The sequence below is a fragment of the Cryptomeria japonica genome, chromosome 4 (genome assembly GCF_030272615.1).
Source record: "Cryptomeria japonica chromosome 4, Sugi_1.0, whole genome shotgun sequence".
Lineage (NCBI taxonomy): Eukaryota > Viridiplantae > Streptophyta > Pinopsida > Cupressales > Cupressaceae > Cryptomeria > Cryptomeria japonica.
In genome coordinates this window covers 566,053,305-566,197,483 of record NC_081408.1, presented here as the reverse complement: position 1 = coordinate 566,197,483, position 144,179 = coordinate 566,053,305, and the positions used below count along the sequence as shown (strand labels likewise).

Genomic DNA, 144,179 nt, shown 5'->3' with positions numbered 1-144,179 from the left:
AACCTTGAATTTGTCCCAAAGTGAGTATATAAAGAAGGTGTTGAAAAGATTTAACATGCAGGATGCAAAAGCAATGAGTACACCTTTGGCTAGTCATTTCAAATTGACTAAGGAGATGTGCCCAAAGGCATAGGAAGAGGTAAATAAAATGTCTAACATCCCGTATTCATCAGTTGTTGGTAGTCTAATGTATGCAATGGTATGCATAAGCCAGATATTGCACATGCAGTGGGAGTTGTGAGCAGGTTTATGAGTAATCCTGGTATGGAACATTGGAATGCTGTGAAATGGATTCTTTGATATTTGAAAGGAACTACTACGAAGACATTATGTTTCAAAGGATCTAATGCTGCTCTGAATGGATTTTTTGACTTTGATCTGGTAGGTGATATTGATTCACAGAGGAGTACTACAGGGTATGTTTTTACTATAGGGGTAACTGCAGTCAGTTGGATTTCTAGGCTGCAAAAGGTTGTTGCACTTTCAACCACTGAAGCTGAGTATGTTGTTGCTATAGAAGCCAACAAGGAGATGATTTGGTTACAATGTTTTCTAGAGGAATTGGGTTAGACAGAGGAGGATCGTCCATTGTATACTGATAGCCAGAGTGCCATTCATCTTGCAAAGAACTCTACTTTTCATTCAAGGACAAAGCACAGTCAACTCAGGTACCACTTCATCTGGACTATTTTGGAGGAGGGTCAGTTACGACTTGAGAAGATTCACACAAGTGAGAATCCTGCCGATATGTTCACGAAGGCAGTTCCACAGGAGAAGCTAATTTCTTCATCAGTTTCTATTGGTCTTCTTGATTGATAATTGTGGAATTTATACCAGTCAATTTCAAGTGTTTTATCCAACGGATGCTGCAAGTACAATGGTGTCGTCTAGTATCAGTCTCCAAGTGGGAGATTGTTTGGTGTGGAGCCTGATCAGTCTCTAAGTGGGAGATTGTTGATATGTGGCAACTAATCAGCAAATTACTATACACTCAACATGTATCCTCGTTTTGGATGTTTTTGTTGAAGAAAACCGACATTGTAATAAAACCCTAAAAAGGCCAACTTTGTTTGGTGCCCTAAAACGCATGTTATAAGCGGCTGGGATGCTTAAGGCATTGTGATGTTGATGTAATATTTTTGCTGGATAATAAGAAAGATTGGACAACTGTGTATGGTGGACGTAACCCATTCTGGGTGAACCACGTTAAATCTCTATGTTATCTATGTCCTATTTTATTCCTTTATCTTTTGTATTTAAATCTGCATATAATTGTTAGTTCATATTTGCTTCGGATCTGCTTGAAACCCTAAAATTTTGTACATCAGTTGGAGGAGGTCTCTTTATATTTAGAGGAGACATGTGAGTCTTTGGATATTGTTCTACATTCATCTCCACTAGATCTTGGAGTACCTTTTTCAGTAGTGTGGAGCAATTTACCACCTTTGGAGGGGGTAACTTTCAACATCGACATGGGGACACTTGAGCAGTTTTCAGAGATTTCATTCATCATGAGTATTTTTCCTACATCTTCCCTTCATGATTGGAGAGATCCTATGGATACACCTTTGGTTTTGTTTCTTCCTAAGGGGGGAACATTGTTTGATGTTCATGGAGCAGTTTCTTCATTCATCTTCGAGCTTCTATCATTGGTGTAGATTCTACATTAAGGGGGGGCTACCTAGTCTCTCTTCTTCTTCTCTCATATGGGGGGGACTTTTTCCAAACATGGTGTTTTGTTCCTCACATGCTTCTATGAGAGTTCTTTGTATATGGTTTTCATCTGTCTTTTGGGGAAGGGTTTTTTCCCATTGGGTTTTTCTCTCTTTCCCCGCTTTATGAGAGATTTCATTGCATTGGTTTGCTTTGCATTTGCATTTGTACATGGGTACCTAACATGGCCTCGTAACTGGGACCCATCTTGCATTGCTTAGTTGCATTGTAGACTTAAGTGCATTCCCCTAAGTTGCACTTAAGGGGGGGTGTTGGTATAATTAATTATTCATGTTGGATATTATTACACCTTACTTGAGTTTATTTAGGTACATGCATATCATAGTAGTTTGGATATGAGACACTTGGGTGTTTGTGCCACATTGGGATAGCGTGTGTAGGAGAATTTCCACCTTTTGTGGTCTTATCTTGTTGTTACATTCCACCTTCGGTGGGTGATCCACCTCATGTGGAATATTATATTGTTTCTCCTACCTACCACACCTATTTCCTACCTACCCTTGTTTCTTATTGAGCCATATGTCATGTTTGTGTGCTCGCATATCCATATAGCCTTACCTATATAAGAAGGCTCATATTCATTGTATGTAATTGATTAACGCTTGATAATTCAGTTGATCAGTATTTTCATATTGATAGAATACCGTTTATTCCTATCATCTATTTTGTCCGTCTTGTACTTTTCATTGAGCTCTTGATTTTGGCAAAATCTCACACTAAGAACTCCTTTGACAATAGCTTGAGCTTACTAAGCTCATGTGTGGTTATCCTATAAGGTGTCCTCAATACAAGCTCAGATCCCTGTACTAGGTCAATGTGAAAGTCAACCTCTCAATGAGGTGGCATTCTAGGAAGATTTGGAGGAAATACATTTGAAAACTCCCTAATAACGGGATGATACTTTAATGATGTTTCCATCTCCTCCGTTCTATCATTTGTAGTGATGGAAAACAACTAAATATCCTTTGGCATGCAATGCTTCATTTGCATTTTGAATATCACATGAAGGGAAACATATCTCTATACTCTTATAGTATTTGATGATGTGTCATTATTGTGTTACACACTTAATTGTTAGGAAAATGGTGTCATAACCTTGTAATTACAAAATTTTATTGTTGATAAGTGAGCACAGGGGTTCGGGGACACTTCCCTCAAAAGCCACATTTTATGTATAATTTAGCATTGTAAATCTCAACCATTTATCATTAGGTCGCATATCAAATGGTGGATATTTTATGTGCCTCGATTGACCTAAGGTAACCTTGTTTTATGAAGGCATTATATTACAATTATGCATTGTGATGTATTTTGAGAGTCTGGTAGCTATTGATTTGCCTCTAGATCTATGTTGGTGATACTCCTGTGAGAATATTGCTCTGCAAGTATATTGTAATTTGTTGTTAATTTCTGAATAATTATTGGAGTGTGAGCTTTTCCACCCAAAAGGGTTTTCCCCACATAAATCACCGTGTTGTGCTATGCATGCTATTTATGTTTATTTTTGTTAATTTTTTGTAATTGTTGTAAAGATCTGAATTTTTTTACGTAACCCTCATCTCAAGGTTAGTGTAGGAAGTTGTTCCACTACCTTAACTTCCTTACAAGTGGTATAAAAGTCTAATAACCTTTGGTTTTATTTGTGGGTTGTTGGGTTTTTTGAACTAATCCATATTTGAGTGAAATCTCGTGTAAAAGATACTTGGTGATCTTGTTGCAAGAATTTTTAGAAAGGTAAATTCTTCATGGAGAATAAATGTGGATACTTTTATTGAAAATAATTTAGAGATGTGGGAGTTGAAGATATAATATCTCTTAATAGATTGAGATCTATAAGATGCTATTGATGAGAGTGTCTTCAAACTAATAGATCTTGATGCTCTGTGAAATGGGGCAAAGGTTAGACAAAAGCCTGTGGTCGTATAACACACAAAAAAATACAAGAAACCGTTAGTGTTAATCAACGAAAAACTAATCTAAGCAAACATATCAAAAGAGACACTAAAAACAAAGTAAAACATTTAACCATGAATATAAATGCAAGAAGACATCTCCAAATGCCTTCTACCATGCTCTTAGCTCCTTCTCCCTTGTTCCTCTCCTCTCCAAATTCCAAATTAGTATAGCTCTCAGCAGCTTTTTGCACTATGGATGCTTATGGAGGTTAAAGATTGTAGATGATTATAAAAAGTATGCAAATGCAAGCTTAATAACCAAATAAGGATGAGTTATCTAAATGCTATTTGTTAATTTTAACCAAAATAGTGAATGTGAGTAAGATATGCTAAATGCTCTCTAAAATTCTCTATAACTTAGATGCATACAAGTTTTCAGGATCTAGATTATGAAGAAATGGGCTCTATTTATAGGAAAAATGGAGCAATGGATGGTTGAGATTGAGTAATCTCAACAAGGGTCAAGATTGAATGATATCAAATCCATGTGAGGGCTTTCAACCCAATCCCAGGATGACAAGTGTCAATATGAGATAGGTTGAGAGGAGGGGGAATAAGCATTAAATGCTTGACATGACCTGAGAGTTAACTTGGGAGTTAAGGTCAACGTTGGGTTGAGTGAATAAATTCTTTATTCAAAGAATAAAGCTTTTAACAAATGGATAAACTCTTGTGTAAAGGTAAAAGGGATAACCCTGGTCAAAGAAATAAATGCTTGAGGAGACACATGAGTCACATGAGGGTTGAGTTAGGGGTTAACTATAAATGGTCATGTAAGAGCCATAAGTGGTTTGGAAGACTTTAGAGGTTAAATTGTTGAACACACCAAGCATTTAATGCTTTTCAAAGACTTTGAAGTATTTGAGAAGTGACTCCAAGTTGCTTAGGAATGTGACAATAATTAGGGGATGGATTAGGATAATTGATTAGTATTAGATAGGATCTAGAATAATTTAGGAAGGGCAAGTGGGAGATGTAGGAAAAATGCAAGTGGGGGGGAATAAATGATTGAAGTAAATGTTTTATTTAATTTATTTAAAAGAGGAAAGTGGATTAAATTGAATAAATAGAATTTATTCATTTAATTGACTGTGAATTTGGTTTAATGAATTAATTAAAATGAATTGAATAATTTATTTAATTAATAGGAGAATGTTTTGAAGATGAATTAATTAAATATTAATTTAATTAACTGTTGACTAGTGGATTTTTAATCAAATAAATATGAAATATTCATTTAATTAAAATGGACAGATTTATGTGACTACATTTGCCCCTCTTTGAGATGGTGTTGTTTATCACGTTGTTTCAAAGAAAGAAACATAGGTGTGAAGAAATATGCCCCATAAAATGTTAATTTAATGGGTGGTATGCCCCCTCGAGAGATGGGCTGAAATTTTTTGAAAAATTGGGCGATTTTTTGAAAAAGAATGAAAATTGGCAAGGTGGTAGAAGAGAAGAAGTTAGCAATACTGGTGAAAAATAGAAGAAAATCGAAGTTAGAATGGAGAAATGGGAAGAGTAGGAAGTTCACAGGGACCACGACAGTGAGTGGGGGAAAATTAGGGTTACGGCGAAGGGTTTATATGGGGAGGAAGGGGTGAAAACAAGCTCATTTGCAATCGCCTCCATAGTTAAATTTGAGCTTTGATAGTGATCTTTTGGAGGAGCAAGCAACAGTCAGGATGTTGGTTCCCATAACAAAGCACCGATTAGAGCTAGTCTGTTGATTCCAGCAACCAGACAACTATGGACCACCGATATGTGAATTTGAATTTTTGAATTTTATGCATTTTTTATATGTTTTTTGCTGGGTCCAAGTTGAGTCAACACAATAATGCTAAAACTGTGTTTTGGCGCTGTTGTTAACTTAATTAGCACTATTGCACCTCTATAACGCTATTGCGTAGTGGTTTTAGCGCTTTTGCCAAGGGTAGCGCTATTGCATAGTTGTTTTAGCGCTTTCGTTTGTTCAGCACTATTGGGTAGTTGATTGAGCGCTTTTGTTACGATATTAGCGCTGTTGTATAGTCAATATAGCGCTATTGTTGGTTTAGCGTTGTTGCCTAGTTGATTGAGCACTTTTGTAAGCATATTAGCGTTGTTTTGTGCAGGATAGCGCTTTTGTATAGGAAAATAGATGCCCCAGTTTGTTTGAACAAAAATCTCCTGATGCCAATGATGGATGGATGGAGAGATGAGGTGAGAGTTGTTTTGAACCATAGCAGCCCTGATGAGACTTAGATCATTAGGATAAATGTCTGTTGAAGTCTAGGTGTGCCATGATTGCTTACCTGTTGAGACTCGAAGATACTTGATCAAAGTATTTGTTGATAGTCTAGGTTTAAACTTAAGAAAGTTTGAAACAAAACAACTGATGATGATGGTTGATGCACTTGTGTAGGAGGATCTTCACGTCTTACAGTTGGGCAAGAGGCATCCCGCCACATAGGTGTTGCATGATCGATTGACAGAGGCCAAGGTGGATTGCATTGCAGCGATAGGCCTGTACGATGTGATGTATATGCCCGTGATTCGGATGAATCACGGTTTGATCACAGCATTGGCAAAGCGGTGGCATAGTGAGACATGTATGTTTCACTTAGCGTAGGGGGAGATGACAGTTACACTGGAGGATGTATGGTGCATCCTGCACATTCCCATTCGAGGAGAGCTGGTGTCATGTGACCGATCTTGGGGGATAGTAGCTATACAACATTATTTTGAGGAGGATGTGTATATTGATGATGGGTTGATTGCCTGGGAGGACATAGCAGCCTTGTATGAGCCATTACCAGCAGTGTTATCAGGGATTGTTGGGGGACTGTTGTGTCCAGATAGACGATCGTATGGACTTGTCATTGGTTGGGGGCAGGTGATTAAGCAGATGATGACAGAGGGGACTCGGTTTGCATGGGGGTCATGCGTGCTATCGCACTTATATCGGGAGCTACATGAGGTAGCATATCGAGGGATGGGCTCATTGGGAGTGGGTATCACGCTACTGCATATCTGGGCATGGGAGCATCTACCAGTTACCCGACCAGTCAGTTTGAGATTCCGAGCAGTGGATCAGCCCTATGTATACATGTATGGAGGGATGATGAGTCAACCCCACCTGAGGAAGTTAGAGTGGTGGCGGCGGGCACTGGATGACTTGGATACAGTGATCTGGAGGTCGTATATTGAGTGTGAGTTATGGGAGGATGATGTGGAGGCATTGCCATATGTGTTCATGACACGAAACCTCATTGGTAGGACAACCTACAATGTGGAGAGACAGTTGCCTGGCAGGGTGTTGAGATAGTTTAGGCGGAGGCAGGGATTGCCTTGTGGTTCGGGAGAGTATGCACGGGTGGTACGGGAGAGGTACCTATGGGGGCCAGTGCTACCATATGATCAGGCATTGGTAGAGTTTTGCATGTTACAGGCGAGACCATGACATATGAGGTCGGGGATGGTGGATGCTGGGGTGTTAGAGGAGTATACGCAGTATATTGCAGCACATCCGATTCCGTGGATATCAGATCCGATAGAGCCAATTCCAGATTTTGAGGAGGAGAGGGGACGAAGATGGAGGAGGAGAGGAGGTTGCAGAGTAGTAGGTGGATGAGGGAGAGGGGATGGTGGTGATGGAGATGGTGGTGGTGGGGATGGAGGAGGAGGAGGAGGGGGAGGTGGGTTTGGAGGAGGTGGCAGATTCAGAGGTGGAAGTGGGGGTGGTGGTCGATTACAGTGGAGAGGGAGAGGTGGGCAGCCATTGTGGCTATCTCAGGGACCTTTGATGTAGGGAGGCATGAGATTAGGTGGTAGGGATGAAGGTGAGGGACATGCACCTATGGATATAGAGGAGGGAGCCACTGGAGAGGGAGCCACTAGAGAGGTACCTATGGATATGGGGGAGGGAGCTACAGGTGGAGATCTGTGGGATCATATGATAGGATATTTGCAGACTCACGTAGAGGATTTGGAGGCAGAGGTAGCAGCTAGAGATGTTCAGTTGTTTGCCCGAGAGTCAGAGCTGACTGTGGTGCTGCGGGAGAGAGATGAGGCCTTGGAGAGATTTGCGGCGTTGCAGGAGAGAGTACGGGTGGGAGCAGGAGTAGGAGCACAGGGTCCTACTAGGGATGTGATGAGGGAGATGCAACGAGCACAAGAGGAGATAGATTATTGATGGGGGTTATATGAGCAGGCAGTGCCAGCTAGTCAACGAGTACTTAGCTATTCACATATGCGACGGGCGAGATCAGAGCAGTCTCAGAGGATGCAGAGCAGTGGTGGTGTGATGGGTCCTCCACGGAGAGATAGATCAGGTGGTGCAGGGGCTAGTGGGGGAGCAGGTGGTAATGGTGGTGCAACATCTAGTCAGAGTGGCATCTGAGAGAGCATTTTGTATGCATGTATTTTATCATTGTCATTTTGGACTGTGTCTTGGATGGCTCTTGGTAGCTGATATTTTGGACATCATTGTACTCCGATACATGTATATTTGTGGCGATATGATATATGAGGAGATCCCATTTTTTTGTGATGATATGCATTTTGATGATATGTATGGATGCTTATGCAGGATGATTTTATGATTTTATGCTCAGATGGATAGTTGTACTTGCTATATGTATGTGTTTATGAGATGATTCCTATATGCATGTCTTATGATGATCCATTTTTACATGATGTCGATATGCATATTTTATGATGTGATGCCAATCATGTGGATGTAGGTTGATATGCATGAATGATTTATGTATGTAAATGTGATGATGAGCATATGTGCATAATGCAATGATGATTTTGATGGTACTTTGGATTTTATGTTTTGATGGGATAACGAGATAATGATGTGTAATGATGTTTATGATATAATGTGCTAAAATGAATGATTTTATATATGTAAATGCATCTATATGTTTGTTAGATGAATGTAATATGGATAAATAAGTGTAAAATACAAATGTTTAAATGATGATTTCTAAATGAATGTATATGGATAATGTATGAACCAATGTGGAAACAAATGGTTTTTATTATGATTCTAAATGTCAGAAAATATGATGAAGTGAAATGATGATGCAACTCATGAATAACTGCACCTTAATGCAATTAAAAAGTAGAATGAATGCATGTTTGTAATGAATCCTCAATGAAATGAATTGAATGAGTATAAAAATATACTAAATGGATAAATGAATTCACTTAACTAATGGATAGATAAATAGATCTATGCAACGATAAATGATGATAAATGATAATAAATGATGATTGGTAACTGAATCTAAATGAATGCATAGTAATGGCTAATATAATCAAGGACAATTTATCATATGAATGAATCTAAATGTCATGATTTATGCAATGATGAAATGATATAATAAGACTAATGTCAATAAATGATAATGAACTATATGTAATTTTATGCAACTAAATGATATGAAATGCACTCGATGCAAATGCAATTAAATGTAATGATGATGATATGATCATGATAGATGAATGCAAGATTGTTTAGACTTTGCATGATGCACTGATGATGTATCAGAGTAATCTGTCACGATTGTATCCAAGACCAATTCAATTTTCACATAACTACTCACATTAACTTTGTTCACACTTGCATACAAAACCATGCATATGAATAATGAATGAGTAAATGGATGGGCGATATGCAACAGAATGTTATATAAACAGATGAGATGGAATGATGATCCATGGTGCTTTATTTTCATCATTGAGCTTTTAAAATGTTGTAAGAAAATACAAGCAGCTTGACATAATGATTCAAGATGACCTGAGTATTATTCCATGAATTTTGATATAGCAAGTTAATACAAGCAACTTGATATAATGGATCAAGTTGACCTGAGTATTGCTTTCAGAACAGACAAGGATTATCTCCTTTCATGCATGACTTGGAACGTCCTCCTTGATCTTTTGTCGATCATATCCCGAGACAAGTTCATACCATGATCAGAGATAAACCATTTTGGATGAGGTAGTAGGAACCAAGGATGGAGCATGGTACCTGCAAGCAAACAACATATATAAAGAATAAAGAATATGGACCCTAGATAATGGTTCATGCTCATATGGTCGAGGTATACACTGTAGTCAGCAAGTCGTAGTGATCTATGACTGTATTTCGCATAAGATCACGTAGCTTAGTGAACTTCCTACATAGACACGATTAGTACATGCCCCAGTACTTCATCGAAATAATTCGTAGAAGATACACAAACAATGTTGTATTCCTGAATGAATAACCTACAAATCAACCAAGTACTTGATAGCTTTAAACAAAATTTTCTTGTCAAAGAAAATGTCATTTTGTCTTTGTTTTGGTAAGGAAGGATGCATCCTTTTTTAAGACAGTGGGTGCGTTGATGTTGATTGTTTGGCTGATCGGATAAGTGGTCATCGTTTGGAGTATTTCACAATGTTTTGTTTGGTATCTGCTTTGAAAAACGTATGTACAATGTTGCCATTTTTTGTTTGTTTTGATGTTTTCTGATGTTTTTGGATTTTGTGAGATAGTTTTGAATGTTTTTGGATTTTGTGATACAATTTTCCAATGTTTTTGGTATTTGGAGAGACAGTTTTGAACGAAGAACCAATGAATCACAAGTAATGCAGAATCCACTTCCATCAAGTAGATTAAGGGCATTGCCCTCAGTTTAGATATGACTATGAAAAAGCAGGATGCAAGACGCATGAAGTACTATCCTTGATTGCAGATCAATAACAAGCCATGGTTTTGGACTTATGGATGAGTGAATGTAGTGAATGTGATTGCAACAAGTCTGAAAGACAATGGAGCCAAAGCCTTTACGAGTGGCACCTGTTTGCCAGGTTTTCACCATCGCACTTACCCAAGGTGCCACCAGAGTGGTTGTTCACCGTTTGGATGCATGATTTTTTCTTTACTATTTTGATGTTTTTGTATTTTCTTCAGGACATTTATCTGAATGTTTTTTAGTGTTTTTCCAGATATGTATGGGGGCCTAATGCTCTGTGCAGCTTATGTATAAATTTTTTTAAGGTGCATGTTGTTGATTGGATCTGTAGCGGTTCTCCTTCTGAAGTAGCCAACTGATATGCCCCAGACCCAAATACAACAGTAATAACATATGGACCCAGCCAATTTGATTCAAACTTTCCTCGATGTTCTCGGTTGGGTTGGTTATGAGGATTTTCTCGAAGAACAAGATCACCTACCTTGAATGTACAAGGTGTAACCCAATGATTATAGCTTATGCTCATACGCTGCTAATAGGCCTTGAGGTGATTATATGTAGCTTATTGTTTCTCATCAAGTAGCTCTAAATCTCAGAGACGGGATACTCTGTATGCTTCATCATCTATGAGATTGCGTAAGGAAACCCGTAGAGATGGTATCTCGACCTCAATAGGTAAGATAGCTTCTGCACCGTAGACCAGTGAGTAAAGTTGCACTTGTAGGGGTTTGTATGCTAGTTCGGTATGCCCATAGTGCTGGATTCAATTGAACATGCCAATCACGGTCGACATCATTGACTGTCTTCTTAAGGATTCTTAATATGTTCTTGTTTGATGCTTTAGCCTGACCATTACCTTGTGGGTAATAGGGAGTGGAAAAGTGGTGCTGGATGTGAAATTTCTCACAGAGCTCACGAACATCCTGATTTTTGAATAGAAGTCTGTTATCTGTGATGATGGACATGGGTACACCATATTGGGAGATGATGTAATTAAGGATAAATGAGGCGATTTGCTTGCCGGTGACTTGGGTGAGTGGAACAACTTCGATCCACTTTGTGAAGTATTCGGTGGCGGTAATAATGAATTTGTGGTCATTGGATGAAGGTGGATGGATTTTACCCACAAGGTCAAGGCCCCATTGACAAAAAGGCCATGGTGTTGTGATTGGTTGCAATTCTTGTGCTGGTGCATGTATCAGGTCTCCATGAACTTGGCATTTCTTGCACTTTCTTACAAAGTAGTAGGAGTCTTTTTCCATGGATGGCCAATAGTATCCAGTGCGCAGGAGTTTCTTGGCTAGTGACGGACTGCTTGCATGAGTTCCACAAATTCCTTCATGTACCTCTTCCAAGGCCTTTGTTATCTCATCCTATTCTAGACATCAAAGGAGAGTACCATCAAGGCTACGTCGGTATAGGGTTTCAGCGATAATGGTATATCGAGCAGTTTGGCGAATGAAGGTTTTATGTTGGTTATTTGATTGGTTAGGAGGAAGTGTGTGATCATGGAGGTAGGTGTAGAACTCACCGTACCATGGGGATTCGAGATCGATAAGATGACATATCATCTTAGATTCGGGGATATCATAAGCGGGGATCCAAAGCTGTTCGACCAAGAACTCATAGCGTGTTGAATTCTGTGGAAGATCTAAGAGAGATGTAATGGTAGCCATAACATCAACAACTCGATTATGATCTTCGGGTATCTTCTCAAAGGTGATAGTAGTGAATGATGTTTTTAATTTGTCCATCATTTGTTTGTACGACATGAGTTTGTCATCCTTGGTCTAATATTCATCTGTTGCTTGTCGAATGACCAGTTGGGAATCGCCATATACTTGAAGTTCTTGTAACTTCCATTGTATGGCTAGCTTGAATCCTGTGATCAAGGCCTCATATTCAGCTATGTTGTTGGTGCATGGAAATGTGAGCCTGTAAGACTTCGGGATGCTGTCACCTTGAGGTGTGATAAACAGAATGCCTGCCCCCGAGCCATGCCTAGTGTATGAACCATCAAAGTATAGTTTCCATGGTTGTGCTGATGTGATCATGAATATTTCTTCATCTAGAAAATTGGAAATGAGAGGATGATCACCTATGAGGGGAGCATCGACCAACTGATCTGCAATAACTTGACCCTTAATAGCCTTACAGTCCACATACTTGATGTCAAATTCACTTAGAACCATCACCCATTTGGCCAAGCGGTCTGTCAGTGCTTCTTTGCTGAGTAAGTATTTGAGTGGATCAATCTTTGCAATTAGTTGTACTTTATGTGTTAACAGATAGTGCCTCAGTTTAGTGGCTGCTGAGATTACTGCTAGGCAAGCTCGCTCAATAGGTGTGTAATTGAGTTCATAGCCAACCGATGTGCAAGAGATGTAGTAAACAACACACTCTTTCCCTTCTGCATTGTGTTGTGCCAATAGTACACCCAATGTTGTACCTGTTGCTGATATATAGAGTAATAAAGGCCTACTTGGATCTGGTGGAATCGACAATGGTGTATTCATGAGATAGTTTTTAAGCATCTGGAATGCTTGGTGGCATCTGGTATCCCATTGAAAGCAGATGTTCTTGTGTAACAAGTGTGTAAATGGGTGACACTTATCTGCCAATTGTGCAATGAATCTTCGAATGGATTGTAGCCACCCTTGTAGTGTCCTTAGCTGACTGATGTCCTTTGGAGGTGGCATGTCCATGATTGCTTTGACCTTTGTTGGGTCGACCTCAATGCCTTTGCTTGATACAATGTATCCTAGAAGCTTCCCTGAGGTTACTCCAAAGACACATTTCTTTTGGTTGAATCAAACATGATATTGTTCCAGTCTGTCAAAGATTTTCTCTAATATGTCTAGATGAATTTCTCTTGTTAGTGATTTTGCTAGTAAGTCATCAACACAATCTTCCATTATAGTATGCATCATGTCATGGAAGATGGTGGTCATTGCTCTTTGATAGGTTGCTCCTGCATTCTTTAGACCAAAAGGCATTACATTCCAGCAGTATGTTCCCCATGGACATGTGAAGACCATCTTATGTTGATCATCTAGTGCGATCTTTATCTGATTGTATCCTGAAAAGCCATCCATGAGTGAAAGCATGGCATGTCCTGCTGTTAGGTCTACTATTATGTCGATGTTTGGTAGGGGGAAGTCATCTTTAGGACATGCCTTGTTTAGATCTTTGAAGTCAGTACAGATACAGATGCCCCCATTTGGTTTGCCGACAGGCACAATATTGGATATCCAATCTACATAATCAATTGGTCTGATAAAACCATCATCTAGGAGTCTCTTAAGTTCTGCTTTGACTAGTACTGCAATTTGAGGATGCATCTTGCGAAGCTTCTGCTAGACAGGTTTGGCTCCTTCTACTACGGTGAGGTGATGCATGACTAAATCAAGATCAAGCCCAGGCATGTCTGCGTATGACCATGCGAAGTTGGTCTAACATTTTTGGAAGAACTCTACAAACTTAGGTTGTTCCTCTGGAGTTAAAAGAGATGCTAGATGTATGTGGTGAGGAAATTCAGGAGTCCCCACATTGTATTCTTCTGTCTCTTCAATGAGAATTGTTGACCGTTCTTGTTGTGTACTAGCAAGGAGAATGTCAAACCTTTCATCCTCCAGCACCTCAGAGAGGTTTTCACCATTGGATACGCTCTTTATTTTTGCTTTTGCGGGATCAAACAGTGCCACAGTGTGGTTTTCACTGGAAGATCCATGTTTTATTGTTATATTTTTGCAGCTGAAAGGTTTGGCATCTGGCCCAAAGTATGCTGCACTATTAAGTTCAACGGAAAATCCAGCTTTGTGATCCCCACTTGGTATGTTATCCCATAGTTCCAAAAAGTCAATGATCACCTCATCGTTTTGGAAGAGGTCAAGACATGGGGGATTAGGTTGGTTCCATTCGATGAGTTCAGGATAGATAATGGGCATTACCTCATCGATTAGGTTAAGTTCTTTAGATGTGTGAGTGAGGGTTAAGACATTGTGGTGAAGGTCGTTGATGTTACTCTCCCTGTCAGAATCAGGCATAGGATGTGACGTAGGGTCTGTGGAAGAAGTTTCTAGCTTAGGAACCCAAGAGGTCTTTATCTGTGCTTCTCCGTAAACAGGGATGTCTTTGCGAGGTGGAGGTGGTGATGTGTATTCCCCATCTGAAGTATTAAGCTATATGGAATCAAATTCCCACTCATGTGAGTTAGTTTCTGATCACTTTCCAGTAACCGGTTACTGTACCATACTGGGATATCCTTTGAGGTAAACACTACAGGTGTGATCGGATGATGTACCTTTCTAGATGAAATGATCGGTGCTGCAGGAAGGATTATGGGGATCAACGAATCTGATACGGGGAGTATCGGTAGTGTTGACTCTGCTGCTTCTGCTGGAATTGTTGGTGGTGTTGATACTATTTTGGGTGCTGATACAGTTTTTGCTACTAATGGTGCTATTGATGTTATTGTTGCTACTGACGGGGTTGCTGGTTTGATTGGTGGGATGATTGGTGTCGCAGATGGTTTTGCTGGGATTTTTAGCCTCAATGGGGCAGTTGCTATGGTGTTTGATGCTTCTTTTATAATCAAAGGTGACCTCTTTGTAATAGGCTGATATAGTGGTTTGTTGGGTTTCCCTTTGAATCTAAGCTTAGGAAGGATCTCCTTTTGAAAGCCTAGGCCAATGTTATCTTTGGGTTTTAATTCTGGCTGCAGTGGTTCATGTCGTCCTTGCTCGCAAGGTCCCAAAGCACTCTGACCATCATAACCCATTCTTTGCATAATGAGAAGGCCTTTGCCATACTGATATGTGGGAAGATTAGCTTGTGGGATTTATGTGGTGATAGGATCTTTATAGATCCATTCTGCTAAGTCTTCATCTCTGGTCTCTTCTTCTTGACTCTTTCCAAGGATGAACGGCATCAAAGTACACGTTGGCTTGATCAGTGGTTGTTGAAGTAACCGTTGAGGTTTACCATGAGTTCTAGGAGAAGTGGGCATTTGTCCAACACAAAAGAGTTGGCTAACATTGTATTCCCCAAGACCTTCCTCTGCTATTTTCATCTTGAGGTTCTCTTGCTTGGGTATAGTGGTTTTTGAACTGGAAAGAGAGGCTGGACTTACGTATAATGTGGATGAGATGGCTTCTCTATTGTTGGGAACGGTAATCTCTAGTTGATGACTGATATTATGACAATATGCAAAGGGGTTTGCATCGCCCAGGATTGTGATTTCTACACCATTATGCGAGAATTTGATACACTGATGGTAGGTGGATAGAACGGCTTGCATGGCATGTATCCAAGGTCTTCCTAACAATAAATTGTATGGAAGAGGAAGGTCCAAAACTTGACAGATGATGTGTTTCACCATAGGGCCCACTCGGATTGGTAGCACAATGACTCCATTGGATGAACACTCTGCATCATCATAGGCTTTGATTGTGATCTTCTTACGGAGATCCACTGATTCAATTGCATATCCCAAAGCTGTGACTAATTGCAGCGTACAGATATTCAGGCCTGCTCCATTATCGATCAAGACTCGCTTGATCCTATGTTGGTTGATAATCCCTTCAATGTGGAGTGAGGCGTTGTGAGGTTGTTGGAAGGATGAGTTGTCACTTTCAGAGAAAGTGAGACAAGGTGATGATCTTAGGTTTCCAACGATAGCTTGGAACTGATCTGTAATTAGGTTTGCAGGGACTGACGCCTCTTGGAGAGCTTGATCCAAGATTGTTTTATGGGATGGAGATAGACACAATAGCTCTAAGATAGATATCAGTGCGGGTGTTTTGTCTAACTGTTCCACAAGGTTATACTGCTTTGGGATAGATGGGGTGCCTTGTGGAGCTGCTTTTATGGTAATCTTGCCACGACGTGTAACAACATTGCAAGTGGAGCGGGGATTTTTTATGGTAATAGTTGCAATTTGTTCACTAGCATCATATAGGTGATTCACAGTGTAATTATATGCAGCTTGCATATAATTGGTGGTTGTAGTCACATAAATCTGTCCACTTAATTAAATGAATATTTAATATTTATTTGATTATTTAACCATCAATTAATAATTAATTAAATTAATATATTTAATTAATTCATCTTAACCCTCTTCTCCTATTAATTAAATAAATTATTCAATTTATTTGATTTAATTCACTTAACCAAATTCAGACCATTAATTAAATAAATAAATCATATTTATTTAATTAAATCTTCTCTCACATTTAAATAAATTAATATTTATTTAAAACCCCCAAAATCCCACCTCTCACATTTAAATAAATAAATCATTTATTTAAATCACCTTTATCCTCCACCCACTTGTATTTTCCTACAAAAGCAAGTTGCACAACTATTTTAAATAAATTATTTATTTAAAATCCTATTTATCCTCACCCACTTGAAACCTTTAATGGTTTCCCTTAAAGTAGTCAAACTTGATGGCTTTAAAGTCTTCAAACTTGATGGCTTCCTTCTATAATCTTCTTAAGACTTTAATGGTTTTCCTTAAAGTCTTCAAGCCTTTAATGGTTTCCCTCAAAGTCTTCAAGCATTTTTAATGCTTTATCTTCATTTTTCTCATTTAAATAAATTAATATTTATTTGAATATTTATCCAAATGAAAATTACACCATTTAATTGAAATAAATGATTTTATTTTAATTGAAAATACCAAAATTTCTCCCACTTGCATTTTCCTACAAAATCCACTTGTATGCCTAAACCCCTTCTAGATTCTTCTAAACCCTTCCTAATTAGCCTAATCCATCCCCTAAATATTGTCACATTCCTAAGCAAATTGGAGTCACTTCTCAAAGACTGCAAAGTCTTTGAAAAGCAATTAATGCTTTGTGTGTTCAACAAATTAACCCTCAAAGTCTTGGATAACCTTTGAAAGCTTCCAACCTTCAACCACTAAATGGCTCAAAGTCTTTGATAACCATTGAAGGCTTTCAACCTTCAACCACTTAATCCCCAAAGTCTCCAATAACCATTAATGGTTACCTCAAACCCTCCCACATGGTTAAAACATTTGTTTTGACTCAACCTCTACCCAACCCAAAGGTCTCATCAGGCCATTAATGCTTTGACCATGATTATCTCTTAAACATTTGCACAAAGGTTTATCCTTGGATTAACTCTTAATCCAATGGGTAATCTTAATTTAGACTTGACCCTTACCTTCTAGATAACCATGAGGTCTTCTCAGGCCTTTAATGCCTCCAACCTCTTCTCTCAACCCAATCCTATGTTGAAACTTGTCACCATTTTATTGGTGCCAATTGTGCACATGGATCCCCAACTTTCAATCCTAACCCTTGTTAAGATTGCTCAATCTTAACCCTTCATTTCCCTATTTCTTCTATAAATAGAACCCTTCTCCTCAAGCAAAAAAGAAGCATTTAGAGTATTGTTGTTATACTGGCATTAGCATAGAGCTTTCTCATAGCATCACTATCTACTCTTGCATAGTATTTGCTTATCATATTCAACCATCTTGAATCTCCATATGGCATCCATGGCTAGTGCTAAAAGCTGAGAGCTACACTCATTTGGGACTTGGAGAGGAGAGAAACAAGGGAGAAGCATCAAAAGGCATCATGGAAGCATCTTAGGGAGGCTCTTCTCCTTTCTTTTATTTTGTTAAACTTCTTTCATGCTTTTTGAAATCTCTCTTGATATGTTTGGAATGGTTTTTAGTTCTTTGTTTTGTTTTTATGGTTGAAACTAACTTATTAACATTGAACTTTGTTGTTGCCTTGTCCCCATTTCCATGACATCAGTGGTATTTGTGTTTCGCCCTGAAGTGGAAGGACCCCTTTGATCTTGTGATGGAAGTGGATTTTTAAACATGAGATGATCATTGTTTGTTGTCTTTGGGTCATGTCCTTCGATTTCAATTTCACCTCGGTCAATAAGGTCCTGAAGAAGATCTTTCAATCTGTGACAATTGCTTGTCTTATGTCCTTTCCCTTGATGGAAGTCGCAATGCTCAGTATCCCTCCACCATGAAGGTTTGACTTGAGGTTCATAATTTGATGTTTTGGGTAAGGTCACCAGATTTTGAGAAACGAACCGACATAACACTGTTTCGATGGGTTCCCCTAAGGGAGTGTATGTTTGTTTTGGTTTAAATTTTTGTTGACGTTGTCTGGGTTCCTCTTGAGATGTATTGCATCCTTGACTTGGAGGAGCAACTGTGTTACTCTTGGGTGGGGGGTTCTGTCCTGCAAATCGATCCACGGGTTGTGCACTTTTGATAGTTCTTGCATCCACAACCCTGTCGTTGATGATGTTTTTGTTTTTGTTCCAGAAGTTAGGTTTGTCACTATCGAAGCGCGGGTGAGGGCCATCCTTTGGTTCATTATATATTTTTATAAGCCCTTTTTTTATGAGAGCTCGCTCACATTTTAAACCTTTCGTGATCATGTCATTGAAAGAGTCTATGTCTTTTACATCTAGGTGAAATTCCATTTCGTCATTTAAGTTGGAAATAAATATTTCCACTAGTTCTTGTTCAAGTAACTGAAGAGAACGTCTGCTAGACATTCGACGCCATCATTGTAGAAAGACTAAAAATAGCTCACCCAGTTTTTGCTTAGTGTTACATAGATCAGCCATGGTGATATCATGTTCAATGTTGTGTGAGTAATGTGCCAGGAACTTCTGGACTAGTTCTTCGAAGGTCCTAATGCCACCTGGTAATCGGGAAAAGCATGATGTGGTTGTTCCTCCCAAGCTTTGGGGAAAAAGTCGCATTAGGTATGTGTCCTCGTATGCCACTACGAGGCAAGCTGAATGGAATTCTCTAACATGATCACGAGGATCTCCTTTTCCTTGGTACTTTTCGAACTTGGGTGTTTCAAACCCTCACGGAAAAGGTGGCATATGAAGATTCCTATCAAAGGGATAGGGACACATGTCATTGAGTGAAAATTGATTAATTTTGACACCACTATGAAGTTGTTGGGCGATATTTTTGACTTGTTTCCGCAACATGTCTATTTCATTTGGAGGAGGAGGTGGAGGATTACCTTGATGAAGGTTATATATGATGTGATCTCGACCTCTTTCATCCTCATTATGACTTTGGCGTTCTAATTCTTGTCTTAGTTGTGCAACGTCAAAGTAAGAGGGTAGTTTAGCCCCCTCTTGAGCAAGTCTTAAAAAGTGAGCATCAGCATTGCTCCTGACTATTTCATCAAAGAGTCTATTAAAGAGAGGGTTGTGTTGTGCCCTTTCTATTGCTGCAGGAGTAGGAGTACTTGGATTTTCATCATTTGCGTTTCCTCTAAGGGCTTCTTGGAATTCATTAAGATTTTCCTCCTCTTCCTCTTTAGTTTCTTGTTGTCTAGACCTGGATTTGGTATGAGCCATTTTGTTTACAAGTTTTTGTTTTTGTTTGATGAAAATGATGATGAGTTGGTGATGGAATGAAAGATTGATGTTTGGTGAAGTGTTTTGCATATGAATCCCTAGCACTAAAGGTAAATGTTACCAAAGTCCTTTCTTGAATTGCTTGTTGTGTTGGATTGACAAAGTTTGATGTGATAAGGTTTAGAGGAATTTGAGATGTATTACAGATGCAACTACCTAGTAATGAGAGGATGCACTCATAAACTAGTTTTAACCTGCACAGAAATGTCTCTTAGGATTAGTTTATCCTTGATGTAGAGACAGTCTAAAAAGTGATGTGTTTGCGTTTGATTCAAGCAATATTTTGAAATAGAACTTAGGAAAAAAAACCTTTTGATGTTTCGAGAGTTGGAATGGATTTTGATGAGATGTGAATGTGATAATGGATGAGATGTTTCAACTTCAATAGAAACTTTGTGTTACAAAAGGAACGAACTCTTCCTCTTCTCTTTCAGGGGTTGGTGGTTCTACCCTAGCTGAGTTATATGTGATACAAATATCTGGAAAGAAGGCAGGATTGATCTTTCCTCCCTTATTTTGATGATAACTCAAAGCTCTATATTGAGTAAAAGCTCTGCGGTTTAATGACTCTGGATCAAATTCGTTTGATTTCCATTGAAGGTAAAGACGCATGTGACATAAGAAGGTTCTATGAGAGACAAAGATTTGTCTATTAAGATAGAAGAATTTCCTCCTTTTGATAAGAGCCTTTGAGCTCAATGGTCTTTTCTTCAAGTTGATGTTTTGATGAAGATTCTTCTTTCTCAAGATGTGAAGAATGGTCATATAGTTTTGATACTTTTGTTGTTGCTCTTTGTTTTTGATCTTTTGTTTTTTTTGAAAATGTGTGTTTTGGATGAATACTTGTGTTGGATTTTGGATTCTTATGATGTTTCTTTGACAAGAAAACAAAGCAAGCACACAAACACAAGAATGTTGCCTCAAAAGGCACAAGTAAGTATGGGTCTAGATCAACCCAATTTTTTGAACTTTTAATGACCCTTTCCTTTAAATGTATTTTAGGTGTTTTTCCAAAGCTTGAAGTTGGCTCAATTTGCACTGGTCTTGACTAAAAAGTGAAAACACTTCAAACACTTTTTATCCCTAAGGTCAAATGGCCAGTTGCGATAACTTCAGCCCACATCTTGATATTTCTTCGACTTTGGTACTACATACCTTATGAATCCCGCCGTGGCAGGTGAGGATGTGATATACTAAGTCTTGCATGAGCATAACAAATAGATGATCCCTATGATGGGGGAATCACCACTTTCATTCAAGCCACAAGTGACTTTTCAAAAAGCTATGTTTCTACTCAAGGAAATATGTATGGTGAGTTTCTTGGGAGAAAAACCATCTATGCTCTTGCACTGAATTTATCACTAATATCCTCAATCAATAGAACGGGTGGGCTACTACTTAAAGGTGTTTAGTAATTTTTGATGTTTTTGGACATAAGTTCATTCTGCAGTGACTCACTTAAGAGCCTTGTAACTTGTGGTGGGGCCCATTTGTCCTTTCTGCAAGTTACACTGTAGGAACAACTATACCCAAGGCTACAGCTTTCGCTCTCACATGATTTCTATAGCGGCTCGAAGGATTTACCGCGCGAGGTTGTTCACTCTTGGAAGGCCTCTCTTAAAAAGATAAAACTTGAGTGTTACTAATACTTTTCTCTTGCACCTAAGACCACGAAAGCCAAGGGAGAGGATAGTGTGTGTTAGAAGTAGGACCACTCGACCAACTCTTTTGCACAAGTGTGCCAAACACAAAATACACTTTGTTCTTTTTAACTTGTCATTGCAATGATATTCTATCTAATTGGAGATGTTGCTCCAATCAACTATGATGTTCTTTTTAACTTCAAAGGCAAAATGTTTGAGTAACTAGGAATTAAAAATCCTGGTCAACTGAAATTGAAACACGTATGCATAAAGTAAATCGTTTTGAGAACAACTTTGACAAATTTGAGATTCTTTTTAACTTGCACAAAAATGAAGTGTTGGTTGTGAAATTTTAGTTTGATGCAAGAAATAAAATTTGTCTTGTCTTGTTTTAAGCACCAAAATAGAGTGTATCCCTAACTTGCAATGAAAGCAAATTTGTTTTGTGATTTTTAGAGCACCAAATGAAAATTTGAATCCTAACTTGCAAGTAAACAAAATTTGTGTTGTGATTTTTTTTAGAGCACCAAATGAAAGTTTTTGATTTTTGAATAACAAAACAGGGTTAGTTTTAAAACCTGCACATGAAGCGAAAGGTTAGTAAAATCCGACCATATGGTGGGCTTCCATAAGCCTAAGAAAATTTATTTTATCGGTTACATGGCCTTTTTTACAACGTTCTATTACAATAGCACTACTTTGTATGAAAACAGAAGCGCTACTTAACACAAACACGCCATAATAAAGACAAAAATGTCAATCTAAAAATTTTAAACAGTAAAACAAGTGCGCTACAATATGGACAAAAGCACTAGTTAAGGCTCAAAAGAGCTAATATACAGACAATAGCGCTAAATTTGAGACAATAGCGCTATTGTAAATACAATAGCGCTATTGTAAATACAATAGCGCTATTGTAAATACAATAGCGCTATTGTAAATACAATAGCGCTATTGTAAATACAATAGTGCTAAAATATCAAATTGCAATAGCACTAAAGCATGAGCAAAAGCGCCAAAGCGCGACCTGTGTGTCAATCTAAACAGTCAAAAAGTTAGTTTTGTAAACAAAAAATGTTGTTGCGTGTTCGATTCACGTCGGGTTCACCAAATGATGCTTTGCGAAATGGGGCAAAGGTTAGACAAAAGTCTGTGGTCGTATAACACACAAAAAAACACAAGAAACCATTAGTGTTAATCAACCAAACACTAATCTAAGCAGACATATCAAAAGAGACACTAAAAACAAAGTAAATCATGTAACCATGAATATAAATGCAAGAAGACATCTCCAAATGCATTCTATCATGCTCTTAGCTCCTTCTCCCTTGTTCCTTTCCTCTCCAAGTTCCAAATTAGTGTAGCTCTCAGTAGCTTTTTGCACTATGGATGCTTATGGAGGTTCAAGATTGTAGATGATTATAAAAAGTATGCAAATGCAAGCTTAATAACCAAATAAGGATGAGTTATCTAAATGCTATTTGTTAATTTTAACCAAAAGAGTGAATGTGAGTAAGATATGCTAAATGCTCTCTAAAATTCTCTATAACTTAGATGCATACAAGTTTTCAGGATCTGGATTATGAAGAAATGGGCTCTATTTATAGGAAAAATAGAGCAATGGATCGTTGAGATTGAGTAATCTCAACAAGGGCCAGGATTGAATGATATCAAATCCATGTGAGGGCTTTCAACCCAATCCCAAGATGACAAGTGTTAATACGAGATAGGTTGAGAGGAGGGGGAATAAGCATTAAATGCTTGGCATGACCTGAGAGTTAACTTGGGAGTTAAGGTCAAGGTTGGGTTGAGTGAATAAATTCTTTGTTCAAAGAATAAAGCTTTTATCCAATGGATAAACTTTTGTGCAAAGGTAAAAGGGATAACATTGGTCAAAGCAATAAATATTTGAGGAGACACATGAGTCACATGAGGGTTGAGTTAGGGGTTAACCATAAATGGTCATGTAAGAGCCATAAGTGGTTTGGAAGACTTTAGAGGTTAAATTGTTGAACACACCAAGCATTTAATGCTTTTCAAAGACTTTGAAGCCTTTGAGAAGTGACTCCAAGTTGCTTAGGAATGTGACAATAATTAGGGGATGGATTAGGCTAATTGATTAGTATTATATAGGTTCTAGAAGAATTTAGGAAGGGCAAGTGGGAGATGTAGGAAAAATGCCAAGTGGGGGGGAATAAATAATTTAAATAAATGTTTTATTTAATTTATTTAAAAGAGGAAAGAGGATTAAATTGAATAAATAGAATTTATTCATTTAATTGACTGTGAATTTGGTTTAATGAATTAATTAAAATAAATTGAATAATTTATTTAATTAATAGGAGAATGTTTTGAAGATGAATTAATCAAATATTAATTTAATTAATTGTTGCCTAGTGGATTTTTAATCAAATAAATATGAAATATTCATTTAATTAAAATGGACAGATCTATGTGACTACAAATCTTATTATGGTTACTATATGATGTTATGGACTGTAAAGCTAAGGGTCTAATTATATTATGTTTGACAAATTCTATTTTAATAAATATCCATGAAGAGTCCTCTAGAAATAAGCTATGGAAGAAACTTGGTGAGATGTATTAGGCCAAATATTTAATGAAAAAGATTCTTTTGAGGAAGAAATTGTATTCCTTGAGAATGGAAGAGGGTGGATGAATTACTGACCACTTGAAAGAATCTGATATGGTGGTGGCTCAATTGGAATATGTTGGTGTCAAGATGAATGAGAAAAATAATTAATGCTAGATCTTTCTTTATTCTTTGCATGATTTGTGAGATTCTGGTGCAGTCACCGGTTAGGAGGGATCTCAAAGAGATCAATTTGAACCGGTCGACAAGAGTAATTACAACAAAAACACAAGGATATGATGGGGGCAATGAAAAACATAATGTATTATATCATGAAAACTGATTACAATCAACTGGTAACAACCGCTGGCCTGCTAAAAGATGCTTAATTATAGAACAGGTCACAACCGAGACCTCAAATCTTCAAATCTATCTTCTATTTTCTATATCTTAACTTCTCCCATTCTAATTATACGATCCAAGAGGATCTGATCAGCCCAAAAAGGATCAAATTCCGATGAACAAGACCTAACGTGTAAAAACAACAAGGTCAACCTCCACCGAATAAATTCCTCCAAAAAATCCAAAGGATGAAGTGTAGATCAAAGAGAAGGTCAACCACACGCCAAGAAACATTGGAATCAATGCTCCAGGCTCCGTAAGCTACAAAAGGGATCTAGTAGATTCCATTAGATTACAAATGCAAATAGGTCTAGGCAACCGGTACCAGAAAACTGTCTTGAAAACCGGTAGCGATAACTTTCTGGAAAATGATCCAAATGCTTCGCGGTTTGGGAATAAGGTAGATGATCAAGTCCTCAAGCAAAAATCCAACTCCTTGAGATCCGGTGAGCCAATGCCAGAACATGTAGTATGAAATGTTTAAACTGCAAAACAAAAACGAAATATTTTTGGTTGATGCAAGATTGCCAAGAACCGGGGATTCTCCTGCATCAAACATTCGAGGTTGTTGAAAAAAAGCGAGTCTCTCACATTGCTGGGGTCAGAGGAAAACCAAGGCAGTCTACCTTTTCCTGAGAAATCCATGATGAATCTTCAACTGGTATGCCTTTCCACTTTACTAGATATTCCTTATACTAGCTGCTCTGGGTACTAAGCCCAATCCTATTGTCCAAAATGTCTTCAATTTGATCCGATTCCTTCTGGGGCAACTATTTCTCCAAGTCTGCAATACTGTCCTCACTGAATTCTAGTTCATGATACTGATGTAGGTTTGCAATGTTAAATACAGGTGAAATACTCGGACTATCCAATAACTCCACTTCATATGCATTTCCAGAACTAACCTTTCTCAAAATCTTGCAAGGTCCAGCCTTCCTCATCTGCAACTTGTTATAAGTTCCAACTGGGAATCTTTTTTTTCTCAGATACACCATCACTTCATCGCCAACTTCAAATTCCTCATGTCTCCTCTTCTCATCTACTTTCTCCTTATACTTCTTGTTCATGTCCTCCAAATGTTGCTTAACTTGAATATGTAATTCCTTTATGTGATCTGCAAATTCTTTTGCTTCTACACTTCTTCGGCCTTCACTGCTAATATCTCTTAATTATGATATACCTCTGGGGTGTGTTCTGGTACTCCTAATTACTGAATTATTGTAGGGGTGTGTTCTGATCCTTTCGGTACTCCTATTTACTGAATTATTGTAGGCAAACTCTTCTTGTGCAAGAATCAAATCCCAACTTCTGGTTTTGTCTCCAACTAAGCATATTAACAAATTTCCCAAGCTCCGGTTAACTACTTTTGTTTGTCCATCAGTTTGTGGGTGAAAAGTAGAACTGAACTTCAAATTTGTCTTCATCTTCTTCCAAAGCATTCTCCAAAAATAACCAACAAACTTAGTATCTCTATCTAAAACTATGCTCTTAGGTAATCCATGCAACCTCACCACTTGCTTGAAAAATAGGTCAACTATATGCACTGCATCTGATGTCTTCTTATAAGGTATGAAATGAGCCATCTTCAAAAATTTATCTGCTACAACAAATATAGAATCATCCCCTCTCTGTGTTTTAGGCAATCCAAGTATGAAATCCATGTTGATATCTTCCCAAGGTCTCTCCAATATTGTCAAAGGTTTATACAATCCCACATTCTGACTACTACACTTTGCTACTTGACAAACTCTACAACTTTGCACATATTTCCTAACATCCTTTTGAATCTGGGGTCAAAAGTAATGCTCACTCACCACTGCTACTGTTTTATCAACACCACAGTGTCCGGCTAATCCTCCACTATGTTTCTCCTTTATTAGATTCTCCTGCATAGAATTGTTAGGTGTGTACAATTGAAATCCTTTGAATAACATCCCATCTTGAATGAAGTAATCCAACCACTTGCTTCTATCTACCGTAACCAGTTCTCTACATGCTCTCCAAGGTTCTGCGAAATTCGGGTCATCATCATACAAGATCCTCAACTCCTCAAATCCTAATACTGTCACTCTCATCTTTGTCAGTAAATTCCTTCTTCTACTCAATGCATCAACAACTTTGTTAGATTTCCCACTTTTATGCTTCAACACAAAGGTGTAACTCTACAAAAATTCTACCCCCCTCATATGTCTCTGATTCAACTTACTCCAACTGTTCAAATACTACAAAGCTTGATGATCTGTATACAACACAAACTCCTTAGGAAACAGGTAATATCTCCAATTCTTCAAGGCTTGAACTGTCATAAAATTCTTGATCATGCACTGAGTATCTCCTCCGGGCATCATTTAATCTCTCATTGAAATAAGCTACTGCTCTCCCTTCCTGACTTGATACAACTCCAATTGCAGTTCCACTTGCATCACAATCCACTTGAAATACTTTGTTGAAATCTGGTAAAGCTAACACAGACTGCTCAGTTACTTTCTGCTTTAAAATTTCAAAACTTTTGTTTGCTCCGGTGGTCCACTTGAATTCCTTCCTATCTCCCCCTCATTGTCTTAGTCATAGGGTTACAAACTAAACTGAAATTTCTGATGAACTTCAGTAGAAACTAGCCAATCCATGAAATTAACTTACCTCTCCAATTATTTTTGGAGTAGGTGATTCAACAATTGCTTTTACTTTCTCAGGGTCCATCTTCAAACCATCCTCAGATAACACAAATCCCAAATAGACTAATTCTTCCTTCATGAAAGTACACTTCTTAAGATTTATTAGCAACTTTTCTTCTCTCAACCTCTGCAAAACTTATCTTAAATGCAACAAATTCTCCTCTTTTGTCCTACTAAAAATCAAAATGTCATCCAAATATACAATAACAAACTTACCGAATAATTTCTTCAATACCTCATTCATTAGCCTCATGAAAGTACTCGATGCATTAGTTAACCCAAAAGGCATCACCAACCACTCATACAGTCCTTCATTTGTCTTGAATGTTGTCTTCCACTCATCTCCTTCTCTGATCCTGATCTGATGATATCCACTCTTCAAGTCTATCTTTGTAAAGTATTTGGCTCCACTCAAACAATCCATTATGTCATCCATCCTAAGCAAAGAAAACCGGTATTTCACTGTGATCTTGTTTATTACTCTGGAATCGGTACACATCCTCTATTCTCCATTCTTCTTAGGTGCTAATACTATTGGTACTACACAAGGACTCAAACTTTCTTTGATCAAACCTTTCTTCAATAATTCCTGCACTTGTCTATTCAACTCTTCATTCTTTGTCGGTGTCATCCGGTGTGCAACTTTGTTAGGCAAACTAGCTCCGGGAATCAGGTCCATGCAATGACGGATACTTCTCACAGGTGGTAATCCATCAGGCACATTATCTAAAATGATGTCTTCATGCTCTGTCAACAACTCTTTTATCTCTTCCGATTGTTCTTCTTCATGCTTTGGATTCTCAATCTTCTTAGGAACTAAGGCAAACCACACATTCTCATGTCTCATTCCAAGAATTTTCTTCCTTCCACCAAACAGATTCTAGCATTCGTACAAAATTCACTCTTCAAAGGTTCCTCCAAGGGAAACAAGGTTTTCTTCATCCCATTGGCCCCAATAGTGTATGTATTCTTCTTCCCATCAAGTAATGCTTGTTTATCAAACTGCCAAGGTCTACCCAACAAAAGGTGACAAATATCCATAGGCATAATATCACACAAGAATTCATCACGATAATTCCTAATTTTCAATTTCACCAAACATTGCTCACTTACTAACAACTTATGATTATCATGAATCCATGTTATCTGATAAGGCTTGGGGTGTTTCAATCTTTCCAAATTCAACTTATTCAACATCTCTTCTAAAACAAGATTATCTGAACTACCACTATCAATAACAAATTTACAACACTTATCGGATGCCTTACATCCGGTCTTGAACAAATTCTTCCTCTGCAAGGGCTCTTCATCTCCTCCGGTATGACACAAAGATCTCCTCATCATCAATAGTTCTCCATCCTCGGGTTTATTGGCTAATCTGGTGGGGCTTTCTTCCACCACCGTTGTTCTTCCAATATTCATTGTCTTCTTAAATCTGAAAGAATGATGTCCTTCTCCTCCACACTTATAACAAGTTTCTCTAAACACTCTCTTGTCTTGTCTTCTATCATATTTTCCAAAATTCTCATTCCCGTAGCCATTCGGTTCTCTCCTCTGGTAGAAATTTCTATCATCTATCCAGTATAAATTACCTTCTTTGCTTACTTCCTTGTCCTTGTTATGATCCGTATAGGTTCCTCTACCTCTGGTATATCCTCTTCCTCCTTGAAATCTTCCTCTAGAAAACCTTCCACCTCTACCTCTCTGTCTTTGCTCATGTCTTTTGTTCAACTTCTCTTATGCTTTCAGGGCATACTGGTAAGCTTCTTCACCACTATGCAATTTGATCAAACTGAGTTAATCTTGTATAAACACCCGCAATGCATTCAAATATCTTGCAACTTGTTCAACTTCATCATCAATATGTTTGGATCTAATATTCAACTTGTAAAATGCTTCGGTGTACTCCTTCACACTAGATTCCTTCTGCCTCAAATTCTACAACTTCCAAACCAAATTCACTTGATAATCAGCTGGCATAAATTTTGATTTCAACTTACCTACCATTTGATCCCATGTCTTTATTTTCTCTTTATCTCTTCTCTGTCTATCAACTTGCAATTGCTCCCACCAAAGAGATGCATGACCTTTCAATCAGGTACATGCATATTTCACCTTTCTTTCTTATGCGGTGTTTTCAAAATCAAAATATTTCTCCATCTTCGAGATCTAATCCATCAATTCATTTGAATCCAACTTTCCATCATATTCTAGTGGGGTAAAATGAGGTTTAGTATTCGCCCTACTCAAAACCCTCAAAAACCTTTCTTCATTAGGATCAATCGCCGATGGGTTTACTTGTTTTGTTGGGGCTTCTTGTCCTTCATCTTCACTCACATCTTCAATATATAGGCCTCTTCTATGGGATGTCTTAACGACTTCCAACTGGGCTGCAATTCCTCACAATATTTCCATCACATCAGGGTTTGCATTCCCACGTGCTCCACCATTCCTATTTCCTCTTCGTGCCATCTTCATGCCAGTCCTTTGTAGTTGCAGGTCGGATCCACAGTCCGCCACCCTACAACAAAATTTAATAGGACAACGCAATCTTCGGAATGAAAGCTCGCTCTAATACCACTTGGTGCAATCATCAGTTAGGAGGGATCTCAAAGAGATCAATCTGGACTGATCAACAAGAGTAAACACAATGGAAACACAAGGATATGATGGAGGCAATGTAGAACATAATGTATTATATCATGAAAATTGATTCAATCAACCGGTAACAACCGGGTTATAGAAACTGACTCACTGGCCTATTAAAACATACTTAATTACATAACAGGTCACAACCGGGACCTCAAATATTCAGATCTATCTTCTATGTTCTATATCTTAACTTCTCGCCATTCTAATGCTCAATTACAATGATTTATATGATCCAAGGGGATCCGGTCAATCCAAAAAGGATCAAATGCCGAAGAACAAGACCTAACATGTAAAAACAACAAGGTTGGCCTCAGCCAAAGAAATTCCTCCAGAAAATCCAAATGATGAAGTGTAGATCAAAGAGAAGGTCGACCGCACGCCAAGGAACATCGGAATCAATGCTCAAGGCTCCACAAGCTACGAAAGGGATCCAGTAGATTACAAATACAAATAGGTCCAGGCAACCGGTACCATAAAACTATCTCGGAAACTAGTAGCGATAACTTGCCTGAAAATGATCCAAATGCTTCGTGGTTTGGGAATAAGGTAGATGATCAAGTCCTCAAGCAAAAAATACAACTCCTTGAGATCCAGTGAGCCAATGCTAGAACATGAAGAATGAAATGCTGAAACTGCAAAATAGAAAGCAAAACAAAAAGGAAATATTTTTGGTTGATGTAAGATTGCCAAGAACCGGGGATGCTCGTGCATCAGATTCTCTCATTATGGTTATTGGCAATAATTCTGTTATTTTGAAAAATGAAGATGTGGTGGGTTCTAATTTGCTTTCCGAAGAGATGAGGAGGAAGGTATCCATCAATGCTAAGGAGGTCCTAAATGTTCATAGAAGACCTAAGGAAAATACAAAAATAACGAGAGATGTGATAAATCCAAGTCCAAGATAAGATTGTAACGCCCCCGCCCGGGTGCCCAAAGAAATAGACAACTAATAACTTAATTTTATAGATAATAATTTATTTTTTAAATTAAATTTATAACAATGCATAAATATCTATTCTATGTTCATTTTAAAATACCAAAAGAAAGATTCCTATGATAAGCATATATCAATAGTAAGAAACACATAAACTCATAAACATACAAAACATCCATAGCTACACATAAATTTTTACAATCTTTTACTCTTGGAGTAATATCAACAACTCTTGATTACAAATACAAATATGCAAGTTACATGTCTCCTACATCATTCTGAAAGATACATTACAAATTACATCATAAAGGTAGATCATCTCATAACCGAGATATAAAGACACTGAAACATATTGAATAGGTCCACTTAGCTGCTCAAGTCCTCTGAAGTATTCCCAATGGGTGGAAAAAGCATCACCACCCAACCATGTGGAACCTGTAGGCCCACCCCCCCCCCCCCCCCCCCCCCCGTGCTAGGAGATAGATACAAGACCCTGAACACAAATTAATAGGCAAGAGAAAGATAAACATAACATGCACACATCTAAAAAATAGAAAATACAAAAACAGAAGACCATCAAAGACATCCAAATAAATTCCTAGAGGGTTTCACGTAAGACTGACATAATAGGCAACTAGGGCACACAAAGGGAAGAGTGTCATCACATAGCCTCGACATGGGTTACCCTGGTAGTCTCTCCATACCTTGGCCCCCATTTAACAACTCATGCAAAACCGTACATTCCTTTCATGAGGACAAGGCAATGCACGATCTTGCGAGCTCAACATCTCAATAGATGGACAAGCCTTCCCAATCTCACCCTCTGCCTATATGAGCACACAAGGCGTGAGTGGGGCACATAATTATCTTGTCAGTGTTTAACCCAACCCAAATTAATATTATCACTTATTACGAAGCTCACCTATGAGTTACCCTGGCAACCACTTTTGGGCTCCGACCCCCATAGTGAGCCACTCCCCCTATGTGAACCTAACCAACCTATCACCTAAGGTTTAGGCAAAAATTCAAACCACAAATAAAAGAACCAACACAAAATCAACATAGATTACAATGTCAAATTATAACTTCATGCAAACCCAAATGTTGTAGACAACAATTAAAACACAACCACATATGACAATTATATTTCAATCAAACCCCAATTCCCCCTAATAATCATTTAAAATTAAATTACATAAATCAGGAGTAAATGAATACCTACTTGAAAACCTTTGAAAGAATAAAGAGAGAGAAGAGAATGTTGATGACAAATTCTGAAAACACAAAATCTTCTGAAACCAACAACCAAGTCTTCAAAACAATCAAGCTGAAGAAATTCCAATCACGCTTCAAAGAAAATCTTTAAACTCCAAATTCTTGTCCTCAAATATTCTCCCAAAACTTTGAAAAGAAAAGAAAATAATAATCATCACCTCTCAATCCCTTCTAATAAATAAAACACAATTTCCTAAATAAAGCACACAAAGAAAAAGCAAAAACCCTAAACCTAAAAAATAAATAATAAATAATAAATAATCATTAAATAAAATTAAACAAATAATAGATAAATATTAAATAAAATTACATAGATTCTAAAATAATAATAATTCCCATAAAAATAATTAAATAGTATTAACAAATAATAAATCACCAATCACAAATCTTCTATAAAAAGTTAACTCCTCAAAAATTAAAAAAGAATAAATAAGTAAATAAACAATTAAAATATAATTATCCACAAAATAAGACAACTAGTTTCCCCCAAGATTAAACAAATAGTTCCACCTCAAAGCAAAATAAATAAATAATAAAATAACCACTTGCATAATAAACAATAAACAATAAACAATAAACAATAAACAATAAACAATAAACAATAAATAAAAAACTAAATAATAAATAATAAATCACAACAATAAATTAAACAACAATAAATAATAAATAATAAACAATAAATAGTAAATAATAAGGGGGGTTCACCCCGCAACGTGACGATAAAGTCACGAGCCTCAAGTTGAGGTGGTTACCGGTTCGATTCCTTGTAGGTCATGTGTTGTCCAGTTGCGACTGATCGCTCGTGGTTCTTCCGCCTGGCTTTGGTTGGTGTTCATACCTTCGCTGGTGGCGCTTGCTGCTGACTCTGTCTCGACGGTGGGCCCGATTCCTTGTGGTGCTGGACCGTTGATGGAGCTGCGTAGTGTGGACCAATTGGAGTAGCACGGAGATTGAATGGAGCGATAAGGAGTGGAGCGATAAGGTGAGGGAGATATAAGGGATTATGATGGAGTGATAAGCAGAGACGGTGGAGAGATAAGGAGAGGAGATTGGAGAGGTAAGGAAGTAATGGCTACTGATGTTAGAACTAATGCTTAGAGGTGTTAATACCTCAGACATGTAAAAACGGGGATGAGGCCCCTCGATTTGTGGCCTCACCTAGCGATTGGACCAGGCTAAAAATCCATGTCACCGATCAAAAAAAAAAATAGTAAATAATAATAAATAATAAATAATAAACAATAAACAATAAACAATAAATAATAATAAACAATAAATCATAAATTATAAACAATAAATAATAACAATACACCACAATAAGCAATAATGAATAATAAATAAATAATCAACAATAATTAAATAAATTAAAATTACATTTAAAGTCACAATAACCCTTAATTAATGAATAATTTAATTTATAACACAAGCATAAAATGCATCACACTCAAACAAGTTAACAAATTATAAAATAGTGCTAGCATCTAATCAAGACTCACTACTGTCAAAAGGGTAATCAAATATTGTCCACATGACAAATTTGACGGGATACATGAAAATTAGATAATTGTCCCTAAATTAGGAGAATGGCTAGGTTTAGGTATATTTTGGGCCTTGCATATCTCCTTTTACCACCATTGGGAATTATAAAGACACACATAGACCTGTGGTACCAGGTGGAGTCAATGTCTAGTACCTGTGGTACCAGGTGGAGTTGATGTCTAGTACCTGCAAACCTGCACCAAAACATGTTGTATACACACACACGCAAATATATATATATATATATATATATATATATATATATATATATATATATATATATATATATATATATATATATATATATATATATATATATATATATATATATATATATATATATATATAATCCCGAACCAGTGATATGAAATCGTGACATGGTAAGGATCTCACAAGTGAGTATTACGAAATCATTCCTATCACCCTAAACCCCAAGCAAACCATACATAGAATCACATATCAACAATAATCAAATGATATCATTAGAACATAGATTAACATCATATAATGCATCATAATAAATCATCAAAATAGAATCCATGTCATAAGTATCTCAATCTAACATCGATATCTAAATGAAATATAACAATAATCATGTTTTGAATAACATAGTCTAACATCAAGGAACATGTGAATGTAATCATTCACATAGATCAGTGAAATGAACCATACAAAATAAATCAAAGTAGCATATATTTGAAGCAAGGCATGGAGGGGCACTACAAAGATCCAAATCTCTTGAAAAGTCCAAAGTTATTTGCTAGAACTATGACAAATCTATTCACTTTTGTAAGGAGTGCAAAGAAGAAAAAAGAAGAAAAAGAAGAAATTAAATTATGATTTTGAATCCAGAAGATTGTGATGCATTCGTTACAACTTTGACCACTCATGTAGGTAATGGTGCATGCTTAATTGGCTCGGGTGCATATTTTCATATGAACTTTAATAGAGATTGGTTTTGTGAATATGAAGAATTTTATGGAGGTAAGGTGTACTTGGGTGATGATTAACATTTAGATACTGTTGGCCATGGTAAAGTTAAAATTAGGTTTCTTGATGTTAGAATAAAAAATATAACAGTGTGTTCCATATCCCTATACTAGCATGCAATTTATTATATGTGAGCAAACTAATGGATGTAGGTGTGTAAGTAGTCTTTGTTGATGCAAGATGCAAAATGGTGAGAGGTACTATGGTGTTTGCTCGAGGTGTTAAATTTGGCACATTAATAAACCTGGATGCATATATTGTTGAGTGTAACTACTTATATGAAAAGAAAATCTATGGTTACTTTGTTGGAAGATATGAGGGTTTCACTTTCAATAGATGGTCATGTATTTTAGGTACCTTAGGGTGCTCTTTCTATTGAATCAAAGCCACATGTAGAGAAGACTATGTTATGGTATCAAAGAATTGGCCACATTGGAGAAAGGGTCTAAGGAGGTCTTGACAAATAAAAACCCTATTAAAGTTTTGAATTATTGTAATCTTGATTTTGATTTCTATGAGCATTGCATTTATGGAAAATAAAATTGCATAAGTTTTATTCGAGTTCTCATAAATCTTCTGGTGTGTTCGATCTTATTCATTTTGATGTGCTAAATCATGTAGAAATTCCTTCCATTGAAAAATCCACATATTGAATGTTTCATCTATTGATGATTATAGTAGAAGGATATGGGTATGTTTTCTAAAGAGAATATGAAGTTTTTAGTTGATTTAAATAATTTAAACCAACGGTTGAGCTATAGACTAGGAAGAAAATAAAATGTTTGAGGACTAATAAAGGCAATGAATTTTGCTCTAATGATTTTTAATAGATTTTGTAAATATTGTGGCATCCATAGACAAAAGACAAGTCCATTTTCTCCACAACAAAATGGATCTGCAAAAAGAATGAATAGGACACTGATAGATAAGGCTAGGAGTATGTTGAGTGGTGTTGGTCTAGAAAAAAAGTTTTGGGTTAAAATTGTCGCCATTACTTGCTACTTGATTAATAGGTCTCCTACATCAACCCTTGTTGATGAAATGCTTGTGGAGGTATGGTTGGGTTATAAGCCTTCATCAAGACATCTTGGAGTTTTTGGTTGTGAGGCATATGCACGTGTGCCAAATGAGAAGTGAACAAAGTTGGAGAACAAGGCTGTGAAATCTATCTTCCTTGAGTATGGCTATGGTGTGAAAGGATATGAGCTTGGGATCCTATTGCACGCAAGGTAATATATAGTAGAAGTGTTATTTTTAAAGAAACTAAGTCTCCTTATATTATATTGCAACTAGAATAAATTAAATAGGAATATGTGATTCAATTTCCTTCTACACCTAAGAAAGTTGAATTGAGACACTTGATAGACAAGAAATTGAGGAGAGCCCATCTAGTTGTGACTATTTAGAAGGGGAGGAAGAACCTCCAACTCAACTTGTTCAAAGGTCTATGAGGCATATACAAACACTTGAAATGTATTCATCCGATGATTGGAGTTGTATTTTTGTGTTGAATACTAACATGGACGAACCTAGATATGTAGAAGAGGTATTAGGTATGAATAATGCAAAATCTTAGAAGATTTTTATGGATAAAGAAATGGAAGCTTTGAAAAAGAGTGATAGATGGGATCTTGTACCACTGTTTAAGGGATGAAAATCTATTGGTTGTAAATGGGTATTTAAGAAAAGATCGGTTTAGATGGAGGTATTAACGAGTATAAAGCGAGGTTGGTTGTGAAAGGCTACTCTCAGGTTAACGGTGTTGATTATGGGAGATATTTTCTCTTGTTACACAAATGACATCCATTAGATTTTTTGTTTCTATTATTGTTTCTTATGATTTAGAGGCTGACCAAATAGATGTGAAAATTGCTTCCCCTCATGATGATTTGGAGGAGGATATCTTTAAGACACGTCTAGAACACACTGTGGTAAAAGATAAAAGTAATTTGGTTTGTAAATTGAATAAATGTTTGTATGGCCTAAAATAGAGTCCTAGGATGTGGCACCAAAAATTCAACACATATGTGTTAAGTTTGGGATTCGAGCATTCTAAATCAAATTAGTGTATTTATTATACATCTAGTGGCGATCATTTCCTATACATCGCATTATATGTTGATGATATGTTATTCATCGGTAAAGGGAAAGGTATGATTGCATAACTAAAGTCGCACCTTGTTGCTAAATTTGAAATAAAAGATCTTGGTGCGAATAAACATATTTTTGGGATGAAAATTAGAAGAGATAGAGTAAATATAAAGCTATGGCTAGGCTATAATAAATATGTGAATTCAGATTTATAGAGGTTTAACATGCAAGATTGTAGACCATTAAGTCTTCCATTTATAGTTGGAATAGAATTCCCTATTTTAGATTGTCCTACATCGCTATCAAAGATGAAGACATGAGCAAAGTGCCTTAATAGGCTGCAACTGGAAGTTTGATGTATGTTATGGTCTACACTAGACTAGACATTAACTAAGCAGTTGGAGTTATTTCTAGATATATACATTCTAATCCTAGTAGAGTTCATTGAGATGCAATTTAAAGAGTATTTAGATATTTGAAGGATACCTTAGAGCATTATGTGTGTTATCATGGTAAATTAATAGGAGGTGATATTTCCCTCAATATACATGGTTATATGGATTCATACCGGGTAGGTGATGCTGATAGCAGAAGACCCACTAGTGCTTATGTGTTTACTTTATTTGGTGGTGCAATCAGTTAGATGAGTAAGCAATACGCTATGGTTGTTTTGTCCACTACTAAGGCTAAGTATATGATAGCCAAGCACGTCAATGTTAAATACGTATCATTTTGATAGAGATATGGTTGAGGATGGTACAATGAAGCTGGTCAAGGTAGAGACTTCATTATTTAACTAAGGTCGTGAGCACAAATAAGTTGAGATGGTATTTAAAGTTTGTGAGCCTCTCGACCCTTAACAACTAAAACATGGCGTTGGTACCCTTCCCATAACTCTTGTAAGGTGTTCGACAAGTGGGAGATTTGTTGGGAAAATGGTGTCTCAACCTTGCAATAATAAAAGGTTATTGTTGATAAATAAATATGGTGGGTTGCAAAGGGAGTATCCCCCTTGCAGAGTCTAAGGGGGATGATCAGTGGGCGTTTGGGGGTCATGCGCCTCAATGGGGGTTCAAGGTTAGTGCCCTTGAAAGATACATTTTATAAATAATTTAGCATTGAAAATATCGACCATTTATCATTAGTTCATAAATCTAATGGTTGATATTTTGTCTACCCCGCTTTGTTGAGAAGACAACCTTGTTTTATCAGGGCATTGTATTACGACCATGTATTGTGATGTAGTTTAAGAGTCTAATAGTTGTTGAGTTGCCTTTAGATCTATGTTGGCGATACTCATGTGAGAAGCTTTCTCAACAAGTATATTGTGATATGTTGTTGAATTTTGAATAATATATTTGGTGGCTTTTGGAGTGTGGGGTTTTTCTCTTGAAAGGGTTTTCCCCACATAAATCAGCATGTTGTGATTTGAATGCTATTTATGTTTATTTTTGTTAAGTTTATGTAATTGTTGTAAAAACAAAAAAAAATTAAGCATAACCCTCATCTCAAGCTTAGTGTAGGGAGTTGTTTTGCTACCTTAACTTCCTTACAATAATAACCTTTTGGTGGTGCTCCATCTTAGCTCAGCTCCATTGGAGCCTAGTGGAGTAACATAGAGATAAAATGAGGTGGTAAGGGCCCCAAGTCAGAGTTGATAACCCATAACGATTAAATATATGACCACTTTAGCCCTTGAGGCTATCTTAGCCTCTCACCTATCATCATACCTAGATGAAACTAGTTTGGTATGCTTCACTACTAATGGAGTAATGAAATAATCAAATAACCCAAAATAAAAAAATGAAACGTGAATATCTCTTATTATACATAGGGTCTTGATAATTGTGGATTGATGATTAGCTTGGCAATTTTTGATTGCTATAAATAATTTGAGGATGTTGATCACATCGAGAATCCTAAGCTTGTCATGCTCTAAAGGGACCATCTGACAAACCTTGTTGAGGCCTTCGTGTCTAGCTTTTTTGTTGTCGTTATTAGAGTGATCTAGGTGGTGCTATAGATGACCTAAATCATCTCTTTGAAGGAAGGGGTGCATGACAAAATACTCACACTTGTACAGTTTGATTGTAGTTCTAAAATTGCTCTCATTTATCATGAGATTTTCCCAAAATATTCTCAGCAATGAGGACCTTCTCCATAGCATTTCGAAGGTTCTTTGGTTCATCCATATGAATGGGTCTTATTATGCCTAAATTAAATCCCCTATTGAAATGATTGATGAGAAGCCTCTCATCCTGGAGATAGTTCACATACTAAAGTAACTCTAAAACACCTTGTTATATTAAGCTACAAATAACCCTCTTTGATGAAAGTCATGAAACTAATTGATCAACTTTGTTGAACATTCTTAAATAGGTAGAAAGCTTTGAAACACTCTAGAAATGTATCAGAAGTAAGAGTGTTGATGGTGAGGTGATTCTTATGTTCCTCCCAACATCACCCCTTTGAGGCTATCCTCTTAACAAATGTACCACAAAATGTCCTTTAGTTTTCTCGCACATATACATGCAACCTAAAGAAATTGTCAAGGCTCAAAAGCCAAGACTCCACCTCCACATTGTCTATGGATTTGGAAAAAGTAGGTGGCTGCAAACGTAGCAGCTCATAAATACGATCTCCCACATCTTGGGATGCTCTAATCAAATTTCTTGTCTCTAATTATGACACCTATGGTGATATGTCTAGATGAATTGGTCGTATTTCTCCCTCTCATCATGATGCTCTTTACAACTAGGAGGGGGACTCCTACTACACTCTTTATGCTCCTAATTGTGTGCCTCCAAAGAATGTTGAGACAGATCATACTGAGAACTCTCCTTCATTCTTGGTAATCTATGATGAATTAATCCAATCAAATCCCCAAACATGTGGATGATTTGAGGATTGAAGTTAGTAGAAAATCATGTTAGTATGCCTCAAAAATACGTTTATTTGGCAGTGGTTACTTGGATCACCCTCTCCCTCCACCTTAACTGTGACCACAACTACAACCTCTTCTCTTCCTAAGTGGTATCCTACATAAAAAAATATCACAAAAGAAATAAATTAACAAGTTTACTCATGTACCCAAAGTTCCTAGTGTTGGAGCCTAGGTTTTGATACAAAATGTCATGCCCACAATTTTATCCTAGGAAAAAAAACACAACTAATATTTTTTTTGAAAAATTATTATAACATCACAATGGAATAATTCTTTTGATGACATTGCCAATGCAAATTTCATCATCAATACCTTGCTTGAGGGTGAAACATGAGAAAAAGAAATTCAAACGAGTGTTCGTAGTTCATCATGCACACCCTAAATCATTTAATGTTGGCTCTAATAATTTAGGTTATATTGGGTCTATTCATTTACCAATCAAAATAATGGGTTAAAGAAGCATCATTTGACTACTCTCTTATTTTTTTTATTATCTTATAATTTTTTTGTGCGTGTTTTGTCTACAGAGTAATGGGAGAGGGTACTTTAAACTATGCGAGCCCTGTGAGAGGTATGCAAGTTTTATGGATCTCATCATGCGATCTTGAGATGAGGACATTAGAGAGAGGAATAGATGAAATGATGGTAGGGTCATGGGTGGTTGATTGACATAATGCTCTCACACTAGCTTCCCTTTGATTCTATATATTTTCCTTTCATGTTACATGTATGAGTCGAAATTAAATGAGCTAGAATATGTTACTTGTTGACTTGGAACACCCAAGTAATTACAACTATACCTCTTCCTTTTATTTTCATCCATGACAAATTACAGTCCAATTTTTGGTAAGACCAAAAGATGCAAATACATAGAGTCATCCTCAACTCATTTTATTACTACAAAATCAAGGTTAAGGGTTCTCTTTGCAGGCTTTGCCCTCGTGTGACTCTTCCCCTATTGTGGGTCCTTCTTCCTCCCCTGCTAGCCCTTGTGGCCACAAGTTGGATGAAGCTCCTCCTTCACACAGGACCTTGAATGCTCAATAGTTGCCATTGAAGAAAATCAGGGAGATCAATACTGTGAGAGAAAGGGTTGAAAATATGTTTTTTGATAATTCTTATGGTCCTCATAGTAAGTCCTAGAAGGACTCAGTTGTCAAGGATGTGAGGGGTGTCATGACCAGAGTGGCCCCTAACAAGGGTCGAACTAGGGCGCCATTGGAGAAGAAGGTGATGCCCGAAGGTCCAACCATCATGTCCTGTCTGGTTTTTACAATGTCGAGTAATTCAGAGGATGAGCAATTTTTTGATATTAAGAGAGCATATGATCCTAATGCTCCTCTTATTGACATTATTCTTAAGGATGAACCCTCGAGCACCCCCAGCTTCATCCCACCCTCTAGTCCTCCCCTTGGAATAGACAATTCCATTCTCAACACCTCCCCCACCCTTGGCAAGGAGCCCACCAGTGAGATGATGTCGGGTAAGAGAACTTTTGATTCTAGGTTTGAATCTGATTGGTCTATTGTTCCATACAAAGGTGTCCCTAATAAGGTGGATCTGGAGAATATTATGATCCAATATGGGGCTACTAAGGAGCATAACAAAAGGAAAATAACCCCAAAATCTAAAAAGAAGGCACATGCTCCTCCCCTAGGGGCAGATCAGATGGTTGATTTCAAAAAAGGGAGAGAAAGGCCCATTGGATCTACTAACAAGAAAACTGGCATAAAGAAGATCCCTAAGTGTTTTGATGCTTTTAGGGGCCCCATGGAGACCTCAATTTTAAATTTAGGCATGGAATTAAATTGTATTTCATGGAATATAAGGGGCTTGGAAGCCCCATAAAGGAAATATGTGGTTAAGAGATTCTTGAAAATGCACAAACATGTGGATGTCTTAATGCTGCAAGAAATTAAATCAGTCTAATTTACCCTGGACATAAACCTTAAATGCATATGGAGGGACTCCACACAGTTTGTTACCAATCATACTAAGGGTAAGGGAGGAGTTGCTATCTTGATCTCCAATAAGCCAAAAAATATGGTTCAAAGATGGGGATGCTCACCATGAAATAGAGTTGTTTGGATAGTCATGAACTTTCAAAGACAAGATTTTGGGATAGCCTCGGTGTATGCTCCTAATGATCATAGAGAAATAATTGAACTTTGGAAGTGGATGGCACAATTGGAAGACATACCTTGGATTATAGGAGGAGATAATAATATGATTGAACACCCTTATGATAAGAGAAGAGGGTTGACTTTTGAATGGAAACCCAATGAACAATTTTTTTGGTGCAGAATGATTAACAAATTAAGGCTTCTTGATCCTCTAGTTGGTAAAAGGGCATAACATGATGGCATTTGGTATACTTGACGTAACTTCCAAAGGGGTAGAAAGAGAATCTACAACAGATTAGATCGGTTCTACTATAATAAGGATTGGTTCTGCTATAAGGGAGAAGGTGGGGGATATTCTCTGAAGGTTATCCCTTACACTCTGTCTGACCATAACCCTATTTTTGTAACTTTTTCTCTATTATCTGCTCCTCCCCCAAATAGATCTTCATGCCCCTTTTTTGCTTTGAATACCATTTTGTTGGATGATGAAGATGTATGTGTTGCAACCCTCTTCATACAACAATTTAATTGCTGCAACAATACTTTGAACAATGAAATAGACAGATGGAACCAAAATGTACAAAGCTGGAAGGCATTATTCCAAATTGTGATTAAAAAGAAAGCCAAAGATTCCAGGAGAAGGGAATGTGAGTTGCATAATAAACTTATCAAGGCTGAAGCAACTATTTAATCAGAACCCTATAATGAGAGAGTTGTTGAAGTTGTGAGAGTAACCAAGGATGAGCTTGGATATTTGCAAGGGGTTAGGATTCAAGGGGCCAGGGTGAGATCCAAAATTAATTAGCTTGACCAAGGAGATAAGGGGTCAAATTTCTTTTTCCACTTACTCAAAATGAAACAAGCTAAGGTGAATATTGATAGCATATGTGATGAAAGGGTGGATATTTCTGACCAAGAAGGTATTTTACAAGCCTTCATGAATTATTATAGAAGTTTGTTCACAACTAAGGATGATGGAGGGAATAAGGAATTGACCAGACAACATATTAGAGGCATCATCCCAAGGAAGATTAGTAGTGAAGAGGCTTCTCAACTAGGTAGGGAAGTCTCCCTAGAGGAAATCCAAAAAGCTATTACTACTCTCAAGGATGACAAAGCTCCTGGCCCAAATGGGTTGCCTATTGAATTTTACAAGAAAAACAAAGTATGGATTAGTGAAGACCTTCTCTATCTTTATAGGGAGGCCTAAGAAAGAGGCTCCCTAGGTCGGGAGATTAATAGAGGAGTTATTAAGCTCATCCCAAAAGATGGTGACAAAACCTGTATCAAGAATTGGAGACCGATTACCCTACTCAATGTCTCCTACAAGATTCTCGCTAAAATCCTTGCCATTAGGCTGGAAGGCATCCTTCCCAACATTATAAGTAATACCCAGACATGGTTTTTCAAAGGAATATATATCTTAGAAAATCTTATTACCTGTTGGGAAGCAATGCACTGGGCCCAAGAATCTAGTCAAAATGCATCTATGCTTCTAATTGACTTTGAGAAGGCTTACGATGGAATTGAATGGAACTTCATTATCATGATGCTTAAAAGCTTTGGTTTCCCCCCTTTCTTCTGTAACGTGGTGGAAACCAAAAATTACTTTAGTGGTGAATATTCGCCAATGACGATTTTTTCACGTCGACGACCTGGGAAATGGCGAATATTTTGTACCGACTGGGGGTGGCCATGTTGCCAGAACATTATCAATTTTCATCAAATTCATGGTCCGATTGCCATATGTTTTATATAATTAAATGTTTCTATGCGAGGATTTCGCCAATACAATATATGGTGGACACACAGTAATTTTAATTTTTTCGCCTACACTCTCTGAGGTTGCCTTAATAGGCAATCATAATTCGCCTATAGGCATATGAAGATTTGTTGGCCAAGAGGACCCAATTCACCTAACATTTTGCCAACGCGTGTCTCCATTCACCCCAACTTTCACCAACTATATTGTATTTGTCAATTATTTGGACGACCCATAATCGCCTCAAAAATTACATAAGTCGTGTTATAGTTACGCGAGATTTGCCAAATATTTGTATACCATATAAAATTCATACAGAACTCACCATAGAAGGATTGGTATAAATATATTCAAAGATCAGATCTATCTCTACACAATCTGGTGAGTTCTAGGCTCTGAATTCATATCAATAGCGAAGTTTCAGACCAAGGAAAATCATTGTTGTTGACTGCATTGGCGATTGCTAGTGACCTAAAGGTGAGCGATCATATTTTTGAAGTGTTATAATATTATTATGAATTTATCTATATTTGTTTGCACTGTTGAGTTCATTCTTATTCAATGGGGACCCGTTAGTGCCAAGTGGTCACCTGGGAGATTCAAACCTCAGACATCTAGATTGTAGGTCGTAGGGCCAATGAAACATATATTATACTTTATAGTCTATTATTGCTTCTTCAACAAATTGATATTTTTTTGGCAACCTTTATTTCGTTGGAGATGTCGAACATGAAGAAGGGTAGGAAACCTGAATGTGGGGAAGGCCATGAGAGGCCAACAAAACACAAATTGTTGTCTTCGTACTTTGGCTTTGGAAAAGATTTTGGTGAAAATCAGGAAGGTACATCATCACAAGTACAAGTACAAAATTCACAACCTACACCGCATGTTGAAGATGGCAGTGAACCTGATATCTCAGATCAAGATTATCTAGTAGATGCCCAAGTTAGCCAGAATGATATAATCGACTTGGGTGATAATGCCATTGATGATAATGCATGGAAGGGGAAAAGAAAAGCCAGATCAAAAAAGGATCAACCATAATCAATAAAGGATCGAGAGTGGGATATGTTAGTGAGGAATTTTCAAATTAATTGGACATCAAAGTATCCATTCATTGAACAAGTGGAGAATCCAATTGAAGGCGAGCCTCCAATAGAATGTAGGTGTAAGATTTGTACTTGAAAACATAACAAGGAAATTAGGTTGCAGCTAAAATTTGACACCATAGAAAAGCATATGGATAAAGTTTATGAAAAACAAATGATAGACAGAGTTGAAAAATCAGTGATAAGATGGAAAACAAAGGAGAAATGTAAGCATGTGAGGAATACTGAAGAGTATTACTTTCATGAGAAAATACAGATGAAGCTTGTTGAAGTTAAAGGTTCCATTGAAGCTAGTTTTGGAAAAGCAATGCAAATAGAATAGCTGGGAAAAGCTATTCAGTTAAGCGTTGTTTTTTATATTTTGAGCATAGGGCGTGCTATGATAGATTTCCCATCAATTAGTGGTTTATTGCACTTTTGAAAGTTCCTAACTATCCTAATAGACATTGGTCAGTAAATAGTGGATAGGAATGGGCAAGTTGTCTTGCTGAGGTTGAAAAAGAAGATGTAAAGGAAAAAATAAGAGAGTCAAAATTTATTGCATTTTTTTAGACAAAGGTATGACAGTAGGCAATATTTCATGGGTATACATGCATGTTTATACTGTACAAAATCATGCCCGCCAACCTCGTCTACTATCTGTTGCTAAAATGAAGGAGAGTGCGACAACGAAAATTTTATTTCAACTAGTAAAGAGAAGTTTAATTGAATATGGAGGTATGGATGACATGACGGTTGCCAAAAAATTGGTGTGTGTTGGAGCAGATTGAGCTTCAGTAATGCAAGGTCACAGGAACGGTCTTTGTACAAATATGGAAACTTTATTTGCACCGTACATTACTGCAATTCACTGCATGGCTCACAGAATGAATCTAGCTTTTGGAATTGTGAGGAAGTATGCTTCGGTAAAAAAAAATGAAATTTTAATAGAGAGCTCTACTCACACTTCTGTCAAAGTCCCAAGTGATTTATGGAATTTCAACACTTTGCTGATGGAATAACTGATGGGAACAAGCTTCTCAAGGATAATGATACCAAATGGATCTCTTTGGATGGTCCAGTGCATCAAGTTTTTTCAGAATATCCATTCTTGATTGGACTATTTCACATAACTCGCGACGAATCAGAGCAACCAAAATTTCCTGACCTTCTTCGGAGGTTAAGTAATCAAGAGACACTCTTAACTTTAGCGTCTCTTCTACCCATGCTAGAGGAAATGAGGAATATTATGAAGGCTCCCCAAAAAAGAGCTTTGTATATTGTAGAATATGCTACGTTGTGTAAGATGACATGCATGACCCTAGACAATCTCTATCGAAATCAACCAACACTATCTGATGAAAAATTTGTTAAGTGGCGGACACTCACAGATTTGAACAATCCTGATAACTTTTTACAAATTGGTGCAAATAGGGAGGTATGTGCCAATGTACAGGGAGTTGAGATACCAATGCACTTCTATGCCACAGTCGACCCCGAGGAACTAGGAAAGCGCCTAGGAAGAAACTATCAAGAGTTACAAGGGAAGATTTCAACAAGATTGTTGAGTCTGTAACTACTATGAAGAAAATTGCCTATGATCTTTCCTCGCAAATTAGAAGCAGATCCCCTCCTGACAACCTACTCAAAGCCATGTCTATTGTGTTTCCTCAATATTGGAGCCTCAACAGTGCAACTGATTTTCGAAGTAAGCTACTGACTTTGATAAAATAATTTTGCATATCCAGAGAATTGAATGGAGTAACCATAAATGGAATATTAGATGAAACTCATCTCAGAGAGCAATCATCTCATTTTTCATACACTATGAGGGAACAATATGGCAAAATGGAGAACCCCACGAAGAGGGATCAGTAACAAGGCTTTGGAAGTATATAGTTGAGAACGCAGTGTTGCGTGATTCAATGCCAGAATATTTGAAGCTTGTTGATTTATGTCTTACCATGATATTGGGTTCGGTGGAAGATGAGAGAGTTTTTAGTGCTTTGGGGTTTCTAAAATCAAAGCTAAGAAACAAACTAGACAAAAAATTGGAAAATTGCTTGAGGCTCTATACATCTAGGTATGATGTCCATATTTTTCCTTACGATAGGGCATTGCAAATCTGGAGGTCCAAATTTGAAAGAAGAGGTTTGGGCAACACTTCAAACGAAAGTCCTAGTGGGACTATTGACTCATATACTGGACCTACTGGTAGCATTGAGATGCAGTTCAATGAAGGTATGCAGACTTAGAGTGAAGAAAACACAAACAAGAATCAAGAAAGCTCTAAATTTGACGAGGATGAGTGAAAATTGTAAGAGATTGGTATTTATTAATCTTATTACTATATCTCATCATTCATATTACAAAAGCATATTATTATGGTTGATAGCTTGATGATATTTTATGAGTCTGTCAATTTTTTGTAATTAGAATTTAATATTGATTTGTAATTGTATTTTTCAACTCTCTATTTCCAGATTTAAAATAGCATAATAAAAGACCATAATGTGTTTATTGATATAGAGATATTTATTTAGACATGTTGAGAACTTAGATTTTCATTAATTATTTCAAAATATATCCAAATGATACAATTCATTCAATACACCACTCTGTGTGATTCTCCATGCAAAAGTCAATACAAAGTTTCATAACCCTTTGCAAATGACCCTGAATTCCCTTTTATAGAAACAAGGGAGCAACAAAAGATTTAGGTTGATTTGCAACATGTGAAGACTCAACATCAAAATCAATTACTAAGGAACCAAACATTAAATATATTGTCCCGACTGCCATCAGTATCACAAACTCAACACAAATTTACATGGCCATCACAGACAGGATTAGCAATTTAACAACTGCTACATGTCTGATGTCTCTTGTTCAAAAAACAGAGTTCAAAATTAAATATTAAGCCGTGACAAACTAAATATAGAAAATATCAGTGCCCAAAACCTAGTAATCAGAAATAGAGAAATGTAGAAATGTTAAAACTTGGGAGAATTTGAGAATACAAATTTACAGGCTAAAGGTTTGCACTATGCATCATAGATTCATAGGCTAGATTAGCAATAGTGAGTGCTGGTTTTTTCTTGTTCATAAAACAAATTTATTTCAAGTGATGCCAAATTCCAAACAAAAAACCATAAAACCTTGAAATTAAGAGTAAAAGCAGAAAACTGTGCAATACATACTATGATTCTTGAGATTTATGTGCCAGTTTTTGTAGGGTGCTCCACTCTTCGTCTGATGGAAGGTTGTTATTCTTTAAACTATGGAAAGTCAAATTCAACTTCATCAACAATCCATATTTAGAAGAGTGACTTGACATCACTGTTTCACCCAATACCGAATTCAGAGTTGTAAATGGTTTGATGAATTCCAGAAAGCTTTGGGGAGTTGTGTTCTTAGGAAGCAAGTCTAAATCAGACTTCATTTTTATCTCCATGTTTTTTGTTGTAAGATTCTTTTCCAATGAATTTATTTGATGGGTCAACGGTCTTAGGCAAACCAAGTTTAATCAAAATAGTTGTCTTTTCTTGCAGCTTCAATATCTTTTTGCCACATTTATCAATAACTTCCGACGTTTCCCTTAGTTTCTGGCATTTTTGAAGGATAGATGATGTCTTAACTGTGGCATCAATGTGGCTGTTAATTCCCTTGGATGCCAAATAGTTGTCACTGGTACTGTAGACTACTTGCAAAATCTGTTTTGCCATATCCTCTTTTCAATAAACATGTATGCTCTTCTCAATGTGCCCTTTGATTTTCATATAAATTAATCTCAGACTTTCATTCAATTCAAACCATTCACACAACTTGTCACTCCTCTGCATTATTTGCCCCCAAATATTTTCTTATATATACTTCGTTGTATTTTTCATATTATCTTTCAATCTATCATCCGAAGTTTTAATTTTATCATTTGCATTGTGCAGGTCTTCTTTCATTTGTGCACATTTTTTTCTTTCTTCCTCTACTTCCTCTTCCAAATGTTTTGCGTTTTCCTTCTCATGATCCAATAGGTCCTGTATTTTTCTTATTTCGACAACAAAAGACTCATAACTTTTGTACAAGTTTTGAAAACTGGCTCTTTCATCATCAATTTTTTTACTGCTTTTAGCTAGTTTTTCACTCAGGTCCTTCAATTTTGCATCCATCTTTTCCTGCTCTGTAATTTCTACTGCAGAGCTCAAATTTTTTATCCTTTTCTGTAAATCATTGCACTTGTTATCTATTGCTTTCCTCTTTCATTTTTTGTTTGCCAGGTTTGCCTGTAACTTTTCTATTTGTTTCTCCAGTTTATTTTTTTCTCTCTCTACCTTTAGTAGTGAAGTGTAGACCACTTAGTTAGTCCCTTTTGACACACTAATTTTGTCCACATTTTGTACTTTGGAAAAATCCATTTGGAGGGTGCTAACTTGAAATTCATAGGGATCTATCTGACTGTGTGGTGGATTATTATCTTTATTTGGGGGCATAACAACCATGAACTCCATCATATCTTTGTGTGGGTCATATGTTGGAAATACCTTGTTCCTTGCAGGTTGTTCGTCTAAAACTTCAGTCAGGGCAACCCTATGCAATGCTCTTTTTTATTTTATTTGCATTTGTTGTGTGTTCAAAATTTTCATAGTAATCATGAAATTGAAAATCTGGGCTTGCTGAAGCAATTGAATGTTTGAAAGGTGAAATAGAAGAGGCTCCAATTCCACCTATGCCTGTGGTTTTAACTAATGAATTACGAGGAGTACCAACAACCATCCTGATCCTATCCCACTGTCACTTGCATGTGTAGTTTTTTAAGTCTTTTGAGGGGTCTTTTTTGAAGCTGCAAATGATAGATTTGTAGTGTTAGTGGCACTTGATTTAGGATTCTGAATAGTATGAGTATCTACCACTAGTGGCCTCTTGTGAGAGATATTTTGTTGTTGCACTTGTCCAACACCAAGACAACTAGTATCAGTAGTAGTACCCATGCCAACCCCACCAATCGCAGTGGCACTTGACTGAACATTAATAGGAATACTATCCCCAGATTCCCCACCAGTGGTAGTGGCACTTGATTCACCACCAATGAGAATACCATGATGTGGTGGTGGTTGTGGATTTGAACCTATAACAAATGCAGGTGGACCCTGAGGGTAATGAGTAGTACCTTTCCGTGATGAATTTGACAAATCAAGTCAAATGACTGGTTTAACAGGAGCTTTTGATTTTGAATCTGATGGAAGTTGTACCTCAAGTGGATACCAAATGCCTTCTCCTCTGGGACCTAGACCACCACCTTCAAAACCCATTTTTTCCATAATGTTTGCCCCTTTGCTATATTTTTCTTTTATGGACTCATTGACTCCACCTAATATTTTAGGGACTGTAGTAGTTGTTGGAGTGGGCTCAACCTCATACTCATTTTCATCTTCACTCCCGTCATATGTTGTTGTGGGATGCTCCATATTCCACAATTTCCTAAACTCTTCATCCTCGTCGATGGACTCAAATTCTGCACTGGTCTTTGGTTCACCGAGATTCTTCCTCATAGTCCAAAAATCATTTATTTTGGTTTGAGTCCAATAACTGTCTTTACATTCTTGCAGAATTGTTTTGGGAATAGATTTGTTAGATGGATTAGCAGATTCTTGGTAGAAATTGTAGGACATCCTATTTTGGATGCCCTCCTCCGTTGTCCTCTATGTGTGCAATGCCATAATTTGTGATGACAATTCTTTTGTTGAAATGTTATTGTCAGTGACAATTTTCTCCATCTCTTTTTTTACCTCATCTTAGGAGTCCATGTTTCTAAGATTTTCTAGCAATGGTTTACTTTCATGTTGACATAACGTTGAAGAGTTCCCATTTTCTTAAGCCTTGCTTGAACTACACCGATTGGATCATACTACCAGAGACCCTCATCACCAAAGCTAAAAACTGTCAAAAAATCATGTGCCACATTGAATGCTTTTCTCTCAAATGTGAACCCTCCACATGAGAAAGGCAAGGAAGGAAATATGCTCTTCTTTTGTTGACCATGGAAGTGCCTATCTATGCTCTCCAATTGTCGTACATATTCCAATGCAAATACCCTCTCTGTCACATGTATTGGAAGTCTGTAGGGTTTTACTATTGATTCGTAAAACCTTAACATAGTGTATTCTTCCATGAAGAACCAATCAGCCAATTGTATTTGAATTCCAAGTTGAATGCAATCTCTACAAGACACATGCAATCTAGGCATTGGAGTGCTTGTAATTTCATTATACATTGGTGCCAAAAAGAAGTCTACAAAATGGTTGTAGTTCTTTTTGTTATCATGCATCCTTATCTTTGGTGTCCATTCATATATTGGACACTCTGTTCTATTCCGAGTCTTCTCATCAATCTTATAGTTCACAATGTGAAGATTGTTGGTCTCGAATATTGCATGATACTTGGATAAAAGAAGATAGCACAATTAGGATGAGAACCTAAATGTCTTACAGGAACCTTTTTTGATCATTAGTAATTGTTTTTGCATGGATTCAACAACGTGCTCAACAAAATTATATCTTATTGGTTAACTTACACAATGGATACTAAAAATCATTTCAAGAAGGCTAGCACCCACTTCCCTATCATTTTCCAATCCCAGGCAAAATGTCAGCAAGGAAATAGTATCCCAAACCCATGGAACAAAAATGTTAGAATCATAAGGAGGCTCATGATTCCGATCCAATGGAGTACCACACATTATTAGAGCTATGATAAATGAATCTCTACGACTTTGATCAAGACTCTCATAATTCTCTGCCAGCTTTCCTAGGTCAATGTGAACGTTTGATTTTTGTGCTTCAAACCCTAGGTTCAACAAACGAGCAAATTCTCCCACGTTTATGGATAGAATTTCGTCTTTTGTATTTTTATTGACAATTGCTTTTTTATCTTCATCATAATTTTTGGCGCAGATCATGATAAATTCAGGGCAAGGGAATACTTCAGGTAACACCATGCTTCCCAATCCAACATCCCACGATGCGATTTTATTTGTTCTTTGTTTAAACATTGTGTTGAAAACAGTAAATTTTGCCCTGCTTAGATTTGCCGCCTTATCAGACAATGCATATCTAATATCTATGATACACTTTTCACCATGGATAGCAGGGTCATAAATATCATGGTATTCATCAGTGAAACCTGGTGTTTTAACCAATTCGGTTAGGTCTATTTTTTTCACGTGGCTTCATGTTGAACTACTGCTTCTTGGTTTCCCCATCACTGTTATTGTTAATAATTCAAAGTAATGCTAGATACAAGCTTGAAAATGCTAACCCTCAAATTGAACCACGAGATTAAAAAAAGTAAAAAACACGGGATGTAGGTGTTCTAGATTTTACCCGAAATTTCTATTTCACTAGATTGGCGCAGATAGTCTCTGTTGCAATTTGCATTCCTCAATCTAGTAGCCATTTCTGAATCTCCCTCGATTTACTGGTTTGTCCATGAAATGAAATACAATTATAATTTATGAGTCACTTATTTTAAAAACACTAAAAAGTACAAAAGTAATACCTAAAGGGCAAAATATCTAGAATCCTGTTGTATTTTATAAATTATTATTGATATCTATTCGTCGTCGAAGGACAAAACATTCATTACTTCAGTCTAAATTCTGAGGATAGTGGACACGTCACTAGACTCGAGTGATGAGTCACTTTTCCAGATTGTTTTTGAAGTCTTTTTAATCCTTTTCAACTTCTGCTTGAAATAGAGCTTAATTATAGATAATTAAATGTAAAATGTTCAATTCCGGGTCAAGTTATCAAAAATGTGTTTACTTCCCACATTTGGGCCGAAATCCACCCTAAGCCGTTGATTTGTGCTCATCCAACGGATGATGATATCTGTTGCTAGTTATCATGGGTCCCATGACTTTTGCCATTTTTCGGGCACGTCACCACACTCAAGTCGCTTTTCCAGACTGTTTTTTAAGTCTTTTTAATCCTTTTCAACTTCTGCCCGAAATAGAGCTTTATAGACTTAATTATAGTTAATTAAATGTAAAGTGTTCAATTCTGGGCAAAGTTCTCACAAATGTGTTTACTTCCCACATTCGGGCCGAAATCCACCCTAGGCCATTGATTTGTGCTCATCCAACAGATGATGGTATCTGTTGTCAGTTGTCGTGGGTCCCATGACTTTTGCCATTTTTCGGGCACGTCACCAGACTCAAGTCACTTTTCCAGACTATTTTGAAGTCTTTTTAATCTATTTCAACTTTCGCCCGAAATAGAGCTTTATAGATTTAATTATAGTTAATTAAATGTAAAACGTTCAATTCCAGGCGAAGTTCTCACAAATGTGTTTACTTCCCACATTTGGGCCGAAATCCATCCTAAGTTGTTGATCTGTGCTCATCCAATGGACGATGGTATTTGTTGTCAGTTGTCGTGGGTCCCATGACTTTTGCCATTTTTTCGGGCACGTCACCAGACTCTAGTCACTTTTTCAGACTGTTTTTGAAGACTTTTTAATCCATTTCAACTTCCCCTCGAAATAGAGCTTTATAGACTTAATTATAGTTAATTAAATGTAAAATTTTTAATTCTGAGCGAAGTTCTCATAAATGTGTTTACTCCCCACATTCGGGCCGAAATCCACCCTAAGTCGTTGATCTGTGCTCATCCAATGATCTCTAATTGAGTCTGAGAATCTTGAATTTTCTTCTAAGGACCTTGGCCTTGAGTCTAATAATGTGGTGAATCTTATTGATAAACCTGCACCTCCTAAGGACCTATGCATTACCTTTGATCCTAGTGAGACTATTGAAGCACCTGATGGCCCACTATATATCACTGCAAAGATCAAAGACATACTCTCACGAGGCGTTCTCATTGATCCAACATGTATGGTGAATGTAATACCTTAAGAATATATTTATACTTTACAATTGCATGAAGTAACATATGATAAATTTGATTTAGTTTATAAGATCTTTGATGGTTTCTCTTGTCCTACTATAGCTTCTACTACTCTTCCCATTAAGGTTGGTACTAAGTGCTTAGATGTCATTTTTGCTATCATTCCTACATCAAATCAATTTTGTGTGAAGTTGGGACATCCTTGGTTCTCTTCCATGAAAGTGATCCCATCTACCATTCATAAATGTCTCAAATTTCTTCACAATGACAAAATCGTAACTATAAATCATAGCATGTACCAACCCACGGTGAGGCATGGAGATGTTAATCTTGATTACTTTTAGCGTAAACAATTTGAACCTCTTAAGACTCGAAGTGATGCTATTTTTCAATCTTATAAAAAATGGAAGAATGATATAATCTTATCTTTGAGTAAGCCTAGAGATCCTAGACATATTCCTCCTCCTCATGTTGGACCCGGTCTCCTTCCTACACCTTATATTCAATATCGCCTCCTACATCTTACAAAGGAAAGTGTCCAACATCTCCTATTTTTTAGCCTAGTAGACCTTCTCCTATTCATCCTCATTTAAAAGAAGAGAAGAAGCCTATGCCTATTGATCCTAAACCTTCACAACCCTCAGCTAAAACTAAAAGAAACTGTTGTACAAGAGAACACCAATGGAGACATTGTGCTAAGGCTCGTGAACTTGCTTCTCAACCCATTTCCTCCCTGAAGACACCAAATGTTAATCAATGGTATTTGTTGTCAGTTGTCGTGGGTCCCAAGACTTTTGCCATTTTTTAGCCACGTCAACATGTTGGTGTTGGAAATAAGCCACACCCGGATCGACGATGGACTGGTCCAAGAGGGGCCAGTAGCTCAGTGGTAGAGAACTCCAGTAGCGTATGGAAGGTCCTAGGTTCGAGTCCTAGCTGGTCCATGTCTCAACATGGTATCAGAGCCAGGTCCAGGCTAGGAGCCCCAAGCACACAAGAGGTGTGGCTTAAGGGGGGGGGGTGTTGGTGTTGGAAATAAGCCACACCCGGACCGATGATGGACTGGTCCAAGAGGGGCTAGTAGCTTAGTGGTAGAGCACTCCAGCGACGTATGGAAGGTCCTAGGTTCGAGTCCTAGTTGGTCCATGTCTCAACACAACAGACACGAGTCACTTTTTGAGAATGATTTTGAAGACTTTTTAATCTTTTTCAACTTCTGCCGAAATAGAGCTCATTAAATTTAATTAAGTATACAATTGCAAATTTAGAATTTAACTATACTTAATTAAATGTTTATCGTTATGGAAGTCTTCCGTTAGAAGTTTGCAAAACATGTTTATCGTTCCTCTGCATGCACTAGTTCAAAACTTCAACAACAAGTAAGTTGGACTTTTAATTCACTTGTTTTTTGCGAGATAAACATTTTTTTTTTATATTTATAAAATTATAATCAATGATAATCAATGTAAGAATAATTAATGGAACGAACTGGATTTTTTTTATATATTAAATATAGAGGAAGAAACATTACATAAAAAAGATCACAATATTAAATTTATTTCCATTGTTTAACAAAATATTGAAATAACGTAGCTCATAGACAAAAAGAATTTGCAAAATTATCATTTATAAAATGAAATAGAAAGCATTTTTATATCCATAAGAGGCAAACTGAAACGAATTGGAATTTGCAAAATTATCATTAATATTTATGTTTCAGAAATTTACAATTTTTACATGTTTGAGTCCCTCAAAAACTTTAAAGCCAAAATGAGTGAGCCTATGAGGTTACAAGGACATAGCCAAAAAAATAAAACTACTAGGGGGTCGGGACTAGGGCCTAGGTAGTGGACACATTCATGGTTTACCCTAAGAATCTCGCCCTCCCTCCATGTAGAATTCTTTAGACATTATAAGTTGTGAGAATTATTCAAGGCAACTGTAGTTTGGAAAGTCGTCCAAGAGGAACCATTTCCAGAGAAAGTCTCTACCAATTCGCGCCCATTTCCTATGACGCATCAACTGCTCCGCATTCAGGTTCAAAAGAAATGGTTGCCTGGCCACTGGCACTGTTTGGTCAGGGAGGAGAAGCTTGGTTAATTCATTCGCCCAAGGGATCCCCACCCCTACTTCTGCAAAGATGACAATAGTAATGTCGTCTCCAAGGAAGTCTTCTTTAAACACCTTCCTTAACAACATCAACATATCCACCTTGTCTCCTCCAAGGTCCAGAAGAGACGCCAAGAATCAGGACGTAACGTTCGTGTTAACACGGTATCTATTTTCATTACGCAGAAAGTCTCTGCCCAGCACCATCCTCACAACCTCATTGGTGAACATACCAACCTACTTGCAGACTGATTGGAGGGTTGGGTCTCTAACGGAGCCCAAAAAGGCCCTCTGGTCCTTTGTAGAAATTCTTCTCAAGTGGATAGGAGTGTCTATCTTGAGAAATCAGATTACTAAATTAAACAACCTGAGCCTATAGACCTAAACCAGAGGTAGAATTTAAATACCGTGAGCTCCGACGATTTATCTACCAAAGGCTAGTTGAAGATGAAAGAAGCAAAGATCGTATATAAATAGCTAAAGCTCTTGATTGTAATAATTCCTTCTCTAACCGTATTAATTGCTTTAATTTTTTAAAAATATTTCGTATATCTTTGCAAATCTTTCCCATAAATGCACTAGTGTGCGAAATTGGAAACAACTATAAACCAGTACCAAGTACCACATTGGAAGTCATGGGGACAGAGTGGATTGCAGTTAATGGCTAGACATATATTAAATGACCAACATTATCGACCGTGACAATTGATACGTGTCTATTGAATCCAATTCCATTCCGGGCACTTTCTGCTGAACTACATTCTCTTCAGAAATTTTGGCCGAAATAATACTTCAACCATTGATCTATGATCATTGAATGATTTAAAATCATTCATGGATTTTAGGTACGTGTCACCCTTCACGTGTCAAAGAGGTCGTGCTTATCGATACGTCATGCAGAGTCTGGACACAATGTGATGTACTTATGTGATGTGATGTGCCTTGTCTATTAATGGCAATGAATTCATGAAATCACCAATAAATTTTTTTTTTTTTCATAAATAACAAAATATTAGCCAAACAAATTAAATAATTTTCAAGCGGTGGATAAAAATCACCAATACACTTAAATAATTTTTCCTTCGGACTAAAATTTTTCTCCCATACAATTATAGATTTGTTCCTTTAAACGAAAAATATTCGCCTCCTACAATATATATATTTCCCCACAGAACAAGGTATTATTCGCCAAAATTTTATGTAATTTTCGTACCCTAGGAAAAAATCGCCAATACAATTTTTATTTTTTTCCTATTTGATTTTTTTTTTCACCATCAATATGAAAATTTCCCCCCAAAAATAATGTCTGATTCGCTAGGATTTTACACTTTTGCTCGGGGGGTGGTTTCTTAAAGTTATCCCTAGTGGAAACCCTGTTGAGAGATGCAACTGCCTATGTGGAAGTAAATGGTTTTAGGTCCCAGGGCTTCTCCCTCTCAAGATCCATCAAACAAGGATGCTCTCTTGCGCCTGCCCTATTTGTCTTAGTAGTTGATGCTCTATTCTATCTTCTCAGAGATTCCTCACTCTCCCCTCTGGTGAAAGGGCTACAACTCCCCAATATTGATGAGATTTTGAACATTCAGTTCGCTGATGAGACAACCATCCTGCTGTGCTTGGATGAAGGCAACATTGAAGCACTCATGAATACTATGGATATATTTTGTTTGGTCTCGAGTAGCAAGATCTCTTTACCCAAATCCATTATGCTTGGTTGGAATCAACACCTACCTGATTGGTTTAACATATTTCCCTTGGTCTAGGGGGGGCCTTAGCATCAACTTCGTTACTTAGGGATTCCTTTTTCCCTCTCACCAAATCTCAAAGAAATGTGGGAGTGGGCTAGAGCCAAGATTGACAAGAAGTTGAATAATTGGAATAGACAGTACCTATCCCTGGCTTGTAGATTTCAGGTCTGTCAAAAAATCCTCTCCTCGTACATATTTATTCCTCAACTTGGCTTTACAATGTTCAACATTCTTCTTAGATTGAGAAAGTGATAAGGGATTTCTTGTGGTCTGATGGTAAAGGGGGACCCCAGAGACATGCTGTTAAATAGAAATTGTGTACTATGGTTAAAACTAAAGGAGGAATGGGACTGAAAGATTTGAGGAAGCAGGGGATTGCACTTTGAGCCAAATGGATTCTTAATGCCTTACAAGGGGACGATCCATGAAAAATTCTGATCAGGCACAATATTTCCCATTTTGTACCAAAAAAAATCATTCTTAGAAGGGTCTCCCTATATGGGATATACTCTATGATAAATTTGTGGTGTCGCCAGCAGGATATGTAGTATTTACATCTTTATGGAAATCTTGGGACAACATAAAACACCTCATTTGTATTAAAGAAAATAGGAATGACAATCATAGTATCTATGGGACCATGTCTATTTGGTGGAATCTGAAATACAAGGAAAAGTACTTTGCCCTACTACAAGGGTGCTCTGCTAAGTTGTGGGATGAGAAAGGTATTAGGACCTTTGATGACATTGTTGTAAACGGGAAGTTGCTTGAGTGGCAATGTGTGATGAACAAATTTAGAGTGCCTAGCACTCAATATAGAACACATTCTATGTTGAAATCTACATATGCCTCCCTCCCGTGCTCCTCTCTAGCTGTTGCCGCACCCCTTTGCTCCTCCTCCCTTGTCTAGATTGATTGTTCCCCCTTGCATGCTGTTAAAGCCAAATCCATTTATGCTGCCCTTGCTGATGACAATGACATTCTTGAGCCCTTTAACCAAATCTGGCTCCTTGACTTAAGCCAATCCAAATGGCAACGTACTCGTGATCTCCTTTGGCGCAGACCCAGTGAGCCCAAGGTTAAAATTTTCATATGGCGTCTCCTCCTTAACATGTTGCCCCTCAAAGTTCCCGAGGGGGATTATAACCTTTGCTCCTTCTGTAGACTCCCAAAGACTGCTAAACATCTGTTCTTTGAGTGCATTAGTGCGAAGGAAATCTGGTTACTCTTTGGTCTTGTCATTAATGGTAATGTGAATATCATGAATATTCTTTGTGGTCATATTCCTTTGTTTAGTAAAGATTCCAATATCTTCTGGTCTGTCTTTTCATCAATTATACTTTGGAATATATGGAAGCTTAGGAATGATAATGTTTTTAACAGTGAGAATAGGGCACTTACGGAGTCTCTGAGGAGATTCATGTTATATAATATTGCTATGCAAGTTACTCTTGTGCTTAGGATATCTAGAAGAAAGTTCGAGAATCTAATGAATGATGGGCAGATGAGAGTATTCTATTGGGAAGTCTCCCATGGCTTCTCCTGGGCCAGACAACAGGGCAACAAGAGTTTCTTTGAAGAAGCATTTCACAACTTCATGAGAGACCTCAATGCCACAAGGATCAATAACACCCAACAACAGGTCAACAATGTACCTGTATCGAAAACCTTTGCGCACCCTTACATGGAGCAGCTGATGGAAAACATAGAACTTGTCTGGCAGGAAGGAAAGCTAGGGTGGGTGGCTTGGAAAAACATCATTCCTAATAGCAGGGTTGATGGAGAGTCCTATCTCTTCTAGATCTGGGATGCTCTTGATATAGTATTCTACTTGTTGTTTATGTTGGGACTTGAGTCAGATGTATATTTTGTGTAATTAGTTAGTTCCTTGCTGTTTTGCAAACTGATGGTAAATATCTGATGACATAAATCTGATGTTAGAACTCTGATCCTTTTGAATGTATTTTGGCTACTTGATCTTTAATAGAAAAAAATATTCATTTAATTTCTCCCTATGTTCTAGACAATGCAACATATGTAATGAGCACTATGGGGTACATGAGATAAACATTATTTTTTCTTCTAGATGCTTATGGTAGGAAAATGACAAGATGGTTTTTTTTAACGTTTATATGGTGAAGGTTAATATGATAGTAGAGAATAATACACACATATGAATAACCAAGAGTCATTTTATTCCTAGAATATGTAAATCTCAAAAATTGTTGTAACAGGGAATACTGTTATAGCTTCTCTGCAACTTTCTTTGCTAAGGTGAACCTAAAAATATGATATTATCTTGGATAAGGGTTTGGATAAAGCTCTTAGAGAGGAAGGGAGTAAAAGATCACATAATTAGTTACTTAACACGTAATTAACTTTTATTCCTTTCTGAAGTGGATGAACATGGTATATGATTATATACAATGCAATTGCAAGTTTATTCTCATTTCTTAAATAGAGTCTAGGCTAACTTTGTTTTTTTATTACAACAACATCAAATGGAAATCCCCTTAACACTTATTTAGTTTCTACAACATAAATAAAGCACACAACCCTATTTCTTTTACAACAAAGTAATTATTTCACTATATTATTCTTAGCAAATAATAAACCAAGTCATATATCTTTATCATAATATGTAATAAATTTCTCTTCACATTTATTGTCTCTAGGACATCATGATTAATTATATTTATAAGATACTTCCACAAACATATTACACGGTTTCTAAACAGTGCGACAACATCCTAACATATTCATTACAATGAAGGATGTGGTTTTTCAAATTTACAAGCTTTTCTCAATCCCCTTCACCTACACAAGGACACAAACTTTTTTCCAAGGCCATGAAGCTCAATTTTTCATCTTAGGCTTGAAGCAAGTCACCCTCGAGTTATGAGTTATAAAAAAGAATCAAGTACACACAAGCATTTACTCTAAAACGTGAAAATAAATGAATCTTTACACACAAAAGAAAACACCCAACCTAAGGGTCGACACACTCAATTGAACCTTCACATGGTTCTTAAAGGAAGAGATGAGAGGACATCTCTAACAATGGGTAGCTAAAATATAGATAAAAATAACTTCTATAATCACATTTCTTCTTATCACAAGCATCTCTTTTACATCCATCCACCAAAATTTAAATACATATCGGCTACTTTTATTCATGGGTACTCACATCCAAATCACTCTCAAAGGAGTGAAGTAATCCCATGGAAAGTTTTCCCTCTCTCCATCCCACAGTAGGGTTGCTCTCACATAGTCGGAGACAACACCATCACATCCCAATCCACACAAAACACACGAAAAAAATATTGCACAATAAGTACACAAAAATATTTCAAATACAATACACAACAATTATCTAGTTTATTTTATAAAATCAATGAGTTTGAAACCTACCTTGTGAAATTAAACCAAGGAGAGTATTGTGGATGAGCTCCAAGCTTCTCCCACCAATTCCTATCTAATGTTCTCCTTTCAACTTTTCTTTCAAATTTCAAAAAAATAATACTAAGCGAAAAACCCTCACATCATCACTCTCTAAGACACATTATCCCATAAGTACTCATACATGTGTGGGACTTCAGGAGATGAGAATGTATTTGTACACTCAATCCACAAGTTATACAAATGTGTCTTGTGAGCTTCCTCAAGTTCATATGGGCTAGTGGGAATTAGATGTGATAAGTCTAGATCCCAATCAGCAAAACCTTAAATTTGTCCATATTCATTGAGACCTCATTAAAAGTATCATATCTTGGGATATGCTCAAGATTCTGGACTAAGAAAGTAGCTAACTCGTAGGTATCTGCTTCAAGACTCTGAAATCAATGAAAATGATTTAAAAATGACACTTTTCAACCCTCTAAAATATATACAAAAATTAAATCCGACTTTGACCAACTACACATTCACAATTACACATTATAAAATTTCTCATTATATTTACTAGACTATAGTTCGTCTAAGTGGACTATAATGTAGTTTAACATGGCTAAGCACATAAGGTTCTCTTGAATACCTTCAATTTCATTGGCCATGGAGGATTCAATCTGCACACTTAATCTACACATAGCCGAAGCAATTGTATTGAAACACACGCACAAAATTTTCATCATATAAATTTTGTGGCAATTTAAGTCAGATTATTTTCAATACCAATTATCTACTTCAACATCTATTTAACATATAAGTCAATTTATTTTGTAAACCTAGAACAATTCACGTAAACATCATATTTCATCAATTACCATTTAACTTCAAAATTTCATCAACTATTTAAAAATAAAATTTTATTCATCATTTAATCATAAAAAATATCTAAAGAATCATAACATAATAGTATCATCATATGACTGCATAATAAAAGCAAAAAAGAAGGTCTATTATAAGAGACGCGACTAAATTGGAGCTAAATTGGCTCCGAAACGACATTGTAAACTTCGTCTTATTGACTCTTTCAAAAAATCAACAATCTGTAATGCACTACTAACTTCGTCTTATCGTCTTATTGACTTCCCGTGGTACAACAATACAATTTTGAAGCCACTTTAGCCGCGGCCTATCATAAGGGTGGACCTCCTCACACATACTGAACATAGTATTGAACTTACAATCATACTCTGCCCACTCTCAATTTCACCTCAGAAGTAACCTCAGGTGCATTTTGGGCATTTGCTGTATCAGTCACTCTTCGGGTGTTGTAACTATGCACTCTATCCAAACCAGCTTTACTCGCCATGCCCACTTTAGCCCAAACATAATTGTTTATAACCGCTTTCACTTCAATACCAGCAACACTTTCAAACTCGCAGGTTCTGCTTTCCGCATTCCACGTTTGCGCGTTGCAGTTAAAAATAGGGAGGAAGCAGAATGGCAAACGTATGAGGCTCTACTTACATATTGTCAAACTACTTCTAACATTTTTTTTGAGTTCTATTTGATGGAAATTCAAATTCGCAGTCAGGAAGAAAAACAATTCGAGGATGAGGTGGACCCTGCTGATATTCTCTTGGGGGATTTTGACGATCCCGAAAAAATGCGGAAACATGTATTCTTTTGCTCTTTTAAAAACATTTTGTGTTTTTTTAACAAAATGCCTTTGGTTTTACGTTTGGTATTTTAAATTTGTTTCTGAAAAAACTAATTTTAGGCTGGCTTGGTACAACTGAGGGGTTTAGGGTCTCTTTATGACTTGCACCTCGTCTGTTGAGGCATATCCAGTTTCAACACTTATTATGTCTCTTGACGTTTGAACTGGTGGTTCTGTTATGAAAGTCTCCTTGTGTTTAGTTGTTTAACGTTGGAAACAAACTGGAGTTTAAACATTTTCAGACTGCAGAAGTGGCTTGCCTCCTAAGTCTGTCATTTATCCCTTTTATGTTTCTGGCTCTTGGAATTGAATTGATGACTTATAATATTCTTTTGGTCAGATTGGTCTGTCAGAGCAACCAATCATATTTACTGATTGAGAAGATTGTTTCTTTGGGTATCTAGAATGAATTCTCTAAGCTTTGTTTGCTTGAATTGATAAAAAATTTCATGCTATGAGTTCATATATCATTCTAGGTGCAGAAAGTACACATTCTTTATTCCCAAGGCATCTTATGATGTTAGTATTAATTATCTTATGTTGGTAAGAATGTTGCCTTGATTAGGGTTGATGATATTCTTAAACCAGTAGAGTTTTTTCTTCTTGTTAAGTAAAAATTTGTTGGAAGAATTTTCATTAACTTTAATCTGCACTCGGTAAGAATAGAAACCTGATGGGTTGTTTAAAGCCAAGCTAATTCAACGCTGGATCCGCAGCCACTTGACCTAACTTTCTCTTTTCCACTAACTTTGAGAATTTATGGACATGACCAGGTAGAGAACAGGATAAAAAAGAAGCAGAAAACTATTTTTCAGACGAACACTGGGTCAGCTGAGCCAATGAACGTTCTGTTCAATAAGTAAGTGAACTTCCTTGTTTACTGTATTTGAGCTTCTTGATTGTTCTTTAATGAGTTATTGTTTTGCTTGGTATTTCGACATCATGTTTGAATTACTATATCCTCTAACAGGATGGGACAAGACTATAAAAAATATTAATATCTTCAATTTTTTTTGTTTTCAGTTATAGTTAACTGAGTAAAGTTTATTTATATTTAAAATTTCTTGGAAAAATTCTCTACTGGCTATTCTTTGATTCTTTCTTTTAGAAAGCCATAAACATTTTCATTGTTATTTATTTCCTTAGAAAATACTCCAATGGCTCTTCTTTCTTGTAGAAAAACATACATATTTCCAGTATTATTGATTCTTTTTTTGTCACATGGTAGGCTAAACCTTATGTGTGCAGAACCTTGAAACTAATGAGAAAAGCACGTGTGGAATCTGTAAACTGGTATTGGATAAGTCTAATGAGCCGGAATGCCTAATGGTCAGCATAGACAGAAAGTACAACTGCGTTGATTTTATATTGAATGGAGTTCCAATATTTTAAAATGTTTGTGTGTAACTAACTGTAAGGCAACTACACGGTACATTGAACAGAAACACAAGGAAGCACATGTCCACACAAAAGACACAAAAAATTCACATAGAGAATCTTCTTCGAGTAAAAACTCCACGGAATGGAGTCACAAAGGTATCAGTTCAGTCTGGACCAATTGCGCCATGATACCTTCTCAACAGACAATGGTACCCTTGTGTTTGAAAACTATCCCTTTGTCTTCAGAAATTTTTTAGAGGATGATATGACTTCGATTATCCTGGCTCCTCAATAGAAGACAAGCACTCTCTGTTGATTACATAAAGTCCCATTCCTTTATCCCACCATGCACTTAGAGGGAACAGTAGAGGGGATATTGATTCCATGAGGGGAACAATCTGAAAAAAACATTTCTTATTTTGGGTTGGCATGTACTAAAAAGGTTTCTATGTTGAATTGTCGTGTAGATCAACTCTGCTCCCTCTCCTCAATAAACACATTTTGTTTCCCTTTTTTTCCCATGCTATCCATATACACCTAAGCAGCTGGTCCTTGTACAGCGACAGGTTGTGTCCATCTATTTTCTTCCGACGATGAAAACCCTTGGTGTGTAGGTGATTGGAGGATGAAAATTCTTTGGTTTCCAGGTGGGCAGAGTATGAAAATCCTCTTGTTTGTTTGTAGAGATGGTTCCACGTAAGGATAACTTTTTTGCTAAAAAAGTTTGTCAGAATTTCAAACTTAAGGATCACATAAGGATCTTTAGAACATGGGTGGTTAGTTAGTTGACTGTAATGGCATTAACCATTATGTGAGGTACTGCATGGGAAGTTTGACTAGCCATACAACTGTCTCCTACAGTTTCAAGGGACCATGCACTATGCAGTTGATATTGGGTTTAGTCATTGTACATTCCTAGTGTTTAATGGCTTTGCATTTGAGTTAGAACTTGAACTCTTTCTCCTTTGTGACCTGTTATTTCCAGTGTGGATGACAAGTTTGTAGTATATTTGCTGCCGTCTTCTTAGAATTATATCATTAAATTGTTTGCACTCATTGATCATTTATTAGTTCAAACACTTAGTGGTCAGAAGTTCCATTTTTTCCTAGCTCTTCTTTTCTTTGACGTCAATATCTTGAAACTTTTAGTGTTGTTCTACATTGACAGACATTTACTTCACCTAAATCACAACCACAAATAGTGTTTTTCTACATTGATAGACACTTACTGTTGTACACCTATATCACAACCACAAATAAAAGGATCCAACTTTGTGTTGTGAAAGAATTTGAGGATTATATGTGCTAATGAAGATGTTTCTCAATATTGTTCTTGATGTTTCACATATATAAGGCAAACTTGAAACAGCTATACCATGTTTTGCATATAATCACAATCTTGAATCCTTAGGGGTGGAAGTTAGTGGTTATAACATTTCAAGGCTTAAAATTTTTGAAGATTGAGTCCACCTCTTTCTTTTACAAGAAAGTAGAAAGTAAACTATTTCATGTGGTCTTATTAAATGGTTGCAGATTTGACTACTCTGACTCCTACATATGGTTTGAATTTGAACACGCTCCATCAGACAACGATTTAAGGATTATCAGCAGTGTAATCACATAGAAATTCCATTTACATTTGCATATTTAATCGTGGGAATCTTATACTTTTAACTTTTAAAGTTAGCATTGGAAGCATGACATTGTTTATGCTTGACTTTTGATATCAAATGCAGGCAATACGATCTTGGTTTGTGCTTGGCCATTTAGGAGGTTATAATTCGAGCAATATTCAGGTTTTTGCATTCAGTTCTTTACTTTATTTGGTTTGCTGTCTCTTGTTTTTGAATTTTTAGCTGCTTCAATACTTGATTGAAAGTGATTTTACAGCATTTTGATTCATTCTATCATGAAGTTTGACAAAAAATTATCGCACAATCACTCATTGTAAGGATTGACATATTTGTAAATCTGTTTCAATCATATTGGCATTCATTTAAATATGGTGAATGTGGAACAGGGATATTTGTTATAGCATTTTTTTCATAGCTCAGGATTATGTCTCGCAACAATTTCTTGATATCTCAGTAGGAATCTATGTAGAAGGTTTGCATCCTGTTGTTGATCATAACATTGAACGACTTTGGAAATATCATTGAAAATAAGTAGATCATATAAAGTTTGTGGTTGCACTCTTTGTTTTCCAACAATCCTCTATCATCAGTACTCCCTAATGTAGACATTTGCTTTAATGATATAATCAGATTCTGTATTGGCTCTAAGCTTTGTTTTAGAGTACCCTTGCTAATCCTGGTGGATTCTTCAAATATAATAATATTAATACTGCCAACCCCATTCTTATCATTTGTAGTACTTCTGAACACTCTCTAGAGGTTCTTTGTATCTCAAAGATCAATCCACTTTTCAGTGAGATGGTCTTCATAATCAGCCTAGCCTGGTCACGGTTCCAAACACCTACGGACCAAACCACCAAGGTCACTCACAAAACATGGCACCGCTGCATGCCTACAGTGTTGCAGCCCACATCCTCAAAAGGGTGGAGTCAAGTTTAGCAATTACATCTAAAATAAAATTCAGCTCTTTTGTCAAAAGATGAAGGGTTGAGTGGAAGATTAACTGTTTTCTTTCCATAAAAGTCCTTTGGCCTTTGTGGATTTGTAATATTACGTAAACATGGTCATAGTAAAGACATTGCTTGTAGAAAATAAACAACCATACATTTCTACTGTACACTCTTCTGTTTCAGTTTTAATATCTTTTCTATTCTTCTATAGACCACATTGAAATCATTACAGTCTAGAGTATTCTCCTCATGGATAAGTCACCGCATTCGCCGAACTTGATGTATCAAGTTCGAAATTTGGCGAGTTTCAATAAAATGTTAAAAATTCGTTCTAATTCGGCGGAAATTTGTACGGAACAAAACTAGGGCCATCAATAGTCAAATGTATGAGGGGGGCAGGCTTTATCCACAGACAATCTCGGGTCCTTCTCGCCACCTCCACTGTGGGCGGATGATTCTCCATCAGCTCGTGCAGACTGCAACAATTTTCTGAAGCCGTAAGCACTGAGCAATTAGACTCCCGCTTTTTGAATGCCTGCTTGCGAGAGAATGGGCGTCGTGAACAATGCCTGCGGGGTTTGACGAACGAAAAACGCCTTCCAATTTATTATTGATGAAGGAGAAATTAACCATAATACCACTTAATCATTTTTCGTATGAAATAGAAATTGACGAACGAAAAACTGCAAGCTTAAAATATATTTATTATTTAATGCATAATATTAACATATTTATTATTTATATATTAATAATTTAAAAAGTTAAAATTTTACATATATTTATATTATAATGTTTTTTTAAATTTATTATAATGTATTAAAAAATTCATAATATTGTTTTATTTGTTATACTTTTAATTTAATATATGAAAATAATTTATGTTAATTTTTAATTTAATATAATATTATTTTATTTGAATAAATAATAAATTTGATCATTTTATTTCAAATATATTTGAAATGTTAAATTATATTGACAATTTATTGAATTTATTATTTATATATTTAAAAAATTCAAATTTATCTAGGCGAATTTAATGTCGAATTTTTTTTCGAATTTTTTACCCTTGCTGAACTTCATCTGAATTTTATTGTTGGCGAATTCGAACTCGAACTCGAACGCGGTGACTTAGTACTCCTGGTATCCAAATCACCTCTCTAATCACATGGCAGTGAAAAATGTACAACTTAATAGTGTTATAATTGGAATTTTGGATGCCAACATAATGGTCACTAAAAACTAGTCTATTTAAAATTTAAATGGAAAGTATGTTAGTCTTAGATTTCAGTAGGGTGCATATGATTGCAACTTCAAGATGCCACATTCTGTCGTTTGCTGTGATTGCATATGTGGAATTAACTTAAAAACATAACAAGATAAGATTCTAATTTTATAGTCCACGATGGTGGACGGTGTGTATATGGGTCTACATATTGGCTTATAGCAATATGGGACTATCCAATACTCCTTGTGGGAGGCACCTAACTGTTCTACAAATGACACATATATACCTTTCCCCCTATGGGATTTGAACTTGTGACCTCTCTTTCAAGAGCACAAGTTCTCTACCACTAGGCCAACCCAGGCTGTATATCCAACTTAATAAGGAGAGGATTGGCAATGCAAGCAACATCTTTATAAATTCAATTTGAAAAGAGAATCTACCAATAAAAAAATCAGATGGGATGTGCTCAAACAATAAAAAAACAACTTATAAGTTACCAAAGAGGTAATTTGTGATGAAAACCAATAGAATCTGGTTGTACTATAGGGTGAATGTGTAGAGATGTGGAACAAGCTTAGGCATCTTGAATAAGCTCCAGTGGCAACAAATGAAAGCATGGTAAGCTTTTCCTGATTTTGAGAAACTGAATCAATTATGTGTTTTGCTTTGAAAATTTGAATGACACACCAAAGGGATGGTTTCAAGCCTTTGAAGAAGGTGGGCTTCAATGGCCTCTTGGTGGAAATGAGAACCAAGTATGCTGGTTTGAGATGCAAATGATGTGGAGAATATTCTTGCACAAGTGCAACCCATTCTGCAAGAGAATAACCTGCTCAAAATGAGTATGAGCAACCTGCCCAAATGCAGATTGGGTGTATGTTCCATTCCATCATATGTAGCTATCATAGAGATCATGGAGCTAGACAATGTTTGGATCTTTATCCTTGTTACAGAAAGTGCAATCACAAGCTCATTTGTTGGGATGACAGATTCAAACTAGTTTAAATTGTTATGAACAGAAGCAAATTATGGAAACGATATAGTGTAAGAGATTAATGAGTTAAACAGACAAGAAGGATAATATCAATAGATTGTATTATGCAAGAGTTCTTTATAGATTTGGAGGGTTTGAATGTGTTACAAGATGTCTATTTGCTACTATCTAGCTACCCCTTCTAAACATATAAAAGAGTAGTCACAATACATAATGTACAAGTATGGAAGATGAAGGGATGCTATACCAATTACAAGAAACACAACTGCTCATCTTTAGCAATTCAATTCCTTTATTTTGTTGTTTCCTAGAAATGTTGTAAAATAGTTTTATAGAACAAGGCTGGCATTCTTGAAGGTATGCAGCATGATTAGATAGGAGTTAGGGGTTTAGGTTATGTTGACGTGTTCTAGGAAAGGTCCATTAGATGAAGGTGATGACAACATTGTTAGGAAAGGTGTCTCAAGCTTGTTCCTATTATTAAGAATGCAAAAAATGCAATTTTTAGGTAATTGAACATAAAAACTCAATTTTTGGGCTAAGGAGGTGGTTTTAAGCTCCACAATCTAAAACAAAGGAGGCCCAATCAGCCTCTTGGATCAAAAGTTATGGCCTTCAGAAGTTACGCCCATGTCATTGGAAATGTAAAAACATCTAGGACACGAAGGAGTTGTTAGAGGAAGTTACACTTGTTGACCAACTTATGACTTGGTTTACGACATGTCATAAGCATCTTTGAATGAAGATGATGGAGCCCAAGTTGATGAGTGGATTGCAATGAACTTATGGTAGATTTAGGGAATATTTTATTGTAGGCCCATTGATTCATCTTGTGAATTGGGTGTAAATTTTGACTAAGGCTTTGGGTGTTTATTGCTATATCTAATAAATTAAATACATGAATTAATAATAAAGATGACAATGCATACCAAATACAGGAGTAAAATGTCTTTTTGCACATGAAATTATTACAAAGGAAGACCAGAGATGATCAGCTAAGGATTAGAGTTGATTCGACTGGATCATCCTACTTTCCTTGACGTTACACAATATATTAAAAGGACCCAATGGTTGCCAAGAGGAACATAAACGTCAACCAACTAATGCTTATAGCTACCCGATGCTTATAACTACCCAAAGTCAACAATTAATACATAGTTGTATAACCATTATTATTGAACATGACAATAGACATTGTACGTTGACTACATCACCCTTCCCTTCCCAAAAGAAAAAGTTGTCTTCCAGACAACTAGCAAACATCAAGTAACACAAGGGAAGATTGATAATGATAGTGTAGACAATGGCTTGCACTTTGCAAACTGAAAGTTGGATCGTGCTTGGAAAAACAAATGAATGCAATGGGGGTCTAGGGGTGATGCCCCCATCGAAGTCAAGGGGTAGTGCCCCTTTTGGGGATCTAGGGGTAGCACCCCCAACAGGGTTGAGGGGCAGTGCCCCTTGCTAGGGTCTAGGGGTAGCACCCCCAATAGGGTTGAGGGGTAGCACCCCTTGCGGTGTTTGGGGATACTGCCCTTGGTGTGCTTCCTGTCATGATATAGGGTTGGAGTTGAGGGGCGAGGTTGAGGGGTGGAGCTTTGTTGTCAAGCCCAAATTAAGACATTCAAAACCACACAAATCATCATGGCAACCATCATTTTTGTGATTTTTTAAGGGGCAAAAAGCAATGCTGACAAAGCCAGAAAGCAAAGTTTTTGGAGTGTTTAACCAATGCATGCAACATAGTAAATTTGATGTTTCCAAAAGAATTCATTTCATTGTATTATGAAGGAAATATGTCATTGAGTGGTCAGGGAATTTGTCTATTGCCAAATGATGGAATCAGTGCAGTGGGGAGTGGTATGCCAACTTACGGTGTTGAAGGCAACTTGCCGTACGGTGAAGTTCTAGTGATGGAGAGAATGGCTCGTCGTTCAAGGAGCGCAGGGAGCCATACGATGCAAAATGAAGATTGGCATATGCTAAAAAATGAATATTGCCATATGTCCACTTGTTGTATAGTGTGAAGTCATCCTCTTGTCTGTATGATAAAATGTAAAGTTGATTGAATGAGATGGTATGGGCACTGTACAATGTATTTCCCCTTGTTTTTGTGAACAATGTGCAATTTGTAGATTCGGATTCTAAAGCATCTGCATCTATTTTGCCCTCAAATAAATGTTTGCCAAGATTGACTTATGCCTTTATGATTTTTGGCCTCCATTTGTTGCCAAAGTTGATGGGTTTGAAAAAGTTTGAACTTAATGCAAAATTTGGGTGAAGTCATAAGTGATTCTCCACTCTCACTCATGCATATGTCGCTGTAAATTGTTTATATCTTGTGCAAAGAGTTTTTACCAATCTTCGAAACATTGATGAAGTCAATGTTTTTGGTCTCGATTTATCTACCATCTTCACAAATCGTGAGGGGGGATATGATGAATGATCATGAAATTCATGACTAGGATTTTGTACTTAGACCTCATGCAAGTGGGCATACGAACTGCAAAGTGTTAGGATTAAGGTGCATCTACCTTGTAAATCTTGTGACATGGTTCCAACATCCTTGGAAAGTTTCCTAAGGCACTTAAGATGTATTGGGAAAATAATTTGTAATACATTCATAAGGGGTGATGGGTTCCATTAGCAGCGGTAAAAGTGGATTGTGAACACAATTATTAATATTGTTTTTCCCACTTATGGACATCTAGAATAAGATAATTAATGACTTAGGAAGTGGACAAATGAGTGACCTTTGGGCTTCTCCTAGTGGGTGCTTGGAAGAGGCAACATTTGTCTCTTGGTATTCCATAATTTATTGCGTTTAATGTAATGTTTATCTTGTAAGATGGGCGCCCAAGTTGAATGTATTGGAGCCAAAACTGGTGTCTTTTTGAGTTCTATGGAGGCATTCCAAAGGTTGTGGTCGTGAGGAATGAAGAGGCTTCTTTGGACATTTTTATTGGTGGTTTTAGAGCTCTTACCATTCTATAAAACTCAGCCTTTTGGATGTAGAAATATGTGTATAACAATTGAATATAGAGTTCATTTGTAGGAACAAGAATAGGTGGGAGGCATAAGGAGGTTGTTCACATGTACATAGGTGCTGCTACATTGGAGGCAAAGAGGAGAATGGAAGTGATTGTATTGTAAGCAAATTTATTGTTGATAATGCATACTTGACCTCTCTTTTTGGTGGAGTTTTCTCCTGCAAGGGTTTCTCCATGTAAATCATGTGTTATGTGGTAATTATGTTGCTGATTTATGCTTTATTGTTGCTATCTTATGCTGTTCTTAATGATTATTTATTGCTGTTTTAAGTTCACATAAGATAGGTTTATTAAGCATGATATACAAATTGATTTTTGGCATCAATAAGAAGAAGGATCTAATCATGGTTTTCCATATTAAGGCAACTTAATTTTCAGATTTGCATATGAGTTTCAGATTTTCATGTTGTAGCTATTCAAGCCTTGTATCCCATCCTTTGATTAGTTTATTGGATAGAGATTGATCTTCATAATCTTTGCTATTGAACTTGCTTATTTCCCAACACAAGGAAGAGTTTAGATGATAATTCAATTCCACTAGAATGTAGAACAAATTGAATGCTTTAATACCACTGTTTAGGGGCCTAGGGGTGACCTGGGGGATGTGTTGACGTGTTTTTTATGCACTATCAAACACAGAATAAAATACCCAAGGGTACCTTATCCTCTCTTGAGTAAAGCCTCTGAATGCTGAAGATATCGTGAAAAGGATCAATCAGGGTGACTTCAAGGTTCTTTTTTGTAGGATCTCTACGTGTGGATAAGCTCTCTGTGGTATGATGTGATTTGCTGGAATCACAAGGGGACTTACACTTGATGACTGAACTTTTGATTTGCTTTGAATATTGCTCGAACACAGGATTTTACTGCCTTAGATTTGAAAAAAAGGAAAAAAAGATGAGGGTGAGGAAAGGATCTAATCCTAATACTAAGAATGTAGGAGCAATGAATGATTTTTGATGAAATTCTAACTAAGTCTTGTTTTGACATCACAGGAACATCTCCACAAGGTTAGTGCGATCTTTGAAGGAAAGCTTTATGATGTTCAAATCATCATTGCAGGCATAGACACCATCAGGTTGATGCATATCAATGAAGAAGCGACAATTGAAGTTAAGCTTAAGCTGAATGATTCCAGTTGACTACACAAGGCAAGTCTGCAATCAACAAACTGCTAGTAGTATGGATATACAAATTCCATCATCAATCAAGCACATTTCTTCCACTCATCTAATAACATGAAATCAAATATGAGAAGTATAGAGACCATGCAAATTGTTGAATCGACCCATAAATTTCACCATTTCTTCAATGAAGTTACAAGTCTCTTACAACAACATCTTGGCAACAATCTTTGCCTTCTCTCTCTACTCTACTCTAATTGCTATTCTAATCACCTGCTAATCACCTTCTAACTACTCTCTATTCACTAACTCTATTCTATTGCTTTCTATCTATTTTCTATATATCCTTTACAAATGAAATGCCAGGGCTTATATAGTGCCCTCAATACAATTCGATGGCTTAGATCAATTCGAGATCAATGGCCAAGATTTTACAATGAAAACCCTAATTAGGGTTTGTTACAACCATTACATAACATTTAATGCTTGACCAATGATAAAATTGTATTGCTTGGACACATGTCCTCTCTGGAAAAATCGACCAATGGATAGTCGGGGTAGGTACATTGAAGTTTGTGCCACCTTCCATGAGTTAGGTACATTGAATCTGGACATGCTGAGGTGGACCAATCCAATTGGAGAAGTGATGACTGGGATGCCAACTCATCTAACACCTGGTTGATACTCAATTTGGTAACATTGAGAAGTTAGCCTTAATTAATTCTTCTGGAACTATCTGCTTCTTCAACGAACCCTTTGCCCTGACTTCTTGTGTCTTTGATTTGCAGGATGATTGATATACCTCGCCTTGGAATGCTGGATTGGAAGAAGTCGCCCTTATCCTTGCTTGATCTTCTTGGAGGAGACCGTCCTTGATCTGGCTTGATTTTCCAACTCCGGGATCTCCATTTGATGCCTACACAAAATATTAAAGTTAGTCTTTTGAGCATCAAACCTTAAAGCATGAAATTTAAGACCTTTCAAAGGTAAAACTTAAGATATTAATTTGAAAAAAAGTCATGATAAATCAAGAAATACACATTTTCAAATTAATAATGAATGGAAATTGGATTTTCAAGACTTAGACTTTACAAAATTGCAATGGGATCACAATAAGTCTTGAATAAGAACTTCAAAAAAAGTAATTCTTCATACCTCCTCCTTTGAGTATTTAAGTACAAAACCTTGAAAAATGAAGGAAGAAGACCGGATTTTGCTGGGCAAGATTTATAGCCATCCCTTGGATGAAGTACGCCTCCTTTAGCCTTCAAAAAATCTGGAAATTATCCTCCAATCTAGCAAGAAATTCGCCTCTCCAATAGCCTTCAAGATGAATTTCGCCCTCCTTAGTCTCCACACTTAGTAGAAATTTGCTCCACTCCAGCTAGATTTCGCACCTTCAATTAGCTCTCCAAATTTGCACTTGAAGCAATGAGTGAATGATTTGGATAATGAAAAAACACACCTCCAATATATATAGAGCGCTCACCACCTTGTTCCCCCTAGGCCGACTTGTCAAGATAGGCCTAAAAAATAAATAAAATTACAAAAAGGAGAGGCCGACTTGATAAAATAATAAAAATAAGCCTTCAAGCGCTCCATTTTTAATTCTAATTTCACAAAAATTAATTTAAATGCCTTTATAATAAGAATTCGATTTTTTGAGGCTCAAAATTAATTTATTAAATGCCAATGTGTCTTCTATTAAATGCCAATTTAATTTAATTTTTTCAAATATTTCGAATTTAGCAATTTGTCATCTAATGCGATTTGGAGGATATTAACGCCCAAATATGGTAAAAAATAATGAATGCCACTAACTTCGCCCTGGTCCCTTGGAGAGGGACAGGAGCGAACTTTTAATTTAGGCCTTGCATTCCTTATTTTCCACGTTCAAAACTTCATCTAGGCTTTTAAAATGGCATTTTTAATTGGAGTCTCGAGTTTAATTCATTTGATCTCTAGGAGGAAAGAGCCTTTAGGACTTTTTCGCCCTGGACCCTTGGAGAGGGACAGGAGCGATTTTCCATTTTTGGTCTTAATCCTTCACCTTTATTTGTCAATTCTCGCTGTGGGGTAAGCAATGATCCCTTTCATTCATTTCATGCATGCCTAACTCGTTTTTGCAAGGCAAAATTGATTCTCCAAAGATTTTCGCCCTGGTCCCTTGGAGAGGGGCAGGAGCGACTTTTGCATTTTAGGCTAGGATTATCAAGTTTTGGAGGCAAATCCCTGTTCACCATGCTTTAGAAGACCTCTTTCATCCTTGCACAATCTTGCCTTAGCATAATCTTGGAGGGAAGTTGTTGATTTTGTAAAAAATCGCCCTGGTCCTTCAGTGAGGGACAGGAGGGCTTTTGAGTCCATTGCACAAATTCTTGATCACATCAATCTTCAAATTACCTTCCAGGCGTAGAATATCACACTTCACTACCTCTTGAGTCTTGGGAACAAAAATATCATCTTGAAATGTAAGGTAAATGGGCACATTTGGAAATTTCGCCTTGGACCCTTGGAGAGGGACAGGAGCGGCTTTTGTCATCTTGGTATATTTTCATGTTTGTGGACCACTCAAATTATATTCAACGCACAAATCATGTTTTCCTTGATCTCTTCAAATCATAAAATCATTTTGATCTTGCAAAAATAGTGCAAATTTGAAATTCAAGCTCTAGTCCTTCAGTGAGGGATAGGAGCGAATTTTGCCTTCTAGGCCAAAATGCTTCACCTTTCATCACGAAATGTCCTTGCTAGGGAAGATTTCACCTTGTTACACGCTACGAATATGAGTTCAAGTCCAAGAAAGGTCTAAAAATGTGGATATAAAGAACTTCGCCCTGGACCCTTGGAGAGGGACAGGAGCGAATTTACCCTTCTAGGTAAAACTCCACCATTTCATCGTCTTTAATCAAGTCTGGATGCCCTATCACATTCAATCATCTCTCCACCATGCCTTTGATGTTTCAATTTGACCAAACAAGGTCAGAAATGACTCCAATAGGTTTTTTCGCCCTGGACCCTTGGTGAGGGACAAGAGCGATTCGCCTTGGACCTCCTGAGAGGGGCAGGAGCGAAATTCGCTCTGGATCCTCAGTGAAGGACAAGAGCGAAATTTGACTTTTTGAACTCTCTATCAGGATAATTTTTATGGAATATAACATTTAAGTATAAGTTATACTTTAAGTTATATTCCATATATACTTTTAGGATGTTTGAGAGTGGTTTCAGACCTCCAGGAGTTATATTGCAAAATCTAGTTTTTGGAGGTTTTTCAGTTTCCAAACTTAGTCAAATTTCAGGATCAGGACATTCCAGACTTTCAGACTTAGCCAAAATTTCAGGATCAGGACTTTCAGACTTAGCCAAAATTTCAGGATCAGGACTTTACTCAAACCGGACTTGCTATCCATGTGATCCTCTTGGCGACACTCAAAACGCAAAGGCTAACAGACAAAACCCTAAAAGACCTAGAAAACTTACCCTACAAAGCAAAAGAGTAGGGGTCCCCATTTGCAATGGGGCGATGTGTGAAAACGTCACAACAGGATGACACACTCAAATTTGTTCAAATATGTAACAAGAAGTCAATCTGCCTCTAGTTGCCTCTTTTTTTCAAATTAATGAAAGAATAATTATAATCCATTACTATACAAGCATGGAAGAGGAGTAGATGTGTTGGTAGTTAGAAGGAGCACAACTGTTTTATGTTTTGTTGATTTAATTCTTTTGTTTTGTTGTTTCCTGGGAACAATGTAGAATAGAGCTAACACTGTTACAGTTGCATAACATGATTGGACCAGAATTAGGATGTCCATGTGGTCTAGGAGAGGGCATAATTGGAGAGGAGCTAGGATGTCCATGTGTTCTAGGAGAGGGCATAATTGGAGAGGAGTTAGGATTTCATGGTACGTCCATGTGTTCTAGAAGAGGAGTTAGAATGTCATCATATTTCTATGTGTTCTAGGAGAGGTGTGGAGACTTATGGTGAAGACATAAATTAGCTGTTGGTGTTGCTTGATTCCATCCAAGCCAATCCATAGAATTGATATTTTCATGAGTAGTTTATGTAGTAGTGGATGAATAGTTTTGCTACTAGATGATCTATGAGGAGATATGGACTTGTCCTCGTATGCTTCTCAGTACTTGGCTTGTCTTGGGGCCTCTATCTAGAATTGCTCCTATATGCTTCTCAATACTTGGCTTGTCTTGGGGCCTCTATCTAGAGTATCTATAATCATATAGTGTGAAGTGATGCTATTGCACTGCTAGTAGATCAAAGTCATAGATCCTATTGGATAGGAATTCCTTTTCACAAATCTTCTCACTTGTTACTAACCCCTACCCTCCTCTCAATACTTGGCTTGTCTTGGGACCCCTATCCAAACTATCTATAGTTATATGGTGTGAAGTAATACCTTTTCACTACGAGTAGATCAATGTCACATCTACTCTTGGATTGGTATTCCTTTTCGTAAATCTTCTCAATTATTACCAACCCTCTCTGCCCTCTCAATACTTGGCTTGTTTGTGGCTCCCTATCCAAATTGTCCATAGTCATATGGTGTGAATTAACCTCATTGCATTGTGTTAGATTTTGCGAGAAGCAAGAATCGAGCCAGGATCTGATGTTGGTTGTAGATGACATGCAACTCCACCCAACATATGATCGAAGATCAAAATAGTAGAATGAATAGAAATCTAAAACGAGAGAAAAATAGAGACAAAACAAGAGAAATTGCAAAATACTCTTAATACTTTCACTGAGCTATCAGTGAACTTGTGAAGATGAGAGGAGAGTGTTGTATATATAGCACAATAAGGGCATATACATCCAAGAGGTGCATTAACTCCTACTTTACATAAAGTGTGGGAGGTTTTACCTACTTGGTAAATGCCAAAATATGTGGCATAACCTTGTTAGATGAAGATAGAAAAGAAGTTATGATAGGTGGCACATAAAGCCAAAAGAGGAGGAGAAACCCAACTACCCTATACCTACTTAGGTAAGGACAAAATAATGGTTATGAGAGGTGGCATAACAACCAAAAGAGGGTGTGTAACTCAACTACCCATGTGTGGGAGAGAATGACACATGTAGTTGAAGTATTTCGCCACGTGTCCTAATTATTAATCACTCCTAATAACCTAAGCAAACTTAAATAATATGTGGTGGAAAAAAGAAATACCCCCTAACATAAAGAAAATAAAAAACCTACACTTGCACCCCCCCCTTAAGCATAACATCATTGGGTGAAAAGATGAGTCTCGACAAATGAAGCCATGTTAGCTACCCATGTACATAGAAATCCCCCCCATAAGAAGTCCCTCCATAAGAGGAATAGCCCCCCTAAATAGAGAGAGAAAATGAAGGACTAAGAATCCCCTCTTGAATTAGACCCCTGTTAGACCCCAAGCAAAGCTCAAAGATGAAGGAACTTGCTTTTTGTGAAGGGTTTGGTGAAGGTGTCCATAGTCTACTTTGATGTAGAACAATACTTAAGACCAAAGAAGCAAAAATCTGCAATTGATTGCGATTAATCGCTTGTTGTCTCAAATTTTCCCCTTGAATCGAGTAAAAAATCATTGACCATTAGTCAATGATTTTTCCCAAACAATCGTGATTAACCCTAAAAAAACGTTGTTTAAATCGCAAAATATTCACATAAATCGTGAAAAATGAGAGGCAAAAACCCTAGGAAAAACCGCAGAATAGGCATAAAATCCTACATTACTATATCAACGGATTTTTTGATGCATTTTTAAAAATTTGTGAATAGACAAAACCCTTGTTCATAAAATGAATCATTTCACATTTCATGCGCTGCAAGTAAAAGCTTTCTCGCGATTTGCTTGAGACGAAATTTAGGGCAAACACATTTATTTTATGTCGCTGAGGAAATTGTTGGCAGCATTACCATTGTTGATGGTGGTGTTGTGCTCAACATTCACAAAGCGCTCCTTTCCAAAAAATATTGTGCAATAGATGGACGATTAATTTTGTATTCCTAAAAAATATTTTATAATATATGTCTTGCAGATATATGGTTAACATTATATATTGTATAGTAATGCCAATTTATTTATATACCATGCTAAGCCATAAATTCTATTTTTAATATTCTAATTACATACCATTTTTAATATTTATATTTTGTTCTTTTAATTTTTAATATTTATATATTATTTCTAACATTTACATAATAGAAATAAAAATCTATTTACATAGAAATAATATCTGTAAATTTATAAATTCACACATTATATGTTATTAAAGTTTTATCATAAAAAATTCAAATCATGAATTTACGATTTTAAAATTAGATATTTTAAATTGTTTCAACTTTCCAAATATTGTTACACCTTTTGAACAATGTAAGCTATATTATAATTAGTAATATAATATAATGATCTAATATAATTGATTATTTAATATAATTATTAATTATTTTATATATATATAGGCCCGTTCATGGGCTTTTTGAGGCTAATCTTATGAAATGTCCCCCTTAGTTTTTTTCAAATTTTAAACATAATAATCTCACCCATTAGCATTAGTAAGATGAAATATTGAAAACAATACATATTGGCGGTTGGACCAACCACTTCCACTTTTTAGCAGGATAAAGAAATGCTGGAAATTAACAACTACTTGGCGGTATAACCAACCAATTACAAATCCAAGAAGACTGAAAATTAAACAAGACAATCACTCAACCACTTATTCAACGGGAGGACTGGAAATAACAAACCATCACTCAACCACTTTAACAGCGGGAGGACAAGAGTACAAAGTAGAATAGAGATACGCGGCAAGCCAGCCTCTTCCACTTGTGCAGTGGGCGATACAAGAAGTATAGTGCAAAAATAAAATGGACTGTTTCAGTACTATTGAATACAGCCTTACAATGGCAACTCTGCAAAATACTTGTTAGTACATCAAGCTCCAATCTCTAAGAGATATAAGAAGATGCTCCAAGAAGCTACAAACATGAATACTTGAAAATACAAGCCAAAAAGAACACTTTATCGAATCTGAAATAGCACACCAGCAACACCAAAAACCAGACCAACAGCACTGTGAAGTCTATATCTCCTTCAAGACATCTCCGAATAGCTCCAAATCAGTGGCAAACAAGAGCTAGGAAGGGGACACCCAAGTCTCAACCAGCAAACTAATCCGAACAACCTTCAAACTTTAATGCATGCATGCCAAGGTCACTTCCAGCATGGTACGACCTGCCTGGAGAGGGGCGATCTGGCTTAAAAATCCAGCTCTTCGCTATAATTCATGAGTCTTAACAAAAAGGGATGCCTAGCAAAGAAGAATCCAACGAGCCAATACCCAGAATGATCAGACAATCAGGCAGGGAGATATGATCGAATGACTGCTTCAGCCATGGACACACCAACAACATACAAAATCACACTAACACTTAGAAAACTGAAAATACAATAACAAAATCCATCTCAATGAAGCTCATTCTATTCCTCTGGATGAGAAATAGGCTCTCCAACAACTAGTTGCTATCTCTCAAGCATGAAATTGGCACAAAATAGGATGCTCTCTACTTTGAAGGACAAGTCTGACACAAATTCGGCAGCACTTCGTTACAAATATTCATGGATCCCAAAACAAGAGCCCAACACTCTTATTTATAACCTTAGTGTCTCCAAATTCAAATTCACAGTCCCTCCAAATGGACGCCAAACCCAAATGCACACTAATTTCACCTTAATTTGAAATTTGCATTTCATTTCCCCTCCTTTCCAAGTTGACGTTCACATAGAAGCAAATATACTTTATAAAAATGACAATAAAATAATAATGTGGCATCCAAGGTAGATAAGTGAAATATATTATAAAATTAACTTATTTCCCATAAGGTGTGTTGATGTGTTTTTTAGGTACATGCAAACACAGAATAGAATACCCAAAAGTATCTTATCCTCTCTTGAACAAAATCTCTCAAATGCTGAAGATTAGCTTAAGGATCACTTGAGAAGACTGCAAGGTTCATGAATGTAGGGTCACTACGTGTGGATAAACTCAGTTGGTTGATGTGATTATGCTGGAATCACAAGGGGACTTACATTTGAATGCCTGAATGCTTGATTTGTTGGAACTTAGGTCCTATCTACTCAGTTGAAAGATAAAATAAAAAAAGAGAGCAAGAGAAATGGGGTTTGAGAAGTCTACGCTACTCCTAAAGCCTAGAATGTAAGAAGATGAGTGAATGACTAGATGGAATCCTACTGGGCAAGGTCTCACCATCAACCTGAACAATTCGACACAAGCTCAGTGCAATCTTCTAAGGACATTTCAAAGATTTTGAAATCATTACCATCAAACATTGCTCACCATTCAAGTTAACGCATAAACAATGGACGCATAACAATTTGAAGTTAAACTCATATCATTCCAATTGACCACGCAAGGGACACTTACAATTAGTAAGGGGCTAGTGGTATGGATTAGGTGGATTCCACATGAATACATTCAACAAATTCCTCCATTCAATCTAATTTATTTATCATCTAACATGAAGATCCAACAAGAAACCATGCACATTGTAAAGAAACAACACACTTCACCATAACTTCAATGAAATGGAGTTCATTTACAACTTAGGCAACAATTTCTGCCTTCTCCTTCTCTACTCTAATTGCTATTCTATTCTTCGAAATTATCTACTCTTCTATTGCTATTAACTATTAGCTAACTATCATCCTTTACAAATGAAGAACCTGAGCTTTTTATGATGCTCTCAATACAATTCAATGGCTTAGATCAATTTGCGATCAATGGCCAAGATTTTACAATGAGAACCCTAATTAGGGTTTGTTATAACAAACTCAATTTGGCCAATGAAATAATTGCAACATTTTGACACGTCTTCTTTAGAACATTCGACCAATAGATGATAGGGGTAGGTGCCTCGAAGTTTGTGCCATTACTTGTGAGTCAGGTACATTGAATCAAGGCGTGCTGAGGTAGACCTTCTCTGATTGGTGAATGGTGACTGGGATGATGACTAGGGTTCCACCTTTATCTTGCACTTGTAGGCTTGATAGATCATCATGAAGGAATATTTCTTGATATTCAACATTATCCAGCTTCAGCGATGATGATGATGATGATCTTTTAACTTTGATTAACTCTTCTGAAACTATCCTCTCGAATGCCTTGATCATGGAAGTGCAAGGTATTGTTGTGACGTTTTCACACATCGCCCCATTGCAAATGGGTACCCCTGCTTTTTGCTTTTAGGGTTTGTTTTCTAGGTCTTTTAGGGTTTTGTCAGTTAGCCTTTGCATTTTGAGTGTCGCCAAGGGGATGACCTAGATAGCAGGTTTTGCTTGAGTTAGGTCAAGTTGATAAGTGATGAAGTCTGGAAAGTCCTGATCTTGAAATTTGGCTAAGTCTGAAAGTCCTGATCCTGAAATTTGGCTAAGTCTGGAAACTGAAAAACCTCAAAAAACTAGATTTTGCAATATAACTCCTAGAGGTCTGAAACCACTCTCAAACATCCTGAAAGTATATATGGAATATAACTTAAAGTATAAGAAATATACTTAAATGTTATATTCCATAAAATTATCCTGTCGGAGAGTTCAAAAAGTCAAATTTCGCTCCTAACCCTTGCTGAGGATCCAGAGCGAATTTCGCTCCTGACCCTCTCAGGAGGTCCAATGCGAATATCGCCCTTGACCCTTCCAGAGGGTCCAAGGCGAAAATCAACCTAGGACTCATTCCTGGCCTTATTTGACCAAATTTTGGTTTGCAAAGCATTTTGTTTGGACTTTGGAATTGATTGAACACCTTGAAGAAAATGATGAATTTTGGCTAAGATTGGGAATTTCGCTCCTGACCCTTGCTGAGGGTCCAAAGCGAAATTCATTGTAGACATCATATGCCAACTCGCTTGAATTTGAAACCTTGTTCCTGGCCTTGAAAATGATCTTACCTTGCCCTATGAAGTGGTTTGAAACTAAAAGATTAAGCAATTTAGCCTAGATTGTAAATTTCGCTCCTGTCCCTTGCTGAAGGTCCAGGGCGAAAATGTTGTTCAAGTTTATTTCTCGCTAATTTTGGCTAACTTGTTTTGTGCAGGGTTTCTCGGAGAGAAGATTGGACGTTACTGGATGCGTTTGAAAGTTTGAAAGTTTGAAAATTGTTGAAATTTGGGCAACAAAGATAATTTCGCCCCTGTCCCTCATTGAAGGTCCAGAGCGATTTTCTAAAAGTGCAATTTTCTTGCAAGGACAAAACAAGTTTTGTGATTGAAATGAATGGAAGAAGGTGTGTTTCACCCGTTGAAGATAATTTGGAGGGCTAGCAAAGGACGGATAAGCTTGAAATTACAAAATCGCTCTTGTCCCTCACTGAAGGACCAGGGCGAAAAACCTAATATCCAGCACTTCTCTCCAAGTTTGGACAAATCTAAGCCAAGGCGCAAGTTTGAAATGATGTTTGAAATGCCTTGAGGTGGAATTAAGATGCTATGATTACAAATTTTGATGACAATTTGCAAATTCGCTCCTGTCCCTCTCCAAGGGTCCAGAGCGAAATTTCCAAGTATGCCCATTTACCTTACATTTCGAGATGATATTTTTGTTTCCAAGATTCAAAAGGGAGTGGAGAATGATGTTCTACACCTTAGAGGTAATTTGAAGATTGAAGTGATCAAGAATTTGTACAAAGGACTCAAAAGCGCTCCTGTCCCTCTCCAAGGATCCAGGGCGATTTTTACAAAACCAATAACTTCCCTCCAAGATTACGTTAAGGCAAGGTTGTACAAGGGTGGAAAGGGTCTTCTAAAGCATGGTGAACAAAGATTTGACTTCAAAGTTTGATAATCCTAGGTTAAAATGCAAAAGTCGCCCCTGTCCCTCACTGGAGGACCAAGGCGAAAATCTTTAAAACACCTATTTTGCCTTGCAAAAAGCAAAGTAAACGTGTATGGAATGGATGAAAGAGATCATTACTTACCCCACAATGAGAGTTGGCGATTAAAAGGTGAAGGATTAAGACCAAAAGTGAAAAATCGCTCCTGTCCCTCTCCAAGGGTCCAGGGCGAAAAAGTCCTAAAGGCACTTTCCTCCTAGAGATCAAGTGAAATTAAATTCAAAGCTCCAATTAAAAAATGCCATTTTAAATGCCTAGATGAAGTTTTGAAAGTGAAAATGAGGAATGCAAGGCCAAAAGTGAAAGTTCGCTCCTGTCCCTCTCCAAGGGTCCAGGGCGAAGTTAGTGGCGTTCTTTATTCTTACCATATTTGAGCGTTGATATCATCCAAATTGCATTAGATGCCAAATTGCTAACTTCGAAATATTTGGAAAAATTAAATTAAAATTCGCATTAATTTAAAAACATTTTGCATTTAATAAATTAATTTTACGCCTTGAAATAATTAAAAAATCCACCTTGGAGGCACTAAAATTAATTTTTAAAATTAAAAATACAAAGTGAGCGCTCAAAGGCATTATTTTGCCTTTATAGGCAAGTCGGCCACCTTTTTAAAGAGTTTTTATTTATTTTTTATCCCTTTTGCCAAGTCGGCCTTGGAGGAAAGAAGGTGAGCGCTCTATATAATAGGGGGGCATTGTTTCAAGTTCAAATCATTCATTCATCCCTTCTAAAGTGCGAAATTGAGGAGCAATTTGATGAGCGAAATTCATCTTGAAGGCTATTGGAGAGGCGAATTTCTTGCTAGATTGGAGGATAATTTCCAGATTTTTTTTTGAAGGTATTTGAAGGCGAATTTCCAGATTTTGGAAAAGCTAGTGGAAGGTGAAGCTCTTTTGAAGGCTAAAGGAGGCGTACTTCATCCAAGGGATGGCTATAAATCTTGCCCAACAAAATCCGGTCTTCTTCCTTCATTTTTCAAGGTTTTGTACTTAAGTACTCAAGGGGAGGCATCAAATGGAGATCCCGGAGTTGGAAGATCAAGCAAGGATAAGGGCAACCTCCTCCAGTCAAGCCAGATCAAGGACGGTCTCCTCCAAGAAGATCAAGCAAGGATAAGGGCAACCTCCTCCAGTCAAGCCAGATCAAGGACGGTCTCCTCCAAGAAGATCAAGCAAGGACAAGGGCGACCTCATCCAGTCTAGCATCGACAAGGATGGCTTTCTTCGATCAAACATCAACAAGGGCGACCTCTTCCAATCCAACATTACAAGGCGAGGTACATCATCATCCTGCACATCAACAAGGGCGACCTCTTCCAATCCAGCATTACAAGGCGAGGTACATCATCATCCTGCACATCAGAGACAAAAGAAGTCAGAGCAAAGGGTTCGTTGAAGAAGCAGATAGTTCCAGATGAATTAATTAAAGCTAGCTTCTCAACAACATCAAATCAAATATCTACCAAGTTGCAAGTGTCAGACGAGGTGGCATCCTACTCATCACTTCTCCAGTCAGTGTGGTTCACCTCAGCATGTCCAGATTCAATGTACCTAACTCATGGAAGGTGGCACAAACTTCTATGTACCTACCCCAGCTATCTATTTGTCGATTTTTCTAGAGAAGACGTGTCCTAAAGATGCAATTTTATCATTGGTCAAGCATTAAATGTTATGTAATGGTTGTAACAAACCCTAATTAGGGTTTTCATTGTAAAATCTTGGCCATTGATCTCGAATTGATCTAAGCCATCGAATTGTATTGTGGGCACTATATAAGCCCCGACTCTTCATTTTGTAAAAGCAGTTAGAAGCAGTTAATAGAAGACAGATAGAGAGTAGTTAGAAGGTGATTAGCTAGTTTATACAATAGCAATTAGAGTAGAGTAGAGAGAGAAGGCAAAGATTGTTGCCAAGATGTTGTTGTAAGAGACTCGTAAAACTTCATTGAAGAAATGGTGAAATTATGGGTCGATTCGACAATTTGCATGGTCTCTATACTTCTCATATTTGATTTCATGTTATTAGATGAGTGGAAGAAATGTGCTTGATTGATGGTGAAATTCGTATATCCATACTACTAGCAGTTTGTTGATTGCAGACTTGCCTTGTGTAGTCAACTGGAATCATTCAGCTTAAGCTTAACTTCAATTGTCGCTTCTTCATTGATATGCATCAGCTTGATGGTGTCTATGCCTGTAGTGATGATTTGAACATCATACAGCTTTCCTTCGAAGATCGCACTAACCTTGTGGAGATGGTCCTGGGATGTCAAAACAAGACTTAGTTAGAATTTCATCAAAGCTCAATCATTGCTCCTACATTCCTTAGTATTAGGATTAGATTCTTTCCTCGCCCTCGTCTTTTTTCCTTTTTTTCAAATCTAAGGCAGTAAAATCCTGTGTTCCAGCAATATTCAAAGCAAATCAGAAGTTCAGTCATCAAGTGTAAGTCCCCTTGTGATTCCAGCAAATCATATCATACCACAGAGAGCTTATCCACACGTAGAGATCCTACATACAAGAACCTTGAAGTCACCCTGATTGATCCTTTTCGCGATATCTTCAGCATTCAGAGACTTTACTCAAGAGAGGATAAGGTACCTTTAGGTATTTTATTCTATGTTTGATAGTGTACAAAATACACGTCAACAGAATTGGCGCTAGAAGGAGGGCCTGAACAGTTGGACTTCGGAATTTTATCAATTTATGTTTGCAGGAGTTATCTGAAAGACTTTTTCTACCCTCCTCCATGCTCGACAGAATTGAAGCAAAAGAAAGGTGGGCGAATACGAACTCTTGAAATCCAAGGAAGATCAGTGGAAGGTCATTTTCAACACTCGACGGAAGTGGTACAAAGAAGGAAGGTGATCGCTGGATCGTCAGTTGGACTTACGCAAGAAAGAATCAAGCTGGAACCAATTGTGCTCTCAAGTTGAATCTGAGATATTCAAGATCTCTCTTATTCTAGAAAATCCAAAAAAAGTGAAAAATAGAAAATAAAAAAAAATCAAAAAATCAAAAAATCAAAAAAGAAAAGATTTCTCAATGGAGCGACAACAGTTTCACGAGGAGCAACAAGTTGATTTTCCTGAACTTTGGTGGAGATTAGATACACAACTTTATCCACGAAGATTGTCTAAGTTTGCAAGACCAAGGCAGTGTCGAGTCCATAAGACAGAAGAACATGATGAAATACATTGCTTGAAGTACTTATCAAGGATGGAATCGGCAGCGTAGGGAAAAATCTTCTTTTGGGATGTCCCCAGGCCAGAGGCAGAAGAAAGCAACTTCAGTGTCCCAGAGAGCAAGGATCCTCTTCTAAGCTTCTTGTGGATGATCGAGAGTCAACTCATTTTGAATGGCGAAATGCGTTTTGAAAACATATTGCTACCATTGTGGTGTAGAATCCACAACTCACCTCACTCCGAATTTACTTGCTCAGTATGTGAAATGGCTATCAATCAAGTCAGAAACCAGTTCGGAATGCCAACTTTGTCCGAGGAAGAGTGTATTATTAACAGATCTTGGGGTGTGCATCTCGCAGCTGAATTCAGGAGAACCTATGAACAAGACATTGCTCCAGCATCTGAATGTGAGAAGGATCAATTGTACGTTGACGATACCAATGCTCCTGAGGAACAATGTATTACAATGGATAGCTCGCCATGCCCTGCACCTGAAAAAGAATACCATGAGACAAAAGTTGAAGAATCAGTTGAAGATACTCCAGCAGTGATAAAGGAAGATCCAGGAGTTGAACAAGCAATCAAAGAAGAAGATGACTCATTCCTTGAAGAATTCTCGTTTATGCTACAAAAGGAGATCCTTGAGATTGAATTGCAGGAGTTTTCAAATGGCCTCATTGAAGAAGACAATCAAGTTGAGATATTGAATGAAGAATTACAGATCATCATAAGTGAGCCCAGGTATGAAGAACAATTCAAAGGGGCGCTTGAAGATTTCATCACCATTATGCTATTTGAGGAAGTGTTGAAGGATCTTGTAGAGGGAACACAAATGGAATCACTGCCAAATTTTTTTCTAGATAAGCAAGTTACTGTGAGTGATATGATCCATCATCGGCTCCGACCTCCCGAGACTATGCATGAAGGAAAAAAGGCCACTTGAGGTTATCTTTGATCGACTAGAGGAGATGTTTGAAGCTCAATCCATCAGGGAGTGCTTGGTTTTTGAAGATATGCTAACAAAATTTCATGAAGATGCTTGGTTTATGCAAGATGTCTCAATGAAAACAAAGAATGTTGAGCTATTCAAAGGGGCACTGAGATTGTTTCAAGAACTTCCTAATCAAGATCAACTTGTTGTGGATGCTCGTGGAATAGTCCATCATCAATGGCGACCTCTTGAAGCAGCTGGTGACCTCGCTTTCAACAATGCAGTTCCGTCTGAGCCTGAAATATGCCAGGTTGTCTCTTTCCTTAATCCTAGCCTTGAAAGTTATTATGATTTTGATTATGGGGATTTTGGGAAAACAACTTGCATTTGGATTGATCATGGTCCTAACGAATTACCCCAGTTGATCATTTTGAGTGAAAATTTGCCCGAGTATGAGAGATGCATGATGAGAGCTTGGTTTTCTGTATTTAAGGATGAATTTGCCCGACTGAGAACCATCACGTTTGCCATGCTCCTGTTGCACAACCCGAGAAATCATGTGAAGTCATGTACATATTTTGCTTCTTTGAGTCGTGTTGGGTCTAGGAGTCTTGTATATAGGTTTAGAGTAGGTTTTCTTTTCGTGTCTTTAGTTATAGGTCTTTTGAGCCTTGTTCTTAATTTGCCTTGAGTCATTTGACTCATGATCTGGTGTTGGCTCAGGTAGTTTAGTTGTTTGCTTTCTTTAGATAGTTTGCTTTTGGTGTGCACTTTAGCTTAGTTTGCCTTGGGTCGGTCTGTTGGTCGGTTTGCTTTAGTTTAGGTGTCTTGAGTGGGAGCCTCCATTTCGTGAGAGGGGCGTTTGTGTTGTTGCTCACACATTGGCAATATCCTGGATCTTTGAAGTATTGATGAACTTCTGATGTCACCATTGTCTCTCTCCTTCGGAATTCCTTCTCTTGTGACTTCCTTCATGTCATTGATGTTGTAGATCATGTCTTTGTGTAAGCGAATGCTTCTTGTGTGATCTCCTTATTTCTTTCTTCATCTCCTGCAAGACAAACAAGCAAGTATTAAATACACTTGATATATAGGTTTAATAAGAGCATATAAAGAGAATTTGCCAGAGTCATGCAGGGACACTTGAAGTTGTTTTTTTCGCTCTTGGAGAGGAGCTCTTGAAGTTTACTCCACCCTTGATGTTCATTAAGTTGCCGTTGTCTTTTAAACTTGCTCTCCTCCATTTTCTTGAACTTCGCTCATACCCTTGGATTCTTGAACTTCGTTGATGTATCTCATTTCTTGAAGTCGCCTATGTGCATTGATTTTTGAAGTTGGATCTTTATGCTCTAATCTTGAAGTCTCTCATATACCTTGACTTTTGAAGTCGCTCACCTTACTAAGATTATGAAGTTGCTAATGTAGATCAAATCATGATATTCACTCATTTGGGTGAGTTCATGAAGTTCATTCATCCTCAAAATGTAAAACTCACTCATATACCTTTAGTTATGAAGTTGAAATTCACTCATGTATGTTTGAAGATGAAGATCGCTCTAGATGGTGTGCACATGAAGTTTGTTTCAATGACATTGCTTATTAAGTTCGCTTGTCTCTCTCAACTCATGAAGTTCGCTCCAAATCTTGAACTCCTGAAGTTTGCTCCAAATCTTGAACTCAGCTTGTGTTGTTGAGTTCGTGAAGTTCATTTCAAATTGAATCCATTCAAGGTTAAATGCTATCAAGTACTCACTCTCTCAATTTTGATCATGAAGGCTTGAAGGTGAGGTTCGCTCATGTGTGTTCATTCAAGAAGTTCTCTCCAAATGTTCAGTTTATGAAGTTCGCTCCAAATTCCCAGTTCATGAAGTTCGCTCCAAATGTCCAGTTCATGAAGTTCGCTCCAAATGTTCAACTCATGAAGTTGCTCCAAATGTTCAGTTCATGAAGTTCGCTTAAATTTTCAGTTCATGAAGTTCGCTCCAAATTCCCAGTTCATGAAGTTGGCTCCAAATCTTGAACTCATGAAGTTCGCTCCAAATGTTCAACTCATGAAGTTCACCTTTGTAGGTCAATTTGTGATGTTGAAAGTCATTCCTGTAAGCTTAAATATGAAAGTCTCTCTGATAGGGAGATACTCAAAAGTTGGCTCAAATTGTGTGTTTGTAATCAATTTGGCTTGCAAGTTCCTTCAAAGGTAATTGTTGAAGGATTTGTCACTTATTTAGGTATTGTTTCTTTGATGTCTTTCTTGCTCTATGCTTCATGCCAACCCTGAGGTCTTTCTACCATGTTAGTTCTTGTTTTCATTCAAACTTGCTCTCGAGTCTCACAAAGGTGAAACTTTGCTTCTTAGCTCCAAACACCAAGATCACTCACCAAGAGTTGCAGGAGGTTTAGAACATTGTCTAACATCCTCTTAGGCTTAATTCAACTTGGTTTGATGGTCTTTCAATTTGTCTTCTCACTCGATTTGAGGAAAAACTCAAAACAGGGCTACAAGAAAAGAGCCCCAATTAGCCCTCCGAAACTGCTAAATTGCTTATAACTTCACAAACTGCCAAAACACCTCATGAAACCTTTGCATTTATGGATACCCTTTATGGAGATCTTTCAAATTTTTGCTATGAGGAGGTCTTACAGGGCCGTACAATGACTGTCCTATATATGTGCCTAAAAACAAGGGTTTTTAAGGGTTTCAAGTCTTCTAACACCCCAACACTTCTTTAGACCACCAAATCTCTTGAGAAGGTCTGTACCATCATTATGAATCCTTCCAACTTCTTGCCCTGCAAGCATAAAGACAAACACTTGATGTGCAACCAAGTTTCAAGAGGAAAAGTGCTAAAAAACCATTGTATTTCACTACTTTGGCTGCTCAAAATGCATTTCTCAACTAATTATTCATTAGAACTCTCTTCCATATGGCTTACAAGCTCTGATCAAACTTCATTCCACCTTGGGAAACCAAAATAAGGTTCACTTGGTGAAGGTTTGTAGAGCAACTTTGTTTTCACCATGAAAGTTCACTAGCTGGGCTATAGGAGCTCGCCTAGTTAGCAACAAAAACCACTTTCTTTGCCATTGCCAATAAACAAAAACTTGTATGTACAAGAAGGCTATGTACAACAACTTGACTCTCAGAGGCCATGGAGAAAGAGCCAAAGAAAATCAAGTTGCTTCCATTATTGAAGCCAAACCCTTACTCAACCGAGAACAGGGTAAAACAAAATAATTTTGCTACAATGCTAAAACTTCACACCAACACACAAATCCAAGTGAAAAAGCTTCAACACAACATGGCACAACTTCCCAAATGAAAACAGTACGGCCAAATGCTCAGGAAGTACGGACTGCTATACCATTTGGAGCAAAAAATGTGAGAAAAATGACAAAATCCTGAGTTTTTGTATTGAAATCTTCTTTTCTTTGAAAGCCAACCTGATACAAAGTTGTGTGAGGCTTTAAATAGTCACTCACCACCCAATCATGCCCAGGTACGGACCAATAACCACCTCTTGCCTTATTTTTACAAATTTTTCAACTATTGTCAAAATGTTGCTTGACAACATTGACAATGTTTGGTACAATGAGCATTTTTGACTTGTGGGCCAAATAGACTTAACTCCACCATGTGAAACGCTTTACTAGAACTACACAAACATATTTCAATGCCTAACAAGGCTTTATAAAGCGTTTTGACCATTTTTCCACATTTTGCCCATTCTAGGCTTACAAGGCATAAAAGGTCAAAAATAGACCAAAAACTCTACAAACAACAAAACTAAGACACAAAGGACACTTAAACACACTAAACACACCCTTTGGACATACAACAAGTCCATTATTCAATTGAGACCAACATAGGCCATTCCAAACCAAAATTTGATGAAGTGCTCCATGAGCTTCACTAGGTGCTCCTGCACCATACTCCCCCAAAGACAAAGAAGTCAAGTGACTCAGTTTGGCACCAATGAGGGATCAATTCCAGACTGAAGAAAGTCTGATTCAGGTACCCAAGTAGCCTTGGAGTTTGGTTTGTTCCTCCACTTGATCAAATGCTCCATATAGACTTGGTGTCGAGTCTTTTTGAGAATCCTAGACTCCAAAACTTTTTCAGCTTGAGGCATGGGTGTAGAAGGAAGAGGCAGGTCTGAAAGTGATTGGTGAACATCTAAAACTCTCTCATCCTCTTTGGGAAGCTGCCCTTTGTATGCAACCAAATTTGCAATATTGAAGATAGGAGACAATGCAACATCATTAGGCAAATCAATCTTATAAGCATTAGAGCCATACTTAGCCAAAAGTTTGCAAGGACCTATCCTCCTCATTTGGAGTTTGCTGGGAATTCCTTTTTGAAGTATGGACTTATTCAAGTGCACCATCACAAAGTCACCAACTGAAAATTGTACATCTTTCCTTGTTGCATCAACTCTAGCTTTGACCTTTTGTGAAGCATCTTGGAGAGCTTGCTTTACTTGATCATGAACCTCCTTCATAGACTGAGCTACATCATCAGCTTGACCACTTCTTTGCTGCACATTACCATGGTTTCTCAACTCCATAACACCCCTTGGGTGCATACCATAGACTATCTCAAAAGGACTCTTACCAGTAGACCTATTTACACTGTCATTGTAGGCAAACTCTACTTGGTGAAGAATCTGATCCCAACTTTGTCCATACTCTTTTGTCAAACACCTTAAGAGGTTACCAAGTGTCCTATTGACCAACTCTGTTTGGCCATCCGTTTGGGGATGATAGGCTGAACCAAAGACAAGTTAGTACCCAATCTTTTCCAAAGAGTTTTCCAAAAATATCCAAGGAATTTTACATCTCTATCTGAAACAATACTAATAGGCAAACCATGGATTCGAATAACCTCTTTGAAAAACAAGTGTGCAATGTGACTAGCATCATGAGTAATTTTGCGAGGAACAAAATGTGCCATTTTACTGAATCTATCAACAAAACCAAAAATTCTATCAAAACCAAGCTTTGTTTTGGGTAAACCAACCACAAAATCCATACTCACACACTCCCATGGCCTTGTAGGAATGGGTAATGGCTGATAAAGACCTGCATTAGTAGATGTACCTTTTGCCTTTTGACAAACCATACACTGCTCAACATACCTCCTGATATCCCTTTGCATTCTTGGCCAATAGTAGAAACCTTGCACAAGGTCCAATGTCTTATTTAGACCAAAATGACCACTCAAACACCCATTGTGCTTCTCTTGGATCAGATTTTCCCTCATTGAGCCTTTGGGAACACACAACTGTCCACCTCTAAACAACAAACCATTTTGCAAGGTAAAGTCAGCATATTCACTATGAAAATGGTTTTGAAATTCTTGACAAACCTTGTAAATGCCTGCAAAATCTTCATCATTTGGATACAAATCCTTGAAACAATCAACTCCAATGCTCTGGATCTGCACTTCTTGCACTGTTAGTAGCCTTCTACTCAAAGCATCTGCTACTTTATTACATTGTCCCTTCTTATGCTTAATGGTAAATGTATATGATTGCAAATACTCAACCCATTTAACATGTCTATGACTCAACTTATCTTGTGAATTCAAAAAACTAAGAGCTTGATTATCTGTGTAAACAACAAACTCTTTGGGCAGCAAATAGTGCCTCCATTTTCGAAGAGCTTGGACAAGAGCATACAATTCAAGATCATAGGATGAATACTTCTTTTTTGCATCATTGAGCTTTTCACTAAAGAAAGCTACTGGTCTATTATCTTGACTCAAAAAAGCACCAACTGCTATGTTACTTGCATCACATTAAATAGTGAACAACTTATCAAAACTAGGAAGAATGAGTACTGGTTGTGTAGCTACCTTTTGTTTCAAGAGTTCAAACCCTTTATTAGCTTCCTTGGTCCACTGAAACTTTGTCTTGACTCCTCCTTTAATAGTATCTAGCATAGGTGCAGAAATCTCACTGAATCCCCTTATAAACTTCTTGTAGAATTGTGTCAAACCATGAAAGCTTCGCACTTCACTTGCTGTTCTTGGTGTTGGCCAATTGGTGACGGCTTCCACCTTTGATGTGTCCATTTTCAAGTCTCCACCTGAAACTACAAAACCAAGATAGACTAGTTCCTGCTAGTTCCTGCTTCATAAACTCACACTTCTCCAAGTTTATTGTTAGTTGCTCATCATACAATTGTTGCAATACAAATTTGAGATGCTTTAGATGTTCATCTTTAGTTCTACTGAAAATCAAGATATCATCCAAGTATACAACAACAAATTTACCAATAAAATCTTTAAGCACTTCATTCATGAGTCTCATGAATGTACTGGGAGTATTAGTGAGACCAAATGGCATAACAAGCCACGCATAAAGTCGTTCATTAGTTTTGAAGGCTGTTTTCCACTCATCACCTTCCTTTATCCTGATTTGGTGTTTACCACTCTTGAGATCAATCTTTGTGAAAAACTTTGCACCTCCCAAGCAATCCATCAAATCTTCAATCCTTGGGATAGGGAATCTATATCTAATAGTGATTCTGTTAATGGCTCTTGAATCTGTGCATAGCCTCCACGTTCCTCCTTTCTTTGGTGCTAACACTGTAGGTACGGCACAAGGACTTATGCTCTTCCTTATCAAACCTTGATCTAACAACTCTTGTACTTGTCTAGCCACTTCTTTATTCTGTTTTGGGGTTATCTTGTAGGCTGCTTTATTGGGTAATGAAGCTCCAGGAATGAAGTCAATTTGATGGCTTATGGCTCTAGTAGGTGGTAGGGTTGCTGGTGCTCCATCACTTATGATTTCTTTAAAGTTGTCTAGTATTTGCTGCACTTCATGAGGTATTTGAACCTTCTTTTCTTTCTTTTCTTCCTTTGGTTTCACTATGAGAGCAAACCCCACTCCTTCACCCTCTTCAAGAGTGTTTATGAACTCTTTTTCACTCACCAAGAAGGCATTTGGGTTTTTGGACTTGCTGCCCTCTCTTTCATCATTTAAGGACTGAATTTTATATGTGACTCCATCTTTTTGAAAAGAATAAGAGTTCTTCTCACCATTATGAATGACTTTTCTATCAAATTGCCATGGCCTACCCAGAAGTAGGTGGCAAGCATCCATTGGGAGTATATTACACAAGATTTTATCCTTATAACCCCCTATTGTGAACTCAACCCAAGCTTGTTCATTCACCACCACATGCTGCTCCTTGTTGAGCCAAGTGACCTTATATGGACTACTATGTGGAATTCTCTCCAAATTCAGTTTATTTGCTGCTTCCTCTGACACAATATTGTCTGTAGACCTGTTGACGTGTATTTTGTACACCATCATACACAGAATAAAATACCTAAAGGCATCTTATCCTCTCTTGAATAAAGTCTCTAACTGCTGAAGATTCGCATGAAGGATCAGTTAGGATGACTCCAATGTTCTGGTTAGTAGGGTCTCTACGTGTGGATAAGCTCCAGCGGTATGATGTGATTTGCTGTGTTCTTAAGGGGCCTTACACTCCCAAAGTCTTACTAAACTAAAGAAGCTTTCAAAAAATAACAAAAGGATAGGGTTTACAAGAGATCTAATCTATTCTAACCCTAAGAATGACTTCATGTAGACAAGACTTGGCAAGATTCTACCAACTTCAATTTCGCCATAAAATAACAACTTAATTGAAATTGGTGCGATCTTCTAAGGTAACGAAATGATTTTCAATGCATCAAAGATCAAAGACACTACCACGAAGGTACATATCCAAGATACAATAATGATTGAAGGTTAAGTGATTCAAATATCTCCAGTTGACCACGCAAGGCGTTCCTACAATCAGCAAGAAGCTAGTGGTATGGAAAGCGAATCCTACCAAAGATCAAGTCTCACACTATGTCCTTCGAATTAACACACTACTTTGATTGAGCATGATTCAAGTAAATTGAACAACCATGAAGATAACCAAGAAAGTTGCAACAAAACACCATAACTTCAATATTTCATTGATTTCAAAGTCATCATGTACAACAATTGCTTGAATTCCTTTTCTCAAACTCAATCTTGCTACAAAAATAAATTGCTTCTAAACTCTAATCTCTCTAATACATCAAACTCTCTCTCTAATCTCTTAACTATCTCTATTACAAATGAAATGAAAATGAGGGTATAAATAGCATCCTCAATTACAATGAATGGTCCAGATTGAAAGCAGATCAACGGTCAGGATCATGACACCTAAACCCTAATTAGGGTTTGTTACAAATGGCCTCCTTTTTACTGAACAATATTAAATGCATAACCAAATATTAAATTTGGCACAAAAACCTAGGAGACATAAACCAATGACAATTAAGGTGCCATGTCATCTATAACAACCTCTCATCTAGAATCTTATTCCCTTTCCAATTCTCTTTTTTAGCATATGCAATGAATCTTGATACGATTCCTTCGATCTCTGCAATTGGAATCTCGGGAAGATTCTTCATTCTTTCTTCCAAGTGGATGACCTGATCAAATGCATCTAGAAGAGCTGCGTCCCATGTAAGTTCAAGTTCCTTAGTCTTTTCAATCAGGAGCATGGTAGCAAACATTTGGTCCTGTTGCTCATCTGTGATATTGACGTCCTTGCAAAAGATGACCTTGATTCTATCTTCCAATTCTTGCAAATACACATCTGTCTCAACTTCGATCCTCCTGCCAAGAATGGTACGAAGTACCTCAAATACTCTGTCCTGGATTGGGTTGATCACCTCCTCAACATGGCTACATCTAGTACTGATGTCCTCAAAGAGAACTTCCTTCATCTGGAGTAAGGTTGACCACTGAAGTAAACTGTGAGGTCCTCCATCCATAATCTTTTCCTGCGCTAAGACCTTCCTCGATGTTTGTCTAATTACTTTCAAGACAGGAATGATAACATCCTTGGTATGAGCAAAAGCGGCTACCGTTATCATCAAATTGTGGATGATCTCAAGAACCTGAATAGCCCTATGAATAGTCTTCATCATCCTCGTTGCAAATTCTAAGGCAACTGTATGAGATTTATCCATCCAAGTACTCATACGCTGGACCATACTCCTGAATCTCTCTGCCTCACCAATTGATTGAAGGGGAAGTGCCTGTATAGGTGATCTTGCTAGATCCTGACGTCCCAAAGGCTGATTGAGATGGCTGAAATACGTTCTCCATGCTCCGACCTCCCTCTCAAGCTTTCTACTCTTCTCCATTTCTTCTCTAAGCTTGTCCTTCAATGCCTCAAAGGAATCTGTGGCATCATCTAGTGTCTGCTCGGCTGTGGATGGACCTAGCTCAAATGTCTCTACATCATATTCCTCTGCTAGAATCTCCCCTTCATACTTGTCCACCGCCGGTGTAGCTATCTGTAATTTTCTGGATCCAGTCTCATCTCTAATCATCTTGGACATCTTGGTAGCCTTTCTCTTCTCTGTCACTTCCTGGGAATGTCCAACAAGGCTCTCTAAATCAATCACATTGTCTTCGTCCTCGATCACAATCACCTTCGTTAATCTTTCCTTCAACCAATCTGGGATGGCTGATCTTGTCTCTTTGACCTGTATTTCCTTATGCAACATTTCTTCTTCTCTGTGAGGAGATGTTGCCTCGTCATTGTTCTTGTCTTCATGTAACTCATAATCTTGGAGAGATCCACTTGGCGACCCTTGAGGTACCTGTCCTTCTTTATCATTCTGAACCATCGACTCCATAGACTCTTCCACTTCAAGTGTCCTTTTCTATTGTCGAGAAGATGTACCGGATGAACGATCTCGGCTGGCCTCTTGTTTCTTCTTGGAAGATTCTCTCTTTCCAGGTCTCTCTTTCCTCTTCGAGCCTCTTGGATGGAGATCGCCTTCACTTGCACTTCGAAGGTTGCCTTCATTTGCATTTCTGGGATTAGGATTACCTTCGCTTACAGTAGCTCCACCTTCGGCTGGTTTCTCTTCCAAAGTGAAAGTCATAGCTATGCCTTGCTCTCTCAACTTCTGATGCTGCACATCAACCCATCTGCGAGTACAAGATAAGACTGGAGCCATCACAGCATCTAGATCCACGACCTCGGGCTCATTCCAATCTAACCTTATTGATTTGCTTTCTCGATCATAGGATGACTAGAGATGTCTGCCACTGTCCTGAGCTTGGTCGGCCACTTTGTAAATCTTGCACTTCCTGATGAAATCCAAAGGCAATCTAGAATGCATCTTTCTTTTCACTTCAAGATCGTCTAAGAGATTCATCATAAAATCTTCAATCTGAAACTCATGCTTAAACTTCCTACCGACTGTCTCCTCTATATATCCATGTGGATCAAAGCTCTCCCTCAAAGCAAAGAATGAAAAGGAATACAAAGCTAACTCCTTCTCTGCGTCATCCATGGCTAAAGCATTAGGACATACCTCAACTGAATTGCCCAATATGATAGGTACCGGAACTCCATTTCCATGTCTGTGTCTAAATGCCTTCGCATAAGCTGCCAACTGTCTTGTTACCTCAAGTAACACAATTCTGTCTGTCGGATATCTTGGCAACATGTATGGAGGTGAAGGACATCCCTGAACTCTGATATAAGTAAACTTCGGAAATTGGATAAACCAAGCACCGTACCTCTTTACTAGTTCCTGTGCATCCTGAGATAATCTGTTGTGAATCCCACCTTGCAACGTCCTTGTGATGTTCATCGTGAAGGTATCATTAACTAACTTGTAGTTGTTTCCTGGCGGATGATGCAAGTGAACATAGGAATCACAAACTCTGACCTCGCCGGGTCCTCTTCCAATCACTCCTCTGTGAGGTAGTCCTGCGTACTCGAAGCTCCTGATCAAGGCATAGATGACGTATGAACTCATGTGGAAGGACTTGGTAGCCTTGAGTCTCCTCAACTGTACGTCCAAGCAATGGCTAATCATCCTAGCCCAATGAATTGTTCCTTTACCCTGAACTATCACCTGGATGAAGTAGAACATCCACTTTTCAAAGTAAAAAGCCTGAGGGGCTCCTGTGACTCGGTTGAGCATTGTAATCAAATCTCTGTACTCCTCCTGGAAATCAATCCTGTGTGGTGTGTTCGGTACCTTACTCAGGCGAGGACGACTCTTGAGTAACCAGTTCTTGTTAATGATGCTTAGGCAAGCATCTGGATCATCTTCGTATATTGACCTGGCTCCTCCTATGCTCTTGTAAATCATATCTCTGTGCTCTGGAAGATGGAAAGCCTCACTTATAGCTTCCTCTGAAAGATACGCCAAAGTGTTTCCTTCCTTGGACACGATCGTTCTGGATTGAGGATCATAATGACGAGCACACTCGATCATCAACTCATGACACTGTACTGCTGGAGGGAAGCCGGCCGCCTTAATGATGCCACTTTCAATTATCCTCCAGGCGACAGGTGATGGCTTGCCAATGTAAGGGACATCTCGAAACTTCTTCGTGCTGAAGTTGCCCAAGTTAGTATCTCCAATGTTGCTCCACTTCGACACGATCTTGGTCTCCACTTCTTCGGTCTTCTGATCTTCTTTCATGAGAGCTGGACGACTGGTGGATGCTCCCGCCTTCGGGGTTGCCATACCTACACAACATTTCATAATGAGAAACTAGATCTTTCAATTCATAACATAGATTAGAGAATAAATTTTAGGAAACATCATGATAAGTCTTTGAGTTATCATTTCCTAAAAAACAATTGAGCTAGTGGAATTCAAAAATTTCAAAATTCAAAATTTAAGCTATGACGATCAACAATTCAAAATTAAAATGATAAAACCATATCGCCATACCTCACTTGAGAGCTAACTCTAGAATGCAAAACAAATGGAATTCGCCTAGGCAAAATTAACGTTAGAAGCCTTCAACGTGATCTTCAAACAAACGTCCTTCTTATCAACTTCGCCACCCTTGGAGTCTTTGACGTATTCTTCAATGTCTTTCGCCTTAATTCAAAACTTCACGTTCGCACTCCTTAGATGATGTTTACGCCTTCCTTTGATGAAATTCGCACCTTGAACACCACTCGCACCTCCTCTTGAATGATAATTTCGCACCACCTTTGGATACTCCAAATCGCACTTGAATGTGGATGATAAAATGATAATGTGAAAATGAAAATCTTCACCACCCTTTATAAGCGCTCACACCACAATTACCTTGAGGCCGACTTGGTAAAAATAAGGTAATTAAAACGATTTTTAAATAAATAATAAGGCCGACCTTTCAATCCAAGCGCTCCATTTGATTTTTAATTAATTAATAATTAATTATTAAATGCCTTTGTTTTTTAATTTAACAAATTCGATTTTTTACAAGGCAAAAATAATTAATTAATATCTTGCTCAAATTTTAAATGCTATTTTAATTGAATTTTTTAATTTATGGAATTTAGCATTTAAAATAAATTCAAAAAAAATGTTTGTTTTGGCGCCAAAATTTGAAGATAAAAAAATACAAACCTCATCGCCCTGGTCCCTGACTGAGGGACAGGAGCGATCTATCAACTTGGTCTTGATTCTTGCTTTTGACGTTCAAAGTCTCCATCCTTATGTTGAAACTGGCGTTTTTGCAATGAATTTCGAACTTGGGTGACTTGACTTTGCAAATGAGTGCCTCTTGAGGTGATATCGCTCTGGTCCCTTGGAGAGGGACAGGAGCGATCCCTATGTTCTTACTTGAAATTCTTCGTTCTTGATTTTAACTCCTCGTTCATTGCCTTCCAAACGACGTTTTAAACCCTTTGTAACTTTGCTTTGACATGATCTTCGAAGGATAACAAGTATTTTAGCAAATATCGCCCTGGTCCTTTGGTGAGGGACAGGAGCGATCCTGGTGTTTCTCTCCTTGACCTTTGTAACTTCGAACTTCAATCTTCATTGTGAGGGATAAACAATGTTATTCTTTCATTCCACTCTCATTACACTTGACTTCTACAAGGCATATTCGTTATTTGGAAGATTATCGCCTTGGTCCCTTGATGAGGGACAGGAGCAATCTTAGTGCTCTAGCCAACATTCTTCGTACTTAACCTTTAACTTCTCGTTCATTGCCTTCCAAACGACGATCTTGATCTTGTGCGACCTTGTTTTGACATGCTTTTGAAGGAAAATGAAGGATCTTGTGAGAATCGCCCTGGTCCTTGCCTGAAGGACAGGAGCGATATAGTCTCCTTGGCTCAATTGATAATCTTTCGACGTTTGAAACCTTTGTATATCATCCTCTTAAGACACCTTAGACCTTTTACCACCTCGCACAACCTTGACTTAACGTGATTTTTGAGAGATTTGGCCAATATGGTAAATATCGCTCTGGTCCCTGACTGAGGGACAGGAGCGAACTTCAATGTCCTGGGCTCATGCTTGCTTTTAACAACTTGCCATTACTTTCATCGTGTAAAATGAAGTCCTTTGATCCTTCTTGGTTGCTTAATACTTGTTAAACTTTCAAAATCTAGGCCTTTATGAAAATTTCGCTCTGGTCCCTGCCTGAGGGACAGGAGCGAACTGGGTGTCTTGGTGTAATTCCTTCAACATTGGCGACTTTGGATACTTCGTTCTTCATTGAGATGCCTTAAAACGTCCTCACCACCTTGTACTTCGTCTTGGAGTGTCTTGAACTTGGAGGAAAGGCAATATAACCATCATATCGCCCTGGTCCCTGACTGAGGGACAGGAGCGATCTTGCTCTTGTAGGCTTCATCTCACTTTGCTAACTTCAAAAATTATCTTCAATGGTCTTGTAGTGCTCCGTTTCACTCATCCATGCCTAGGAATTTGCTCTTACTTGGCAAGAAATTTGTCTGAGGTAAAAATCGCTCTGGTCCCTGACTGAGGGACAGGAGCGAACTTGGGCATTTGGGTCCTTTGTAGATGTTTTGTAATCTTCAATTTGTCTTCAACGGGTTCAATTCACCTCTTTTCTTGCCATCAAACTTAAAACTTGCTTGATCTTTGTTTAAAACATGCCTTATGAAGAATTTCGCTCTGGTCCCTGGGAGAGGGACGGGAGCTACAATGGATTTCGCCCTGGTCCCTGACTGAGGGACAGGAGCGATCTTGGCATTCTGGTCCACTTTTCTTCATGTTTGTGCCTTCAAATTATATTCATCTGGTAAAATGCACTCCCTTGGATCTCTCCAAATCGTCAAGTTGTTAAAATCCTACAAGGACGAGGTGATGTTTGATTTTAAGCTCCGGTCCTTCACTGAGGGACAGGAGCGATTTTGCTTCCTGAGGCATTTCCGTGTTCGTGAAATTCTTCAATTTATATTCAACGGAAAGATCACGCCTTTCTTTACTACTTCCATTCGAAAAATCATCTTGATCCTGCAGAGATAGTAAGATTTTTTGAAAATGAGCTCCGGTCCTTCACTGAGGGACAGGAGCGATTTTGCTCCTACAGGCCAAAATATCATGATTTCACAAGTTTAATCACTTCACAAGGCAAAAACAAATCATTCCCCATGCCCAGGATTAGAAATCAAAAAACTCAAAATTTGGGTCAAAATTACTCAATTGAATAAAATTCACATTTTCATCATCAACACTTAGACAAATTAAGACTCTGCACTCAAAATTCCAATTGAAAATAGACCATTCTGGCGAATTCATTCCATTCAAAATTGCATCCTACAAAAGGAAGCTTAAAAAGCTCTCAAGACTGACTGGACTCTGGCCTGAAAAGACAGTAACGGAAACCCTAAGGCTTGACCCTAAATCCAGACAACTGACGAACTACCAAAACCCTAAAAAACAAAGCGAAAGGCGAGCAAAAACGAGCAAAAAGAGGGGGTCCCCATTTTAAATGGGGCGATGTGTGAAATGGTCACAACAAGACCTTGAATCTATCACCACTCTGCAAACCTTACCCATGATCTTGCACTTGATTCTAAATAAAGATCTTCTTTGAGTTGGTTCCTCTTTGTTTGGCTCCTTAATCAAGACTCTTCTCATCATTAAACTTTCCCCATCTTTTGAAGCTAAGCTCACTTCTTGTGTCCTACCGCTTGTTACATCTTCTTGCACATATGTCACTCTTCTTTCACCTCTTTGAGATGAACACGATTTCTCAGGGCATCTATAGGCGGGATGACCCAACTTTTGGCAATTGTAACACTTCATGGTGGAGAAGTAGGACCCTCTTCCTGGTCCACTAGATCTAACTCTACCTAGGTTGCTAGATCCCCTTCCTCTATAGCTGCTCTTGCTATTAGAATCCCCACTTTGCTCTATAAGTTTGGACTCTCCTTGGGACCTTTGATCAGCTCCTCTTCCACCAAAATTGCCTCTATGGCCTCGACCATCTCTTCCCCTACCTCTGCCTCTGTTGCTTTGTTCTTGCTTCTTCCTACTTTTCTCTTCCACTTCGAGTGCCAGTTGGTAGCACTTTTGCACTGTATTGGGACACAATAAACTAATCTCTTCTTGTATATTCCATCTCAAGCCATTGAGATATCTTGCAACTTTTATGTTCTCATCTTCCACAACCTTTGACCTCAAACATAGTCTTTGAAACTCCTCTGTATAGTTGCTCACATCTAACTCCCTTTGCCTCAAATTCTGCCTCTTTTTATGTAGTTGGATTTCATAATCATCTGGTATGTAGGTTTCTTTGACCTTAGACACCATTCCTTTTGAGGTTGCTATAGGTTGTTTCCCTTCTTTTTCTCTCTCAGCTTGAATGAACTTCCACCATGTTAAGGCAGCCCCTCTCAACCTAGACTTAGCTACCTTCACCTTCTGGGCCTCCGTCACCCCATCACATTCAAAGTGATTCTCCAGGCCTTCAATCTACTCCATGACTGAATCTGGATCCATCTTGCCACTAAAAAGGGCTACACCTTCTAAGGTTTTGCCACTCAATGCCTTCAAGGCCTTCAAGAAAGGTTCTTGTTCAAGAACAGGGTTAGGTATAGGGATCTCATCTTCTATTGCTACCAATTTGCTCTTATCGTCCACCTTGTCACTCACTTCTCTAGTCCTGACCTCTACGGAAACTAGTTTTATCTCTAGCTGCTCCAATCTCTCCCTTAGTGCTCTATTTTCCTCCTCTTGGTCTTCTACCTTCTTGGGTAGCTCAGCATTGGTCACCATCTTGAAACAACTCACTTCTACCCAAGACTTACTTCTTGCTCGGATACCACTATGATAGGGAGATACTCAAAAGTTGGCTCAAATTGTGTGTTTGTAATCAATTTGGCTTGCAAGTTCCCTCAAAGGTAATTGTTGAAGGTTTTGTCACTTATTTAGGTACTGTTTCTTTGATGTATTTCCTGCTCTATGCTTCATGCCAACCCTGAGGTCTTCTTACCATGTTAGTTCTTGTTTTCATTCAAACTTGCTCTCAAGTCTCACAAAGGTGAAACTTTGCTTCTTAGCTCCAAACACCAAGATCACTCACCAAGAGTTGCAGGAGGTTTAGAACATTGTCTAACATCCTCGTAGGCTTAATTAAACTTGGTTTGATGGTCTTTCAATTTGTCTTCTTACCCGATTTGAGAAAAAGCTCAAAACAAGGCTACAAGAAAAGAGCCCCAATTAGCCCTCCAAAACTGCTAAATTGCTTATAACTTCACAAACTGCCAAAACACCTCATGAAACCTTTGCATTTATGGATACCCTTTATGGAGATCTTTCAAATTTTTGCTATGAGGAGGTCCTACAAGGCCGTACAATGACTGTCCTATATATGTGCCTAAAAACAAGGGTTTTTAAGGGTTTCAAGTCTTCTAACACCCCAACACCACTCCAAACACTTCTTCAGACCACCAAATCTCTTGAGAAGGTCTATACCATCATTATGAAGCCTTCCAACTTCCTGCCCTGCAAGCATAAAGACAAACACTTGATGTGCAACCAAGTTTCAAGAGGAAAAGTGCTCAAAAACCATTGTATTTCACTACTTTGGCTGCTCAAAATGCATTTCTGAACTAATTATTCATTAGAACTCTCTTCCATATGGCTTACAAGCTCTGATCAAACTTCATTCCACCTTGGGAAACCAAAATAAGGTTCACTTGGTGAGGGTTTGTAGAGCAACTTTGTTTTCACCATGAAAATTCACTAGCCGGGCTATAGGAGCTCGCCTAGTTAGCAACAAAAACCACTTTCTTTGCCATTGCCAATAAACAAAAACTTGTATGTACAAGAAGGCTATGTACAACAACTTGACTCTCAGAGGCCATGGAGAAAGAGCCAAAGAAAATCAAGTTGCTTCCATTATTGAAGCCAAACCCTTACTCAACCGAGAACAAGGTAAAACAAAATAATTTTGCTACAATGCTAAAACTTCACACCAACACACAAACCCAGGTGAAAAAGATTCAACACAACATGGCACAACTTCCCAAATGAAAACAGTGTGACCAAATGCTCAGGAAGTACGGACTGCTATACCATTTGGAGCTAAGTTACCGGTTCGGGTACGGATTCGTGGATTCGGCAAAAAAAATAAAAATCTTGGGTACGGGTACGGGTTCGTCCGTACACACACATATATATATTTTAATTATATATATATACCCATATATCATATATATGTTCAATATATACAATCCATACAAAAATAAAATATACAATGTGACTTTCCATACATAAATGATAAATGATAAATCATAAATCCATAATTATTAATTGCCAATGCCAATAAATATTCATATATCACAAATGTAATCAGTAAACTAATATCTAAAGTCTAATATCATATTCATAATTTGCAAAAAAGATAATATTCAAGTTTCAAGTCTTTTTTAAAAAGTCATAAAGGGGCGAATTAGAGTTTTATTATTAAAAAACTATTTTAAAAAGTCTTTTTTTATTGTTTTTTAATTGTTTTTTTGACCCGTGGCCCTGTTTTTTGGAAACCACGGGCCTGGGTTCACGTAGGTTCTCCTGGGTTCACCCAGGTCCTCCTGGGTTCGACCTGGGTTCCACCCGGGTCCTTCCCAGGTGGTTGGGTTCCTTGTGGGTCCTGCGACGCAGGTCCCTGTCGCAGGACCCACAGGAAACCCGACCACCTGGGAAGGACCCGGGAGGAACCCAAGGAGAACCCGGGGAGAACCAGGACCGGGCAAGAACCTGAACCCAGGCCAAAAGGGGAAGAACCGGTAACTTAGATTTGGAGCAAAAAATGTGAGAAAAATGACAAAATCTTGAGTTTTTGTATTGAAATCTTCTTTTCTTCGAAAGCCAACCTGATACAAAGTTGTGTGAGGCTTTAAATAGTCACTCACCACCCAAATCATGCCCAAGTACGGACCAATAACCACCTCTTGCCTTATTTTTTTCAAATTTTTTAAATATTGTCAAAATGTTGCTTGACAACATTGACAATTTTTGGTTCAATGAGCATTTTTGACTTGTGAGCCAAATAGACTTAACTCCACCATGTGAAATGGTTTACTAGAACCACACAAACATATTTCAATGCCTAACAAGGCTTAATAAGGTGTTTTGACCATTTTTCCACATTTTGCCCATTCTAGGCTTACAAGGCATAAAAGGTAAAAAATAGACCAAAAACTCCACAAACAACAAAACTAAGACACGAAGGACACTTAAACACACTAAACACACCCTTTGGACATACAACAAGTCAATTATGCAATTGAGACCAATATAGGCCATTCCAAACCAAAATTTGATGAAGTGCTCCATGAGCTTTACTAGGTGCTCCTGCACCACTCTTTAAGGGGTGTGCATGTGAAGTTTGTTTCTCTCACCTTGCTTATTCGCTTGTCTTTCTCAACTCATTAAGTTCACTTGTATGAAATTCACTCCATTTCCTTGACTCATTAAGTTTGTTCCATTTTCTCAACTCATGAAGTCGCTCTTGAGCATTTGAACATGAAGTAAGTGCTCTCAAATTTCCTTCATTCCTCTACTTTCAACATGAAGAAGTTCACTCATGTGTGCTCTTGATGAAGTTCGCTCCACCATGCCAAGTCATGAAGTTCGCTCCAAATCTCTCAAACATGAAGTTCGCTCCAAATTGTCAAGTCATGAAGTGAATTTCAAACTAAAACAAACTTTCCTCTCAATCACTTCATTGCTACATCAATTCAATCCTTAGGTTTTTTTAGGTCGTCATTCACAAAAACATGTCAAATTTTCCTCATGAATGCAAAATTCGCTCCTATCATGGAGCTCATGAAGTTTGCTTTGCTCTCAAGAAGAGGTGATCTGAAATCAAAACCATGCTCACTATCTTCATTCAATCACTCCAAGGCTTTTCAAAGGAATTCGCTCCAAAAGTGATGATAATGAAGTATGCTCTTGAGGTCATGCCCCTGAAGTGAAGACCTTGACTCACCTTTGCTCTCTTTCAACATCATGCAATGCTCATCATGTAGTCTTAGGATGAATTTTCTCTCTATAGGAGAGGTATAAGAAGTTCTCTCTACAAGGGATGCACATGAATTGAAGTTCACTCCTCAAGAAGAGTACTTGAAGGGACCCTCTAACTAGTAATCTTTCTTCACTCATGATTGACTCTCATGATATCTAGACTTTACAAACTTACTTACTTCACATTTCACACAAGGCTATCCACGTGACTCCTGGCCTCTTGACCTTATAGTCCCCTTCAAATGCAAAGGCTAATAGCTAAGGACATCAAACACTACCTAGAAAGTAGGAAAAAAGTGGGGGTTCCCATTTGCGATGGGGCGATGTGTGAATACCTCACAACAAGGCGTCCATCTTGCCTTATTGATATTTCACTTTATAAAATATTTTCCCTCAACAATAAATCGCCCAACCTTATGACATAAAATAATACTTTATCACCTCAAGTCATCCCCTTAGGTCATAACCAGAAATACATAAGTCATACGCCTAGGCCAAGGGGGCATTACAAAATATTAAAAATACTTTTCCCATGTGTGAACAATTGCCATACTGAACTGAAGGCCAAAGTACTGAAAATTGCACTACCAAAAATAGCCTCTGAACTAGACCACGGAAACCTGCCAAAAATAGCACTTACTAAAAATAGCATATTGCTAAAAATAGTGTGTCCAAATGCATTTTAACCACATTTTGAGCAGCCGTCGCAACTTACTAAAAATAGTAAGTCCGTAAAAGTCTTTAGATTCAATTGCATGTCACACCATCACAAAGCTCTGAAAACCTAGAAAAACCAAAAAAAATGAGCTGCCCTCGCCCCTACTTACTAAAAATAGTAAGTGTACCAAACTCCACTGATTGCTACGCATGTACCATCATTGCGAAGCTTTCTAAAAACCTAGAAGGAATCCAGAATCAAAGCTGTAAAACTCCAACATGCAAGCCACCAAAACTACCAAAGCATCCTCCTAGAAAATAGGAAACCCTAATTTTGCCTCTGACTGACCATCGGGTCTCGGGATTGGCCAACAGTTCCCAAAACAAATTAGAGCGGAAAAGGGGACATTACATTTTAGTGATGGTGGGGATTTAGATAGTGTTTGGGTTTAAGCCGGAGCAAGGGTGGGTTAAAGTAAACTTCGATGGGGCCTCAAGAGGCAATCCGAGAATCTTAGGTGCAGGGTGTGTTGCTTGTGGTGCGGAAGGTAAGATTTTAATTAAAGGAGCTCAAAGATTGTAGGATGGAACTAATAATGAGGCTGAGGCTCAAGCAACTTTACTTGCGGTTGAGTTGGCTAGTAATCTAAAGATTTCGAAGATTCATTTAGAAGGAGATTCCAAGATTGTTGTTGATGCAATCTTGAAGGGTTCCTCCCCATGTTGGCGCATAAGTAAATTCATTTCAATTATCTGCTCAAAGTTACGAGTTTTTTAGGATTTTCAAATTTCTCACATTAAAAGGGTAGGAAATGGGGGTGGCGGATTTTTTGTCTAATGTGGCATGTGAGTTGGACCCTTTTGCCACCCGTTGGTGGGGTAGTGCAGACGAGGATGTACAATGGATTGCTTAGTTGACAGCTGACGGGTTTGGTCTTACTGGCTGAATTGATGTTGAGAGTATTGGACGTAGGTTTTTGCGCAGATAAGAGTGGAGAATGACTTCTCATGCAAGCTGAATTAATGTTGGGAGATTTTAGGAGATATCCGTTGGAAGAATGGTTAAATTCCTTGTGGTAGGTACGAGTCTTTAATGTGTCGACTTTATTCACCACCTTGGATTGCATGCAAATTCTACCATCTTGGCTGGGAATGCCAACGGATTGTGGTACATCTCATTAATGGTGTTGAATGGGTTTAATTTTGAATGCCTTTGGTTTATGGTATTCACACTGCCATTTTCTAGACTTTTTGATAGGTGTAGGCGTTGGTGATCTTAATTACTGGCTAAGGTTGGGGGCGGCGACAATAGTGTTGTTTCAGGAAGAAATGGAAGCAAATTTTACTTTGAAAACTAAGAAGCAACTCTATCCATTTCTCGAATCTGTCTCAGAGAGGAGGTTGAATGGTATGTTTCTCTTCAGAGATGAAAGGTTGGTGGAGTGTGTGAAGAGGTTCTTGGGGGAGTCCATTGGTGTGGTGGAGCACCGTTACAGAACTAATATGGACGTGTACTCTCTTATCTTGGTGTGGGGATTGGAATTGGAGAATTCTGCGGAGCCGATGCAGAAGGTGGTGAATGCCATTGTCCTGAAGGATTATCGTTTGGGAATGGAGTCAATGTTCGAGTAGGCTGTTCTTGGAGCAGGTTTCGATCTGTGTGAAGGGATTGTGAACTTTCACCAAGTGGTTGGGGAGAATTACATCCCTTTTGTGAGGTGGCGAGATGATGGAACCAAAGCATTGTTTAGAGGGGAGGCTTGTATTGGCTGGGAAGCCTTGAAGGTGTTTGTGGATTTGATGGAGGTAGAAGCAGAATTGCAGCGTGCCATTGAGGAAGCAAGGGTGCTGGAAGGAGCAAGACGACGAACGAGAAAAAGAAAGTGGGCAGATGTATCCTATTTTTTTTCTTTGGGTAGATTTTAGTTTCCTTTGTAGGTGCTCTTTATTGTTTTTGGTCTGCAGGTTTATTCTTTGTGTAGGTTTTTTAGTTTTTTGACAGGCTGGGATAAATTGTATATACCCTCTGTTAATTTGGGAAACTGTATCGAGCAAATTTTGCAATCTCGATGACTTTGTATTCTTGTTTTTGGGAGGGTGGGAGTTTGCATGGGTGGTTGGGGTTGGTGGTTTTGAACTACAAGGTGGTTTTTCGGGATGCTTTTTGATGGGTGGTTTGGTGCTCTCCTTTAGTTAATATGTAAACTTTTCTTTAATTAATAAAAATATACTATTACTGATCAAAAAAATTTATTTTATATATATATATCTTTATTTTTTGTACAGACGTAACCAAAACATACTCAACCCTAACGAAAATTACCTGAATATTGTTATTATTTATGCTGTTGGGGTATGTTTTGTGCAATATAATCAGTGATATGAAACAACAAAAATCTATTTTCTACTTTTTAAATTTTTTTTGTGTATTTCCATATCTTTGTGCTATGGAAATGCCCATAAATTTTTTAAAAAGTAGTTTTTAACTATTTTTATACAATCTTTTCCATTTTTTTATAATTCTGATTTTTTCCTAGTTTATTCACAATTTTTTTCAAAAAATCTTATACTTTTGGTTTGCCAATTTTTCTCCAAAAAGATTAGTGCTGCTATGCTTAGGACCAATGATGCCTTCTTGAATTAGTTCTTGAATGTAGTGCATATGTATCTCAATGTGTTTCGTCCTCTAGCAATGAATTGGATTCCTTGAGATCTGTATGGCACTCTGATTGTCACAAAATATGATTGTAGGCTTTCTAAATGGAATGCTGAACTAAGTGAGAATATGCTGAAGTCAAATAGCCTCAGTGGTGGCGTTAATTGCCCCTTGATGCTCATCCTCTGTTGATGAAAGAGCAATTGCAAACTGCTTCTTACTCAACCAACAAACTGGACAGGAACCAAGTGAGAAGCAATACCTTGAAGTAGACATGCAATCTTGAGAATCACTTGCCCAATCTGAGTCTATATGCCCCACCAAGTCAATATCCATGCCTGTGGCATATTGACTTCCATAATTATGAGTACCTTGAATGTAGTGGAGTACTGTTTAGTTGCTTTCCAATGCAATTCATGTGGTTCCTACATGAATTGAGAGACCATGCCCACACCATATGAAATGTTGGGCCTTGTATGAGATAAGTAGATGAGACTCTCAACAAGTTGTTGGTATAAAGTGCCATCAACTAAGGGTGAAGAACATAGCCTCATGTTTAGCCCTTGACAAAAATGGAGTTGGTGTAGGTTTATAGTCAACAATGTGAAATTTGGAGAGCATATCAAGTGTATACTTTGGTTGTCCAAGGAAGATACATGAAGATTATTGAGTGATCTCAATCCCCAAGAAGTAATGCAAAAGACCTAAGTTTGACATCAAAAATCTTTTATGTAGAGCAGTTTTCACTGTCTTAATGGTGGCCGAGTGACTCCCTATGATCAACAAGTCATCAACATAGAGAACTAGAAATATGATAGTGTCATCTTGCCACACAATGTATACGTTCATATCAAAATGGCATTGAGTGAAACCTAGTATTAGAAGAGAGTCCATCTTGACATACCAAGCTCGAGGAGCTTGTTTGAGGCCATAGAGAGACTTTTGAAGCCGAAATATAAGTGAGGGATCTTGAATGAATCCCTGTGGCAGCTCCATGTAAATTTTCTCTTGAAGGTCACCATGAAGAAAGGCACTCTTCACATCCATATGATGATCTTCCCAACGATGGGCTACAGCTATAGCAAGGACAAGTTAGATGGAGTTCATCTTAGCAATTGGTGCAAAAGTGTAGTGAATCCCAAGAACTTGGGAGAATCCTTTTTCTACCAAACAAGCCTTATGCTTATCAACCGACCCATCTACTGCAAATTTTGTTTGATATATCCACTTGAATCAAACAAGTTTCTTTCCCTTAAGAAGGGAGACTAAATCCCATGTGTGATTCCTTTCCATGGAATTGAATTCTTCTTGCATTGTAGTATCCCACTTGGAAATACTTGAAGCTTCTTGAAAAGACTATGGATTAGAAGCTAAAGCAAGGAAGAGATGTGGAGCTTGCTGAAATTGTGACTCGGCTCTTCTAGTATTTGGTGGATCACCAACCCAATCACGAATTGAATTAAATCTCTGTTGAACCCAAAGAGGTGTTGAGGTTGGAGAGTCTGAAGGAGAATCTCATCAACCTTTGAATGATGACTAGGAGAGGAATGTGAATCCTCATCATCATCGTCTTCATTTGAAGTGGAGGAAGAAGACTCCTCATCAATTAGGAAGGATTAAGATCCTTTGAAGAATTGTCATCATCATGAAAAGTCTCCAATGTGATGGTGGATGGAGAAGTGGTATAAGAAGAACTGGAAGGACTCTCCTCAAAATGAACACTCCTCTCAATGAACAACTCATGAGTGGTGGGATGGAGAAGTCTGTAGCCTTTGACATCATTTGGATGCCCAACAAATATGCAAGGCTTGCTTTGTAGATCCATAGCCTTACGTTTATCTGCTAGAATGTGGGCCTATGCGAGAGAACCAAAGACTCTAAAATGTTTAACTATGGATTTCCAACCAGTCCAAGCTTGAAAAGGAGTTAACCCCTTCACATCTTTGTGAGGAACTTGGTTCTGGATGTAACACGCACAGTTGATGGACTACCTAGTACTGAGGTACCAAAGGTTTGGAGTGAATGATACAATTTGCCATCTCCTTCAAGGACCTGTTCTTGCGTTCTGCGACATCATTTTGTAGAGGAATGCATGGAATTGTGGCTTGCATGTTGATACCTTTGGAAGCACAAAACTGTTCAAACTAAGTGTTAACTTATTCACCCCCATTATCAGTGCACAAAATCTTGATGAAACTCCTAGTTTTTTTCTTACAAAAGCTTTGAAATCCCCAAAATTCCCGAAGACGTCAAACTTTTGTTTGAGAAAGTAAACCCACGTGCATTTGGAAAAGTCATCAATAAATGTCTAGACATATCTAGCCTTGTTGAAAGTGTTGGCAATTGACACTCATCCGGTTTAGTTGTGTTGTCATTGATGGCAACACACATCATTTTGGGTTAGACACTCAACCGGTACTCACTGGTATTCATGATTCGGCAACCGACATTCAAGTCATCCAACAGACAAGGGAAACCAACAAACTAGGAACCGGTATATGAGGCCGACATAGGAGATCCGACAGTTTTACACGGCAACAATCAGTGGCATCGGTCACGAAGTTTAATGTATTTATTTTTGTCTAGGCCAACATGTAAATAAATTGTAATATCTTTGTAAGCCGACATAAGGCATTCATATTTATGATTGGGAAGGGTATTTAAGTCAGTCCGGTTAGGTTATTTTGGATATACATATAGAGAGAGGGAATATATAGTGGTGTGATATTGTGCGAGCAATGTTGATCGACTAAATGCGAATATAATATTCTGTAGTCGGTCTTGGTTATTGGTTTAGAGGTTTGGGATGCGAAGTAAGTTACCGGTAAAGGAGGACACAGTGAAAACCGATACAGACAGTGCTTGAACCGGAACTCATCCAACATAGTAGATGCATTCTTTGAGTTCAGAATTTGGTCTGTAAACCAGTATTTGGTGTTTGTAGTCAGTGAGGCTCCTTTTGTGTTGAGAAGTGCGCTCTAGGCTGTTGGCCTTCCTGCATGTGCAGGCCCCTATTGTAATATTTATTCATTTGGCCAGTGGATAGATATTGTGGGTCACCAATCCCACCGTGGTTTTTCCTCTTGGAGGTTTTCCATGTATAAATCTTTGTGTTATGGTGTATGTTCTTGTGGTTGCATCATTTCTACTTACTGTTATATTCTTTTATGGTTATCGGTTACTGAATTACTTTGTTATAAGGTTAAAATTGATCTCACCGGTAGAACACTGATTCACCCCCCCCTCTCAGTGTTCTTGGATTCCAACAATTGGTATCAGAGCCTGGTACCTTGGAGTAAGTCTAACAGCTTAAGGAAGATCCTGAATCCAGAATCCATGGAGATGAGTATGGAGAAATAACTTGAAGTAGCACTTGAAGATTATGATGTTGAAAGGATGAAGAACTTGAAGTTGCAAGATGAGTTGAACTCTGCAAAGGAATTCATTCTTATCCTACAGGAGAGATTGTCATCTGCTCAAGCTAGAAGGAAGGAACTTTTACAAAATCAGGATGATGAAGAAAAAAATGCCCTTAAAGAACAATGTCAGAAGCTGAGTCAAGAGAATAGTGTCATGAAGAATGAAGTGCAAGCCCTAACTATGAGGATGTCCAAGGAGATTGAAGACCGGAAGAAGAATGCAAAAAATCTTGGCAAATCTCTGAAAGACAGATCTGAGGAATGCATTAGGCTGGCACATGATAATGATATGTTGAGAACTGAGCTGGTGCAAACCCAAAATAATGGGTAGGAGTTGGAAAGATTGATAACAGTCCTAAGGGGAGATCTGGATACTGCAAATGAATACAAAGACAAGTTTAAGGACAGTTCTGCAAAGCTTGATGAGCTATTGAAGGATCAAAGGCGCAAGGGAGACACTAGAGGTCTTGGATTTGAGCATGGAGAAATCTCCGGTATTGCAAATGAAGTTGAAGCAACCGATCAGAAGGAGAACCCACCTATCAACCGGAACCGGAAATCACCGGTAAGGCAACCCAGTGCACATAAATTCAATGGTAGATGTTTTGTTTGCAAGAAATTTGGTCATATGGCAAGACATTGCAGAAATAGAGCAAATCAGGACAATAATGCAATTCCCGGTCAGTGTTCAAATTGTAAGAAGTATGGTCATAAGACAAAAGATTGTATAATGAATGTGAAATGTCATGCATGTGGAAAGTTTGGACATATGGCTAATCAATGCAGGTCAAGGAATGATCAAGGATACATTAAAGCAATTCAGAAAAATAATGTCACTTGCTATTCATTCAACAAAATAGGACATATTGCTAAATTCTGCAGAAGCAAGAACTGTTTGCCACATACGGGTGAACGATTAAATGCAGAAAGTAAATGCACAAAACATAATGGAAATATATTAAATAACCAGTCTTTGTATTAATTCAACAGTCCCTGTACATCAAGTGCTTATAACATTACACCAGACACGACTATCATGATGATACTAAGAAGGAACGGTATGCAATATATAATACCCGAAGGGGTGCGATCAACCGTCGTGTCCAACTGCCCTTCGGGACGACTAACTAACTGACTGCCGTAACTCATTATTACCGACGACAACATAAACATAATATGATAACATAACATAATGATTATTCTCGACAACATCATCCCCCCCAAGAAAAGAAGTCATCTCCGGACGACTTAATACAAAATAGAGATGACTTTAAACAAAACCAAGGTAGAGAACTGCAGGAACTGCGAACGCTAGTCGAGCGTGGAACTCATACACCTGCTATGTCCTCGCCTGAAAACCCTTTTCTGCTACCATCTGATGCTCAAGTGCGGATTTTACCATTAGTGCTTCCTTTGACATCACAGTCCTCCTGTGCCTAAACCAAACTTGTCTGCAAAACACGCTTTTCAGTCTCAGCCTCCACCAACTGCTACTCAAATGATACTATCTCCCTAGCCAATTTGTCCTCGATAGCCACCCTGCCCTCTCGGCATCCAACTCCTGGGTACGTTGAGCTAAGTCTCACGCTACTACTACCTCCAACCTGGTGGTCAGCTCCTCCCGAGCCCTTTGTGCATCCACCAAGGCAACCTCACGTCCAGCCGAGACATACTTCGAGTTCTTCAAAGCGTACCATTCATGCCGGGAAGGGCCACAACCTTCTGGCACAAAGGCTAGGAGACGCCTCAAATCCTCCATCACACTCCCCAAAGGTTGATAACTGAACTGAATAACTCCCTGGTGCCGTATGACTTCGCGTGCTTACAATGCCTTCCCTCAGACTCTGTTTGTTCGCAACCTCCAAATCCATCTCCCTCTACGACTTATGGCTTCCCCGCCAATGCTTAGTTGCAGGCTTCTTTCGCACAGTATGGGACAACCCAACACTTACCGTGCCTTCTTTGATGCCTTCGCCCAACTCAAAAAGTGTATTGTAGCTCAAAAATAAACTAGGGTCTGGGGGTAGTGCCCCTAGCCGGGTGGAGGGGCAGTGCCCCAGTGGGGTTGAGGGGCAGCGCTCCAGGTGCGGAGTTTTTATGCCCTTATGGCCTCGGGCGGGGGTGGTGTCCACCGCACGGTGGTATCCACCGTCGGTGTTTCCACCGCACGGTGGCCTCACCGTTGATGTTCCCACCGCATGGTGGTTCCATCGTGTTTTTTTTCTTTTTCTAAGTGTCCAGATTCGGCTCGGGTTTCGTGCCTTTGGGATCGCCCTTTCTCGGTTTGCCTCGCCCGAGAGTCTCCCGCTTTGGTCCCGTGCCTCTCGAGTCACCTGCCCAGCCTCTCAGGTCCCCTTCCATCCTATCGAGTTCCCCTCCGGACTCTCGGGTGTCCTTTCGGCCTCTCGGGTCCCTTGCGCACTTCTCGTGGTAGGGTTACAATTTGGACCCATTGGTAGCAAGTCTATTTTCAATGGCCATCCGAAGACCTGGAACCACAAATTCTACAGGGACCACGGTCTACTTCCCGTACATAAGAAGAAGAAGAATAATAAAGATTTTGAAGGCTGCGGCCTTCCACACAAGGTTCCAATTGTTGTCGACACAAATGATCTTGGGATTATCTACGTCACCGAGGTTTGGGGCATCTCCCTTCCAATATTCTCTGTATTCCGGTAGGTACACCTCCTCTGTTGCTTGCTCTGGTTCCTCTACTTCGAGCCTGTAGCTCTGGAACATTTCGTAATCCTCCATCTGCCAGTGGAAGAGCCCGTTCAATGATCCCGTCTCATCCTCAGAGCACTCTCCTAGTTTGAGGATCCCTTCGTCATTGGGCTCCCTGTAGCCCCAACCTTCGTTCCTCAGGTCGCCTTCTCCTTCACCCTCTGATTCCGAAGATGATGCCAGTTCCTCACTAACCAACTGTGTCCCGAGGTCTATGATAAACTTCCTTCCTCCATTCTCCATAGGCAGAGTGTTCTTCTTCCAGTTGTGGGTGGCCTTGGTTGCCACCAGCCACCCTCTCCCTAAGATCGCATCGTACCCTTTTTTCTTTAGTGGGATTACCACGAAGTCCAGTATGAAGGGTTGCGCCCCGATGGTAACTTGTTGGCCCATCAGTGTCCCGATGGGTTTGATTCCATGTTGATCTGCTCCCAGCAAATTGAATGTAGATGGCCACAGCGTCGGCTTCCCCAGCTTCCGCCAGGTTTTTTCTAGAAGAACATTCACTCCTGATCCACCATCAACGATGGTATCGGTTAGAACGGTGCCAAGGATACCCATCTCCACAATGGTCGGGTTCCTTCCAGTGTTAATTGCCAGCAGCATGGGGTCTATTGTAGACCCCCCAGGAACATTTGTGCGGTGGTTGGTATTGGTGCGTGGTTGGGAGAGATTATTCAACAACGCCGTTCGTAATTGAGGCATCGTTTGGAGGAGGTCGTGTACCTTCACAGGCACCTCCAGTTTTAATTTTAAAATTTGATTTAGTATAGCATCCTCCGCCTCTAGTCGGCTGGAAGTACCTGCCGTACCCTTCGTCTTCGCCCTTTCTCGTATCTCTTTCTCAATTTCTTCCCATGCTTCCCGTACTCTTCGCTTCTCCGTCTCCGGGTCTGGGCACATTGCATGTCTGGCTTGGGCGCGGGTTACAACCAACACTTCCTCTTCTTTGGTTTCCTCGATATTGAGCAAGTTGACGCCGGACTTCAGGCAGGTGGCGTCTTCGTGGTCTCCCGGTCCGCACCATTTGCACAAATATTGTGTGGTCTCTCCCTTCGGGCAGTCTCGGGCGAAGTGCCCCCACTGGTTGCACGCTCTGCATTGTACCATCGGTCGACCTTTGGAGTCGTATTGGATCCGACTCTTTGTATTGTTATTGTTGTTTCGTCCTCCCCACCGGTTATCTTGGTAGCCTCCCGATGTTGCATTGTTGTTCGCCTGGGAGCTGCTGGTACCGCTCGATGTAGTTGGTTGTTCCTGCGTAAGCAATACTTGTTGGTTCCGTGTTTTCATGTTGTAGGGGCATTCCCTGGTGGGATGCCCCATCAACTGGCATATATCACAATAGGCCTTCTTTTGGCAGGAGCCTTTCGTGTGGCCGTCCGTCTTACATTCCGTGCACCAAAGCTCCCCTTCGTCGGTCTTGCTCGGACCTCCCTTCATAACCTTCAGCTCTTTCATCATCCTCAACATGTCCTTCTGCAGGGCTTGCACCTTTTTGCCGGACTCGCCATCGCTGCTACTTCCCTCGGAAGAGACATCATCCTCGGACGAGCTATACTTCTTTTTCTTCTTGGATGTCTCGGTCTCGCTCTCGAGATCCATCGCTCTATTATATGCATCTTCGTACGAGGTTGGTGGAACAATTTTCATCTTCTTCCGGATGGAGTGTTTCAGTCCCTCCACGAACCATCTCTTTTTCAACCCATCCGCTAGTTGACTCTCCATTTTCCCCAACAGTTCCTTGAGTCGCCGACTATAGGCTCAAACCGTCTCATTCTTGTTCTGCTTTGTGCCATAGATTTTGGCGACTATTTCATTGTCGTCTTTGAGGAGGCGAAACTCTATCCCGAACTCCTTCTTCAGGTTGGGCCATGTGCCGACTTTGGTCTTATCTGTATCGGAGTACCAGTCGATGGCACTCCCCTTAAGGTTGCTGGAAATTGTGTTACCCATTCGTCCAGGTCGGTAACATCGTTCGCTAACCATATGTTTTCGCAAGTGCGGCAATGGCGGATGGGATCTTCCTTCCCCTCGCCATTGAACTTCGGCAACTTCTGTTTACTGGCCATCCCACCGCTGGGTCTCGCTCCTCTGGTGCCTTGTGTGCTTGTACCTGGCGATCCTCCGCCTCTGCCTCCTGCACCTGACCCTCCACTGGTGGGTCCTCTGGAGAAGGTTGTTGACCCCGAACTGAACAAATTGCCTCCCGTACGGTACCCTTGTGCTCCCTCGGCACCGTCAGTCGTACCGTCACCTTCGGTCGTCTCCCTCCAGTTGTCCTCCGAAATGGACAAGTTCTTTAGTAGGTCTCTGGTAGCATCAATCAGGTTTAGATTTCGCCTTGTTTGTTCCACCAATTCTTCGCGACTTCTTGCCCTACGGTGGTATTGTGGCGAACTGTAGAGTTCTCCTTCGGCACCCTTCATGACTCCTAGGTTCCCTTCGGGCAACCCTACGACAGTGTAGAGAGTGTAATTCTCTCCGTCTATCTCTGCCTCCGCAACCTCCGTGACACCTCCTGGGTTCCCTTCGAGCAACCCCTCGGCCGGTCGTCCCTCAGCAAGCTGCCTTAGCCTACGCCTTCGTTCTATTTGCTGTCTGAGATTCAACGCTCTGTGTGCCACTTCCCATTCGTCACTTTGTATCTTTTTATTTTTGTTCTTATTTAGTATATTTGGCATAAATCACTTCCGTACATAGCAAGCACACACCATGTACACAAAAAAACTTTTATTTTATTTTATTTTATTATTTTGCCTTTCGGCCACGATTTATATCAACAGTGTGCTAGGATTATTATAGGGTTCAATTTCCCCTTCGCCTCTTGCCATTGTGCAGCGTCGGCCTCTGGGTTAATCTCACCGATGGGTAGGCCCATCATGTCCGTATGCCATCCGCTCCTTCCTTTCCCAAGTATGTCTAGGCAACGACGCCAAATGTTTGCCACATACGGGTAAACGATTAAATGCAGAAAGTAAATGCACAGAACATAATGGAAATATATTAAATAACCAGTCTTTGTATTAATTCAACAGGCCCTGTACATCAAGTGCTTATAACATTACACCAGACACGACTATCATGATGATACTAAGAAGGAACAGTATGCAATATTTAATACCCGAAGGGGTGCGACCAACCGTCGCGTCCAATTGCCCTTCGGGACGACTAACTAACTGACTGCCGTAACTCATTATTACCGACGACAACATAACATAATGATTATTCCCGTCAACAAGAACAATCCGGTAGGAAATGATGAGAAAGGAAAACATAAGGTTGATGATATCCAGAAGGAGCATGAGAAGAAATGGGTTAGGAAATTTAAAGATCAACCAGCAAAGACAAACAACCCGGTTATTGAACCGACAGAGCAGAATGTTCCTGCACCGGCAGGAAACTCTTCCAGTAACTAAGGCATTAGCCTTAGGGGGAGGCAAATTAATGATAGATCTTGCATTACCCCTGGTAGTGGTCTGAAAGCTTGTTTCAGATCTTGGAGAAGTCAGTCTGAAGGTTTTTCGGTATTCAGATTATGGATTTTGAATCCGGTGTGATAGGCAAGCACGCATTTATGTCAATGTGAAATTAGGGTTTTCGCAGAATAAGAGGGAAATGCTGGTTTATTTCTGATCACAGAGCATTTAGAGCGAAGCAGAGCGAGTTTAAGGCGATTCAAGGCGATCAAGAGCATTTTCAAGGAATTTCAGTGCATTTAGAGTGGATTTTCAAGAGCTTTCATCGACGAAGGTTGTGAGGTATTTTATCAGTTTCTGTGCTATCTTTTGTTTGCAATGGCTTCTGGATCAGCTCCCGCTTCGGTAGGTTTGGATACCCTTGTTGTTGTTGACATCAAGGATCATCCACGCTGGGTTTTCAAGCAATGCCCTCAGATTGTGAAGGTCGATGATTCAATCAACGCGTTTTCTAGGGTTCCAGACGGAGTTCTGTATATTGAAGATGTTCGTGCATATATCCGTTGCACTCTGGAGGATTTAGGTTTTGCTGAAATCAAAACAATGTACATGACAAATCTGTTGGATAGGAAGGGATCGATGAAACTGGAATTCCAAATTCTGAAGGATCAGGGTTTCACAGACATTTTGGAGATGTCAAAATTTGAAGATGAAATGATCCGGTATGTGTTGAGCCGTGTCCACGAGGAATTCATGTGGCTAGACCGACCTTACAAAATCACCAAGAAGGCTATTCGTGCAATCACCGGTTTGCCCTAGACTGGTCATACTCCCAGAAAGAAGAAAATATCTAACAATGAGGTGGAGAAGTTAATTGGTGCAACTTTTGACAACCGGTCAATGAGGATAAGCACTATCAGAGACAAAGCTGTTCAATTTGCAAGTATGATCATCGGTTACAAGGTAACCCAGTCAAACCGATTGAACTCTGTTTCCAGTTCATGCATTTACTCTGCTCATAAGATGGTCAAAGAAAATGATAGGTATGATCTTTGTCAATGGATGTGTGAAGAGCTAATTTTAAACCTAGGGAAGATTAAGGGTAAGAAGAAAGGTGTTTTCCGGAATGGCAACCTTCTTGTTTGCTTGATGCTTTTCTTTCTGAATGAGTTACCGGGATCGGGTAAAACACAATGGGCATTTGATATGCCGGTAGGGAAACTGTTGGTGTAAATAATTATTCATCATGGATATTATTACACTTAAGTTTACTTAGGATAATGCATTTCATAGTAGTTTGGGTATGAGACACTTGGGTGTTTGTGCCACATTGGGATAGTGTGTGTAGGAGAAATTCCACCTCTTATGGTGTTGATCTTGTTGTTACACTCCACTCTTGTTGATACACTCCACATTCAGTGGGTGATCCACCTCATGTGGACTATTATATTATTTCTCCTACCTACCCACACCTATTTCCTACCTACCCTTGTTTCTTATTGAGCCACATGTCATGTTTGTGTGCTCACATATCCCTAGCCTTGCCTATATAAGCAAGCTCATCTACATTGTATGAAACAACTGTTGAATTGTTATTATTGATCATTTTCTATTGATGAGAATACAGTTTATTCTTGTCCCATATTATGTCTCTATTTTGTACATTTCATTGAGCTCTTGATCTTGGCAAAATCTCACATGGTATTAGAGCCATTGGGGCTTCATTGATTCGTCTTGAAAAGGCATTATTGCGACGTCAAGAGGCAGATTTGAGGAGCAACATCTTTTGGAGGCGTCCTAGACCAGATCCGACCCCGCCATTGCGTCCAGAAGGCCGTTTCCATGAATTTTGGTTATAAAGTCGGCCTATTTTGGTGAGAAATTTTTTTTTCTCCAATTTTGCTATAATCGTACGGATTTCGAAAAAATTTTATATTTTTCGAATTTTTTTTTTTTTTCATTTTTCTGAAAAATCTTTAAAAAAAAAATAAAAAAAAATAAAAAAAATAAAAAAAGTTCTTTTTTGGGGGGTCCGCAGACCCCCCCCCCCCCGTGACCCCATACTGCAGGTCTGCACACCCGTACCTGCCGCTGAACTCTGCAGGTCCGGACTTGTGTACGCTGCCGACGCCGTACTGTCCACACGCCGTCGCCCGCGCCCGTCTCCTACCGGACTCTGTGTCAGTCGCCTCGGCTTCCGTCCTCCCGACGGCTGTGTCAACCTACCTTCGGCACTTGCTACCTCCGCCTCTGGCGACGCCGACTGCCGCCGGCAGAGACCTCCGGTCACCGCCCGCCGGCCTCCGTGCCACGTCACCCAGACCGGCAAATCCCGCGTCCGCCACGTGGCAGGCGGCCACTGGCGCGCGGATTAATTCGTACACACAGTCAGCAATCCGTACACAGCGCCACATAGACTTCTGTACACATAGTCACATATACAGTCAGTTGTCCGTACAGTACGGACACCCAATCAACAGATAGGCGAAGTTTTTGCGACGGTCATACGGTCGTCAAATTTAACCCAGTGACTTGCTGATGTTAGCGCCACGTCAGCAGTTTTCAAAAATTTGGCAGGTCCCTCTCATTTGCATTTTTGATTTTGCAGTTCAACTTCAAATGGCCATAACTTGCTCATTTTTGCTCCTTTTTCGGTGCAATTTTTTTTGAAATGGGCTAGAATTTCGTGCTCTCCGCAGTGGTGAAGAAATTTTTTGATTTTGATGCACGGGTTTTTCAGAAAATGCAGTTTTTGGTGACTGTACCTGAGTAATCTCAGTTTTTGCAACTTCAGAGGCTTCGTTTGGGGTCATACAACCTCCTTTTCAGGTGCCATTTTTTTTTGAAAGTGTGTATTTTTTCGTCTACTTTCACATGATGCTATCAGATTGATGCCATTGTAAGTAGAAATTGTACTTTTAGATTTTGGCCATTCTTGGCTCTCTTGGTACTTGTATATTTGCTTGAATCTCAGTTAGATTTATTGCACTATTGATTGAAGTCTCTTGTATCTCATTTGAGAAGTTGTAAAATTTGCATCATAAGTCCACTTTGCCTTGTTTTGCAAGTGGCTCATTGTAATCGCACTAAGTATAAAGTGCCAAAATCATCACTTTGGGGGGGTACTTTGATTGAGTGAATTTGGGGGGGTGTCTCTTGTGCTTTTTTGCTCTTGTGATCCTTCCTTTTTGCTGCTATGGGTTCTTCTAAGTTTCCTCTCTTAACTCCTCATAATTATGCTACTTGGAAAATTGATGCATGGAGTAAACTTATGGAAAAAGGACTCACTCATTACATTGATGGAACTATTGTTGCTCCAGCTGATCCTAAGGTTGATCCAGTTGGTCACTTAGATTGGCTCACTAAAAATATCATGGCAATTGGTACCTTAAGAAAGTATGTATCAAAGGATCTCATTTTTCATATTGAGAAATGTACTTTAATCAAGGATGCTTGGCAAAAGTTTCAAGACTTGTATGGTCAAGTTGATGAGATTAGGGGATATCAAATTGATAGTGATCTCACCATGTTAGATCCCAAGAACTTTGATACTATACAAGATTATGTCACTAAGGCAAATGAGTTGAGGGCACAACTCAAAGATTGTGGCATTGATAAGAAGGATACTCAATTGATATTCAACTTGATAGGCAAGCTTCCACAAGAATATGCAGCATTTGTTTCTAGTTTCCAAACCCATAGGATGACAATGGGTTCAAGCTACACAATGCCTACATTTGATGCTTTCAATGAAATGTTGATGATGGAACAAACTAAGTTGATAAGCATGGGCATTCTTAAGGCTTCTAAGTCTCAAGCATTAGTGGCAAATCAAGGGAACAAAGGAAATCAAGGAAAGGACAATTCAAACAAGAAGAAGTGACAATCAAAGCCTAAAGAAAAAGCACCATCTTCTCCACAACAAGGAGATTCATCCTCTTCCAAGAGAGATAACTCACCAAAGAGGGAGAGACCTACTTGTGCTTATTGTAAAAAGATTGGTCATGAGGAGCATCGTTGCCATTCTAAGAAGATTGATGAGCTCACACATATCATCAAAAAGCATAACATTGATTTGCCTAAAGTGTACAAGAAGGATGATTCATCAACTTCCACTTCCTCACATTCAAAAGGAAAAGGGCAAGCATTCATGGCTTCTACAAGTGGAAAGACTCACTCTTTTGGAACAAGAAAAGGAAAAGCTCTATGTGCTACTATCAGTCATGATTCAGAGAGATGGCTTCTAGATTCAGGGGCTTCTCATCATATGGCATCTTCGCAGTCTATGTTCTCTACATTTGAGCCTTGCACCATGCCACAGATTTTGATGGGCAATCATACATACATGGATGTGATTGGGAAAGTATCTATTGACATTGGGGATAACTCCTTCAATGATGTGTTGTGTGTACCCCACTTGACAAACAATCTCCTTTCTATCTATCAAATCACACATGGCACAACTAAGAGAGTTGTGGAGTTCACACCTGACTCAGTTTTCATTAGAGACTTGGAGACTAGAGCTATCATTGCGACTGGGGTGGTTGATCATGCATCTCGGTTATACTCCTTTTCAGATTTTGTTGATGATGATGATTTCACATTTGATGATCCTACACATTATGATCACACTTCTTGTGATGGTTCAGATTTTGAGGAGAACTTTGGGTACTTGAACATGGGGATTCACACATGTGACCCCATTCTTGAGTCTTGTATTTCATCTCCTCATATTGATATCACATCACCTATTGCACCTGATGATGTGGATAGTGCGATAGTTTTGCCTTCATGTGATTCAGTGCAGCAGGATATTCATTGTCTTCCAGCTTTAGATTCATGGGATGATTACTTGACAGACATTGCAGGTTTGTTTGTGGAATCCTACATTGCAAATTTGGGAGACATCATTGATGACATTCATCTTCTCTTTGATGAAGGTGATCCTTCTTCGATTGTTGCGAGGGAACACTCTAACCCTCTTGTTCATTCTCTACATGATCATTCTTTCGAGGTTGACATGATTGTGGATACTTATGTACAGCAGTTGGAGGAGGTCTCTTTATGTTTTGAGGAGACATGTGAGTCTTTGGGACATGTTCTACATCCATCTCCACTAGATCTTGGAGTGCCTTTTTCAGCAGTGTGGCACAGTTTACCACCTTTGGAGGGGGTATCTTTCAGCATCGACATGGGGACATTTGAGCAGTTTTCAGAGATTCCATTCATCATGAGTTTTCTTCATACATCTTCCCTTCATGCTTGGGGAGACTTCATGGATACACCTTTGGTTTTGTTTCTTCCTAAGGGGAGGAATGTTGTTCGACGTTCGTGGAGTAGTTTCTTCATACATCGAGCTTCTATCATTGGTGCAGATTCTCCATTGAGGGGGGGTCACAGTTTGACTTCTCTTCTTCTCTCATATGGGGGGGACTTCTTCCTCACGTGGGGTTTTGTTCCTCACATACTTCTTTGAGAGTTTTTTGTATAGCTTTCATCTCTCTTTTTGGGGAGGGTTTTTCCCAATTGGGTTTTTCTCTCTTTCCCCACTTTGTGAGAGATTTCATTGCATTGGTTTGCATGCATTTGCATTTGTACATGGGTACCTAACATGGCCTCGTAGCCGGGACCCATCTTGCATTGCTTAGTTGCATTGTAGACTTAAGTGCATTCCCCTAAGTTGCACTTAAGGGGGGGTGTTGGTGTAAATAATTATTCATCATGGATATTATTACACTTACTTAAGTTTACTTAGGATAATGCATTTCATAGTAGTTTGGGTATGAGACACTTGGGTGTTTGTGCCACATTGGGATAGTGTGTGTAGGAGAAATTCCACCTCTTATGGTGTTGATCTTGTTGTTACACTCCACTCTTGTTGATACACTCCACATTCAGTGGGTGATCCACCTCATGTGGACTATTATATTATTTCTCCTACCTACCCACACCTATTTCCTACCTACCCTTGTTTCTTATTGAGCCACATGTCATGTTTGTGTGCTCACATATCCCTAGCCTTGCCTATATAAGCAAGCTCATCTACATTGTATGAAACAACTATTGAATTGTTATTATTGATCATTTTCTATTGATGAGAATACAGTTTATTCTTGTCCCATATTATGTCTCTATTTTGTACATTTCATTGAGCTCTTGATCTTGACAAAATCTCACAGAAACAAATAAAAAATGCTATAAGAGGCTTGGGACAGGACAAAGAGAGGGACTCCATTTTATGGGGTTATTTCAAATCATTTCAGAAGACAATGAAGAAAAGAGAAAGAGTGCCTAAGCATATTGTTGATAAATACTCTACGAAAACTGCTTTATGGTGAAGAAGGATGAAACATTGATGGAGGCAATGCAACCACGAAAGGTTTGGATCATTGAGATGGGCTATGAGGTTGATGCTGAGATCTTGGACTTATATGCCAAGACTCTTATTGATGCCCCGGTTGATGAAGTTGAGAAAACCTTTGGGACAACAAAGCAAAAGGAATTCGAAGTTCAGATAGGTTTTAGCAAGAAGAAGAGGGAAGGAAAAATCAAGAAGGTTGGGGAAGTTGTGTTCTCTGAAATCAAACAGATCATAGGACTAGCAGAAGTCTCATCTCCGGCAGCAGTTCAGACTCCACCTACAGCAATAGCCGGCAAGGCTGTATAGAAGAGGAAGAAACCGGAAACTTCTATTGCCCCTGTTGAATCCGGTTTTGATACTGATGTTGTGCCCTCAAAGATTCCCAAGACTTACATCAGGATACAGAGGAAGAAGCCTGAGGAAGGAAAGAAACAAAAAGTAAAGGTCACCCCTACAGCAGCCCCAAAGAAAATTTTGAAGGAGAGGAAACCCACAGAGAAGAGGAAACCGATTAAAGAGTCTACTTCTACTCTCGGCAAGAAGAAGAAATCAGATATAGACATGGCTCTCGAATCCGGTAAGAGTATTGAAGTCATTCCTCCTCTCTCAATTGCTGAATTTATTGATCAAATAACTAAAGATGAAATTTTGAGTAATATCCAGCATTACTATGTACATATGGATGATAAGGAACAAATGGAGATTGAGGAAGCAGTTTTGTTATACTTAGATATATATAAGAAGGCATTACTTGAGATTGAAAAACAAATACTGGGAGATTTGTACAATAAGCTAGATGCTAGGAGATTGTCTGCAGTTGAAGAGGATAAATATATAAAGATGCATGAGTTATTGACTGCTTGTGGTGCAATAACTGATGAGGAGTTGCAGCACTGTCTGGAATATGCAAATAAAACAATTTTCCGGAGTAGACACCGACATGTGAGTCTAATGGTAGGTAGAGTAAATGAAATAGTTAAAGGAGACCCATGAGGCATGGGTAAAATTCTTTGTAGATAAACCCAATTTCTTTACTCTACCGGTATTCCCTCCTAAGTCTGGTATTCAAGACATCTCAGTTGATGGTAAAAGGAAAGGTATACTATGTTTGGATTCACTGGTTTTGGAACAGAAACTAACAGAGGATATTCCTCCCCAGTATCACCTGTACATAATATAGAGAAACTGGTAGATAACATTGAAGTTGTGCATGATAAGCAGGATAACCAGAACAAAACATTCCAGATGTAGAGGTTATTGATGTGGATACAGACAATAAACAGGTTGAGGATATTGAACCTCCGACAACAAATGTACATAAAAAAGAGGTTAAGGTTGAGCAAATGCATATTTTTCCTTCATTTTTTTTTGATTCTCTAGGTCATACAAGGATCTAGGAGAAGAGCATATTGGGTTTTTGAGGAAAAATATTATCTATCTATTAGTCTCAAGTCTCTTAAAAAAGTCAAAAATTACAATGAGCTATAGCAGACAATACGACTTTGATACCATATTAGATTTTGCAAGAAGCAAGATATCGAGCTAGGATCTGATGCCATTTGTAGATCACATGCAACTCCACTCGTCAGATGATTAAAATCAAAATAGTCGAATGAAGAGAAATATGGAATGAGGGAAAAATAGAGACAAAGCAAGAGAAATTGTAGAATACTCTCGTTATTTTCATCGAGCTATCACTGAACTTGTGAAGGTGAGAGGAGAGTGTTGTATATATAGCAAAATAAGGGCATACACATCCAAGAGGTGCATTAACTCCTACTTCCCATAAAGGTGGGAGGTTTTACCTACTTGGTAAATGCCAAAACATGTGGCATAACCTCCTTAGATGAAGATAGAAAAGGAGTTATGAAAGGTTGCACATAAAGCTAAAAGATAGTGAGAAACCCAACTGCCCCATAACCTACTCAAGTAAGGATAAAATAGTGGTTATGAGAGGTGGCACATGAAGCCAAAAGAGGGCGTGTAACTCAACTACCCATGTGTGGGAGAGAGAGTGACACATGTAGCTGAAGCATTTCACCACGTGTCCTCATATTAACCACTCCTAATAACCTAAGCAAGCTTAATGATGTGTACGGATAAATAAATACCCCTGAACATAAGTAAAATAAAAAACCTACACTAACACACCGTGAGTAGATCAAAGTCACAAATCCTCTTGGATCAGTCTTCTCTATTGCTACAAATGAAGTATGAAAGGACTACACAACTTAGAGAAGAGCAAATTACGTGTTTTAAGAAGCAAACTATATTGATTAGAGATCTTGGTTAGATAAATTGACAAAATAGGGGGCCATTGTACCATAAGGAGTGTTAACATTTAGATGATGGAACATGATTATTTTTGCAAGATGCATTAGCATCATCATTCAAGTTGCCTAAGCAAATACTCCAACTTGGCATTGGATGACACCAGCCTTGCTCTTGACTCCAACATTAGTTTAGTAATTGTTGAAAAGACGATGGTTACACATTGAAGATCCACTATTTCATTTACCATAATTATTTTCTTTTCTCATGCAACTTCTACCCATCTGTACATGCATTTTATACAGCAAAGGAGAGGGGATTTTCCATTGTCATATATACCCCCGCAAGAATATTTGTAGTAGTCATTAAATCAAGCAAAGGCATCAACATGGACCTTGGCATCACAACATCAGATAATGCAGTCTGCACGCTTTTTCATGGTTCTGCTCGTATCTCTTGAAGTGCACCTGATGTTGGTGTATAGAGATCCTACTTGTATTCTGTGGTGCTTGCAATATGGACCATTCTATATTAAGTTGTGTCAGAAGACAAACAAATGGCAGTGCAGATTGTTGTCCATAGTTTAATGCAGGTTTGTACAAAATCCTTTTTTGTTTTCCAGTTCAACCTTTTGTTTTGCCATTTTGTTTTTTTTGATCTATGCAAACTACTGTGACTCACTACCGTGCAACGTGCACATGATGTTTTATATGGCCTTATGATAGCCACTGGTTCCGAGATTCAAATTATTATTAGTATTTTGATTCAGGTGTGATGCATTGTTAATATTTTTACATCATTTTCAGCTTATCTTATAGAACACAGATTTTTGCAGTTGACAGAATTGCCAGTAGATAGGCAGCCAAGTTATGATATTGAGCAAGCAAATAAGAACACGGATGAAAGAATTACCTTTGAAAACATTGGGGATATAGAGATTCAGGACAAGTTGGCAAGGATTTGGTAAGAAATTCATTTCTCATTACAAGACAATTTGTTTTCTATCAGTTTTATAGTTTTTATTGAATTAATGAATGCCCATGTACTGAGTTAGTAGTTTAAGTTGTCGTATGTGTGTGCAGGGTCGATATAGGAAATTCTGATCCGTTGACTTTGGATGTGTTAATTAACACTCTTAGATCTTTGAGCTCAGAGTAATTTTTTCACCTTTCTTGCTCAGTCTTTGCATATGGTTTCAATTTTTGGATCTTCCGTATGAAAACTTGCATGGTTCATATTTTTTTACAACACTTATGTTTGAACTTCTTTTTTACTGTTTAAAGCCTTGCTAGAAGCTTTATTGAATGTCTTATGGCTGTAGATCATATGCTTGTTATATATTGATAAAATCTTGTTAATCTGGGTAAGGAGCTCCAGATGCATAGAGAAGCACAATTAGTACTTAGTGGGAATAGGCATGGTCAGAGGATTCAGAATTGACTGCAAAAACTTACGAGTCAATGCCTAGTCAAATTAGTACTTCTGAATATTTGGGCATTGATCTGCCTGGTGAAGGGAAATCAATTAAAGGGTCAAAAAAGACTACATTTTTTGTCATTTTTGCTCTAGTTTTGGGTGCTGTTTTCATCGCATCAAAAATCATATTTTTTTCCACTGAGTGAAAGATTAATGAGTTGGGAAGTCCTTTCCAGCTCCAGAGTTGATATTTTCATCTGTTATGATTACTAGTTTGATTATTGTTTGTATCATCATCATGTGATGGCTATTTTTTTTGTCTAATTAATGGATTTCCACTCTATGGAATTGTGTCAAAAATTTTCATGTAAATTTTGTACATATTTGTACTTGACATGTTCTTTTGAGGATTGGTGAAGTCATAAAAAAAAATCATAATGTTTGTCATGTATCTTACAGCTTAGCTTAGCTTGTTTATGAAATAGATAATCCAGTTGCTAGGCCAATTCATGCTTTTGCATTTTAATGTTCTCCACTCCCTTTGCAGATAGAAATGGACTCTGAGTTGAAGGCAAAAATATATATATATTTTTTTTGCTCGGTAATCGCTTTTGACTGGAGCTATGAACCAGTGGGGCCACAGAGGGGGACCCCATCCCCGAGTACATTGTCTTGCATGATGAGGTTAACACCTCCGTATGTGATCTCTGAAATCATTTTTCACCTTATCACTCCAAGCATGCCTTATCTCTCCACTCCTTTTATCTTCTCCAACATACTCCTTATATCTCCCGCTCCTTATCTCTCCACAACATCTCTCCCAATGTCTCCCCTCCTTATACCTCCAGTCCATCTCCTTATCGCTCCATTCTCCTTATCACTCCATTTCAGCTCCTTATCGCTCCATTTGTTTCAAGCCAATCTGCCAACCATCAGCCACGGGTCAGTCTTGCCAACACAGATGAGGCCTAAACACCTCGGGGTCCTTAGTCAGCACCGTAGACAGAACAGGAACCGCGAAACAACGTGAGGCATTAACTCCTATCGCCAGATTGGAGAGCAGCACTGAAAGATCCCTGATGGATCTCTTTTACCAATCTGCTGTAATTTTTATTTATTTAAATTGATTTTTCCTGCTTATTAATATTTTCTTTCAGAAATAGACAGAAGTTGCAGAAGGGTTGAATTCTTTTTGTATTTTGATGATTTTTCAACAAGTAAATAATGAAGTACAAGTACATGAACAAAGTACTGAAAATGAAGTTCATATACAGCCAAAACAAATTCGATTCAAGGCAGATTTCTGAATATAAAATCAAATATTTGACCAGATGAAGATTTCCAATAATTTCAGGAAGATTACAATCAGGAATAATTCCAACCTGGATGCTGAAAGAGTAACATAACTAGGAATGAAGTTGTGGCAAGATTCCAGCCCTCCAAGTGCTGCACGTGGGAAGGAAAGTGGCTGCCAGGTACAGCCGTACGGCTGCCAAGTACACCCAACTGGTTAGAAACCCCAAACCCCACGCTGAACTCTGTCAGAATTGCTGAACCTCCAGAAAGAATGCCGTACAATCTCCAAGATGCTAATAGCTGCAAACAAATCCAAACCACTGTATTGGGGGCTACGTCCCAAACAGGCAAGGCATTGGGGTTGGCGTCCCAGATGCTGAAAAGCTCTTCCAGAGCCAAATCTCAAATCCAAGATGTAAAATGTGTAAAAGATAATAAGAATTAGGTCTCAACTTCCTTATAACACCTTCCCACTAAGCTCAAACCCTAAAAGTGACTCAATGGGGCGTTTAGGGTTAAAATGTTATATTTCTCATTTTAAGTTGTCAAGTGCATAGAAAATGACCTTTTTTCAAATATAAAGAAATCCGTTCACCGAAAGGATCTGAGTCAAAAGAGAAATATTTAGAAAAGTCCAAGACCTTTCCAACGAGCTATCACACCAAGGGATACGCATCCAGATGAGGCCAAAAACCCCTTATCACTCCAAAATGGCTATAAACATAGCCTTATTTAAATAATTAAACGCTAACTTAAGAAATATTTAAATATATTAAAAATATATCCCAAATAGCTGTAGAAGGCTCAAATGACTCCAAAAACCTGAAACGGAATTTGCCACCTGTCTGTGACTGAAGTCGGAAATCATGGATCAACTGGCAGTCTCATCCCTAAAATCTAGGGATGCTCCTAGAAACTAGGAAACACACCCAAATCTCCTGAAACTGAAACCATCTAAAAGGTCATGAATAACCTCACGACCGGCAACTGTCACGACCTCCTAAAATTTAGGGATACCCCCTAAAATCTAGGAACTGCTCCAAACTGGCTCCAAACTGCCTGTAAAGCCAAAATCCAATCACTATATGCACTGAATGAGTCCCAATCAACCTTTGCTAGCCTACGAGACTCCAATGATAGGCCAACTCCTCCGTCTCCGATGTCCACTCTAGAAAGGGGACATGAAAAGCACGGAAGTCCAGGCATAGAGCAGGGTACAAACGGGCGGACACCAATGCGGAAACCAACGAACGGGCAGAGACTCGAACCTGAGACCCACTATCAACAGTGGGATGCAACATGCCGTTGGACTGCGGGGTCAACCCCGAAGGCAAAAATATTATAACACATCAATTGTAGAGCTAAATATAAATGAAAATTCTAAGCATGGGCAAGGGGATCAGCTAGGTCATTGAACATACATTGATCATCCAACTCAAGGGCCATGTATACCTAGGACTACTCTAGTCGGAGATAAGCTCCAAATTAATGTAATAAATTATCAAATGAACTTCAAAATGATCTACCTATCATTCTTTCATCTTTAGGTTCTCCTAGTGGACAGTACTTTAGTTTATAATACATTGATTTCTCCTGTATAGCATTTTGTTAGATGCAATTTTATGGCTTAAGTTTCATCCATAAAGAATGTTAACTTTCCTCATAGAAGAAATATTTGCCAACAGCTATGCTTTTCATACCTAGAGAAACACTTAACACATCACAATAGAACAAAGTTACAAACTGTTATAGAAGAGTTAGAATGCAACCCATGTTACACCTAGGTGACATATGATCCTTAAGTTATGCCATTCATATTCTTCCCTCACAACACCAGTAGTAAAGAATAACGATTACTCTAAGTGCTCCATAAGAGCCTCACTTCTATAATTAGTCCTGGATCCACTGACCCTATCATAATTCTACTGGAAGATGGCGTTCCTCTGTTGTTCTATCACCAGTAGTAAAGAATAACGATTACTCTAAGTGCTCCATAACTGCCTCACTTCTATAATTAGTCCTGGATCCACTGACCCTATCATAATTCTACTGGAAGATGGCGATCCTCTGTTGTTCTATCATGCTATTGTATTTGGTGGCTTCTCAGGCTATTTTGAGGCCCACTAATGGATCAACAGTTCTATAATATGGATCTAACTTCAAGCAACTATTATTTGTTAAATTACTTTAAGTATAGTTTGTTGGATCTTTCTCTGACCCCACAAACATCTTTACAGAATCTTTCACTGTTTTTTTGTGCAAATGTGTTTCTTTATTTCAAAAACTTGGGCTAAAAAAATAAGGCAGCTTATAGAGTTGCAATTAGTTGCAATTTCAAGCAGTACGCTGATTTGTTCTTGATTTTCATTTAAATATCTATTTTTTAATTATTGACTTTATTTTCCTAGTTTCTTCATTACTCCTTGTTTTTGTGTATTTTTTTAATATCTTACCAATTAGTTCCATTCATCATTATGTTGGTAGTATTTATGAATTGAAATATGAATATGCAAATATTTTTGGATGTGGACGCTTTGAACACTTAGAAAACAATTTTAAGCACAGGGATTTATTTTATCCCTTCAAATTTTATTGTGTGAACAGAAAGCAGGGCTATTGTTTAGTGAACTGAAGCATACTTTGTATTTTCTATACAGTTATGTTCTTTCTACAATATTTTATTGAGAGAATGTTGTTTCCAATTGGTCTTTGCCCTCATGTATTCGAATAAATAAAATAAAAAATCTCCTTTGAAAGGACAATATGGAGATGACTGACTTGGGGCCAAAATTATAGTTTTATACCTTTTCATGTCACAAATTTCCTTATGCTGTTCGTGTGGTATATATTTCATAGTTAGCAGTGTTTATCAATTTTTTCTTCTTTACATTTTGCTGTGCACTTAATGTGCATTAATGATTTTTACAATTTTTTTTAATTTTCACAAGTAATTCACATTGTGGGAGTACAGTGATAGAACGAGTTTTGTTGATTTTTCTCTGAATTACTTGTAACAGATATATAGGGATCAAGCAATTGGTTTTTGGTGGAAAACGCTGGGGTAACTGGAAAGAAAGAAAGGCATCTTCAAAAGTCAAATCCAAAGTATGGAAAATTTAAATTGTTTAATATAAGTTGTCCACAAACTCAAAGTCAGCCATACAGTTGTTAGCATCTTGTACTTGTGCAAATGCGAAAGGTGAAATGCATATATGTTCAGCAAGCTTATATCCTGTTAGGACTGTAGTGCTTTTATGATGTTTGTTTGTTTCCCTTCTGTTCTGACAAGTCATCGTGGATTAGTTGTCTATTTTATGACAGAAAGGTACTGGAGCAAGTATGACATTTGTAGGAGGAAGGAAATTTGCATGATATGATGCTTCCAATTGCACAAGAGTTGTTGCAAGGCTAATAGCACAATCTTGCTATTGTTGCTTGGTGGACTAATTTGTCTTCAATTAGGCCTTTGATTTTCTTTCTAGATTTTAAAGGTGCCTAATATTACTCTTAAATTAAAAGAATAGTTATGCTTATTGTACACAGAAGTGGATTGAAAGAAATCACACCCCATAAAGACCATATAAGGCACACCCGAGAAAGAATATAAATTATCGAATTGGCACAATTGATTTTATTGATTTTTTCTTGTTAAAATCGTAATAATGAAAAGATAAAAATAATAACAAAAGTAGGCATCAGGGCAGCCAAGCTAGCGAAGGAGAATCATTTAGCATTCTCCAAACATACCTGACCAAGAATTATTCAATTCCAAATTTGAGTGGGACTCTGCATCTTAATTCTTAGCTGGATGCCACAGGCTCATGAAATAGTAATGCACAGTTTGAAAATTTGTCATCCCTAGGAGTAGTAGGCTCTGTATTCCCTCAAAGGGATGAAGGTCCTTAGTAGAGGGATAAGAACCACATATTGCTTCTAAATGTTCACCTTAAACGTATCTGTTGACATGGCCTAGAGTGGGATGCCAAGGAGAGTAAAGGGGTATCCTGCTAATTGTGCCCTAGGCATTCCCCAATGTAGTTGTTTAATGTATTGTGGGCCTCTGGTTTTGGTTTGTTTTTATGAAAAGCATGAGACCTTCAAATTTCATAGCATATAGGTCATGTTATGCGTGTTTAAATAGGTTGTGCAATTTCAATTTCCAATAAAGTAATGAGATGGGCAGCTAAACTACATTCATGCTTGGTGATCAAGGCATCAAAAGCTAAAAGAGAGTTAAGACTTGCATTGTATAGCTTTTTCTCATGAACAATGAGCCTAAATCAATACAAATTACAGAGTTTTTGTATGCAAAGGGAAGATGCCGCAGGCATAAAATCAAAAGTCGATTCTTTATTGCATGTGATGTATTAGGAAGAATTTTCCACAAAGCCACAATTTATGGTGGTAGATATTCGTATGAGCCAAATTGGTATACTTAGTAGTGTTCTAGTATGAAATTTAAATTTGAAGAACTATAATTCCAACTCTTTAGTGGGGGAAAACTCTTAATCCTGCAAACTGGTTTAATTGAGACCATATGCTCATATTTGTTACAAAGTGAAATAACTTGATCTTGGACAAACTCTTAATCTTGCAAACTGGTTTAATTTGAGACCATATGCCCATATTTGTTTCTGAAAAGAGAATTGGAATGAAATATCCTTTAAGGTACTGGTTATTCATCACAATTTTTTAGCTACGTGGCAACCTGCTTGAGCTGCCTAGTTGTCTAGTTGAGCTGCTTGCTTGGTTAGTTGAGTTGCTTGCTTGGTTGAGCAGCTTGCCCGTGTCTAAGCTTCTTGGTTGTCAGCTTAAGCTGACGATGTGTACACCTCATTTATTTTATGCCAAATCAGTTTTAATGCCATATCATCTTTTGAATTTTCAAAGGGGTTGATGTTTTTGAAATCTATATGTAATGGCTTAGAAATTAATTAATATGGCAGTTACAAATGAGGCGACTTCAGATTTCCTTTGCTATTTTAGCTCCTTAACCATGAAAGGTTATTGTCTTCATCATGAATAAAACCATTATAATGGATGCATGATTTTAAAAAGATATCATGAGCTGGGTTGGTATTGTGTAACACATATGCAAAGGAGTGGGTTGTAATGCAACATCCGTTATGGATTGAACATGGCAAGGAATATGTGGCGATTGTGAAATACACCACTGAAAAGGCGTGGGCAATTTAAACAAATTAATTGAAGTTTCTGTTGAAAGTCGTGGGCCTCCACGTACGTGTTGTGTTATGAGTCCATAATGAACTGGAGTGGGTAAAGTTGTGAGGCGTATTGAAGAGAGGGGTCACGGTTTTAGTTTGGTTATACTAAGAAATTTGCTAGTGGTATTGAAGGAAAACTATAAACTATACCAAAAAATCGATGAGATACGTCGTCGTGAAATTGCTAGAGGCAGTCGATATATGGTGTGAAGCCTATAGTTGAAAAAAATAGTTTGTGGATTGAATAGACCAGGGGTGTGCCTTAACAAAAAAAGGTAGATGAAGTCGATAGTCACATCAAAAAGTCAACAAGCTACAACAGTAAGGACAAACCTCGAATTGGAAGTTATTATATGAAGATTGTAGGTTGTTCCAATATGAGAGATGAAGCTTGAAGCTCAATGAACATCTAGATTTGATTTTATCACTACTATAGGTGTATGTGCAAAACTAAAAGGTTTGAAGATCATTTGTCCAAGTTTGTCTAAGATTCAAGTGCATTTTTAGTCTGTGAGTTGGTGCTCAATTTGAGGTTGGTGCCTTAGAGAATCAGAGTTGGTGCTTTGAGAAGAGTTGGTGATCTTTGGGTGTTGGTGCTCTTTGTGAGTTGGTGCTTATTTGTAGTTTGGGCTGGTGCCCAATTTCAGTCAATAAAATTCATTTGTGTGCTGTGGTTTTTTACCTGAAAAGGTTTTCCACAAGAAATTTTGGAGTTTGTGTTTTTTGTTTGCTATTCTATGTTTTATGTGGTTCATTTTTTTAAAAAGTTTATAATATTGATTCACTCCCCTCCTTAGTATTTCTATGTGCTCTTCATATAGTTCCTTTTCTTACCAAGACATAAATTATGGTGGTAAATGTGGATGTGAACCACTTTGGTAAAACTTAGTGTTGTTCTTGTATGACTATTAGGTTTTAGTTTTAGGAACATGTTGTTTTAATCATAGTTGAAAAACTCTTACTCGGCAATAACTCTTTTGGCCCAAAATTTTTCAAAAATTGGGACTTGTTGAAAACTTGGGAAAAATTTGGCAATAACTCGACAATTTTATTGAACATTTTATATACTTAAATGTTTAAAAATATTTTTCAAAAACACAAATTATTGAACGTGTTGAGCATATTACTAATTTCGATCATATATAAATCAAAATTAGAATTTAATGCGTACCATAGACCAAGAAACAAGTTCAATTCTAAATGAGTTATAATGCCACTTCCACTAGCCATGTCATATGTAGAAGTTGCCTCATCTAAAGAGGTTTTTGGCAACTTGTGCAATAATGTCTAAGTAGGCACACTCAAGAGTTATATGGCAATTCCTCATCACCCCCTCATTGTAATCAAGTTTTTTAGTTGGCAAATTCCAATAACTAATGTGGATTTGGGAGTGGAGACCCCAATGAGGGGTAGTGCTCCTCATGGCGGTCTAGGGGCAAGCGGTGTCAAGGGGCAGTGCCCCTTGTGGGGGTTGGGGGTAACACCTCCAACGAGTTCAAGGGACAACACAACCAAAATTAAGGCCTTTGAAACCTTTACCACCAACAAAAATCATGTTTTTTTTTATTGCAAGCAAGAAAAAATAAATTATATGAATTTGGATTTAATACCAAACTCACGATTTTTTGCATTTACTCAAGAGTTTTATAGGAAAAAATCGTTGACAGTTTTTGGTCAGGTAACTCGCCTAGCATTTTGACTCGGGAGTACTTGTGAGTCAAAAGAGTTTTTGGAGAGTATTTCAACTATGGTTTTAATGTCTCGCAGGGATTTGAGTAAATATTTACTCTACAAATTGATTTAATTTTAGACTTAGTATGTATATTCATTGCAAAATTAAACATCACTCTTGTCAATGAACTCCCATTTCTTACCAAGACAGATAATTTATGGTGGTCGATATGGATTTGAACCAAACAGGAAAAACAATAGTATTCAAGAATGACAAGTAGGTTTTAGTTTATCACATTTTAGTCCCAAAACTTTTTGAAAAAATGAATTTTACATTTGGTTGTCTTAGCAATTTTTTTAAATATGATACGTGGAATTATGAATTTATAAATTGTATATGAGCTATCCAATAGTTTATATACTTAAAAATGTGTTGAATTAGTTATTGAATTGAGATTGTGAAGTCCTTAAGAGTTTGGTCTAGCGGCAATTATGGGGTTATCAAACTTATGTTGATGAATTGTCCCCATTTCAAAACCCTAGATTGGGGGTGTAAATATATATATATATGTTGCTTCATAAAAAAACAACCCTCATATTTTTGCCATTCCATCAAAAGATAGCTGAATTGAAAATTTCAATTTGAAAGCAAATAAAATTATAATTTAGCCAAAATCTACATGTGAATACGAATTTATAAATTATATGATTTTAAACTACATAATGCACATCCTAATAGTAGCCTACCAACCTTACAATCAAATTTCCCATCATAGTTGAAAAGGTATAGAAAAGACATATGGTTCAGTTATTATAAGTACAAATTTTATGATCAAATTGGATGAGATTTTCTCAGAATGATTTTATCACTTAGAAATAGAGTAACATAAGTTTAAAGTTAAACTAGACCACTAACTAATGTGTGTTTGGTTTGTGTGTGTCTTCCAACCTTCCTGTTGTGAGGTATTCACAGATCGCCCCATTGCAAATGGGGACCCCCACTTTTCTCTTTCTAGGGTTAGTCCTTTTGCTTTCTAGGCTGTCTTAGAGTCTTTGCTATTAATCTTTGCATTGAAGGGATATAGTTTCTCAGGTAGCTAGAGAGTCATCATGTCAGGTTGGTCTCCTGAGTGGAGTGAAGTAGGACATCAAGTGTTGCAAAAATGATTTAAGATTGAACAAATTGGGCAAAGTTAGGTGAAAGGACTAATTCAAGAATCTTTCCTAAGGATGCGTACCTTGCTCCCTCGCTCGAGTGAAATTTGCCCAAGTACCTTGACCCCATACCTTGCTAAGGACATGAGACCATGTACCTTCCAAAGGTCATAGAGCGAATTTCCTCCATAGGTACTCTCAAAGGTTAGATTGATGATGCTTTCATGTGGAAAGATTGAAAAACTTAAGGCTCAAATCGATGAGGTAGAAGAAAGAGGAAGAATTTTTGAGTTATGTCCTTCTGAAGGTCCTAGAGCGAACTTGACCTTGTCCTTCCAAAAGACCTAGAGCGAACTTATTTCAAGATGACGTACCTTCCTAAGGACATTGAGTGAAATTCCTTGGATAGGTCCTAAGGCAGATGTTGAATTGATGTCCTTGGAGAGGACATAGAGCGAAATTTTCCTTCAAGTCTTGTCCTTCCAAAGGACCTAGAGCGAACTTCCTTATTTTAGATCTTGTGCTTGGAGAGGATGAAGAGCGAATTTTCATTATAGGTCCTATCCTTCCTAAGGATGAAGAGCGAATTTTCATTATAGGTCCTGTCCTTCATAAGGAGGAAGAGCGAATTTTCATTATAGGTCCTGTCCTTCCTAAGGACGGAGAGCAAATTTTCATTATAGGTCCTGTCCTTCCTAAGGACGAAGAGCGAATTTTCATTACAGGTCCCGTCCTTCCTAGGACGAAGAGAGAATTTTCATTATAGGTCATGTCCTTCCTAAGGACGAAGAGTGATTTTTTATTTTTATCAAGAGTTATGTCCTTGCTAAACACATAAAACGAAAATCACTCTAAGGTCATGTACCTCCCAAGGTTCCTGAAGCGAAATTTTGATTTAGGTCTTGTCCTTGCTAAGGACATGGAGGGAATTATTTACCTTGACCTTGTCCTTCCAAAAGACCTAGAGCGAACTGATTCCAAGATTCATGTCCTTGCCAAGGACCCAAAATGAAATTCTCAAAGGCAAGCATTTTTGACACCTAAACTTATTCAAAATGTGAATTGCTAAAAGGAGAACTATAATGTGAAGTCAGCCAACATGGGAAAGGTGATTTGTTATTTTAAAGCCAGTCGACCTTATAATCAAAAGACATGACCTTTACCCCAAGCGCCTATAAAGGAGAAGTTAGAACATTCATTCTAACCATCAATTCAAACATTCTCTTCTCTTCAAATGCGAATATGGGAGTAGAATTAGCGAACTGCAACAGAACATCAGTGAATTCCATCAGCATAAGGTCGAATTTCATCATTGGAGATGCAGGTCTAATCTTTGGGAGCAGGTGAGATTCATCATTTGAGTACCAAAGAGAAGCCGATTTGCTCAGCCAACAAGCTTATCAGCCAACAAATTCACCTTAAGACAACCCAGATTTGCTCTAGGACATTAAGTTTGCCTTCCACACAAAATTCATTGATTACTGTCAGCCCTTTGATTAGATTTAGAAATAAATCATCAAAAAAAAAATTAAAGATTAGATCAAGCTGTATATCATGTGTGTTTGATGTGCAATTGTTCATTTTGCAAGAGGTAAGGAAAGAGATCAAATGGGCCAGGTTGAAGGAAGATCAAAACAAGGATCTCAAGGAGAAAATTTCAACACCAAGGACAAGATACAAGGAAGACCTCTTCAAGAAGTTTCATCAACATCAAGAACACCTCAAATGCATGAAGAAGACTCAAAGTGCTACTAGGTTGAAAAACTTCAAATATTTTGCAGCTGCAAGTAGTAGAGCGGGATATCTTCAAGGTTCTCATTCTATCATATTGACATGGGGAGATCATAAGATGGCAAAGGAGAGGGACTTAGTTATATCAATAATTCGCATCACCACTACTTCAAACAAGCTAGATAATGTTGAGTATCAAGAGATATCTCTTGATATCTCTTCATGATGATGAATCTATCCAATCTATAAAGGTACAAGTTAAAGGTGGCATCCTAGTCATCATCCCAATCACCATTCACCAATCAGGGAAGGTCTACCTCATCAAGTCTTGATTCAATGTACCAGACTCACCCATGGATGCACAAACCCTGATGTACCTACCCTTGATATTTATTGGTCCACACTCATTGAATGTAATTTTCTCATTAGTTAAGGAGAGTTTGTGGTAAGAAACCCTAATTATGGTTTCATTGTAAAATCTTGGCCATTGATGGAGAATCAATCCTAGCCATTCAATGTAAATGAGCTCTCTATATAAAGCTCAAACTCTTCATTTTAAAAGGTTAATAGCGAATATTTAGTAGCAAGAGGAGAATAGAATAGGGGAGAATAGAATAACAATTCGAATAGAAGTTAGATTAGGAGGAGAAGGCAAAAATTGTTGCCTAAGTTGTAAATGAACTCCATTTTCATTGGAGTTATGGTGAAGTGTGTTGTTTCTTTACAATGTGCATGGTTTCTTGTCGGATCTTCATGTTAGATGATAAATTAATTAGATTGAATGGAAGAATTTGTTGAATGCATTCATGTGGAATCCGTTTAGTCCATACCACTAGTCTCTTGCTGATTGTAAGTGTGCCTTGTGTGGTCAACTGGAGTGATATGAGCCTAACTTTGAATCGTTATACGTCCATTGCTTATGCATTAACTTGGATGGTGATCAATGTTCGATGGTAATGATTTGAATATCTTTGAAACCTCCTTAGAAGATTGCACTGAGCTTGTGTCAAATTGTTTAGTTTGATGGTGAGACCTGGCCCAGTAGGATTCCAGCTAATCATTCAACTATCTTCTTACATTCTAGGCTTTAGAATAGACTCTCTTAAACCCTTCATCTTTTGCCTTTTTTTCAATTCAAGCTAGTTTAGGATCAAAAGCATCACCATATAGCAACATCAGATGATCGACTTCTAGCAAATCAAACATTTAGGCATTTGAATGTAAGTCCCCTTGTGATTCCATCATAATCACATCAACCAACGAAGCTTATCCACACGTAGTGACCCTACATTCATGAATCTTGGAGTCTTCTCAAGTGATCCTTAAGCCAATCTTCAACATTTGAGAGATTTTGTTCAAGAGAGGATAAGATACTTTAGGTATTTTATTCTGTGTTCGCATGTGCATAAAAAACACATCAATGCTTCCCCTTCATTTATGGGAGCATTCTTGTTACGAGGCTATTGGTAATGCTATTGGCAGATTCTTGAAGGTTGATGATTTTACGTCCTCCATGGGTCATTCTACCTTTGCTCGCATTTTAATCGACATTGACATCTCTATGCCTCTCCTTGGGGACATGGTTCTCATGGTTGGGGATAGGCTATGGACTCAATCATTGGATTATGAGGGCCTCTCCTTTTGTTGTCGAAGATTCATTTCAATGAGTCATTTAGCTTCAGATTGTTCTCTCTCTCGCCATAAAGGTGCTACTACTTGGTGCAAATACGCTCCCGTTGATCATTTGACTGTCACAGCTTCTGATTCTGATGATGATGGCTCCTCACATGAGGATGAGAACCCCTCTTGAGATGAGGTTGTGCCTCTTACTGTCGATGTGGTCTCTTACTGTCGCTTTTGTTGTGGCCTCCTCTGGCCTTGAGGCTTCTTCTCCTATTGATCATGTTTTGTAGCAACGGTTTGCTCCTGGTGAGTCTACTCCTGATGCTATTCTACAACAACAGTTTGATCCTTGTTATGTTGTTTCTAATAATAGTATTGCTTGGATTGTTGTTTGTCGTAGGTGAAAAGGGAAGTCTCCCCCCCCAAAACTCCCCTGAATCATGTTCTGGGTGTTTCTCCTCACTCTTGAGTCGAGTCCTTTTGGGTTGTTACTGGTTTGGCATACCTTTAACAATGGTTCTAATTTCTTGTTAAAGGCCTGTCTGATCTAAGTTTGTTTTAGGGTCAACACCCTTGTTTTGTTGCCTTTCTTTTTCCGCCTATGGGTTGTTTGTATAAAGGGCCAACACCCTTGTTTTGTTGCTTATTTAATAAAAAATAAACTATTATTGAAATAAAACTCGGTAAAATCCAAAAAACAACTTGATTTCTCATTGAATTTAAGAGCTGGTATGTTTTTGTATTGCGTGATAATAAATATTATTTTACTCAAGCTTTGATACCAAATTGGTCAACTTTTTGTTGAGTGGAAATTGAATGTGCATGTCTATGGGGCATTAAGCTTACAGGGGCTTGAACAACTTTTTTCTGGTGGATGATCTTTACGTCTTCTTAATTTTGAGATCGATGTTAGAGAAATCAAATTAAAAGTTATGCATGAATATGTGGAGATCCAAAAATTAGTACCATTTTGTTTGATATATTGTCAAAAATGAAGTTGAGGGGCTTCTTTGGTCAAGCATTGACAAAATTATTCCCATTCATATTTATTCCCCATGATTATCAAAATGGCACCTTACTAGAGAGGTGTTTCTCAGTTCAAGGAACTATTCATCAAAGAAAAAACTTTTATATTCTTCTTACCCCTATGCAGATAGTGTAAATTGATTTCCAAGAAGCACCTTGCATATATTGACATCATTTAAGTGACCAAATTAAATAAGATTGTCCCTCAAATTGAATGTGGACAACATATCTTTGTAATTGATAAACATAGATTGTTCGAACAATGGATTTGAGTCTTAATTGGGAAAGGTTCACGACTAAGAATGAGAGGGTTGTATGCTTTTCTATTTATGATAAACTTGGTAGGTCTATGAACCAAAAATTGGGGTGAACCCACTTGGAGGATA

At 38.1% G+C, this 144,179-nt stretch overlaps 1 protein-coding gene across 2 annotated transcripts; it reads left to right on the top strand.

The window, feature by feature from the left end:
• The first annotated feature begins 61,868 nt into the window (after positions 1-61,868).
• LOC131036112 (uncharacterized) lies at positions 61,869-135,000 on the top strand. 2 transcript variants are annotated; one of them, XM_057967926.2, is made up of 8 exons: positions 61,876-62,231; positions 62,313-62,400; positions 63,216-63,301; positions 65,356-65,434; positions 65,559-65,618; positions 129,486-129,613; positions 129,733-129,804; positions 134,380-135,000. In XM_057967926.2, the coding sequence occupies exons 1-8, from the start codon at positions 62,059-62,061 to the stop codon at positions 134,480-134,482; spliced, it is 789 nt and encodes a 262-aa protein (XP_057823909.1). In that variant the 5' UTR covers positions 61,876-62,058; the 3' UTR covers positions 134,483-135,000. The 2 variants fall into 2 exon arrangements, with proteins under 2 accessions (XP_057823910.2, XP_057823909.1); XM_057967927.2 differs by lacking the exons at positions 65,356-65,434; positions 65,559-65,618 and having other exon boundaries at positions 61,869-62,231; positions 129,476-129,613.
• Positions 135,001-144,179: the final 9,179 nt, after the last annotated feature.

Excerpts from the sequence above, each read along its gene's own strand:
- LOC131036112 (XM_057967926.2), top strand. The coding sequence starts at position 62,059 with ATGCACTCTATCCAAACCAGCTTTACTCGCCATGCCCACTTTAGCCCA. Across the intron at positions 63,302-65,355 it reads ATGAACGTTCTGTTCAATAA|ATTTGACTACTCTGACTCCT; the intron begins GTAAGTGAACTT and ends AAATGGTTGCAG. Across the intron at positions 65,435-65,558 it reads ATTTAAGGATTATCAGCAGT|GCAATACGATCTTGGTTTGT; the intron begins GTAATCACATAG and ends TATCAAATGCAG.